Source organism: Pelodiscus sinensis, chromosome 5 (assembly GCF_052426305.1).
Source record: "Pelodiscus sinensis isolate ZL-2025 chromosome 5, ASM5242630v1, whole genome shotgun sequence".
NCBI classification, from domain to species: Eukaryota; Metazoa; Chordata; order Testudines; family Trionychidae; genus Pelodiscus; species Pelodiscus sinensis.
In genome coordinates this window covers 127,593,514-127,712,036 of record NC_143056.1, presented here as the reverse complement: position 1 = coordinate 127,712,036, position 118,523 = coordinate 127,593,514, and the positions used below count along the sequence as shown (strand labels likewise).

Sequence of the window (118,523 nt, the reverse complement as noted above, 5' to 3'; positions counted from 1 at the left end):
GCTGGATATGGGAGTTCTGGTGACCGCCGGCAATCCTGTCATACCTCCAAAGTTTTTGGCACCCATGAGATCACTGGCATCATAGCAGCACGCTGTGGTAAACACGCCTTGTAATGTGTTTGTCCTCCCTGGTAACATGTCCACACAAGGAAAGCTGCTGCTGGGTTTGATTATGAATCTCCTTCTTGCCCAGTTGTCCTGCCTCTTGACATGGAGCAGCTGATGGAGACAATGAAAACCCCCAACCCTCCTGCTGCTCTTCAGCCTTCCTCAGTGCCCACGTTTCACAGCCGTAGAGCAGAGCTGGCATAGCTGGGGTTCTACAGAGCCACAGCGTTATAGCAAGCGTGGTGTCCCACTGAAGAGTCTGCAACATGGAGGTGGCTGCTATTCTGTGGGCGGCCATGTCTTTCGAGCATCGTGCGGCACTGGCCGTGGCACTGCCCAAGTATTTGTCAGTTGTTACCTGCTCAATGTCCCATCCCAGCAGGTAAATTCTGAGCTGGAGAGAGCCCCTCATTTACCAATATCCAGAGTACAGCTGCTGGGAAGCCCATGCCCAACCCCCTGGGATTGATTGTTTGGGATGCCTGGGACAGACAATGGAACTTGGCAAGGGGTGACAAATCTGCCTCCGGAAAAGAGAAAGAGATGACAGAGAAATGGACTGCCCCCTGTCTAAGGTTGGGGTGTCTGCTGATGCTAAACCTCATAAAGCTGGTCTCCTCTAAAAAGCTGACTTGGATTAAGGTAAGGTGTGACGGTAAAGTGCAATATCCATGTCTGATCAACTCCCCACGTGGGGTAACCAAGCAGGACCAAATTCAGTTGTTCCAGCACATGAGCATTCACACATGGAGTCCATCAAAGGCAGACCTGTTCCTGATTCACGCCACAGACAAGCCCTTCATCTGGCTATGGGGAGGGTGTGCGTAGCTTTAACCCTTCTCTCTTGTCATGCAGGGTTCCTGCTGTTGAGATGAAGTGGTGCTGTGTTTCGAGAAGGCCGGGTTAGATCACACAGGCCTGAAGCCAGTTGGGCCTACTGGGAAATCAAAGCTGGTACAGGGGACTACCGCCTCATGGCTCTGTTCAGAGGACGGTGCAATTTGACCCCAGGGAATTGGAGGCGAGGGAATAGTGTAGGGTAATGTGTGCAGCCTCAGCAAAGCGGGATGAGCAACCCATTGTTCCTGTGGGTCTATCCTCGTGTCAGCATGGCCCTCCACGTGGCCAGTCTGTGTTCCCAGGCAGCGGAATGAACAAAGTTCTTCCAAAGGCTCCCCCCTCCCCGCAGCAAGGGGACTATGCTCAGGGGTCGAAGGAAAGCTGAGGCTAGTAGGGGGGATGGGGAGGGCTGGACGGACAGACCCATTCTCCCCAGCTCTGAGAGTCAGTCAAAGAGAGTGGGAGTCAAGTGGAGCTGGGAGATCCATGATGCTCATAGAGGAAGTCAGTCCCCAAGCCACATGCAGCCCCAAGCTGGGTGTCTTACTGTGGCAGTCTGCGCCCTTTTGTTCACCCCTGTTACAGGACTATGATCAATCTTGTATGACGCACACCTTGTGAGGTCTTGGGATGGGACCCTTGTGGTACAACCTGGGACTGCGGCACCACGGTGCCCCGTTAACTCCCCAGTCTGGGCTGTCTCTCACAATGCTTTGCCAGTGAGAAGCAGCAAACCCCTCCAGGCACTGTGGTTACTCAGTCACCCCCATGTGGAGACCCACACCCAGCTAAATTGCATGGAGGCTGTCCGAGCCAATCACGAATTGCTCTGAGAGAGATATCACTAGTCACCCCAGCCTTGCACCCCAGTAATAGAGCATTTTACACTGCTCAACACTCCCTTGGACTGTGTGAGCTCATTAATTAGTTCACCATTTTCACAAAGGTTGGTTGACATGCACCAGCTCTTGTTAACTTGAGCTGAGATTCTCGGAGCACTTCAACCAAAACCACACTGTTTTAGTTAAAATAGGGAACAGACACATCTCTTCATTGGGGACGGCAGAGGCCAAGCGATGATATAATTTATTTACTGGAAAGATCCTTACTGAGACATTGTGTACATACTCCTCTGAGGATCTTCTGGGAGAATGGATTCTTCTCGATAGGCATCAGCATGTCTGGTTGGTCCTGATGTAAATCTGTCTTACTAGCTGCTCATTTGTTGCAACTGAAAGGCTGGTATTAGGCATCTCCTGGCCTCACAACATATTCCAGTAGCACACACAGAGCAAAACTTCATACCACCACATACAGTCATGGTAGACATGATTGAAAAGGTTAGTAATGCTCAACAAATTCAAGGCTTAAATTATACTTCATAAGGCACACTTTGTACAAAACATATTACAATCATATCATAGGATATGTCCACACTGCAGAGTTTTTCTGGAAAAAATACACTTATATCCACATTGCTATTATGTTCTTTCGCCAGAAAGCTGACAGTCGAAAGAATGGAGGGGTTTTTCCAACAGCAATAAACCTCTTTCTATGAGGAAGAAGCCTTTCCCCGAAAAAGCTTTTTTGGAAAAAGGCGCGTGTGGAAGAGTGTTTTTTCAAAACAAGGAGCCTCTAGGAAAAAGCACAGGTGCCCTAGTGGCCACTCCATTCACAGTAATCACAACTATCAACGTGGACACTATCTTTCGAAAAAGCAGATTGCTTTCTCGTTGTGCTTTTGCTGTGTAGATGCTCTCTTTTGAAAGAAGTTTTTCCAGAAGATTTCTTCCAGAAAAGCTTCTTCCAAAAGAATCATAGAATCATAGAATAATAGGACTGGAAGGGACCTCGAGAGGTCATCGAGTCCAGCCCCCTGCCCTCAAGGCAGGATCAAGCTCCGTCTACACCATCCCTGACAGAAGCTTGCATTCTAGACATAACCAGTGGTAGATGTGGTGGTTCCAGGGTGCTCTTTTGAGATACAGAGCATTACAGGTGTAATTTGAAAACTCATAATTCACTGATCATTATTCTGGTAAAAGGTGCCAGAGTTGATACATTGTATATAAAGTTATAAGATTCTACAGTATGACACTGCTGAGGAATGCTCCAAGTTAGAGAAATAGGCACAGACCAGTTCTACAGAGACAAAAGGCAAACTGTCAGCTCAGCCAGGGGACTGCATAGTCAAATGGAGTATCACCTAGTTAAACCAGCCATTCTTTGGTAGGAAGGAGGGTGTGGGAGAGAAATTTACATCCTGACAAACTGGCTGTCATTTGAACCACAGCTGGGGATGATTCTCAAAGAGGAGGAAAAGATATAAAAATGAGGAACAGAAGCCCCAATCACCTATAAGACGAAAAGAAGTGTCACTGAACTGAGGGAGGGTCCCTGCTGAAGGCATCCAGCCAGACTGCTGTAATGCTATGGTGAGAAAAACCTTTTGCTTTACATTCATGTAGCTTGCTAGGTATTAGTTTGTATTTTGCCTTTTATTATTTTTTGACATGCTTTGACCTTTATGCCTCATTGCTTGTAAATGATAATCTATCTTCCCGTAGTGAATACACTTATTTTATTGTTTTATCTAAATCAGCATGTGTTTGAAGTGTCTGGGGAACTCTATTTGAGATAAGAGGATTTGCACATATCACTTTCTATGAATGAAATGTCAGACTTTCTATGAAAGCAATGAGCAGTCCTGTGGCCCCTTAGAGATGAACAAATACATGATATCATAATCTTTGGGGGGAAAACCCACTTCCCCATGAAAGCTCATGACATACTTGTTCACTTCTAAGTTTCCACAGGATTGCTCATTGCTTTTCAAGTTACAGACTAACACAGCTACCCCCTGAGAATTTAGACCTTTTACAAGCTTGACTGCACAGAAGAAAGAGCTGGACAGTACAAGATGTACATTTCCAGGGAGAAATCTGGGACTGGGAATTTACTAGTGTCAATCTGTACTATAATTCCAGGGTGGCTGGCTAGAAGCCCTCCTGTTATTCAGTGGGGAATGATTTTACATGGCTAGAGGCAGTGTGTGAGCAGGCCAGGAATGGTTGTTCTCATAGCCAAGCAGTATCAAAGGCATCCCATGTTGGAGAGTTGATGAGAGGACACAGCTGTTCACTATCCAGATGGTACTGCGAGGAAAGTCTCAGTTATGCCCTGGATCACACAGCCAAGGACCTTGGCCTTTGCCTGGCTAGACTCTGAGGCTGGCAAAGCCACATAGCAGGAGAGCTCAGGCCATCTGCTGTTGTTGCATGTGGGGAATTGGGTGCTGGGGGACCGTGCGCAGGGTAGGGATGTCAACGTGTAGACAACTAACTACACTATTAACCAATAAGCCTATCGCTTATCTGTTAATCCTGTTGACTACAGGCATTCCGCACCTCCTTGCTGCCTCTGTACAAGAGGCAGCAAGGGATGGGGAGAGGCGGGTGCTGGTGGCCGTGGGAAGCCAGCTTTAAACAGGCTCCCCACAAGCACCAAATCCGCCTGCCCCCCACCCAGTGTTCCTATGAAGATATTCTATCCATAAGCAGAATGAGTTTTGTCTTGTGCCCCAATATTGAGGTCACATGTGCTTATTCGGCTATGTGCCACTGTGGCACTCAAGTTATTAAGAAATATTTTATAAATCTCTTAAATCTCTGCCTTTTCCCCTCTGCTACCATTTTTCCCCTTCGCCCCATTTGCTCTCCTGGTGCCTCCTCCCATCCCTCACACCATCCTCCACTGTCTTGGCTCCTGCCCTTCTCACTCCCCTCAGCCCTCTTGGGACTTGTCCCACCTCCCTATTCTCTCTGACCCATGCACCTACTCTTCCCTTCCTCCCTATGCCCACCCCTCCTCATCTGTAGTTGCCCGTCCGCCTCTCCTAACACCTCCCTCTACCCACCTGCCCTGCCTCTCTCCTCTGCCCCCTTATGCACGTCCCTCCCCTCCACTTCCCTCTCTGTGACTGCCCTTCTACTTCACCCCCCCAATCCTCCTGGCACCTGCACCCTCCTGATGCCTCCCCCTTTGCTCACTGCTCCTGCCCTCTCTTGCCCTCTTCCTCCCTAGTGCTGACCCCCTCACCACTCTCTGCACCCTCATACATGACTTGCTCCATCCTCTGCCTTCCTCATGTCCACCCCTCTGAGTCCTTTCACACCCTCTTCGCCCAGCACCCACTCCTCCCCTCTTGCCCCCATTGCCCCTCCTCTCTACCCTTCCCCTTTCCTCTCCCAGCATCACCCTGTCCCCTCCCTTTTCCCACCCCCACAGACACCTTTCCATCCTCCCCCACCCCTCATAAGAACAGCTTTACTGGGTCAGACCAAAGGTCCATCTAGCCCAGTATCCTGTCTGCCAACAGTGGCCAGCACCAGATGCCCCAGAGGGGGTGGACCGACGACAATGATCAAGCGATTTGTCTCCTGCCATCCCTCTCCAGCCTCTGACAAACAGAGGCCAAGGACACCATTTTATTCCCTGGCTAATACCCTCCTCCTGCCCTTTCCCCTCATGATCTCATCTTGGCCCCCTGGCATTTGTGTCTCCTCCGCCCTGCCCCTTTCTTCTCTTGGCCTGGCCCCTTCCTCTCCTCACCCCCTTCCCCTTAGTTCTCTCCTCACCCCTTTCACCACCTTCTGCCACCCTCACTCCCCTTAGCTCCCTGGTGCTGGGGCGGGGCAGCATGGCCGGCGGCTGCTGCGACTGGAGCGGGGGCCGTGGTGCTATTTTTAGTACCCCGGCCCTGGCCCCGGCGACGCTCCACCGCAGCCCGGCTCCAGCCCCGGCACATGACATGGGGCGCGGCCACGTGGCGGCAGCTGCCCCGCGTGCCGGGAGTGGAGCTGAGCCGTGGAGCAAGCGACTCTCCGTCCGCGCCGGCTCCACCTGCCCCCTCCCCCACAGAGGTTTGGAGCAGGGGCCGAAATGGATGCTGTGAAATTAAGTGAGGGGCAGAGACGGCCCCTCCCTGGGCTGGGACAGAGCTGGGGGGCAGGGCAGGCCCAACAGAGACTGGGGAGAGGGACGGTGGGTCTCCACATGGGCTCAGGCAAAGAGGGCCCCTCCGAGGGTGGCGCGGAGATCTTTTAAAGTGTCCTGGAGTCTCTGGCAACAGCTGTGCAGGAGCTCCCTTCGCTGGTCCTTCTCCTCTGGCTGACTTCCCAGACTGAGTCCTTCCCCAGGCTTTTATAGTGGAGCTACAGCCTGGGCATGCTCGGTGAGGCTCTGTGTGTGTGTGGGGGGGGGGGGGGGGGAGGGGGCTCTGCAGCCAGGTAACCCTGGCTGGGCCCTTCGAGTTAAGTGCGGGGTTGCCTTGCCCCGTCACAGGCTCTGTCAATTTGTTTTTTCACGTCTCCAGGTGGGTATTTCAGTTTCAGGAATGCTCTGTAAAGATCCTGTAGGTGACTGTCTCTGTGTGTGGGGTCGGAGCAAATCCGGTTGTATCTTAGGGCTTGGCTGTATACAATAGACTGAAAAATGTGTCTGGGATGGAAGCTGGAGGCATGAAGGTAAGAGCAGTCGGTGGGTTTCCGGTATAGGGTGGTGGAAATTTGTCCATTATTTAACTGTACTGTAGTGTCCAGGAAGTGGATTTCTCATGTGGACTGGTCCAGGCTGAGGCTGAGGGTGGGGTGGAAGTTGTTGAAATCCTTGTGGAATTCTTCAAGAGTCTCTTTTCCGTGGGTTCATGATGAAGATGTCATCGATGTAGCGTAAGTACAGTAAGAGTGTTAGGGGGCGAGAGCTGAGGAAACGTTGTTCAAGGTCAGCCATAAAGATGTTGGCATATTGTGGTGCCATGCGTGTGCCCATGGCTGTGTTGCTGACTTGGAGATAGAAATTGTCTCCGAATCGGAAGTAGTTGTGGGTGAGGACAAAGTCGCAGAGCTCTGTAACTAGGTGTGCAGTGCTGTTATCGGGGATGGTGTTCTTGATGGTCTGTAATCCATCTTCATGTGGAATGTTGGTGTAAAGGGCTTCTACATTCATGGTGGCCAGGATGGTATTTTCAGGAAGATAACTGATGTTTTGAAGTTTCCTCAGGGACTCAATGGTGTCACAGAGGTAGCTAGGAATGCTGGTAGCATAAGGTCTGATGAAAGAGTCGATATAGCCAGATAATCCTGTTGTAAGTGTGCCAATGCTTGAGATGATGGGCCGTCCGGGATTACCAGGTTTGTGTCTCTTGGGGTATGTCTACACTACCCTCCTAGTTCGAACTAGGAGGGTAATGTAGGCATACCGCACTTGCAAATGAAGCCCGGGATTTGAATTTCTCGGGCTTCATTTGCATAAGCAGGGAGCCGCCATTTTTAAATCCTCGCTAGTTCGAACCCCGTGCAGCGCGGCTACACGGGGCTCGAACTAGGTAGTTTGGACTAGGGTGCCTATTCCGAACTACCAGTACACTCCCCAGGGTGTGTATCCTGCCTGGCTCTGAAAGCCACGCCTCTCCCCTCCAGTCCCGATGCCTTCCCACTGCTGGTGTCTTTCTCCTGAGGATCTGGGTCTCTGATTGCCCCCTGCCCCAGCCCCTTGCAGCAGTGAGCCCTGGGATTAAGGCTGGGATGGTTTGATGCTTTGCAAAGCACAGGAAGGGGAGAGTGGGGGATATGCTGGGAGAAAGCTCCATAGTCACAGAGAGCTACTCTCGCCTTGGCCTGGGCCGGTGGGGAAGGGGCTGGATTTGTGAGATTCAATTCCCTGTTCTGCTGCTGTCTCCCTGGGGAAAGTCACCTGTTTCCCTAGCACTCCATTGCCCAGCTGGCAGCTGCATGCAGTGCCCAGCGCCTGGAGGCTCCTGGTGCTAGTGTACCAAATAAAAGCAAGCAGGATCTTATGAGGGGGATAAGGCAAAAAGTCACATTGATTGTAAAGATAATAATAAAAAAAATAAAGAAAAGATAGAAGCAAACAACGTTGTTTAACTACTTAACCCTTATACATATAAACATTCATTCATCCATTCATTCAGGTTCTGTGTATTTGTTATAGTTACCAGCCTGGAAGTTGCTTGTGACAGGATACTGGCCAGGTATTCTGTACACAAGTGATGGTAGTGGGGAGCGAAGTCCTGATCAGATGCGCATCTGAAGATCCTGGTAGGCTGGCAGCAGAACCTTGGTTCCATAGTTTTTTAGTCCAGTTCTTATAGGAATTTCTTCCTATGCCAGTCTATGGAAATTGCTGCATCATGCTGATGTCTCCAGCGTGGCTGCCAGATGCTTGTCAGTGATCTCATCGGGTGGACCTCCAGTACTTGGTTTTCTCCACTTGACACCTTTTGGTTGCACTGGCACCTGACGCCTTCTGCAGCCCTTTGTTGCTGCATTCTCAGGCTGGCACCTCTCAGAACCATTCATTCATCGTCCAAGCACTCTCTCATACATTCATACAGTATTTTGTATAATAATAAAAGTTGTAGTTACAAAAGTTTCTGGGTGGTATTGCTTAAAACATTCTCTGAGTGCTGAGTAAAGTTACAATGTTTTAAAGAGAACAGGCGTCAATTATGTAACAATGCCCTTAGTCAATTACAGGGCTTGGCTCCCATAGCAGAGTTAGTGGCTTGACAATGCATTGTTACAATAGTGGTAGAGATGTAGCCGTGTTAGTCTGGGGTAGCTGAAGCAAAATGCAGGACAATGTAGCACTTTAAAGACTAACAAGATGGTTTATTAGATGATGAGCTTTCGTGGGCCAGACCCACTTCCTCAGATCAAATAATGGAAGAAAACAGTCACAACCATATATACCAAAGGATACAATTTAAAAAAATGAACACACATGAAAAGGACAAATCACATTACAGAACAGAAGGGGGATGTGGGGGGGGGGGGGGGAAGGAAGGTGAATGCCAGTCAGTTAATGATATTAGAGGTGGGGAAGGGGAAATGTCTGTGAGTTAATAGTATTAGAGGTGATAATTGGGGAAGCTATCTTTGTAATGTGTAAGATAGTTGGGGTCTTTGTTAAGTCCGTGGTGCGGAGGGTGTCGAATTTTAGCATGAATGCCAGTTCAGAGGATTCCCTTTCAAGTGCAGATTTGAATGTCTTCTGAAGTAGGATGTAGGTTAGCAGGTCATTGAGACTGTGTCCTTTCTGGTTAAAATGGCAAGAAACTGTTTTCTCTTTGTGATCTTGTCTGATATCTGTTTTGTGGGCATTAATCCTTTGGCGAAGTGTCTGAGATGTTTGTCCAATGTACATAGCAGACGGACACTTTCGGCACATGATAGCATAGATTATATTTCTGGATGCGCAGGAATATGTGTTCTTGATCTTATAACTCACTTGGTTAGGTCCAATAATGGTATCAGCAGAATGAATATGTGGACAAAGCTGGCAACGGGGTTTGTTGCAAGGGAAGGTACCAGGGTTGGTATTAGTGTGGTATGTCCTGTGGTGGTTGGTAAGAATCATCTTGAGGTTAGGTGGTTGTCTATAGGAGACTATGGGTCTGTCTCCCAGAGCCTCTTTGAGTATGGTATCCTGTTCCAATATAGGCTGTAGTTTATTGATAAGGTGTTGGACCGGTTTAAGTTGGGGGTTGTAGGTGATGACAAGTGGTGTTCTATTGTTGGTTTCTTGGGTCTGTCTTGAAGTAGATGGTTTCTAGGTATTCGTCTGGCTCTTTCAATTTGCTTTTTTATTTCTCTGGGTGGGTAGTTGAGGTTTATAAATGCTTGGTAGAGATCCTGAAGCTTCTGGTCTCTGTCAGTGGGATTAGAGCAGATGCGGTTGTATCGAAGGGCTTGGCTATAGACGATGGATCGTGTGGTGTGTTCTGGATGGGAGCTGGAAGCATGTAGGTAACTGTATGAGTCGGTGGGTTTTCTGTAGAGAGTGGTGTCTAATTTTCCATTGTTGATTTGTACGGTGGTGTCCAGGAAGTGGATCTCTCGTGTAGAATGGTCCAGGCTGAGGTTGATGGTGGGGTGTAGGTTGTTGAAATCTCTGTGGAATATCTCCAGTGTTTCTTGGCCATGCGTCCAGATCATAAAGATGTCATCGATGTACCGTAGGTAGAGGAGGGGTGAAAGGGGACGGGAGTTGAGGAAACGTTGTTCTAGGTCAGCCATAAAGATGTTAGCATACTGTGGGGCCATGCGTGTACCCATGGCTGTGCCGCTGATCTGGAGGTATAAGTTGTTCTCAAACTGGAAATAATTGTGGGTGAGAACAAAGTTATATAGGTCTGCTATCAGGTTGGCAGTAGTGTCCTCTGGGATAGTGTTTCTAATTGCTTGTAATCAGTCTTCATGTGGGATGTTGGTATATAGAGCTTCTACATCCATGGTGGCAAGGATGGTATTATTGGGGAGGTTATCGATGTTTTGTAGTTTTCTTAGGAAGTCAGTAGTATCTCGGAGATAGCTGGGGGTATTGGTTATGAAGGGTTTGAGAAGAGTGTCTACATAGCTGGATAGACCAGTAGTGAGCGTGCCAATACCAGAGATGATGGGACATCCAGGGTGCCCAGGTTTATGGATCTTGGGAAGTAGATAGAACAATCCTGGTCGGGGGTCAGAAGGTGATTCTGTGAGGATTTGTTCCCGAGTAGCTGTGGGGAGGCTTTTAAGGAGACAGTGTAGTTTCTTTTGGTATTCCAAGGTGGGATCAGAGGAGAGAGGTTTGTAAAATGTGGTGTTTGAGAGTTGTCTGGTTGCCTCCTGGTTATTTCAAGCAGCCCCTTGCACAAGCTTGAGCATGCCCTGGGACACAGAGAGGGGAGCTGTTTCTGGCTACATAGGATTATATTCTTAACAGTTCTAAGTTACATGACCTAATACATTATATTCTAAAGGGACAATAATAATAATAAATCTAAACATTTAACAATCTTAACAAATAATAATAATAATAAGAATAAGAATTAATAATAAATCTAAACACTTTAAGTTATGGGGAACAAATTATGGGGAGTCACTTCCATTTGGAGGAACCATTTTCAATACATTAATATGTTATCCCTACATACTCCCCCTTTTGACACTACGATATCTGGTATACTCGTAGTGTCACTTTCTATTTAATTTGTTTAAGAGAAGGTATTGTGAGGCAACATGTGTTTGTGATTGTAATGTAACAAATATTCTCTTTATCCAGGTCAGGTGACTTTGCCCAGAGCGAGAGAAAATAGTGATTTTATCCAGGGCAGCTTGGGCAACAGTCTGAAACCCAATTAACAGTGCATGAATGTATGTGCACTCATCCCACATAGTGTAGGCATCTTTGCATCTAGCCCTGAAAACAAAATTGGTGGTGTGCCTCAGTTTCCCTTTTCACACCACACACCAATTTTGGATTCCCCTTTCTCAGGTGAGAAGCTCCAACACTAATTACAAGTATGAACAGTAAAATACCAGTCACAAGGCTTTTGAACATACAATGTGTCCTTGGGTACATTTCTTAACCATTTCCAGGGTTTTGGTACAAAATCCTGCACATTGAACATTGTTATATTCTTAGTAACTGCAGTACAGCGGTTATGAAAGTTAGCATAAGTAGCAGGAACAAATCCATCCCAAATGTACGCTGACAATTTTGGGTTTTTAGGTTGAAAAATCTGCAGCCTTCCTTGGCCACATAGGTCTTGCCCCATTGCCCTGTGGATTCAAATGCAAAACTCCCTCTTCCAAAGACAAAAGGCCTGACTGGGTGTGCCTCCCCTGGGAACACTCCTGTCCCAAACACACTGACTTCCCAGCAAGCTGGTCATACCCAGTCACTTGGTTGCCAGACTGCTCCAATTCCCTGGCTGATTCTGCCTCTTCTGAAACAACCCTCAGTCCCTCTGAGATCTCTCCACAGCCGTCCGCACTGGGTTTCTTTAAATACAGTTAAAATGTTTAATGCTTATTGAACCTTTCCTGCCTAGTGCAGTATCATCTTTAACACAGTATACTAGTTAGACAGACAGACAGACAGACATGAGACAAACACAAAACATTCTTTGTTGCAACAATACATCCTTGGTGTTGTAGGGTATTTAGCTGGTACCAGCTTGTCCTGATTTTCTGAAAGACAAAAAAAAAAAAAAAAAAAAAACCCATACTTCTACCCCTTTTGGGGTGGCATTATTGACATACTTTCTCTTTTACAAATATGTTTTTATTCCTTTCTGCTTACACTTACTCCTATAGTTAAATATTTTTGTTTTGTAGGCAAAACAGGTTTCAATGGTTTTTACCCCTTCTTGTGGGTGAATTACCCCACTGTGCAATTATTAAATTTAGGAGGTGTACTTTAGTTTTCCTCTTATACAGCAGACTAAGTTAGTAAGTTTCTGCTGTGTTAGGTTTATGAATAGAGAGTAGCCAAGAAGCATTATTACTATAATGCTGGGAGGGTTTTAAGTGTGAGATGTGTTTCCAATGATTATTTTAACATTTTAAAGGTTTTTCTTTTTTTTTAAAGAAAATCATGTACATATTACAGGGTTACTTATGAACATTAGCATCAAATAACAAGTAGCCCTGTGGATCTTACCAATAGGTGTTTAAGTATCCTGTGATAGCATGCCTTTTATTTAGACAACTTAGCTTTGAGGCCAGTGTGTTCAAAACCATTTTGAAATCTTTCCATATGCAGACCCCTTTTTGTTCTGGTCTCAGGTAGTTTGCTAATCAAACTATCTATTTACCTGCAAACCTTTTTTGTGCTGCCAGCTAGGGCATTTGCACCACAGACACTTTCTGGCTTGCTTTTAGATTAAAAGCTGTTTGTAGCTTTGTCTTAAAAAGGGACACAATAACTTTTGCCAGAGATTTACAGTTTTGAGTTTTTACTTTAAGTCCTGCTCTCTCTCACAGCAACCTGAAAAGGAAATTACATCCTGTTGTGGCTCCTGGAGCCCTCCCAGGATTTTAATTTGTTTGCAGTTTTTACCTCCTTCTACAATATACATTGTGTCAAGTATCAGAGGGGTCGCTGTGTTAGTCTGAATCTGCAAAAGCGACGAGGAGTCCTGTGGCACCTTATAGACTAACTGAAGTGTAGGAGCATAAGCTTTCGTGGGCAAAGACCCACTTCGTCAGATGCATCTGACGAAGTGGGTCTTTGCCCACGAAAGCTTATGCTCCTACACTTCAGTTAGTCTATAAGGTGCCACAGGACTCTTCGTCGCTTTTACAATATACATTGCATGTCACAGGAAAATGTGCATTCTTTGTTTATAATGTTATTTAGCCATATTAATTTTTGCATCGGGTGTAACTATTTCTTTTATGCTCACTGAGTTTTCCTATACTTTTATTAAACAACTTGGTATGAAATGGCTTTACTGAAAACAAAACAAACCAATTTGTTTTAAGCATACAAAACAGTTTACTAACCTACAAAACAGGAGTTCTGGATCTTAAAAACCTTACCTACTATTTACATTGTATTTACACACAGATACATGCATATATTCTCTGAATATTTCTAACACTATTTTTACATACCTGTACAAAGATTACATTCACTTTTATTCATTTGGGGGTAGTTAAGTTCCCAATAGAACCCCCTTGAAGTTCTTTAGTTAAATTTGCCTGGATTATTTACAGACACTCTTTTGGAAAAGGGCCCATTTTTCCTTCAGAATGGCTGCAAAGAAACCAAGAAATCTTTTCCTATAACATTTTAGCATTTTCACAACTGCTCAATTCCTTCCATACTCTGTAGAGTTAACTTCTGCTTGTCTGGGCCTGATCCTGTTTTTCTTGCTGAATGGCCCTTTTCCATGGACACAGACTTTGTCCCATTACCAGTTTAGCAAGGAGGGTGGCCTTGTTCACTAAACCCCACACTGTTACCCACCAGCTCTGTGATTCTTGGGGAACCAGAACATGGTCACCTATCAGCCTTGTGCTCTTGGGGAGTCAGGGAGTGACACTCATGGAAAACCATTCCGCTCCCTCAGGCCTCTGCTAGAATCAAAGACAAAGCAAAGAAAAGGCCAGGGAAGACACACCTAAACTGCTTCAGACAAGGGTGATACAATTAAGGAAACACCCCAACCTCATTTACATTAAAGATGGAACAGAGGGACATCTCATTAGCATACAGAATGGAGAGCAGCTCTTCCAAGGCAGGAACCGCACTGAACTATGGGACACCGAAAGCAGAGAAGCACTGCCTGATGGGAAATCCCTGCTCCAGATGCTAATGAACCTAAGCCTGCTCACCCCCAAACTAGTCATTATCAGACCAATTCTAGTAACGATCCTATTGACATCTAAAATACTGAAACTGCCTAGTTGCATTGTGAGCTCGTTCAAGGAACATCACCCATAACCAGGTGTGATCAGTCTCTATTGTCTCTCCTCTTTCTCTTTGAACTATCTCTATAAAACTCCTATCCTTGCCCCAAGAAAACTGTTCTGATACCTGGACTTAAACTGCATCAGTTCCATTGAGACTTCTTCATCTCCTGTCTGATCATGCTGGGGGCTCTGTCCTGCTTTTCTCCTGCCCTCTGGACCCCCGGCTACCATCATCAGCTGGGAACCCCGATCAGTGCAAGCTCCGTGGTGTGGTGAGGTCTCTCTCTCTCTCTCTCTTTCTCTCTCTCTCTCAACTATCTCTCTAGGCATAGCCTCCTGACCTTGCCCTGTGTAAACTGTTATATGGTTACCTAACATTTGTAATCAGCTTCAATTTAGATTTAATATTGTAATTGTTAGATTTAATATTGTAACTGTTTGATATCTATTCACTACTCAGAAATAAATCACTTTCATTGTTAAACTGGTTGCTTCTCTCTCTTTCTTTCTCTTTTGCTCACTCTTCCTTAAGGGGTGTTGTTTTGGCTTCCCCATTCGCTCTGCAACAACACTTCTTGTACCCAAGCAAAAGATCCCTGTAGTGCCCAAAATCCTGTGGGGTTTGCTCATCGTGTGGTTTACCTGTGAATGAGTGGGGTGTGAAAGTGGGGATAGGGGGTGCTGAACCTGGGGGCTTATGAGGATGGTAGCTTAAAGTGCTGTTTAATCCAGCCCACGGAGTCTAAAGGCACATGAGGGTGCAGTGTGGCATTGCTGTGAAACCCAGCCAGCTGAGTCCAGGGACATATGAGGGGGTCAGCTTTTGAGTGCTGAGTACCCAGTCCTCTCAGACGTGCTCTGATTAGTGGGTGTGAGTGTCTGTGTGTGTTGCTAAGGTGGGACGAACCCCATCCTGAGGAACCTAGTTCCTGCAGGAGAGCTCCAGTGGGAGGGGGAATTGGCAGCAGGGAGAATTCAGCTCCATATGAGAGCCCAAGTAAGCACCAACAGCACACTGATAGAACTGTTAACCTTCCCCCAGTCCCATAAGGGTAACCCTGATAAATTAGCATACCCCAGAGTATTGGGCAAATCTGGTAACAACACCTCCTGGTCCTTTTTCTTAAGCATATCCCTGAAAACTTTGAGAGTGCTACTTTAACTCTCAGTACCCATCCTTAAGGGAATCTAGCTGTGTCTGGGTACTGAGGGACAGACATTTCCACCTTTTTGCTTCTGCAGCAGAGGCTTTTACATTTTGCAGTTTCATATCTGAATTCTTATACAGGCAGTCCCCGAGTTACGCGGATCCGACTTACGTCAGATCCGCACATACGAACGGGGATTTTCTCGCCCCAGAGGACTGGAGCCACCCGCCTCCTCCGGGGCAAGAAAAGCTGCTCCCTGTCTCCCTGGTCTGCTGCGGGAGCCAGCAGACCAGGTAGACACTGAACAAAGCCGCGCAGGACCCGGGGCCGGACCCCCCGGCGCTTCCAGCTGACCTGGAAGCACAGCGGGTCCGGCCAAGGTCCTCCGCCGCTTTGCTCCGCGTCTCTCTGGTCTGCTGGGGGGGACGCAGCTAGTGCCCCCCTCAGCAGACCAGGGAGATGTGGAGCAAAGCCCCGGGGCCTGTGGTAGAGCAGGTGGGGCGCTGCCGGTTGGTCCCACAGCACCGCTCCTTGGTGCTACTGGACCAACCCGGCAGCACCCGAGCTGCTCTGCCCCAGGAATCCTGATTCAGCCCCTGCTGATCAGTTTCAGCAGTGGCTGAATCAGGACGCCTGGAGCAGAGCAGCTGGGGTGCTGCTGGGTTGGTCCAGTAGCGCCAAGGAGCGGCCGCGCTACTGGACCAACCCAGCAGCACGAGCTGCTCTGCCCCAGGCGTCCCCAAGTCAGCCGTTGCTGAAACTGACCAGCGGCTGACTACAGGAAGCCCCAGGCAGAGTTGCTCTGCCCCGGGCTTCCTGGAATCAGCTGCTGATCAGTTTCAGCAGCAGCTGACTTGGGGACGCCTGGGGTTCTTAAGTTGAATCTGTATGTAAGTCAGAACTGGTGTCCAGATTCAGCGGCTGAATCTGGATGCCAGTTCCGACTTATATACAGATTCAACTTAAGAACAAACCTACAGTCCCTATCTTGTACGTAACCCGGGGACTGCCTGTATTCAGTTAATTTGAGGAACACCTCATTACAGGTTTCATAGGAGCCAAACTGAATCTGTGTTTTCTTTTCCCTTTTTCTTTTGGGTTTAGCTTTTCCTGCAGAGAGAGATTTTTTTTTTCTTCTTTGCAGGTAGCTAAGTGGAGGTAACTGTCATTACATACCTCCCATAATAGCCAAATTGCTGCTGCATATCCTTTGGCAGCATTAGAAGGTTTGTACATGAGGATATACTGTGCCAATCTATCCTCTAGGTCCAAAATATTACAAACATCTTCAATGGCTTGTACAGTCCAAAGACTGTGCCCATATCTCTGAAGGATTTGTTGAAAGGGTGTTATTTCTTTATGAAAGGTGAGGTTAGAGCTCCTTCAAACTCTATTCCTCCCTCTGAGACTGCTTTCCCTGAACTTTTCTTAAACATCTTTAATACTTGTGTAGTTTCCTTTATCACCCCTGAACCCTTGCAGCGAGTGACACAGCCTAGACTATCAATTAATAATCGTAGCTTCTTTTTACAGCCTAAATTATTTTAATAATTGTAGCTTCTAGTTACACTGCCTAGATTATTCCAATGAATAATCGTAGCTTCTTACACAGCCTAGATTATTTCAATAATTGTAGCTTCTAGTTACACAGCCTAGATTATTTTAATAGTCGTAGCTTCTATTTACAGCCTAAATTATTTCAATAATTGTAGCTTCTCTTTATTATGAGCTCTTTTGTGAAGCCTCTACCCTCTGGAGGTCAGCAGGCTTTGATTAACCCCCCCCCCCCAAAAAAAGAGAAAAAAAATAGAACTGCTCTCTGTAGAGTCAGCTGTGTGCACACTAATGTCCACAATACCTGAGGCTCTTTACCAATATTCCCCCTTTCGCATTCTCCACCAAAATGTTCTTACACTACCCTCCTAGTTTGAACTAGCGGGGTAATGTAGGCAAACTGCACTTGCAAATGAAGCCCGGGATTTGAATTTCCCGGGCTTCATTTGTATAAGCGGGGAGCCGGCATTTTTAAAACCCCGCTGGTTCGAACCCCGTGCAGCGCGGCTACACGGGGCACGAACTAGGTAGTTCGAACTAGGCTTCGTAGTTCGAAATACCGTTACTTCTCATGGAATGAGGAGTAACGGTAGTTCGGAATAGGAAGCCTAGTTCGAACTACCTAGTTCGTGCCCCGTGTAGCCGCGCTGCACGGGGTTCGAACCAGCGGGGTTTTAAAAATGGCGGCTCCCCGCTTGTACAAATGAAGCCCGGGAAATTCAAATCCCGGGCTTCATTTGCAAGTGCGGTATGCCTACATTACCCTCCTAGTTCGAACTAGGAGGGTAGTGTAGACATACCCTTAGTGGCTTGACAATGCATTGTTACAATGTATCTCTGCAATGTCAATTTCAAGCAGCCCCTTGCACAAGCTTGAGCATGCCCTGGAGCACAGAGGGGGGGCTGTTTCTGGCTACATAGGATTATATTCTTAACAGTTCTAAGTTACATGACCTAATACATTATATTCCAAAGGGACAATAATAATAAAATCTAAACATTTAACAATCTTAACAAATAATAATAATAATAATAATAATAATAATAAATCTAAACACTTTAAGTTGTGGGGAACAAATTATGGGGAGTCACTTCCATTTGGAGGAATCATTTTCAATACATTAATATGCTATCCCTACACTAGCAGGGGACAGAGGAGCTTAGGACAAGTCTGGTCGTTTCCAGGTTGGGGGGAGGGGAATTTTGCACAGAAGAAGGGGAAAGACACAGCAAGCCCCTCAACAATTCTTCCCTGGGGATCACACTCCCAGCAGTCCCCAGACGTGCAGAATCCATGTCCCTCACCCACGTGCTGCCCAGGACTCCTGCCTCCCTTTTGCACTCGTTCCCAGGGACTCACATGCTGCCCCCTTGCACACTCATTTCGAGGAACACACACTGCCCCCTTGCACACGTGTTCCCAGGAACACACACTGCCCCCTTGCACACTCATTCCCAGGAACACACACAGCCCCCTTGCACACTCATTCCCAGGAACACACACTGCCCCCTTGCACACTCATTCCCAGGAACACACACAGCCCCCTTGCACACTCATTCCGAGGGACTCACACTGCCCCCTTGCACACTCATTCCGAGGAACACACACTGCCCCCTTGCACACTCATTCCCAGGAACACACACAGCCCCCTTGCACACTCATTCCCAGGAACTCACACTTTGTCCCTTGCACGCGCGGTTCCCTGCCGGCCCCGCTCCCTGGCACTAGCAGCCGCGGCCCTGGACACTGGTTCCCCAGCCCGGCCGGGCGCGGCGCACTGGGCATGCCCCGGCTGGGTTTCTATATAAAGCCGCCTGCCTTAATCCCGGGACATTCCCGGCCGCCTCTTTCTTACCCGGCGCCTGCCAGAAGCTACCGAGCGGGACCCGCTGCTGCACCGGGGTAGGTCTGAGCCTCCGGCCGGGCCCGCTTTGTCCGCGGATGGCGAGGCGGGGGCGCTGGGCGGGGGGTTGCGGAGGGGATGGGGGGCGCTGGGATGCGGGGGCGGGGGCGTTGGCTGGAGGTTCAGGGGAGCCGCTGGGGGCGTAGGTGGCTCGTGGTAGCTCTCGGGGGCCGCCCCGCCCCGCTGACCCCCTCCCACAGGCACCAGTCGCCTGGCTGGAGGGGTTGGGGGCGGGGGGCTGCCGGGAGGGGAGTGTCGAGGGTCCCTACACGGGGTGGGAGCTGCGGGGGCCGCTGGGAGGGGTCTGGGTGAGGGCCGGGGGGACGCGGGGTGGGGAGCTACTGGGGGGTCGGGGCTGTGCGGAGCCGGGAGATGCTGCGTTGGGTTTCCACACTTTCCACAACCCGCCGCGCTGCGCCCCTGGCCAGGCTGTGGGGAGGGGGGGAGGCCTGCTGGGGGCCGCAGTCTCAGGCAGAATCCATGCTATGTCTCCCCCCCCCCCTCCAGCGCAGCCTGACGCGCAGGGGGGAGACGATGCGGGGGGGGAGAGGGGTGATGGGGAGGGGGGGAGGCTGTTCCCGGGAGGCGGAGGGGAACACTTCCCCCCCCCCAACATGGCCAGGACGCAGCTGGGGGGGCTGTGGGAAGTGCCCCTGGACACCGATCACTCTGGAGGAGAAGGCCCATAACTGCACTGGGGTCCCTGGTGTGATCCCCAGCTGGAACTGGAATGGGGGGGGGGCGGTGGCTGGCAGAGAGAGCATGTGAGCTCTGCCCAGGAAGAGGCCATTGCAGTGGCAGGATAGGTGAGTAAACCCGCTCTGCACACCTGCGTGTCGGCTCTGGGGTCACCGAGTCCCCCCGCATTGCCCTTGGGCCGCTAAGTGTAAATGCCCCTCTGGTCCCCAGGGCCTCGCTGGACTGAAGAGTGACCAGGGATTGGCTTTATGAGGGAGTCACTCGGGGTACGTCTACACTACAAAGTTAGTTCGAACTAACTTAGTTTGAATTAGTTAATTGGAACTAAGCTAATTCGAACTAACGCGTCTAGAACTAAAAACTAGTTCGAATTAGCGTTTTGCTAATTCGAACTAGCAAGTCCACATTGAGTGGACCCTGAACAGGGCTTAAGGATGTCCGGAAGCAGTGCCGGCAGGGCATCAGAGGAGGACTTAGAGCGTGGAGATGCTGTCTCAGGCTAGCCGAGGGCTGCACTTAAAGGGTCCCGACCCCCACCCCAGACAGACAGTTCTCAGGGGTGCCCCACTTGCAAAGCAGTCCTGACTTGGATTGCCCGGAGTACCCACACTGGGCACATCACACCACTCGGCCATCAGCCCAGCTGCACTTACCGCAGGCTGCCATCTGGGGAGAGGGGGCAATTGGAGGGCTGCAGGAGAGCTTCCACCCCCAGAAACCCAAAGAGCCAGCCCAGTCCTCCCATTCGGGGGCTCATACCCCATTCCTCCCTCACCTCCTTCCACTTACCCTTCCCTAGCCCCTCTTATTGATGTACAAAATAAAGATAACGTTTCTTCCAACATTGACTCTGTCTTTATTGAACAAAACTGGGGGAGACTGGGAAAAGGAGGTGGGAGAGGGGAAGAGAAAGGCTGGGAGAGGGGAGGGCAACTAACATGATCAGGGGTTGGGAACAGGTCCCAGATGAAGAGAGGCTACAGAGACTGGGACTGTTCAGCTTAGAAAAGAGGAGACGGAGGGGGGACAGGATAGAGGTCTCTAAAAGCAGGAGTTGGGTGGAGAGTGTGCATACAGAAAAGTTCTTCATTAGTTCCCATAAAGAAGGACTAGAGGACACCAAAGGAAAGGAATGGGTAGCAGGCTTCAAACTAGTAAGAGAAAGTTGTTGTTCACAAAGCAAATAGTTAACGTGTGGAACTCCTTGCTGCAGGAGGCTGTGAAGGCTACAACTAGAACAGAGTTGAAAGGGAAGTGAGATCAAGTCATGGAGGTTGGGTCCATGGAGTAGTCTTAGCCAGGGGGTAGGAGTGGTGTCCCTGCCCAAAGTTTGTGGAAGACTGGAGAGGGATGGCACGAGACAAATGGCTTGGTCACTGTCTTCGGTCCATCCCCTCCAGGGTCCCTAGGGTTGGCCGCTGTCGGCAGACAGGCTACTGGGCTAGATGGACCTTTGGTCTGACCCAGGACGGCCATTGTAAGCTCAGGGCTCAGGGTCGGGGGTCTCAGTGGACCCCCTTGATTTTCATGCACACCTGCTCCTGGGTGGCCAGGCTGGCAGCTCTCCTGCCCTAGACGGACACTTTCCTGTGCCTAGTGCGGAGATCGTGGACGAGGTCCACGATGTCCGCACTAGCCCAGGAAGGTGCCCGCCTCTTGCGGTCCTGGGCAAGCTCCCGGGAGCCGCCAACCTGGTCCCGGGAAGAGGGGGTGGGCTGGGGGACATCGGGTGGGTGGCTCTGTGCCGTGCCAGGTGCAGGGTCTGCTGGCTGGGTGCTGGCAGGCTTGCACCTGGCACGGGCACTGTAGCCAGCCCGTGCCCCTTTAAGGGGTCCGGGGCCGGGAGGGGGGCATAGAGTTTCCCTGGTGTTGGCCAGAGTGGCCACCAGGGAAAGCTGGGGAGGGCTAGCCTCCCACTAGTTTGAATTAAGGGTCTACACACCCCTTAATTCGAACTAGTAAGTTCGAACTAAGCGCTCCGCTAGTTCGATTCAAATTCGAACTAGCGGAGCGCTAGTGTAGCGCCTATGAATGTTAGTTCGAACTAACGTCCGTTAGTTCGAACTAACATTGTAGTGTAGACATACCCTCGGAGAGGCTGGAAGGCAGATGGGCCGTGGGTGGGAAACAAATCAACAGAGCTACCAGCACAGCCCCTTGTCTTGAGCCAGCGTTCCCCAGATGCTGCCAGCTGTGTCCCAGAGTCCCACAGAAGTGCCAGCACTGAGCTGTGTCTTCTCAGATAGCACCCCATGAAATGAGTGGGACGGGTCATGTCTGCCAGGCTGGTTACGCTGGGGGCGGTTCACACTGCTTAGGGCGGTGGTCTCAGGCTCTCTGCAGACTCAGGGAGGCACAGCTGTACTGGTCACGCTGTGTTCCCTGTAAGCCGAGCACTTGGATGGCCACCCAGGAGAGATTCAGGTGCCACCCAGCTGATTAGCAGAGTGCCCACAGCTGGCAGCATGTGTTTCCATTGGTGGTACACATCTACATGTGTCTCAGTGCACAGAACAACATTTATTCTTCACACAAATGGAAAAAATTAAAGGGAACATTGCTCACACTGGGGAGGTGGGTTGCAGCTCCCAGTTCTTCCATCTGAGTCTCTGTGTAGACTCAGGTAGCTGATGATGTGACTCTTTGGGTCACATTTTAGAGCCTTTCTCCTCACCCTACCAGCAGGAGACTTATCTTCTCAATGAATTTTTTGACACTGGGGAACAATCCCACGTTCCTGGTTGATTCTCTGTGCCACCATAGAGTGAGTTCCTGTCTGAGAAATACTGCTTTATTTTATGATCCCTAAGCAATCTCCCGTCTGGTGGAGTTGGGGAAATTATTATCGCCCGTTAGGATTATGGAATCAGCCATTTCTTCCTAGCCCTTGGCATCAAGGTTTATGCTAATAACTGAGTCTGTTTTGAAGTCAAGGTTGTAATTTCCAAAGCTGACTAATACCTCTTAAATATCCATCTCCTAAGGAAAATATCCATGGAGTCCTGCAAATCCATGGATATCTGCTTTATATCTGTGGGTATCCGCATCTGTGGATGTCAGTGCGAATATTGGTGGCTCACGTTTGCAGATGCAGATGCAATTTTTGTATCTGTGCAGGGCTCTAACTATCAGAAGTTATGGAACCAAGCCTGGCCTTTGGGCAAGGCGAGCAAGGAGGTTGCCTTGGGCCCCCCACATTCAGGGCCCCACGCTGCCCAGATCCCAGCCTCGCTCACCCAGCCGCTTCTAGGTCAACGTATGCGTTGTGTGATGGGAGCATGTATGTGCTCTAGGGATGTAAGATCCCTTTTAATTGGGTAACTGGTTACTATGTATGGTTAACTGATTAAAGAGGGACAGGTGGGGGGGGGTGTTCCAGCCAAGCTGGGGCATGCGTAGGCCAGGCCCACCATGGACAGGGGATGCTCCATCCAGGCTGGTATGCCTTCCACCAGCGTTGGGCCCTGGGGGGCTGAAGCAGCCCCCTGCCAGTGGCAATCAGGGTGGTGCTCCAGCCCCCACTGGTTAACTGGAACCGGACAACATCACCTGGTAAGGTGATGCTTATGGTTAACTGGTTAGACGTTCACATCCCCAGTGTGCTCCAGCTGAGATCAGGGCCCTGTCACACCAAGTGCTGCAGACACAGACTCACACCAAGGCTAGGGCCTGTTGCCACACCAGGCACTGCACAGACACACAGTGAGACAGTCCCTGCCCTGATGTGTTTACTATCAAAATGGCCAAAGGCTCATTATTGCTCTGTTGTGGGAAACTGAGGCAGGGCTATGTAAGGGGCTTGCCCAGGGTCATACAGGGAGGCTGCGTGGCAGAACTCAGCATTGGAGCCAGGTGTCCTGCATCCGAACCCCTTCAGCGCAAGCCCCTCCTGCCCCGCTGGAATAAGGGGAACTCCAGTTCCGCCAGTGCTGTGAGCTGGACCCCAGCCCATCTGCTCCCTCGTGTGGAGACGCTGGGGGGGATTGTAAACAGGGGAAAGGGAGCTCGCTGTATGTCATTGTCCCAGCACTGGGGGATGGGTGAGGGGGGCTTGCTCACTTGCGCCCCGGCAGTGACCCCAGGTGGCCAGGGGTTGGTTTGTTTGTAACATGTGGGGCTGGAGTCACAGTTGCTACAAGCAGGCACAGACTCAAGTGGAGTGATGCTGGTTTTGATTACAGCCGGGGACATGGTGGCTGGCTCCATTGACTCCCATGGACTGATGTGGGCTGGCACCAGACCATCACTGGCTCACGGGGTAGGGCAGAAATCAAAGCTGCCCGGGACTCTGATACTAGCGCCAGAGGCACCTTCCTGCAGAGCCCCATGCGGGACCCAAGTGTCACCCAGTCAGGCCCCCCTCCCGCAGGGGGTGGCATCGGCAGAGGGGCAGACAACAACCAGCTGATGGGAATTCTCCAGCTTAGCAGCCCCTGTCCAGTGCCCATCCTGCCTGCACAGACACTGTGTGGAGGTGCCACGGCCCTGCCTTTTACTCTGATGGAAGCCAGGCGGGGTGGAGCCAGTGCGTGCTGCTTCCCGTGGCCTGAGGGCAATCCTGGCTCATGGGGCACTTTGCCTGAAGCTCGCCACACAGCCCTGGCCTCTCACAGGCCCCGGGGGTGGGGAGGGGAACGCAGGGCTTGGCTAGGGACGCACAGCCTTTGCTGCGCTGGCTGACTGGCTGCATGGGCCCTATAGTGACGATCTCTCTCCCCAGACCTCTCCTGTCCAGTCCCACCAGGGAGGGGCTGCCCCCAGCCTGTCCCTGGGGACGAACTGTCTCTGCCCCTCATTTAATTTCACTTAATCCAGTTTTTCATCCCTGTGCCCAATGATTGTTTTTGGGGGCTGGGAGCCAGGGAATGAGACAGATGGAGGGCGGGAGGGAAGGGCGCCCAGTAAGGAGATTCCCACCCTCCCCTGCCAGAGCTGCACATCCCTGTTAATCCCACAGGGGAGGGGGGCAGAGAAGAGAGGGGGTCACCTCGGGTATGCCTATCCCTGTGCCCCTCTGGGAAGCTCAGGCCTAACCCCCTCTGAGTTCTGCTATGAGCATGGCAAGGGTCTCTCACTAGGTGCAGTGATGCAGCCATCTCTGGGGTGGAGCCTGGCTTTGTGTATATAGGGAATTCCTCACCCCGTGCCGAGATACTGCTGCTTCTGGGGTGGGGTCTGGAGTGGATTAACCCCTCGCCATGCGGCTGCACGCCTGTGCGGGAGAGGCAGTGGGAAGACGTCTGAGGAGGCAGAATGGAATTGCCTAGGACACCTCAACTCCTGTCCAAATGGGACCCTTGACGCCGAAGGACAGGGCTGCCGTGTCTGTCCAACAGGCGGCATCTTGTGGCACGGCGCCTCCTAGTGCTGCCCTGGGGTGTGGCGGGTAGCACTGACTGCGAGGGGAGAGCGCCCCCTACTGGGCTCCCCACCTCACTCTCTGGAGCACAGCACTCCACAGTGTCCCAGCTCCAGCCCAAAGGCCCTGGGCATGGTGCCTGGCAGGTGAAGGACAGGGACTGGCTGAGAAGAGCCCCCCACAACTGGCCCAGGAGCAGCCCACCTGACCCTCACCAGTGGGGGCGGAGGAGAGTGGGGAGACGTTTGCCTGGCATCGCTCTGCTGGGCACGGCAGCTGCCGGGGAACAGACCAGACAGGAGGGAGCTGCTGGTGGCCATGGCTCAGGACTCCTGGGTTCTGTGCCCAGCTCAGGGAATGAGGAATGTGCCAGAGATGCTGCCTCTTGCTCTCAAGGCTCCTTCACCCTGTTCCAAGGATAGAGGTCAAAGCCCTGCCCCCTGGGGATGATCCTGCTTCACCAGCTGGGTGTGACACCAGCCTCAGACTCCTGGGTTCTTGGGATGCTGGGGTTGGGGGAGCTCTGGTTCCTCAGCTGCATCCCGGGGAGAGTTCAGAGCCAGTGGGGCGGGGAGGGGCCCTGCAGCCCCTGCTGAGCCAGCAGGAGGGGGTTGGGGATTAGCTTAATCCGCCTCTGCCTGAGGCGCTGGGGATGTCGCAGCTCAGTGGCTGTGAGGAGCAGCTGGGACATGGGCCCAGACAGGAAAGCAGCCCCCTGGCCAAAATGCCCCATCACTGACCCTCAGAACAGGGGCAACGTACCCAAAATGCCATGGGGCAGTGTTCCCTGTAAGCTGTATGCTTGTGCGGTTTCTTGGGAAAGATTCAAATGCTGCCTGGCTGATTAGCAGAGCACCCACAGCTAGGGGTTTGTTTCTACTGGTGGTGCACATCCGCACGTGCCTCAGTGCACACAATAAAATTGATTCCGCACATGGATGAAAATGAGAGGGAGCATTGCTGGCGGGGAGGGTCACAGCTCTGCCAATGCCTCTCTTCCCTGATCCATGGCACAGCTGTCCCAGTCCTGGAATTCAGTAGTGGGTGCGGGGGGCTGATGCTGGATCTGCCCCAGCTGAGTGGGTGAGGTGCAGTGTATGCTGGGGAGCGGTGAACAGCACATGCAGTTGGCGCCTGCTGGCAATGGGTGACAGGCTGTACCTCATTGTCCATGGAAACATGAGACTGGTCCCAATCTCTCTCTCTCTCTTTCTTTTGCAGCCTCTTTGCTGGCAAGATGGTGAGTTTGTCCCACTCGTTTCATTATCAGTGGGAAATAGGTCAATGGAGGGATGATAGGAGTTACTATAGAGAACTTTCTGGGTGTCTGGCTGATGAGTCTTGCCCACATGCTCAGGGTTTAGCTGATCGCCATATTTGGGGTCGGGAAGGAATTTTCCTCCAGGGTAGATTGGCAGAGGCCCTGGAGGTTTTTCGCCTTCCTCTGTAGCATGGGGTACAGATCACAGCTAGAGGATCTCTGCATCTCGGGGTCTTCAAAGTATTTGAAGGCTTCAATATCTGAGATATAGGTGAGAGGATTATTCTAGGAGGGGTGGGTGAGATTTTGTGGCCTGCACTGTGCAGGGGGTCGGACCAGATGATCATAATGGTCCCTTCTGACCCTGGAGTCTGAGTCTGAGTCTCCCCCAGCCAGCCCCCCTGCCCTTCCCCACGTCACCAGCCACCCCCTCTGGGCCCTCTAGTCCTGACTGGGATCCAGTAACCTTAGCACCATGAGCAACATCAGTCTTCTGGCCCTAGGGCTGCCAGGGCACTGCTGTGGGGAAGCTCACAGCACCGGAGCCCCAGCTGTGCAGGGCCAGGGGGCTGTTGCACAACAGCTCTGGCAAGGCCTTGCGTTGGGTGTGTGGTGGAGAAGAAGACGCGTGGGGGGTGCCAGCGTGAGGCAAAAATCTCTCCCCCCCCACCATCCCTTCGTTTCTGTTCCTACCCTCCCAGCTCACTGACCCTGGCGGATTGCTCTATTTACAGCCTTGCTCCTCAAGCTGCTTAGCTCGGGCTCCACGTGACCCGCCCCCTTTGGGGAGGAGAAGAGATGCTTTGTTTGAAAACCAGCTCCTGCCCTGGCCTCTGCTGCCCCCAGGCAGCTGGCACATGCCTCACCCTGTGGGGATTCACCCCCAGCCAGATCCATAGTGCCCCCAAGTTGGATCCACTTCTTGGGCACGGGCGCTCACCCTCCCAGCACTGCCCCCCAGGGAGAGCCGTGCCCTGAAGCACCAGGGCTCGCCCTCCCAGCCCCCATCTCCGTTGCAGGTGTCGCTGGATCAGATCAATGTGGATCAACCCCTGACCCTGAAGGAGCTGGACTGGGCTGAGCAGGGTTCCCTGCTGTCACTCAACCTTCCACGCCCCTCCTGGCGCCAGGATGTGTCTCTGAACTGCAAGTGCTCGCCGGAGGACACCCAGGTGCACACCTGGACCACCTACTACTACGACCTGCTGCAATGCACCCTGCAGCAGGAGGGGCTGCCAGAGACAGTCGACCGCACCAAGGAGCCCCGAACAGGTGCATGCCAGCTCTCCCAGGGGTGCCACCATTCCTGGGTGGGGGTCACAGGGCTGGGGGCAGAGCCCTCTCCTGTGGCCCCAACCCAGGGGGATCTGGGAGCACAGCGCCCCCTAGTGCTGGGCTGGGAGGTGGGGCATAGCTAGGTGAGGCGAGCAGCAGCATAGTGCCCCCTAGTGCTGGGCTGGGAGGTGGGGCATGGCTAGGTGAGGCAAGCAGCAGCATAGCGCCCTCTAGTGCTGGACTGGGAGGTGGGGCGCATCTTGGTGAGGCAAGCAGCAGCATAGCGCCCCCTAGTGCTGGGCTGGGAAGTGGGGCGTGTCTAGGTGAGGCTAGCAGCAGCATAGCGCCCCCTAGTGCTGGGCTGGGAGGTGGGGCATGGCTAGGTGAGGTGAGCAGCAGCATAGCGCCCCCTAGTGCTGGACTGGGAGACGGGGCATAGCTAGGTGAGGAGAGCAGCAGCATAGCGCCCCCTAGTGCTGGGCTGAGAGGTGGGGCATGGCTAGGTGAGGTGAGCAGCAGCATAGCGCCCCCTAGTGCTGGGCTGGGAGGTGGGGCATAGCTAGGTGAGGAGAGCAGCAGCATAGCGCCCCCTAGTGCTGGGCTGGTAGACTGGGCACAGCTGAGCTATGGAGGACAGGTGCATGACATCCCTTAGCACCAGGCTGGGAGACGGGGCTGGGTTATGGAGGACAATCACATGGCACCCCTTAGCGCCAGGGTGCAGCGGCAGGACGCTAATTCCTCCCCTGTCTCTCTTAGGGTTCAGCTCAGTGGACGTGACCATCTGCATCTTGGGATCCCCAACCTCGTACCTATCTGTGCTGCTGGAGGGCAGCTCTCAGTGCCCAGGTGAGGGCCACAGCCTGTATCCCTGCAGTGCCCATGGGCTGCAAGTTTCTCCTGCCCAGGAATGGCTGGGAATTCGGTGCCACTTGCCCTGAATGCCTGGGCTGACGGGCTCAGTTGGGGTCACCCCGGGACAGCTGAGGGGACTGTAATAAAATGTAGAATGTTAGTGTTACCTCAGACACCCCACCCCCAAAGAGACGGGACGGGACCTCACTAGGCCATCTAGCCCAGGCCCCGTCACTCAAGGCAGGACTAAGACATAACTAGACTATCCCTGACAGCTGTTTGTCTAAACTGTGCCTGACAATTAGACAGTTTTTCTAATGTCCAACCTAAACTGCCGTTAGTGTGATTTAAGGCTATCGTGTCTTGCTCTATCCAAGAACAATTTTTCACCCTCTTCCTTGCAGCAGCCTTTTATGTACTTGAATTCAGCATATGTTTTAGCATTCCACCCTGGCCACCATCCTCTGATCGTTAAGCCAGCCTGCCAAGCCCCAGTCTTCACTGGGAGCAGAGTTAAGGTTGGGCAGCAGCAGAGCAGTGACTAAATGCAAGCGTTTATTAATTGACTTTCTGACGTGTTTCTTAAGTCTTCCAATTCCTCACTCCAGCTGGAAGAAAAAAAATTGACTTATGGTGTTCTAACAACACCCATTCAAGTGGCTCTATACCATCCACATTCTGGGTTAACAACATTTTTAATCTAGGAATTTCCTTCCTTTTTTGGTTTACAAAAAGGAAACATAAGTCTCTTCATTAGAGCTGTGTGACTAACAAATGTTTCTGTTCGCTGTTGGCTCTGGAAAAACACATTCAAGGAACCAAAATGTAAAAAAAAATGAGTTTGGGGCCCAATGAAACACTTACATATATTACACTTTTCGATTCTGCACGTAAACCAATATGGACAAGTACGCACACACACAGAGTAAGGTACAAAAATCAGTTTAGAAAAACGTCACGTACAGAGTGTTTGAGAGGGGAGGAGTTTTAGGGAAATCCATGCAGGAGAGGTATGCAAAAACATCAGGCAGGAAATTTGCTGCTGAGGAGCATCTTGGCTTTGTTAGATGCTTGGCCCCTTAACTGCAATTCGTCAGGGATTTGCCTTTTGCTGGCCCTATGGAAATGCAGCCAAATTTGGTCAGGTTGTCAGCCTTTGAAAAATCGGACTGTGCACAGACTCAGGAAGGATTTGGGCAGCTACGTGCTCTGAGGGCTCTGCCCTCGCTGAGCGCCCCGTCCCCTCTGCCAAGTGCCAGCTCCACAGAGTGATGGACATACTCCAGCCTGGGACTGCAGGGGCTGAGCAGGACTTCCCCACTCATGGCTGATCCTGGCTGCGGTGGTGCCAGGCACCGGTGCTGAGAGCAGGGGCACTCGGTCTCCTGTGCTCTCAATGACCTGCCTCCCTACCCCCGGGCCCAAGCAGAGAGGGGAGGAGGCCTGAGGAACCAGAGGGTGTCTAGGATCAGAGGGGCTGGAGGGTATGTAGGCCAGAGGAGGGTGGATAAGACAAAGAGCAGTGGGGGAGGGATATGGAGAGGGTTGGGTAAAGGTAGACGGGGAGTGTGTGGGACGAACTGCCAGGAAGTGGGTGTGGGGTGTGGGCGGAAGTGACGGTGCAGGAGCGTGTTGGGGGATTGGTGGGTCCAGGAGGGTTGTAGGGTGCAGGAGCAGGCTGGGGTGGAGGAAGTGTTGCCTCTAAGATTTTCCAACCATGAACGGTGTGAGTTTTGGCTTGTGCACCAATATTGAGGTCATGTGCACTGGTTTGGATGAGTGCCACCGTGGCACCCAATTTATCAACACACACACCTTCCTAGCCACCGGAGCAGAACTCCTTCCCCCCACCCTGTCATGCAGCAAGTCCCATTCCCACCCTCAGCTGCCAAACCAGGCCCCGGCTCCCTCTGTCATGTAGCAGCCAGACCAGGCCTCCCCACCAGCCACGTGGCTGCGGCAGGTCCCAGTGGCTCCCCCTCACATGCTGTCTCAGCCGGCCCCACCCGCCAGAGCAGCCGTGCGAGTGCTGCTGTGCAGCTCTCCAGAGGAGGTGGGCGGGGGAAGAATTTTTTGTGCGTGGCTGCACAGGTGAACACCTTAGCGGGAACTCGGGGGGGTCGGGGCAGGAAGTAGGGGGCTGGTGCGCCAGCCCTGCGGAAGAGGTCCACCGGGGTGGGGGAACAAAGGGCTTAAGCACCAGCCCGTGCTCCCCAATGCTGGGGGGGGGGGCATCCCCTAGCCTCAGGGGCTGGATCCAGGTGAGTTGGGGGATGGATCTGGTCCCTGGGACATAAGTTCCCCACCCCTGCGTAAAGGAAGGTCAATTCATAGCTGTATAAATCGCAGCTCCCTGCCTTTCCGCTGGCGATGTAATTGAACAGGCTGTCTTCCTCTCTGCTCCCCCATCCTTCACCATCACCCCCTTTTCCTTCTCCCCCCAGGGAACATGCTGCTCTGCCTGTCGCCCAGCTGGCTGGCCAAGGTGCCCTCAGAGCAGCACCCCGGCGAGTCCTCCCTGCTGGTGTCCAAGGCCGTCTCCTTCGAGCTGGGCAGGTGCACCTACCTGGACGAGTTCTCGCCCCCGCGCCGCGTCACCTACTTCCTGGGCTCCTTCGGGCTGTGCAAGGAGCACAGGCAGTTGGTGGGGGAGCTGGCTCGCGACCTGGACTGCCCCACGGGGGGCTCGGGGGAGCTGGCCCGCCTGCTGGAGGACAAGCTGCTGACGCGCCAGTTGCTGGACCAGCGGGCCCGGGTGGGGGTGCCGCCCACACTGGCCTTCACCTTCAAGCGGCCGCGCCCGCTCCGGGACGTGACCGACGAGCGCTCTGTCCGCATGGTGGAGCTCAGCGGCAAGGAGGGCCAAGAGAACCTCATCCAGGAGGAGATCGAGGGCTTCCTACAGGGCCGTGCCATGGAGCCCTACAGCCGGGTGAGCCTGCAGGAGAGAAGGGGGGGCCAGGGCCCTGCAGCCAGGTGAACCAGCTGGAGTGGAGCATAGATCCAGCAATGGGAGTGGACCCCCAAGAAGTAGGTGAGCCTGTGGAGGGGGGGGCCCACATCCAGCAGCGGGAATTAAAAGGGGTCCTACATCTGAGGAAGGGGCCCCTCTCGAAGGGAAGATCCAAGGGGAAAGGAGAGATCCTGTGGGTAGGGATCGGGATGGGAGGGGTCCGCTGGGGCAGGGAGGCTCTATTGTGGGGCTGGGTATGGTTGGCCCCACTGAACGGTGCACTGTCACCCCCTGCAGGTAGTGGTGAAGCCTTCGGGCTGGCGCTGGAGCGGGGCCCACGCCGTGACCTTCCACCCCAAGACGGAGGAGGCTGCTGTGCTGCAGGCCATGCTGGTGCTGCTGGAGACCCTGGAAGAGGAGGAGAGTGCCCTGCTGGAGGCCTTCATCCCCACCGCCCGGCTCACCCAACTCGAGTCCCCTGGCAGCTCCTCGCCAAGTAAGGGTATTTCCCGGGCTTCATTTGCATAAGCGGGGAACCGCCATTTTTAAAACCCCGCTGGTTCGAACCCCGTGCAGCGTGGCTACACGGGGTGTACCGGTAGTTCGGAATAGGAATCCTAGTCCGAACTACCTAGTTCGTGCCCCGTGTAGCCGCGCTGCACGGGGTTCGAAACAGCGGGGTATGCCTACATTACCCTCCTAGTTCGAACTAGCGGGGTAGTGTAGACATACCCTTACTTGGGGTCCCCTGGCTGGAGAGGCTCTCGCCTCGTCACCTGCCCCAGCAGCTGCCACGAGGCACGGCGCTCCCCCCCGCCCTGGCCTGGCCTTTGGAGATGGCGCCATGTCGAGATCTGGAGGGAAAAATCAGGATGCAGCTGGTGTTAGCCTGGGACATGGGGAAGGAAGGGGGGCTGCCATATTGGAATTCCCACAATCCCCTGGGCTGGCTGCCACTGCCCTATTGCGCCGGGGGGCACAAGCTGTCGTACTGAAATCCCAGAGTCCCCTGGGGCCGTGGGGGACAGCTGCCGTGTGTTCAGGGAGTGGTGGCCCTACCAGAATCCCTCAGGACAGAGGGCACCACTCTGTGCAGCTGATTTGCATGAATCCCGATGCCATTTCTTTCTCTGCCCCCCCTTGCTGCTGCTTTCCATCTCTTTCTGCTTCCCGCCTCTGCCCTGCTGCGTTCCTCCACCCCTCATTTGTGACTCATCTCTCCCTTCCATGCCTTCCCTTTGTTTTCTCCACCTTGTCTCTTTTTATCCTCCCCTTTTTATCCTCCACGTCGCGCTCTCTCTGTCCCGTTTCCCCCTCTTTCCTTTCCGGTCCTTCTGACCCTTCCTCCCCACCTCGCCCCTCCCAGGCAGCACATCTCCGAGGCCTGACCTGGCGATCCGGATCTGCACTGTCGTCTGCAAATCCTGGGGTGACCAGCCTCTGCTGAGCAAGGTAACGGGGCACCCGTGAATACGTGCCCCTCAGCCCGCCCTGCCAATGCAGCTGGCTGGGCCCCAAGCCCCATTGTAATCAAGGTGGTCTCCTGGGGATAGGGTAGTATTGCTAATGGTGCTTGCATACCTAGAATTTTGTAGGATGCGCCAACTGCGGGCCTGCTGACGGGGGTGGGGGAGCAGGGGGAACAAATGGGGCAGTTGCCCCAGGACCTGGCAATTCAAAGGGTCCTGGGGCTCCCAACTGCTACTGTGGTGACTGGAGCCCGGGACCTTAAAATCACCACCTGAAGGCTCTAAGGGCCGGGGGTGGGGGCTCGCCCTGGCTCCACCCCTTACACTTGAGGCCACGCCCCTTGCAAACATGTGGCACTGCCCCCCTCTTTGCCCAGGGGCCTGTGGAGGCTGTTGGTGGCCCGGCCAACTGAACCATGGCAGCACCTGGAATGTAGAATGTACGAAGTGCACAGCTCTCAGATGGTGTCTAGACTACAGGGTTTTGTCAACAAAAGTCCACTTTTGTCGACAAAATTATACCTACGTCTACACTACCGCAGAATTTTGTCGACAGCAGTAAACCTCATTCTACGATGAATAACGCCTTTTGGGTACGTCTACACTACAGCGCTAATTCGAACTAACTTAGTTCGAATTAGTTAATTCGAACTAAGCTAATTCAAACTAACACGTCTAGAACTAAAAACTAGTTCGAATTAGCGTTTTGCTAATTCGAACTAGCATGTCCACATTAAGTGGACCCTGAACAGGGCTTAAGGATGGCCGGAAGCAGTGCCGGCAGGGCATCAGAGGAGGACTTAGAGCATGGAGATGCTGTCTCAGGCTAGCTGAGGGCTGCGCTTAAAGGGTCCCGACCCCCACCGCGGACAGACAGTTCTAAGGGGTGCCCCGCTTGCAAAAAGCAGTCCTGGCTTGGAGTGCCCGGAGTACCCACACTGGGCACATCACACCACTTGGCCATCAGCCCGGCTACACTTGCCGCAGGCTGCCATCTGGGGAGAGGGGGCAATTGGGGGGCTGCAGGAGAGCTTCCACCCCCAGAAGCCCGCAGAGCCAGCCCAGTCCTCCCCATTGGGGGCTCGTTCCCCATTCCTCCCTCACCTCCTTCCACTTAACCTTCTCTAGCCCCTTTTTTTGATGTACAAAATAAAGGACAATTGTGTTCAAAAATGGAATCTGTCTTTATTGAACAAAACTGGGGGAGACTGGGAAAAGGAGGTGGGAGAGGGTAAGAGAGAGGCAGGAAGAAGGGAGGGCAACTAAAATGGTCAGGGGTTGGGAACAGGTCCCATATGAAGAGAGGCTAAAGAGACTGGGACTTTTCAGCTTAGAAAAGAGGAGACGGAGGGGGGACAGGATAGAGGTCTCTAAAAGTAGGAGTTGGGTGGAGAGGGTGCATTCAGAAAAGTACTTCATTAATTCCCATAAAGAAGGACTAGAGGACACCAAAGGAAAGGAATGGGTAGCAGGCTTCAAACTAGTAACAGAAAGTTGTTCTTCACAAAGCAAAGAGTCAACCTGTGGAACTCCTTGCTGCAGGAGGCTGTGAAGGCTACAACTAGAACAGAGTTTAAAGGGAAGTGAGATCAAGTCATGGAGGCTGGGTCCATGGAGTGGTATTAGCCAGGGGTTAGGAGTGGTGTCCCTGCTCAAGGTTTTTGGAAGGCTGGAGAGGGATGGCACGAGACAAATGGCTTCGTGATTGTCTTCGGTCCATCCCCTCCAGCGTCCCTAGGGTTGGCCGCTGTCGGCAGACAGGCTACTGGGCTAGATGAACCTTTGGTCTGACCCAGTACGGCCATTGTAAGCTTAGGGCTCAGGGTCGGGGGTCTCAGTGGACCCCCTTGATTTTCATGCACACCTGCTCCTGGGTGGCCAGGCTGGCAGCTCTCCTGCCCTAACTGGCCACTTTCCTGTGCCCAGTGCAGAGATCGTGGACAAGGTCCACGATGTCTGCACTAGCCCAGGCCGGTGCCCGCCTCTTGCGGTCCCGGGCAAGCTCCCGGGAGCCACCAGCCTGGTCCCGGGAAGAGGGGAAGGGCTGGGGGGCATCGGGTGGGTGGCTCTGTGCCGTGCCAGGTGCAGGGTCTGCTGTCTGGGTGCTGGCAGGCTTGCACCTGGCACGGGCACCGTAGCCAGCCCGTGCCCCTTTAAGGGGGCCGGGGCCGGGAGCGGGGCAGAAGACTTTCCCTGGTGGTGCCCAGAGTGGCCACCAGGGAAACCTGGGGAGGGCTAGCCTCCCACTAGTTCGATTTAAGGGTCTACACAGCCCTTATTTCGAACTAGTTAATTCGAACTAGGCTTAATCCTCGTGGAATGAGGATTACCTAATTCGAACTAAGCGCTCCGTTAGTTCGAATTAAATTCGGACTAACGGAGCGCTAGTGTAGCGCCTATGAAAGTTAGTTTGAACTAACTTTGTAGTGTAGACATACCCTCAGTCAGCAGAGTTCTGTCGACAGACGGCGTTATTGCAGCTACACTGTCCTTTATGTCTACACTCTCATGTCGACAAAGTGGCTTGCTTTGTTGACAGAACTGGATGTAGTCTAGACGCTCTTTGTCAACAGTATCTGTCAACAAAGCCTCTGTCAACAAAAGCCTGTAGTCTAGATGTACCCTCACAGTCGTCGTGTGCAGTCAGCACGCACCTCACTTCACGTGCCCTTGCTTTACGTGTGTGTCACCTTAGTAATGCTCGTTAAGAAAAAAACTAGGCAGACGGAAACCAGCAGAATCGTAGGCAAGAGTAAATAAAATGTCTTCTGGGCTGCATGTAGAACCCCATGGGCCGCATGCTTTGCCCACCGCTGCTCTACCGGGTGCCAGCTCTGGCCAAGCAGGGTGCAACTGGCTGGCTGAGGAGGGCCAGGAATGCGATGTGAGACTTTTCTTCTCAAGGGGGCACCATCTCCAGTCGGGTTCAAGGGTGCGGGGAGTGTCTGGCTCAGGGAGGCAGTGAGTGGGGTATGGGGGTCTTTCCTCTCTAGGGGGTGCTGGCTCCGATCTGACCCAGATGGGCGACTGGCTGGCTCAGGGCAATGGGTAGTTAGAGCGAACTTTACATTGGTTTTTGTACCACATTAGTCATGGATGTCAAATGAATGATGAGCAAAAATGTCATCATGGAAAAACCTCATCACCATTGTTACCTGTGACCTTTGAACCCAGGCCAGGTGGAGGTCAAAGGTCATAAAATCACCTTTGCCCTTCTGTCTGCAATGTGTGCCGCTGACCTTAGGCTGGGGTTATTTTTTGTCTCACGTTTTCCCTCTGTCCACCTTTGCATATGGTACGTTCCATTTCTTGAGCGGGAGGTAAGAACCTCAGCCAATCAGGGCTCGTGGAACAGTGTGGCAAGGGAAGGACTGATTGGCTAGCATGAAGCTTGCTCACTAGATGACCTCATAGGCAGTTCCAAGTGCATGTGGTGGCAGGGGTGTGTGTGGAGGTGGGGGGTTTTCATGGTGCCTGCTTTTCTCCCTCCCCCAGGTGGTTTGCAGTGTGGGGCGGGCTGATAAGCCCCTGAAGCACCAGGCCACGGTGCCCCAGAGTCTGGAGAGCAGCCTGCGGCAGCAGGGAATGACAGATAAGGCCCAACTTGCGGCCATCCACGCCCAGGTCAAGCATAAGGCTGAGGCCGCTATGACGGCCTTCCTGGAGATGGAGGCGGGGCTGTCAGTGGAACAGCGGGGAGGCCGCCAGGCCCAGACTGACATGATTGGTGAGCTGCCCTGTCAATCATTGCCATTAACTATTTAGGGGAAGTCACAGATTCACAGGGAGAATTCGGAGCAGGGGCTCCTCCTGTTCATCCTCTGGGAGGGATGGGGCAGAGCTGGCTGTGTTGCCTCAGCCCCATAGAGACCCCTTGCTACAGGCGAAAGGAGCCCTCTGCTTGCCCAGCATAAAGGACCTGGCCCTAGTTTTTTGGCCACGTGGTCTGGTAAAGGATCAGGGTGCTGCTGCCCTTGGTAGAGACAGGGAAGGACGGCACCTTCACAGGGAGGGCTTCCCTGGCCAGCTGGGCTCCTTAGATGATAGATGGAAAGCTGGCTGGATCGTCGGCTCGATGGGTAGTGATCAACAGCCTGATGTCTAGTTGGCAATTGGTATCAAGTGGAATGTCCCTGGGTTGGTCCTGGGGCTAGTTTTGTTCAACATCTCCATTAATGACCTGGATGATGGGTTGGTTTGCACCCTCAGCAAGTTCGTGGATGACACTAAACTGTGGCACGAGGTAGATACGTTGGAGGGTAGGGATAAGGTCCAGGGTGATATAGACAAGGTGGAGGATTGGGTCAAAAGATTTATGATGAGGTTCAACAAGGACAAGTGCAGAGTCCTACCCTTAGGCTGGAAGAATCCCAAGCATTGTTACAGGCTGGGGAGTGACTGGCTTAGCAGCAGTTGTGCAGAAAAAGACCTGGGGACAATAGTGGACGAGCAGCTGGATATGACCATGTGCCCTTGTTGCCAAGAAGGGTAATGAAGACCATTAGTAAGAACGTTGCCAGCAGGTTGAGGGAAGTGACTATTCCCCTTTATTCGGCACTGGTGAGGCCACAACTGAAGTGTTTCATCCAGTTTAAGACCCCCCACGTCAGAAAGGATGTGGACAAATTGGAATGGCTTGTCAAGGGAGGTGGTGGAATCTCCGTTATTAGAGGTTTTTAAGTCCTGGCTTGACAAAGCCCTGGCTGGGATGATTGAGTTGGGGTTGGTCCTGCTTTGAGCGGGGGTTGGACTAGATGACCTCCTGCGGTCTCTTCTATCCCTACGTTTTTAATATTCTATGAAGTTTTGTGGCCTCTCCTCTACTGGTGGTCAGACTAGATGATCACAGGGATCCCTTTTGATCTTGGAATCCATAAATGTGCTTGATCTAGCTCCTCCTGCAATTCCCATGGTCAGGGTCTCTGAATTTGTGTCTTGCTGTCTAGTTGGACCTGGCTGCTATTGTGTGCCCATCCTGGCCATTCCCTGGATTTGGCTATTCCTATTGCAGGCGTGGATTTCCTCCTGACTTCATCAGAGCAGATGCTGCAGCTGGTGGCCCTGGAGATGAATTCTCAGCTGTGCCTGGAGACCTGCGCTCTCTTAGAGTCCATGGGCCAGGCAGTGGGGATGCCGGCAGGCGAGTCCTCGCGCCCCCTGGTGGAGACGATGTTGCGACGTGCGCAGTGCCACATCATGGAGGGGAAGCATGTGTTGGTGATCGGGGCCGGAGGAGTCAGCAAAAAGTTCGTCTGGGAGGCTGCCAGGGCCTACGGGCTAAAAGTAAGATGCAGAAACTGGGCCCTGTGCTGCCCAGCGCAGCCCCCGCCCTCTGCCACGGAGCGAGGCTAAAGGAAATGGCTCTCCATAGCAATGTGTCTGAGCCACCAAGGCATGGCCTGCACTGGGAAAGACAAAGCCAACTGAGGAGAGTGGGAATTCATCCGCACACACTTTCCAGCCGCTGTGGGTGTCCTCTCAGCCTCCTCCCCCGACATCCTAGCTAGCTCCCAGCATCCCAACCACAGAATTGCTTCCCCCTGCATCTCAGCCAGCCCCTTCTGACATACCAGCCATGGGGATGTCTCCTGACTACCCGCCCCCACATTCCAAGCACAAAGGGGCTGGCCCTGCATCCCAGTTGAAAAGAAACTGCACCCAACAAACATTAGAGGGGAGTTAACCTTTCCCTATGCTATCCAAAACTAAAAAAAATGTTTGGCTAGAGTTTCCCCTACAATATGTACCAGTTCTGACTTACATACAAATTCAACTTAAGAACAAACCTACAGTCCCTATCTTGTACGTAACCTGGGGACTGCCTGTAATAATAATAGAGATTGCCTATCTCCTAGAGCTGGAAGGGACCTTGGAAGGTCATTGAGTCCAGTCCCCTGCCTTCACAGCAGGACCAAGTACCATCCCTGACAAATTTTTGCCCCAAATCACTAAATGGCCTCTGGAAGGATTGAACTTACAACCCTGGGTTTAGTAGGCCAATGCTCAAACCACTGAGCTATCACACCCCCCAGGGTAAGGAAGTTCTTCGCCTATGGTGAACCAGGGATTATCTGTGCTGACCCCTTGGCAGGGTAGGTGCTGGGACTCTGACAGTGGAGCAATATGGAGAGTAATTGGGGGCAGGCTCTGTGGGGTGCTGAACTGGAAAGGACATCAGCCAGAGTATTAACCATGGTTACTTTTATGCTGGTGGCTGCTCCAGCTCTATTTCTTAGGGCTACAGTTCAGACCCTCATTGCTGAGGGGGTGGAAATGCATCATGGGGCACAATGGGGAGCCCTATAACATCTCTGGATGAGAAAATCACCTTTACTCTGACCTCTGGCTGTCCATCCACCATCGGATCCATTATCAGCCTCGCCTGCAGCCCCAGGGTCACTGGGCCATGTGTGCCTGTCAGAGGCACAAACCCCTCTCAGTTTCAAATCAATGGAACCGTTCATGCAGCCTGCAGCTCTCGCTGTCACTTCCTTTGAGACCATACCCCCCTTTGCTCTGCTTGGAGGCAGTCTGGGCACAGGGAAGGGTGGAACTGAGTGTTAGCCAGGGAAGAAGTACTAGGGCAGGGGCTGGGGGAGAGGAGATAAGTGCTTGATCCCAGACAGAAAAAAATTAGGTTCCAGCCCAAATACTGAACTGATGCAAGTACAGTCGGATGGTTGCTGCAGTCGGTGTAATGGAACAGTCTGTATCCCACAGCCCAGCACCATGCCACTGTGGGAGCCAGGGGCAAGTAGCTTGGCCCATCCTCAGTCCTAGTGGCAGGAGAAGGAGGGGGGAGGTGGGAAATTCTGCCCACAGCCTGGAATGGTAGGACATTCCTACAAAAGTGATCAGCAGTGAAATAGTTAATAGCGTTGCTGTCTTTGGGCTCCAGAGTGGACCCTTCGTGCAAGGGTAATTAAATGTCCACACCGATATCATTAGGGTCCAGAGTCAACACGCTCAAGCCCTTCTCTGTGTCCCCCTCCCTCTGCTCCAGATCCACCTGGTGGAGTCGGACCCCAACCACTTTGCCTCGCAGCTGGTGCAGACTTTCATCCACTACGACATCACAGACCACAAGCGGGACGAGGAGCATGCCCAGAGGCTGGTGGCGCTGGTGCGGGAGCGGGGCCTGCACCTGGACGGCTGCCTCTCCTATTGGGACGACTGCATGGTGCTGACTGCCCTGGTATGTGAGCAGCTGGGCCTGCGCTGTAGCCCGGTGGCCGCCATGCGGGTGGCCAAGCAGAAGAGCCGCACCCACCAACACCTGCTGCGCCGACGCAAGGAAGTCCCACCTGGCTGGGCCTCAGCGGTGCTCTATGCCGTGCCCTGCTGCCACCTGGAGAGCCACGCGGACGTGGAGCGGGCCGCCCGCCACCTCTCCTTCCCCGGGGTCATGAAGCTGGAGTACGGGGCGGGCGCCGTGGGGGCGAAGCTGGTGGAGGACGTGCAGCAGTGTCACCTGCACTTCGAGAAGATCTCCCAGGACTTGCGGGAGGACACCGATCACCCGGGCATTGGGCTGGGCTGGGGCAACGCCATGCTGCTGATGGAGTACGTCTCCGGCACAGAGCACAACGTGGACATTGTGATCTATGACGGGCGCATGCTGGCCGCCTTCGTCTCCGACAACGGGCCCACCTGCGTGCCCCGCTTCACCAAGACGGCAGCCAGCATGCCCACCTGCCTGGCACCCGACCGCGAGGCCCAGCTCGTGCGCGCTGCCTACCAGTGCTGCCTGGGCTGTGGCCTCACCGACGGCGTCTTCAACCTGGATCTCAAGCTGACGGCGGCCGGGCCCAAGCTCATCGAGATCAACCCCCGCATGGGCGGCTTCTACCTGCGCGACTGGATCCAGGCGATCTACGGGGTGGACATCATGCTCGCCTCGGTCATGGTGGCCTGCGGGGTGGCCCCGCGGCTGCCTGCCCGGACCCAGCCCCACACCCACCTGGTGGGCGTCATGTGTGTGGTGTCGCAGCATCTGCAGGCCCTCAAGTCCACCGCCAGCGTGGAGACGCTGCAGGCGCTGCACGAGTGCGGCGTCATCCGCCTCAACCTGCTGGAGGACAAGCTCGTCGCCCGGGAGTACGAAGAGCCCTTCTGCAATGTGGCCTGCGCTAGTGCCAGCCGCCAGGAGGCCTGCCTGAAGGTGCTGGGTGTCTGCCAAGTGCTGGGCATCGACTCGCCCCACTACCCCGTCTCCCACTTCCTCTCCCACTTCAAATAGCACCCAGGGAGCCCCCCGGGGAGGGGGCCACCCCCGCTGCCTCTGTCCTGTTCTCCCAACTTCCCCTCGGGCCTGCTGGGCTCAGATCCGGTCCTGGAGGAGCCCCCTGCCTCCCCTTTCCAGGTGTGACCCCATCAGCTGGGGCACTGGCCTTTGCATTATGTGGCTCCTCTGTATCCCAGTGGCTTTGGGGGCTTTTCCAGCGCTTGCCCCTTCCCCCCAAAAGGGAGCTCGGTGCCCCCGGTGTCATTCTCTAGTAGGATCCATGCCTGTGTATGTGTGACGTGGGATTTCATCAGCACCCAGCCAGCAGACCCTGCACCTGGCAGGGCTCGAGCCAGCCACCCGATGCCCCCCAGCTCTCCCCCTCTTCCCGGGACCAGGCTGGCGGCTCCTGGGAGCTTGCCCGGGACCGCAAGAGGCGGGCACCCGCTAGGGCTAGTGCATACATCGTGGACCTTGTCCACAATCTCCGCACTAGGCACAGGAAAGTGGCTGGCTTGGGCAGGAGACCTGCCAGCCTGGCCACCCAGGAGCAGGTGTGCATGAAAATCAAGGGGGTCCACTGAGACCCCCGACCCTGAGCCCTGAGCTTACAATGGCCGTACTGGGTCAGACCAAAGGTCCATCTAGCCCAGTAGCCTGTCTGCCGACAGCGGCCAACCCTAGGGACCTTGGAGGGGATGGACCGGAGACAGTGACCAAGCCATTTGTCTCGTGCCATCCCTCTCCAGCCTTCCACAAACTTTGGGCAGGGACACCACTCCTACCCCCTGGCTAATAGCACTCCATGGACCCAACCTCCATGACTTGATCTCACTTCCCTTTAAACTCTGTTCTAGTTGTAGCCTTCACCGCCTCCTGCAGCAAGGAGTTCCACAGGTTGACTCTTTGCTTTGTGAAGAACAACTTTCTGTTACTAGTTTGAAGCCTGCTACCCATTCCTTTCCTTTGGTGTCCTCTAGTCCTTCTTTACGGGAACTAATGAAGAACTTTTCTGTATACACCCTCTTCACCCAACCCCTGCTTTTAGAGACCTCTATCCTGTCCCCGCTCCATCTCCTCTTTTCTAAGCTGAGAAGTCCCAGTCTCTTTAGCCTCTCTTCATATGGTACCTGTTCCCAACCCCTGATCATTTTAGTTGCCCTCCCCTCTCCCAGCCTCTCTCTTCCCCTCTCCCACCTCTTTTTCCCAGTCTCCCCCAGTTTTGTTCAATAAAGACAGATTCCATTTTTGAACACAATTGTCCTTTATTTTGTACATCAAGAAAAGGGGCTAGGGAAGGGTAAGTGGAAGGAGGTGAGGGAGGAATGGGGTATGAGCCCCCGATGGGGAGGACTGGGCTGGCTCTGTGGGCTTCTGGGGGTGGAAGCTCTCCTGCAGCCCCCCCAATTGCCCCCTCTCTCCAGATGGCAGCCTGTGGCAAGTGCAGCCGGTCTGATGGCCGAGTGGTGTGATGTGCCCAGTGTGGGTACTCCGGGCAATCCAAGCCAGGAATGGTTTTCAAGTGGGGCACCCCTGAGAACTGTCTGTCCGGGGTGGGGGTCGGGACCCTTTAAGCACAGCCCTCGGCTAGCCTGAGACAGCATCTCCACGCTCTAAGTCCTCCTCTGATGCCCTGCCGGCACTGCTTCCGGACATCCTTAAGCCCTTTTCAGGGTCCACTTAATGTGGACATGCTAGTTCGAATTAGCAAAACGCTAATTCGAACTAGTTTTTAGTTCTAGACGCGTTAGTTCGAATTAGCTTAGTTCGAATTAACTAATTCAACTAAGTTAGTTCGAATTAGCGCTGTAGTGCAGACATACCCTGAGAGGTGATGACATCATCAGTGAGAGGAGGAGCATCTGGAAAGTTGGTGTTTTAAAGGGGCAGAGGCCCTGAACCAGGGAGGAAGGTAGGAGACACGAAGTGACATCACCATGGCGCCTGTATCCATGGCACCCCATGTCAGGGTGCGGCCCAGGCAGGAGGCCCCCAGGCCAGCAAGCAGCTCTGCCCACGTACTTTTGGCCTTCACCAATCACAGGCAGAGAGGCCAGACCATGCCAGTTCCATCTCCATACCCAGGCATTGCCAGGTTCCCCTGGGCATGGGGTCTGCAATGCCGTCAGTTCAACTCCGGGGAGCGCCCGCAAGCAGGATGGAAGTGGAGGTGCGAGTATGCAGGGTGGGGGGTGGGGAATCCCAATCTGACCTAATCCCGTCCTGCATGATTGCTGCTCTGGGGGTCCCCCCAGCCTGGACCCCTCCTGCATTAGTGTCCTGCCCCGGTGAGTGTTAAGGGCAGGCTGCCTCGACCACATTTGAAGGGGAAGCTCTTAGGCAGCTGTCTCCCCAGCCCTGACCAGCAGGTGGGGAAGGATGTATGGGAGCCTGCTGCTTTGAGAACGCCCTTCACAAGCCAGCAGGGCCATGATAGGAGCAGGGGACCACCCAGCCACCCTGTCCCCTGCTTCCCTGAGGACACCCCTCAAAGGGGCAAGCAGGGTAGATCTGGCCCCTTGGGAGAGGAGGCTGTGCAGCCAGAGCCTAGTACAGTCTCGCCTTTCTGCAGTGATCAGCCCAGGTCAAAGCAAGTTTTTGTGGGCCTTTGACAGAGCGTGCTGGTGACACTGCTGATAACAGGACCCAGGCTTGGGAGCTGTGGAACAGAGGCTCCCTAGTCCTGGTGGGGGAGAGGCAGGTGTGACTGAGATTTGGCTGTGACTTGTAGATTGCTCCTTCCCATCTCAGCTCAGATCCCCCCCCCCCCCCCCACCTTCTGCTGCTGAAGCATGGTGCTAGTGGGCACTGCACTGCAGGGAGGGCTCAGCGGGGGGGCGCTGTCCACCAAAGTCTGTGCTGACCCCGATGCTCCCGTGTGGCACTGCAATGCAGGGAGCAGGGTGGGGGCGCCGTAGGGGGTGTTCTCCCCAGCAGCATGTGCTGACCCCGATGCTCCCGTGTGGCACTGCAGGCAGGGAGGGGCGGCACGGTGCTCCGGAGAGAGGGAGGGGGCTCAACACCGGATGTTCTTCCCTACTAGTCAGTGCTCAGGCTAGTTCCCACCCTAACATGCCCTGCTCTTTCCCAGCCACAAATCCTCTAAAGGTCAACAGTGCTACTGTGGCATTTCTGCCCTTTCTGACATCAGTGACCTTGTAGCCCTGGCACCAGCATAGCCCTCTTGCCAGGGGCAGCAAACCTCTGGGACCTTGCAGCTCATCTTCCCAGCTGAAGAAAATGGGTGCTGGATTGTGGACAGAGTCTAAGGTAACGTTCTTTATTCGCATATGAGAGTTCTGCATCGGCTCACAGCAACCTGCTTCCATGTGGCTCAGCCCAACAACCCCTGGTTCCCAAGGACCAACTCCGCCTCCAGAAGGCACGCTAGTCCAGGCCCAAGGCAGACGGGAAACTTTCCCACTGCCAAGCCAGCTCCCTCATCCCTAGGCTCACTGCCTACCAGAGCATCACAGAACCTGGAACGACCTACCAACCAGAATGTCTTCCCAAGAGTCAAAACTTGCTCGCATGCTGAATGGTGCCACCTGGTGGCATCGGCTGAAGAAGTCTTTAAGTCTAGTCCTGGAGAACAAGGCCAGGTCGGAGTCAGTGTCATAACGCAGAGCTGTGAGTGATATGAGCATGCTGGTAATTCTAATCTCCCCATGGCCCACAAGAGAAGGGGATGAGTAGGGGTAACCACAGACTGAGGCCAGAATGGGCCATCTTGCTTAACACCCCCGCCCCAAAACAGTCTCTAGATCATGCATAAGCTGGTTTACAACATACCTTTTAGATAGATTGCGAGTCTTTTAAAAGGGGGCAAATCCACCAGCTTCTCTAGAAAACATCCCTCCTGTGCCAGGGGAAGGGTTAAAGAGAGGAGTACATTCCCACTGCCTCCACAGGCAGCTGGACCCTCTGCTCTGAACTGTCCTGTTCAGTGGATTCCTGCAGACACCAGTTCTTTTTGCCAGCAGCCCCACAGTATCATGTGGCTGGCTCTCCCGTGCCCTTTCCAGGCTGAGATCCAGTTACAGGCTCTCAGCAGGGGAGGCAGGAGGAGATAGGTCAGATTAAAGATCAGGGGTAGGAAGGAGCCAGCGAGGAAGGGTGCCAGAGAAGGGACAGAGAACAGCACAGAACAAACTGAGCTCTGATCATTCTCCGTGAAATTCTTGGCCAACAAATGGTTAACAGTGCCCTGGGATTAGCAATGCATTCTGGAGTCAGTCCCCAAGCCACATGCAGCCCCAAGCTGGGTGTCTTACTGTGGCAGTCTGCGCCCTTTTGTTCACCCCTGTTACAGGACTATGATCAATCTTACTTCAAAGTAGGAATAAGAGCCTCCGGAAAAGGACGCTTTTTCCGGAGGATCGGGGCCAGTGTAGACGCTCTTTTCCGGCTTTTCTAAAAGCCGGAAAAAAGCGGCGGACATTTTTATTTAAATGCCGAGGGGGATATTTAAATCCCCCGCGCATTTCCCTACTACGATGGCTGAAATTAACATGCCCCTTCCGGAAAAGGGGCCAGTGTAGACGTAGCCGTAGTGAATAACCTTATTTTATTGTTTTATCTAAATCAGCATGTGTTTGAAGTGTCTGGGGAACTCTATTTGAGATAAGAGGATTTGAACATATCACTTTCTATGAATGAAATGTCAGACTTTCTATGAAAGCAATGAGCAGTCCTGTGGCCCCTTAGAGATGAACAAATACATGATATCATGATCTTTTGTGGGTAAAACCCACTTACCCATGAAAGCTCATGATATACTTGTTAACGTCTAAGGTGCCACAGGATTGCTCATTGCTTTTCAAGTTACAGACTAACACAGCTACCCCGAGAATTTAGACCTTCTACAAGCTTGACCGCACAGAAGAAAGAGCTGGACAGTACAAGATGTACATTTTCAGGGAGAAATCTAGGACTGGGAATTTACTGGTGTCAATCTGTACTATAATTCCAGGGTGGCTGGCTAAAAGCCCTCCTGTTATTCAGTGGGGAAAGATTTTACATGCTAGAGGCAGTGTGTGAGCAAGCCAGGAATGGTTGTTCTCATAGCCAAGCAGTATCAAAGGCATCCCATGTTGGAGAGTTGATGAGAGGACACAGCTGTTCACTATCCAGATGGTACTGCGTGGAAAGTCTCAGTTATGCCCTGGATCACACAGCCAAGGACCTTGGCCTTTGCCTGGCTAGACTGTGAGGCCGGCAAACCCACATAGCAGGAGTGCTCAGGCCGCCTGCTGTTGTTGCATGTGGGGAATTGGGTGCTGGGGGACCGTGCACGGGGTAGGGATATCAATGTGTAGACAACTAACTGCACCATTCACCAATAAGCCTATCGCTTATCTGTTAATCCTGTTGACTACAGGCATTCCACACCTCCTTGCTGCCTCTGTACAAGAGGCAGCAAGCGATGGGGAGAGGCGGGTGCTGGTGGCCGTGGGAAGCCAGCTTTAAACAGGCTCCCCACAAGCACCAAATCCGCCTGCCCCCCACCCAGTGTTCCTATGAAGATATTCTATCCATAAGCAGAATGAGTTTTGTCTTGTGCACCAATATTGAGGTCACGTGCTTATACGGATGTGTGCCACTGTGGCACTCAAGTTATTAAGAAATATTTTATAAATATCTCATAAACCTCTGCCTTTTCCCCTCTGCTACCATTTCTCCCACCTCCTCCTTGCCCCATTTGCTCTCCTGGTGCCTCCTCCCATCCCTCACACCGTCCTCCACTGTCTTAGCTCCTGCCCTTCTCACTCCCCTAAGCCCTCTTGGGACTTGTCCCACCTCCCCATTCTCTCTGACCCATACACCTACTCTTCCCTTCCTCCCTATGCCCACCCCTCCTCATCTGTAGTTGCCCATCCTCCTCTCCTAACACCTCCCTCTACCCACCTGCCCTGCCTCTCTCCTCTGCCCGCTCATGCCCATCCCTCCCCTCCACTTTCCTCCCTGTGACTGCCCTTCTGCTTCACCCCCACAATCCTCCCGGCACCTGCACACTCCTGATGCCTCCCCCTTTGCTCACTGCTCCTGCCCTCCCAACACCTGCCCTCCCTTGCCCTCTTCCTCCCTGGTGCCAACCCCCTCACCATCCTCTGCACCCTTGCACATGACTTGCTCCATCCCCTGCCTTCCTCATGTCCACCCCTCTAGTCCTTTCACCCCCTCTTCACCTGGCACCCACTCCTCCCCTCTTGCCCCCACTGCTCCACCTCTCTACCCATCCCCTTTCCTCTCCCAGCATCACCCTGTCCCCTCCCATTTCCCACCCCCACTGACACCTTTCCATCCTCCCTCACCCCTCCTCTTGCCCTTTCCCCTCATGATCTCATCTTGGCCCCCTGGCATTTGTGTCTCCTCCGCCCTGCCCCTTTCTGCTCTTGGCCTGGCCCCTTCCTCTCCTCACCCCTTTCACCCCCTTCTGCCACCCTCACCCCCCTTAGCTCCCTGGTTCTGGGGCGGGGCAGCATGGCCGGCGGCTGCTGCGACTGGAGCGGGGGCCGCGGTGCTATTTTTAGTACCCCGGGCCCGGCCCCGGCGACGCTCCACCGCGGCCCGGCTCCAGCCCCGGCACGTGACATGGGGCGCGGCCACGTGGCGGCAGCTGCCCCGCGTGCCGGGAGTGGAGCCGAGCCGCGGGCCAAGCGGCTCTCCGTCCGCGCCGGCTCCGCCTGCCCCCTCCCCCACAGAGGTGGGGAGCAGGGGCCGAGGCTCGCGGGAAGTGGGGGGAGGGGGATCTTGGGGTCATGTTTCCCAAAAGCCCCCGCGGCCGGGCCTCTTCCCCTCCCTCCCCCCGGGCACCAGGACTCCATTTCCCAGAAGCGCCTCGTTTCGTGACGTCATCACGCCGCGCCCGGGACGTGGCGGGCGCAGGGCTGTGACGTGCAGCTGGCGGGGCCCGGCCGGGGGGGGGGATTCCCGGGGCCGCCGCCGCCGCCATGGCCGGGGTGTTCGACATCGACCTGGAGACCGAGGAGGGGAGCGACGGGGACGAGCCCGATCTGGGGGCGGTGAGACCCGGGGGGAGGGGGGCAGAGCCTCGGGGCCCCCCAGCCAGTCCCCCTAGGGCCCCCCTAAGCAGCCCCCCTCAACGCCGCCCCCCAGCCAGCCCCCCAGGGCCCCCCTAAGCAGCCCCCCCAAGCAGCCCCCCCAGCCAGTCCCCCCAGGGCCTCCCAAGCAGCCCCCCTAAGCAGCCCCCCCAGGGCCCTCCTAAGCAGCCCCCCTAGGGCCCCCCAGCCAGTCCCCCCAGGGCCCTCCTAAGCAGCCCTCCTAAGCAGCCCCCCCAGGGCCCCCCAGCCAGTCCCCCCAGGGCCCCCCAGCCAGTCCCCCCAGGGCCCCCCTAAGCAGCCCCCCTAGGGCCCCCCAGCCAGTCCCCCCAGGGCCCCCCTAAGCAGCCCCCCTCAACGCTGCCCCTCAATAACCCTAATCTGCCTCAACCCTGCCCCCGACGGGCCCCCGCCCCCCAGTGTCGAGGCAGCATGTGACTTTCCTGGCCCCCCCCCCCCCCCGTGGTTTCCCTGCCCCCCCCCCCAGCCGGTCTCTGGGCAGTGCGATGAGCAATGTCCTTGGAAGGCAGCTGCACCCCGCTCCCGGAGCCGCCGCCTCACCTGTGACTAACCCCCTAGCCAAGCCAGCACCTCGCCCTGTCCCCGGGGTGCTGTCACCTGTCATCTCCCCCAGCTGTGCGGCAGCCTGACCCTGGCACCTCCCGGCAGCCAGGCCCCAAACCTGGTGCACCAACACCTTGGCCCTCTCGGGCAGCCTGGTACGCCCCTCTGCCCCATGCCTAACCCCTGGCTGCCTGTTCCTAGCCCTGGGGTCCCCTTCCACTCCGAGTGCCTGATTCTAGTTCAGGTGTGTCCCTTGGCAGTCTGCCCCAAGCCCTTGTGCCCCCTTGTCCTTGTAGGGGTTGCCCAGTGTGCGCTGGTCTGATTTCCCTTCCTCTGCCCTAGGAGATGGATTTGGAGCTGCGGGGGAGTGGCCTGGAGTAAGTAGTGCAGGGAAGAGGCTGGGTGGGTGCAGGGGCTTTGGACAAATGTCGTTCTTTCTTTGGGGAACTGATGTGTCAAAACAGCCTCCCTGGAGTGGAGGAAGCAGGCACCCAGGGGCCAGAGCCTAGCTTATTCCCTGGGGCTTTGCCCCAGGTGTTTACTGGCCCAGTATGCCAAGTCCCTGGGTGGCTCTTCCTCCCCCTTCCTTGCGGTGTCTCCAGCGTGTGCTCCCTATTCTTTTAGGCCAGTGGGGCACTACGAAGAGATCGAGATCTCAGAGAGCAGCGTCAATAACGGTCCTGAGCGTATCGGGCCCCACTGTTTCGAGCTGCTGCGTGTCCTGGGCAAGGGTGGCTACGGCAAGGTAGGGAAGGGCCGGGGCATGGGACTGATGGGGCCAGCTAGGGGGCAAGGGTGTGCGCCTCCCTATGCACATGTCAATATTACCCACCTCTACTAGGGGATGCCACTGTGGGACTGACTCACCCCTGTTTCTCTCCTGGACCCTCGCTGGCCAGAAACCTCTATGGAGGAGAATGTAGAGGGTGGCAGGAGGAGAGGGGTGCTGGGATCTTTGCCAGAGCATGTTCTAGGGCTGTGTTGGGGGCATCTTGTCTGATGGAGAGAAATTTCAGTTCTTGAATGTCATCATGGTTCCACTTGGGAGGAGTGGTTCCGACACCTCTTGGCCCTTTTCTTCATGGACCTTGCTCCTTAGCTGGTCTACCTCTCCCAGGATGCACCATTAACTCAGGTCTTGCAGAGGAGAGGTGATGTAATGTGACTCTTGCATGGCCATAGTACATCCTGGGAAATGGAGTCTGGTTGGGGTGCTTGGTTTATAGAGGGACTACCTCATGTGAGACCTCCTGGCTGCATTTCTGCATCCTGTTGTTTCTATTGGGGCATCTCCTCCCAGATGGTCCCCTGAGTTGCTGGACAAAGCTGCCTTCCTGCTATTGGCACTGCTCTGGGGGTGCAGCTGTACAACCACCTGCCCTAATGGACCCTCTCTTGCCTCGCAGGTGTTCCAGGTGCGGAAGGTGCAGGGAACCAACGCCGGGAATATCTTTGCCATGAAAGTCCTGAAGAAGGTAACAAGTTGGCCAGGCCGTCCTGTTGGTGAGCTCAGAGGCACCCCCTGCTGGCAACCTACTCCCCCCTCTCTCTCCCTCCCCACCCTCCAGGCCAAGATCGCCTGCAACGCCAAGGACACAGCTCACACCAAGGCTGAGAGGAACATCCTGGAGGCCATCAAACACCCCTTCATCGTGGACCTGATCTATGCCTTCCAGACGGGTGGCAAGCTTTACCTCATCCTGGAGTGCTTGAGTGGTACGGACCAGGGCTGGCTTGGTGGGGTGGGGATCGACCCTGTTAAGGGTCTGGGGGGGGGACCAGGCTGCATGTGAGGGACCCTGTGAGCACGATATTCTCTCAGACTGTTGTCGTGTCATCGGCCTGCAATCTGCCCCTACTCTCCTGACCCCTCTGGGTGGGGGGTATGTGGGGCAGGATGCAGGACCTGTGTGGGGGTGGCACTCAGGGACCTCTGTTTTGGCTCCGCAGGTGGAGAGCTCTTCATGCAGCTGGAGCGTGAGGGCATTTTCCTGGAGGACACGGCCTGGTCAGTGTCTGGTGTAGCCGGGAGCCACCTTCCTGCTGCGTTGTGATTGTTTTTGTAGCCTTCCGCTCTCCAGCCCGGTGCCTCTCCCACCCTCGCAGTGTTGGTCAAAGTCTGTGGGGAAAGGAGCCGCTCTCCTTATGCAAACACACCCGGGGCTGGGGCCCTTGAGAGGGAATGCTGAGCGGGTGCCCAGTGCCGAGCCGTGTTGAAAGCCAGCGGGGGCCTCCTTCGCTGGAGAACCAGGGCAGAGCCAACCTGCTGGCATCCGAGGGAGGCAGGGCTGGTGTGCAGCAGGGAGCAGAGGCTGGTCGGAATACGTGGGAACTGGCATGGCTCAGTGTCCCGTGTTGTGTGCACTGCCACAGGCAGCCCGGGGCTCACCATGATCCGCTGGCCCCATGGTCAGTAGCGCAGTCCTTAGCTACACGTTGCCATGGGTTCACAGGGCAGCCTGTCTCCTCTGGGGGGGACAGTTAGGGGCTGGGAGGAGCATGGGGGTCCCATCAAGGGAGGCAGGTGGATGGGAGCTGGAGGGAGCGCAGAGCAAAGGGAGGGTAGTGATGGGCCTGGGGGAGCAGAGGTGCCAGCTGCGGGCCAGTACAGAGTGGGAGGAACTGGGACGAGCAGGAGGGATGGTGCAGGAAGGCAGAGGGGCCGAGCCAGCTTGGGGGCAGGGCTATACGGGTGTGTGAAGGGGTTCTTATGCCAGGGGAAGGTGCACAGCAGTTCCCAGGGCCTAACAGGCTTCCGGGGGCAGTGCCCAGTCCTTCCACCAGCTTGTCCTGGCCTGTGGGCGGGTGCTCCTGCGGGCACATTGGGGACCAGCACTTGCGCCTGGGAACTCTCAGCAGCGCCCCCATGAGCTGGGGACTGGGGCTGCGGGTGTCGGGGTGCTACTGACGGCCTCTTTCCTGCTTGTGCCATAGCTTCTACCTGAGTGAGATCACGCTGGCCCTGGGCCATCTGCACTGCAATGGTATCATATACCGGGACCTCAAGCCGGAGAACATTATGTTGAACAGCCAAGGTACAGAGCCCACGGCCGACGGGGAGGGGGCTGGGCGCTTCGGGCCCCTGACGCCTGGCTGGGGGAGTCTGACCCATGGAGTCTCCTTTCTCTCAGGGCACATCAAGCTGACCGACTTTGGACTGTGCAAGGAATCGATCCACGAGGGAGCTGTCACCCACACCTTCTGTGGGACCATTGAATACATGTAGGTGCCCTGGAGATACCTTTCCCCACACACACATACTGCTTCTCCTGGGGGGCCCTGCCCCCCCTTCCCTCACTGCTCCCCTGGGGAGCCCGGTCATAGTAAGTGGCTGGCCCAGCAGCTATGGGTGTCTGTGCTGTCCCTAGGGCTCCAGAGATCCTGATGCGGAGTGGACACAACCGGGCCGTGGACTGGTGGAGCCTCGGGGCCTTGATGTACGACATGCTCACTGGATCGGCAAGTCCTGCTCGTGCTGTTAACACGGGGGTGGGAAGACCGGAGTTGCAGGCCAAGTTTCCCTTTTCCCTAGGGCTGTTGCTTTGTCCCATGAGTCTTTGCACCAAGTGGCACCTTCCCCCTCCCCCCCCTCGCCCCGACTCCAATGCAGTGCCTCACTCTGCCTCAGCATAGACCCTTGCTCTGCTCAGCCCCCCTCTCCCACGCTGAGCTCCCACTTATCTCTGGAGCCCCCTTTGCTGATGCTCACCCCTCCCCCCGGCCCGGCGCTCAGCCCCCTCTGCGCTTCCTTTGCAGCCGCCCTTCACGGCTGAGAACCGGAAGAAAACCATCGACAAGATCCTCAAGGGGAAGCTGGTGCTGCCTCCTTACCTGACCCCCGACGCCCGTGACCTGCTCAAGAAGGTACCGCTTACACCCCCTCCCAGCTCAGATACCACCCCACGCTCCTGACCTGTGCGAGGAGGTGCCACTCCCCACGGTAGGTTACCCGCATCTGCCCCTGTCTGACACTGTTCCCATCTCCTTCACTTCCGCTCCTCAAAGCTGCTGACCTGTCAGCCTTGGAGCCAGCAGGGCGTGATCCTGGATTGGGGCTTTTGTGTGGGTCTCACCAAAATGGCTGCCTCTTGCTGTGGAATCGGGGGGGGGAGGGTATGCGAGCAGCCCCCCTACCCCATGTCCACCAGGCTGTGCTTTCCAAGGGCCCCCTAACTCCATTCTCTCTTCAGTTCCTCAAAAGAAACCCCAACCAGAGGATTGGGGGCGGGGCAGGCGACGCGGCCGACGTGCAGGTAGGTATGTGGGGTGGGGTGCGCACAAGGGAGGGTGGAGGAGGGGCAGGATGTAGCACCCTGAAAGGGGGGGTTCTCTCCCCTAGCTGTACCCATGGGCACCATGGAGTCAGTGGCAGGAGGCAGCTCCCTTCCATGTGCCATGACCCTGGGCATGGGGCGGAGCCTCTTCTTCATGTGGGCAGAGGCTGGTGCCCAGCCTTGTCATGGCCTTCCTAGGCTCAGGGCTCCCTGCCCCCCCAGGGCGCCTGCATGGGGAGCCTGGGCAGGGCACAAGCCTGCGTTGGTTGGGTGCCCCTGCGGGGCACAGGGAGCAGCTGCTGGCTGCTGACCTCCTGCCTGTGTGTCTGTCCCTGCAGAAGCAGCCGTTTTTCCGCCATGTCAACTGGGACGAGCTGCTGGCGCGCAAGCTGGACCCGCCCTTCAGGCCCTGCCTGGTACTGCCCTGCTCCCGCATCCAGTCGTCCCTCCCCTCTCCCTCCCCCCATGGCAGGAGAGAGCCAGCCCATCGCTCCCTGCTTGCCCGGCCCAGCTATCCCGCAACAGGCCTGCCCTGCTATCCATTGCTGTGGGGGGGAGCACTCGCCCACAGGTGCCCTCGCAGCTCCCAGTGCGCCCCCACCCCCGTAGGGCACTGCACAGGGGAGGGGAGACTGAGATGGCGATGGACCCGGGCGTCCGGGACGGGTGCAATATGCTCAGCCTCCATGGGCCCCATAGCTCCCGCCCCCTTGTGGGAGGTCAGCCTGGATGGAAGCTAGATCCTTTAGGCAAGATTCTGTGCCGACCCCCTCAGTCCCCTCCCTCCTGCCCCGCAGCAATCCGATGACGACGTCAGCCAGTTCGACACCCGCTTCACGCGGCAGACGCCCGTGGACAGCCCTGACGATGCCACCATTAGCGAGAGTGCCAACCAGGCCTTCCTGGTAAGGACCCCCAGCAGGGGGCGCTGTGACACCTGGGCGAGGGGGAAGCTTGCATTGCCCAGTCCCGCCCTCCCCAGACAGGGGCCCTGTGACAGCTCAGAGGGGGCGGAGCTTGCATTGCCCAGTCCCGCCCTCCCCAGACAGGGGCCCTGTGACAACTCAGAGGGGGCGGAGCTTGCATTGCCCAGTCCCGCCCTCCCCAGACAGGGGCCCTGTGACAGCTCAGAGGGGGCGGAGCTTGCACGGCCCAGTCCCGCCCTCCCCAGACAGGGGCCCTGTGACAGCTCAGAGGGGGCGGAGCTTGCATTGCCCAGTCCCGCCCTCCCCAGACAGGGGCCCTGTGACAACTCAAAGGGGATGGAGTGTGCACTGGTCAGCCCTGCCCTCTCCAACCAGGGGCCCTATGACAGCTCAGAGGGGGTGGAGCTTGCACGGGGGGGGGGTGCCGTGGCCCTGGGGAGGGATTTACGTGGCATCCCTGCTGCTCTGACCTCCGTGCTCTCTTCAGGGCTTCACGTATGTGGCCCCGTCGGTGCTGGAAAGCATTAAGGAGGGCTTCTCCTTCCAGCCAAAAGTGCGCTCCCCTCGCCGCCTCAACAGCAGCCCCAGGACGCCCGTCAGGTACGGCGAGGGGCACCTCCCAGCTTTTCCCTCTGTGGGCGCTGCCTCCGGTCCAGTGCCAGGCTGGGGGAACTGTCCACTCTGGGGGAAGGGATTGGGGAGTGGGCCTTTCCCACCGAGGGAGCAGTGGCTGTAGCATCCCGTTCTTTGGGGTTTCCCAGTTCTGCCTCTCTGTGTGGTGCTGCCACGTGGGCCCGGGGAGGCAGAGCCAAGGCAGGGGGCTGCTGCTCACAGGGTGTGGTGGCGGGGGTAGGATGGGGGCTGTGGACTGAGCCTTGGGGGTGGGGAGTGCCGAGGTGTGGGCTGTGGCTCACGGGGTTCCCAGGCCGGCTCACTCCCTGTCTGGGGGCGTCTGATTTTCCATTTCCTCCTTGCTTTCAGCCCAGTGAAGTTCTGTCCCTTCGAGGCCTTCAAGCCCAGCCTGGTGGTGGAGCCCATGGAGCTGGGGCCACCCCTGGTGCTGCCCCCACCAGAAGGCACGGCCCCCCTGCCCATCAAGACGCCGACGGGCACCAAGAAGCAGAAGGGGAGCCGGGGGCGGGCAGCAAGGTAGCCTGAGGTGGGCGTGGTGCCCCTGCCTGGGCAGGAGGCTCAGCTTGGGCCAGCCAGAGGCTCCCGTGGAGGTGCCCAGCCTGTCGGTGACCCATGGGGTGGACATAGCCCCATGGCAGTTGAGTGGGGCTAGGGGGCATCGGGGCCCCCAGCCCGGATGGACTCAGGAGGAGATGCTCTGTCAGGGCCGCACTTCCAGCGGGCAGAGCAGTCCCAGCTAGGGAGGGCAGGGGGTGCTGGGTACGTCCTGAAAGGCCTCATGGCCCTGGGCTACAGCTCCCACCCAGGGAGCGTTTAACCCTTTCCTTGGTGCTCAGTATTATTGCTACAAATCATGTTCGCGATTCAGGGGGCAGAGCCCTGTGGGAGTGATGGTGGGGGGAGGGGTCGGTGCCAGAGGGGAGCAGGGCGTGCGGGGTAGAGTACGGCGTGGGGCTCCGCGTGTGCTGGGGAGGAAGCAGAGTGTGGCTGGGGGAGCTGGGAGGGAAGGGTGGGGGGAGCGGGTGTATGTGGAAGGGTTGAAGCTGGAGGGGGTGCAGTGTGTGAGGGGGAAGCCGGGGAACTCAGCAACAGAGAAGTGACCCCTGTTTGTCTCACTTGGGAGGGAGGGTTACTGGCTTGTCTGCTGTATCCTTTGGGGAGTGGGCAGCCCCTCTCAGTGCCAATTAAAGCCTGTATATGGCTGTGCTGTGGCCGTCCCTTCTTGCTGCTGGGGGAATGAGGGGGGTGTTTGCTGCCGCCCCCTTGCCAGCTGCACCACAGTGTTGGGAGGGTTGTCACTCCAGTTGGTGGGCAGTCTGGAGGAGGAGTCTCCAATGGGGGATCCTCAGACTCCAGGTGGGGCCTGGAACTTTCCTTAAGCCCCTCGCTTCTTCCAGGGGTGTGGGTCCCAGCCGGCCCGGCCCCTTGCGTTCCCCCTCTGGAGGAAATGAAGCTGCAGACTGTGTCCAGCTGTGAGCAATGCCGCCCCTTTATTGGTGCCTGTAGCGCTGCCTGTAGACCAATCAGCAGCTCCCCAGTGGGAGCAGAGCCCCGCCCCCCGATGCGGGGTTCTGCCCCGTCGCCTGGTGCAGGCAGCAGGGGGCGCTGGAGTCAATGCAGAGTCTGGGGTGCAGGAGTGCTACTTGCCCTGCTTGGGCTGGCGCTCTTGGCATAGGGGTAGGGGGCCACCATTGCAGCTTCATGGTGTGGGAGGGGAGAGCTTTGCAGGGAGGGGGGAGGTTGAGGAAGAGGGCTGGGAGCAGGAGTTCCGCCCCATGAGCAAGTGGGGGGATGCTGTCCCCCTGTAGTCTGTGTGTCCTTCCCTTCACTGCCCTAGAGAGCAGTGATATGCTGGCGGCTGCCTCCCTCCGCGGCGCTGTCCTCCCAGGTGGCTGTCCCGGAGAAGGCATGCAGGTCACTAAGCAGGCCTCCGGCACCAGTGCCCTCTGCCTCCCGGGCCTCCTCCTGGGCTCCATCGGGGGCATCACGGGGTGGGGTCCCCTCTGGCGTATCAGTGGCCTCCTCTTGGTGCTGCTGCTCCTGCCCTCCTCCACCTTCCTCCTCGTCTCGCTGAAGGTTCTCCTCTTCCTCCTCCTCCTCCTCCTCGTTTTCCTCGTCCTCATCCTCGTCCTCTTCCTTGCCTGGCCGGTATCTCTCAGGGGCCACTTGTCCCCACCACTCACGCCAGCGCGTGGCCAGGGATGCCAGCAGGCGATGTGGCTGGCACAGGCGGCGTGGGTGGTATTTGCCGTCCGAATCACGGCTCAGCTTGTGCCAGGCCAGGGCCAGCACCAGGAGCAACAGCAGAAGCAGAAAGACCAAGATGACTTCTGTCACGACGGAGTGGCTGGTGCCTGATCCCAGGGCAGCTCCTGGAAGAAGCAGCAAGACCAGCCCTGCGGAGACCAGCCCCCACGGGGCATGGATGGTGGAGTGCTGGGGAGGAGAGAAAAAGGCTGAGGTTAATGGCCGCCGGCAGAGGTGCTAGCTTGTGGGCATGCCTTGGCACTGCCTGATACCCCCCTCCCAAGGCTCCTCACAACCGCCTTGCCTGGCTGTAGCACTGCACCTCAAAGGAGCACCCTGGCGATCCGATTGTGGTGGTGTGCAAAGTACACCTCGTGAGGAGATAGCTCTGAGCCACACGACACGGCCCTCTTGGCTTGTCTCTGCCGTCACTGTGAAGTCTGGCTGTATCATTGGCTCCGAGACACTCGGTAAGTGGGACGGGCCCACAGCCAGCCCTTCTGTGGTAACGGAGCAATTGATAAGACTGATTTGTATCTGGCCATCAAAGCGCGTCTAGCTGGTCCTCTCAAAAGAATTCACTCTCACAGAGATGTGAGGCAGGTAGGCCGGGGAGCTGCCTACCCTCCTGTGTCACAGCAAGGATCTTTCTAGCACCTGGAGAGGGTGCAGGTGTGGGCCGATGACACTAGCACTAGGCCCTTTGGGAGATGGGTTGGAAGACAGTCTTTGAACTGGGGAGGTTGGTCCCAGACTGGGAAGGAAATTCTGCCTGCCAAACAGGTAATCTCCAATAATTTGTTCACAGTTCTTATCTCCCAGAGCTGGAAGGGACCTTGAAAAGTCATCAGAGTCCAGTCCCCTGCTTTCACAGCAGGACCAAGTACCATCCCTGACAAATTTTTGCCCCAAGTGGCCTCTGCAGGGATTGAACTCAGCACCCTGGGTTTAGCAGGCCAATGCTCAAACCGCTGAGCGATCCCTCCCCCCCGAAGCAACCTATGGGGTGAGAGACCACTTGATTCAAATCTTGCTTGGCCTGTAGAATGTAGACGGTGGCGTTTTGTTTATTTTGTACGTAACCCACTTGGATTTCTGTGCCTGCCGCTTCTAATGGCTGAAACCCACCTGTAGTCAATAAATCTCTGATCTTTTCCCTCACGGTGTGGGGTTGGTTGAAGAGTCAGAGGATCCCAGGCAAACAAGGTCTGGGGTGTGGCCACGGCTCTTGGTTGGCATGGCAGACTACTTCATGGGGCAGTCCAAGGGAGCCTTGATCAGTGTAAAATGGTGCTTTTCGTGGGAGGGGAGCAGGCTGGGCATTGGGGTGATTGTACAACTCATGAGTGGCTTAAAGAGCCTTCCTGTAGTTTAGCTGGGTGTAGGTCTCCACATGCACTAGCCTGGAGGCATTTGCTGCTTGTCTGCATAGCAGTGAGAGCAACAGCCCAGCTGGCAGAGTTAAGGGGGCACAGTGGTCCCCACAGTTCCAGGGTGGTACCCCGGGAGTCCTGTCACGGGTACAATGAGCCGGGTGAAGTGAACAGCTTGTTCTGACCGGGATCAGCCCTGCTCACACGGACGTGGAGCTTGTTGGTGAGATGTTTACAGGCGTGGCCTGAATGCAGTCAAGAACGAGCGGTTTATTCTCTGCTTGCTTATTTTGGGGAAGGGAAATAGAGCAGAAAGGCATGAAAATGAGTGATGCAGCTGCAAGCGCAGAGCTGCACAGGCTGCAGGCAACACAGACAGAAACAGGGTCAGCTGAAAACGGAAGAACTGGAGATCTAAGTTTACCCCCTAAGCTGTGTGGCTGCCCCATTAAGCCAGGCTCAGGGCTGCAGGGGGGAGGGAATCTGTCCCCAAGCCCTGAAGGTGCCAAGGCTGGTGGGAAGGAGCCCCTCCGTGCTGGCCCTAGCATGGAGCTGCTGTGGCCAGGGGAAAGCGACCCCTCCCCACATGCCCCAACAGAGAGCAGCCCGGATAAGCCCCAACCCACTGCCCCATCTTGAGCCTTCCCAGCCCTGAGCACCCTCCTGCACCCTATAGCCCCATTCCAGAGTCCACATCCCCAGTTCAGAGCTTGAACGCTTCTTGCTCCCCAGCCCGGAGCCCTTCCCCAAACCTGGGGTCCCTGCATCCCCAGCCCCACCCCAAAGCCTATATCCCTACCAAGAGTCTTCTCACCCCAGCCCTGAGCCCCCTCCCACACTCAGAACTCCTGGGCCCTATCCCTACCCCATGAATTCTGTTGTGAACATGAAGACGATGTGTCGCGCATCCTCTCCACGTAGATGCACATAAAATCCATTCTGCTCGGGGGTGAGAGAATGAGAAAGAACAGGGCAGGCGATGAGAGAGAGAAAAAAGGCTGCCGGAGAGGAGGCATCACCTCAAGGGGCCCTAGATCTGAAAACCAGAGAAGCGGAGGAAAAAGATCAAAGCCACCAACTGAACTTGCTCAAACAGCAGAACCAGAACTCCCCCCTCCCCTCACCGCTGGCCGCCTCTCCTGACCCCACAGACAGGAGCCATGATGCTCTGCACACGAGGAGATGGGTGAAATGGCAGAATATGTACCACGGGGGGCTGGGGGGAGCTGCAGTTAGTTCATGTGCTTCCTGATGACAAGCAAGTCCGCACCTGGATTGCAAAGTTAGCTGGCAAAGCTGTGCATGGCTCACAGAGCGGCCGATGCAGGATGCTTTAGAGCAGGGGTCTCCAAACTTTCTCACCACAAGATCGTGTTTTCAATTTAAGCTCAATGTAAGAGCTGCCTCAAACCCAAATTCCCTTGCCCCGCTTACTTCCATCAGGCCATGCCCCTGCTCCGCCCCTTCTCCGTGGCCTCCCCCTGTTCACTCCATCCCCCTTCCTCACGCACTTTCACCAGGCTGGGGTAGGGAGTTGGGGTGCAGGCTCTGGCCTTGGGCCAAGGAGTTTGGAGTGGGGAAGGGGCTCCGGGCTTAGCCCAGGGTGAGGGATGGGGGTCCAGGAGGGGTTCAGGGTGCAAGCTCTGGGAAGGAGTTCAGGTGCAGGGGGATTCATGTCTGGGGCAGGAGGTGGGTGCAGGAGGAGGTTCAGGGCTGGGACAGGGATTCAGGGAGCAGGCTCTGGCTGGACACGGTTTAACTGAGATGGTTTCCAGGTGGTGGAGCAGTGGGGGTAAGACAGGCTTACTCCACCCCTGGCCTGCCCCACTCCTGACAGCAGCTGGCATGTACAGCAATGGCACCATGTGCTGCCCCTCATCTACAGGCACTCAGCCCACAGCTTCTACAGGCTGCGGTTCCCTGTGACTGATCAATGGGAGCTGCAGGAGCGGTGTCTGCAGGCAAGGACAGCCTGTGGAGACCCTCTGCTCTGCCTCTCTCAGGGGCTGCAGGGACATGCCAGCCACTTCCAGGAATAGCAGTTACCATGGGGATAATTACTCAGCCACGGCAGGTTCTGCATTTTAGAACTCGCTGCTCAAAGAATTACACTTAAGCGTAAGAGAAGTGAAAATGATGAAATGCACAGACCAGCCAAACACCCAAACGTACCTACCTTGCAAGCAGTACAAGAAGTAACAACAACCCCCCACGTGTGTGTTGGGTCGGGAGATGAGAGAAGGACAGTGTGTGTTTGTGAGAGTGACAGAGACACACGTACCATGTGGGAGTGACACAGATTTGCATTGTCAAGCTCCCTCCATCTCCTTCTCTGTGTGGAGACAGGGTACAAGAGCGGGGGGAGGAGGGACACCCTGACATCAGTCCCCGTCCCCCCTCACACACACACCCTGCACAGCAAGCAGGAGGCTCCCGGGGGCAGCATGACAGTGGGTGGAAGGGAACCTGAAGCGCCAACAGTTGAGAGCTTCCTGCCCAAACCAGTCAGGATCCTCTGTCAGAGGCTCTGAGATCTACTAGTAGATCCTGATCGACTGGTTGGTGACCACTGCTTAAGAGTATGGTACATGGTTTCAGGGGTGATCTACACAGGGGATGGCAGGGGATTGGCAGGGGTGTTCTACACAGGGGGTGGCAGAGGTGACCTACATATGGGGGCAGAGGACTGGACTCGATGACCTCTCGCGGTCCCTTCCAGTCCTAGTATTCTATGAATACTGCTGTGAATAATGGGGAATATGCAAACAGGGTCTCATGGGGAAAATGGATGAACGGAGAAGGTGTCTGGAACAAGTGTTTGACCTTGTTGCTCAGGAGCATTCCCTAAGCCTATGCAAAGTCGATGTCAAACAGCACCTGAGGGGTAAAATGTGAAAACTGGAGGAGAAGGTGTCCCTGATGCCTTTAAAAGTTTCAGAGGGGCAGCCGTGTTAGTCTGTAAGGGCATGTCTAAACGACAGCCCTCTTTCGAAAGAGGGATGTAAATTAGACAGATTGAAATTGCGAATGAAGCCAGGATTTGAATTTCCTGTGCTTCATTTGCATAACGGCGGCCGTGTGTTCTTTTGAAAACGGGTATTTTGAAAGTGAAACCCACCTTTTTTGAAAGAACCGTGATGCCTGAAAAAAATGAGGTTTACTGGTTCTTTCAAAAAAGGGGTTTTTTTCCCGAAAACTGTGTCTAGATGGCGGATTTACTTTTGAAAAGCCCTTTTTCGAAAGAACACGTGGCCGCCATTATGCAAATGAAGTGCGGGAAATTCAAATCCCGGCTTCATTTGCAATTTCGATCTGTCTAATTGACATCCCTCTTTTTAAGACATAGCCTAATAGAAAAAACTTAAAAAACAACACCTAGTCCTGCAGCACCGTAGAGACTAACAAAATATGTAGAGCTTTCGTGGGCACAACCCACTTTTTCAGATGCAACCTTTAAGCCTCTAGGGGTTTAAATTCTCTGGCAAGGGCAGAGCCTGTTTTATTCCTGGGAAGAAAGAGAGTGGCTGGGAGGCTGGACACACATCACCCCAAAACGCTCATCCCCATCCCAGACTTGGTAAAACAAGAGCTCCAAAGGTGCGATCTCTATAAATCCACCGATCCCCTGAGAAATAAACGCCCTATTGTGGGAGGAAGCAGGCCAGGAACAGCCTATGTTACTCAGAGTAGCCTCTGAGCCCCAGAGTGGTTTTTTGGGATTAGCCTCTGCAGAGCCAGAGATGACCATGTTAATTTTGACAGACTTCCTGGCGGGGAGCTACGGGGCAGAATTTCTGGGGTTAAGCAGTAAGCGGAAGAAGAAAGCGACAGTGTCAGGACTGGGGGGCAGAGCTTTTATTCAGAGGAGGCTTCAGGATTCTGGGACCAGTGGCCAGACTGTGCATAGAAACTGATGGGTTAGCAAGTGAATCAAACATGGGGGCATTCGACAACCTCTTCATTGACCTGCTTGTTGGGGATGATTTTCCCCAGGTCGCTCAGACTGTAATGGGCTACACTGGCAGCTTCTTGTGCAAGAACTGTTTTGCAGAAGCGTTTTTGTACAAAAAGTCTTCCACAAGAGCGCGTCTACACTGCCTTGTGCTTTTGCGCAAGAGCGTCGATGGCCGTGTGGATGCTCTCTTGTGCAAGAAAGCTCTGATGGCCATTTTAGCCATAGGGGTTTCTTGCGCACGAAATTCATGTTGCCTGTCTACACTGCCCTCTTGTGGAAGAGCTCTTGCGCAAGACGGCTTATGCCTCGTGGGGAGAGGAATAACGCTTCCGGAAGAAGCCCTGTTTTCCGACACTGTCCTGTAAATTGACTTGCGCAAGAACGCGTGGGCAGTGTAGACACCTCGCAAGTTTTTGCGCAAGAACAGTTGTTCTTGCGCAAGAAGCTGCCAGTGTAGACGTAGCCATAGTGTTTGCAGGCTGCAGGGAGTATTATACTAGGGACCCAGAGGGAAAGGATAAAGTCCCAGCAATTGCTGAAGGAAAGGGGGAGAAAGGCTCTGAATCGTCTGCTGCAAAGGGGAGTGCAGGTGTGGGAGGGACAGACTCCTGCACCACTGCTAAAGGCAGCACCTATTCAGACGGGGAGGGAGATGATGCCAGTCACCGAGAAAAATGTTCCAGCCATTAGCTGTCACCCTTTGATAGGGGAACAAGGGATGGATCCTGCTCCAGGAAGCATAGAGAGTGTGCCCTAGAGGGGAGACCAGAGAAAGCAAATGGGGAAAGAATAGTAGGAGCACTCGGCTTTCTCCTCTCCGGTCACTTGGGAGAGGATGCCCAGGACCGAGTGGCTGATTCAGCGCTGTGCTCCCAAGCGTTCCGCCTGTAACTCCAGGTCAGAGAGGGGACCAACTGTAGCTGACCTTCCGGGGGGAGCAGTCACACAGCTAACGTCTCAGGGAAAGGGGTGATGGAGGGTACTCGGAGCTGTTTTTTAGGACTCTCAAAACACTTGTGAAAAGTCAAGATGCAGGCCCCATGCTTGTAAAAGCTTCCAGGAGACAGTTGCCGGTGAGCGTGTAACTCCCCCAGCTAGCAGAGGGGAAAGGCTGTTCCTCTGGGCGGAGCAGGCACAGAAGGAGGAGAGCTGCTGGAAGAAGGCATGGCCGTCCAAAGAGCAAGCACTCGTAACCCAGCAAGGACAAATCATAACCCTCTAAGGAAAGTAGGCAGGGCAGGTCCCAGTGCTGGGTGTGGGGAAAACAGAATAACCCCAAGAAGGGAGATGGATTTCCTGTCTAGGGACAGTCCTGGTGCTGGGAGACAGCCCCACAACCGACCAGTCAATATATGGAATCTCGTTACATCCTTTCCTCACCAGACCTTGGAGTACCAACGCCCCAGAGATACGAGTGGATTGAGACCCCATAGTGAAGGGAAAACAAAAGCAGTAGCTGAGCACATGCTAAGGCTCAGGAAGGAGTTGAAAGACACAACGGGTATTGAACATGTCTGACTGTCGAAACCAGTGGTCTCCAGCTTTTTTACACCGCAGATCACTTTTTTAATGTATGGGTAACCCAGGATGCACCCTGCCTCATTTGATCCCCCCTATCTCCGTGGCTAGCTCCTCCCCACCTTTGCTTAGGGCAGGTGTTCAAGAGGGGAGTGCAGGCTCTGGACTGGGGCTGCGGTTCCGGGTATAGGAGGGGAGTGAGGGGCAGTGTTCGCTGTGAGCTGTGCGCTTGTGAGGCCGCTCAGGAGAGATTCAAATGCTGCCTACCTGATTAGCAGAGCGCCTACAGCTAGGGGTTTGTTTCCACTGCTGGTGCACATTCGCACGTGTGTCAGTGCACACAGAAAATGTATTCCACACATGGATGGAAAAGATTAGAGGGAAACTCTGAAAGGAATCTGAGTGCAGGATGGGACTCCAGTCTGGGGCGGGATGTTGGGGTGTAGGAGGGGTTACGAGCGGGGTGCTGGTCCAGAGGGGGGTCTGGGTTTCAGGAAGGGGTTTGGGAAGGACTTCAGGGAGGGGGTAGGGGGTGTCAGCTCCGAGAGGGGGTTAGAGAGGCCTCTCACCGATGGCACATACCATGGGCAGCTCCTGGCTATGCGGTGAGGCTAAGGCAGGTTTACAGCCTGCCTCGGCCCCATGCTGCTCCTGGAAGTGGCCAGTGTGCCCCTGTATCCCTCGGGAGGCACATAGCCCTGTGCACTGCCCCTCTCTGCTGGTACTATCCTCTCAGCTCCCATTGGCCACAGTTCTCTATTTCCAGCCAATGGCAGCTGCCAAGGCGGTGCTTGTAGGCTGGAGCAGTGAGCCCAGACCCCTGCCACACTAGCTGCTTCTGGGACCAGCGTTGGGCTGAGAAAGCTACTTGTGAACACCCAGCTGTGATACAGGGCTTGGTGCTACCGTGAAATCTCATGGTAAAAAATGTGATGCTATTGGTTACACCCCATGACACAGCTGGCTGGAAAGCCCTTGAAAAGGTGCAGTAGGCCCAATATTAGGGAAAAGCTTTTGCGCATGCTCAAAAGAGAAACAAGAACACACCGTGTGCTAGGACGCTCTCTGGTAACACTGCTTCTTGGCTAATCCCTATAGAGCGCCTTGCAGCTTGTCTTAGCAGGGAAACCCTAATAAACTTGGCCTGCTGTCTGGCTCACCACCTTATTGCTTTCATGGCTGCCTAGCTACGCTCTAGCAAATGTTACTAGCTGAGCTAGCCCCAGTGGCAGAAGCAGAAGGGTTAACAATGCAGCAAACACTCACAGCGATACTCTCCAGCAACTCAGAGAAGGCACACTTGCTAACGTTTGACATAGCCCAGTGTGTTAAAAGGTTCACAGAACTGTGCAAGAGCATATGTGGGTAACACCTCCAAGTTAGCAAACACGGGCGTGGAGGGTTGCATTGTCAAAACAGAATGAAGCTTTTGGCCACATGGTCTCTGAGTTCGGGTCTGACGCTCTTGCAGACAACTACGGGGCGAGGTGTGACACTGCACTGCCAAAAGCCATCCCGTGTGCGCCTTATTCATTGCTGCGCTGGGATTTGGCGATGTGTGCACAAAGCACACCTTGTGAGGTAGCTAAAACACCTTGAGCCATGGAACAGGATTAGCCTGTGGACTTGTCTGTGCTATTGTCGTATAGCACTTTTAGGAAGTGCCCTAAAATATGGGTGGGACTTGCCCTGAGCAATGTTCCCGCTAATTTTCTCCATCCGTGTGTGGAATAAATTTTGTGATGTGCATCAATGCAAGTGCAGATGTGCACCACCAGTAAAAACACACGCTGCTGGCTGTGCATGCTCTGCTAATCAACGGGGCAGCTCCTGAATCTCTCCCGGGTAGCCATCCAAGTGCTCAGCTTACAGGGAACATGGGCCAGAGCCAGCCTTTCAGTGGCTACAAAGGAGCAGCAGAGGAGAGATTTACATCAGGGCCAGCCAGACCTGTGGCTGGCCCAGCAAGAAGCTGCTCCCCAAAGAAGGCATGCTCGCAATGGGGGCTACGTAACCCCCCAGAAGTATCTGTCTAGCACTTGGAGAGAAAGTCCAAGTGAGGGTCAGGGATATCCACACCTGGCCTCTCTCGCTCCCCCATCTCAACAGCTGGAAGATCCTTCGGAAGAGACAGACTTTCCTTCCCAGCCTGGGAGGTTGGTACCATGCTGGGAAGGAAATTCCGCGTGTGTAATAACTGTGCACTGCCTGAACCATCCGGTGGGGGTGAGACACTGGCTGTACTTTTAGATTTATTTCTAGTGCAACCAGCTGTGGTCTCGCTGCCTGCTACTCGATCTGGTGAGCTGGAGTCTGTAAATCTGCTTTCTGTTTTACCTCGCACCCTGTGGTTTTGGTTGACGCGCTTGGGGACACTCGTCTCAGATTAACAAGGGCAGGGGGAGTTGCGTGAGGTGCGACCAGAGTAGAGTGCAGGGGGCTGCACGTTCTCATGGGGGGGGGGGGGGCATTAGGCAGGGCTGCCCAAGGTGGGTGTAGGAGAGGTGGTAGGTTGGCATTGGAGGTGGGTGGGGTTAGGCTGGGCCTGTGTGGGGAGCCCGGAGTTGGACGCAGGGGGCTGCAGGTTGGCAGTGATGGGGGTATTGGATCAGGCTGAGAGAGGAGCCCAAGGAGGATGCCAGGGGCTCTGTGGGTTGGCATGGGGTGGGAGCGTTAGGCTGGGCATGTGTGGGGAGCCGAGGGTCAGGTGCAGGGGCTGCGGGTCGGTGCTGGGGGAAGGCATTAGGCAGGCTGTGTGTGGTGCCCTTATCCCCCCCCCCCAGGAGATGGGTGCGGGCTGGGCAGGTGCATTGTTGGGCCCTGTGACCCTCACACGCCATTGCCGGGCCGTGCGTACGGGGGAGGGGAGAAGTTTCCGCTCAGCTGGATCTCAGCCCCCCCAGGGGCTGTGTGTCGGGCAGGGGGGAGGCTGCTGGTGCGTGTGGCAGGTCTGCACGGCCGTGTGGGTGGCTCCCTGGGGCGCAGGCCTCGCCTGGCTGGCGAGGGCGACAGGAAGCTGCGGTCGAGCAGGTGACAGCAGCAGAGCGAGAGGTGGCTTTGCAGCCTAGGAGGAGCTGCAGGGCCCAGTCCCTGCTTGCTCCGACCACTGGCCCATTTGACTGGTGCTGGGCCCAGCTCTGCAATCCCCGCCCTCCACTGCCTGGCTCCCTGGGGCGGCAGGTCAGAGCCGTGAGCTGTGTGGGGTCCCTGCCCCAGACAGCCGCCCTACCCTGGGCTGTGGCCAGCCAGGCAAGGCCCTGCCAGGGGGCCCAGGTCACCCATGTTGCCAAGAATCCGTGAAGAGCAAGGAATAGGAACATAGCTGCCATAGTGGGTCAGGCCATGGCCCATCTAGCCCAGTGTCTTGTCAGTCAGCAGTGGCTGAGGGCCGGGCTTCAGAACAGATCAAGGAGACTAAGAGCCCACGCAATTCCTCCGCTCTCCAATCCCAGCGTCTGTTGGTTGATGGCTCGGGAACACCAGAGCACAGGGCCGGGTCCCTGGCTGGTTTGGCTAACAGTCACGGATGGAGCTAGTCGCCGTGACATGCTTTTTTGGGCCTGGTTGCTCTTTTGGCCTTTGCCGACAGCCCCCCTAGCAACGAGTTTGACAAGTCCATGGCGCGTTGCGTAAAAGCAGACTTCCTCTTCGTTTTAAATCATCTGCCTATTAAGTTCCTTCGGTGAACCCTGGTTCTTGGCTTGTGGGAAAAGGGAAATCACAAGTTTCTATTCACGTGTCAGAGGGGTAGCTGTGTCGCTTTGTTTCAGCCAAAACAAGGAATCTTGTGGCACCTTAAAGTAGGGCTACTCAACAGGCAGCCCATGTGCCGCCCGCGGGCCGTGGCCCTTTTGTTTGCAGTCCTCAGTGCGGCTTGGGGTTATGTGGGGCTCAACATACTGCCCACAGGTGGAAGCCAAAACAAAAAAGTAGTCAATATAATGGTCTTCTGTTGCGATGCGTTTTAGTAGTTAAAGTCCTGGACTGTCATTGCTCATTAAAAGTGCTGTCACATGAGTGGAAATCAGGGAAATGTTGCATTTTATTATCAGCAGAATCGACTTAAATAGGGCCTGCATGTTGTGTAATCGTGCCTTAATCTTTGTATTCATGCCCATCAGTGTGAACGAAGCTATTTGCATGTATCTTTGTATGTCTATGCAACCACACTTAAGTTGCAGCCCTCGGCATGTGCTCTGAGTATCATTGTGGGCCCCGGGGGCTTCCAAAGTTGAGTAGCCCTGCCTTAAAGACTAACAATCTTATTTGGGCTTGAGCTTTCCTGGGCTGGAGCCCATTTGGTCAGATGCATGACATGGAAACGTCACTTTGGCAGGTGTATAGACAGGAGCAGCCTGAGGCTGGCTGCGGCAGCTGGCGACCCAGGCGGAAGGTGCGATCGGCGCCCCTGCCTGCATGGCCGTCAATGGCCGTGATGTAATCATCAGGCGCCCGGGCGCCCCGTGACGTCATCATCGGGCACCCCGGGCCGGCGGTGTCCTAGGGGACCGCAGAGTCTGCCTAGGCTCACGGGCCACCCCTGTGTATATACATATGGAAAGATGAGGGGTTTCCATTACTATGTAGAGTACCTGTGCTAACGAGTCAATTTAATCAGCATGGGTGTGGCTCATTCCTAACAACAGATTCTCTTCCAGAATATGGTCCGAGGAACTGGATTTGGCCCACAAAATCTCATCACCTATTAAAACGTCTTGTTAGTCTTTAAAGTGCTACATAGTTTTTCCTTTTGTTTTAGCAAGATCAGACTAACATGGCTACCTCTCTATTACTATTCAACAGACGAGAAGGTGAGAATACCATGCGGAAGAAGGTGAGAATACCAAGAGCGTGACAATTACTTCTTGTTGTGAGCTAGCGGCTCCTAGCAACATTCAAAAACCAGTAGCAGAGCACTTCACTTAGCTTTACTTTCACAAAAAAAAAGCTTCAAAAACAGACTTGAGTTTGCATATGAATTCCAGCCCTGCAGTGTCATACTAAAACACTTTTAGCCTGGGTCCAAATAGCGAAACTGGGCATGACTAGCTCTCTATAAAAAACAGTTTCCCTGCCTTGCTATTTTTCTATTCCCCTTTCTCCACATCTTTCATTTTCTAGACTTCCATCATAGCCCTCTTAGCCTTCTCTTTTCTAAGCAAAAACATACTTGAGTTTGCATATGAATTCCAGCCCTGCAGTGTCACACTAAAACACTTTTAGCCTGGGTCCAAATAGCGAAACTGGGCATGACTAGCTCTCTACAAAAAACAGTTTCCCTGCCTTGCTATTTTTCTATTCCCTTTTCTCCACATCTTTCATTTTCTAGACTTCCATCATAGCCCTCTTAGCCTTCTCTTTTCTAAGCAAAACAGCCCCCATCTTTTTAGTCTGTTCCCCTTCTCTGAACGGTTCCAATTCCACCATATCATTTTTGAGACGCGGTGACCAGAACTGGACACAGTATTCATGGCGTGAGTGTATCATGGATTTATATTTTATATATCATATTTTCTGTCTTAATAGCTATTATCCTTTTCCTAATGGTTCCTAACCCCATTAGCCTTTTTGACCACTGCTGTGCATTGAGCAGATGTTTTCAGAGAACTGGCCACAATGGCTCCAAGATCATTTCTGAGAGCTAATTCATACCCTCTCATTTTGTACATCCAGGCAGGATTATGTTTTTCCAGTGTGCATTACTCTGCACTTGTCAATGTGAAAGTTCATCTGCCATTTTGTTGCACAGTCACTTTTGTGAGATCCCTTCGTAACGCTGCACAGTCAGCTTTGGACTCAACCATCTTGAATAATTTTGTAGTCTTTGCCACCTCCACTGTTTCTTTTTCAGATCACTTATGATTGAACACGTCTGGTTCCAATGTAAATCCCTCATTTTACCTCTCCTCATTCTGAAAACTACTTATTCTTACTCTTTGTTTCCTAGAAGTATCCTAAAATAGCTATTCCACATCTTTAAAGCCGCCTGCTATTTTGAAATAGAGTTTGAAATACCGGGCATGCTTGTTCCACAAGGGTTACAGGACGTTTCGGAATAGCGTTTTATTTCAAAATTTGGCGCTGTGTAGACAGCGCCAAATTTCAAAATTACCTCAAAATTACCTATGCAATTTGCGTAGTGTAAATTGTGTAGCTTATTTTGAGGTACGGGTGCTGTGTAGATGCACCTTCCTAATCGGCGAGAGGTCCTTCCCTTTTATCCCATGACTGCTTAGTTTGCTTAAGAGCCTATGGTGAGGGACCTTGTCAAAAACAGTCTGGCTATGTCTAGACTACATCCCTTTTTCGTAAAAGGGATGTAAATTGGACGTATCGCAATTGCTAATGAAGCGGGGATTTACATCTCCCCCGCTTCATTAGCATAAATATGCATAAAAATGCTTTCCCTTATTTCATAGAGGGATAAGGGATCTTTCGGAAAAGGCTTTATGTTCTGCAAGATCAGCGTCTAGACTGGCACTTTTTTCAGGCAAAGCTCCGTGCCAAAAAAAAAGTGGCAGCCATTTTTATGCTAATGAAGCGGGGGAGATTTAAATCCCCGCTTCATTAGCAATTGCGATACGTCTAATTTTTATGAAAAAGGGATGTAGTCTAGATGTAGCCTCTAAGTGCACTCTATTCTTTGGAAACCTTCCTTCATGTTTATTGACAGCCTCAAAGATTCTAATAGATTGGTGAGGTGTGATTTCTCCTTACAAAAGCCAAGTTGATTATCTCACCCCATAGTGTTCATCTATGTGGCGGATGAGTCTGTCCTTGGCTATGGTTTCAATTAATTTACTGAGGTTAGATTTGCTGGCCCATAATTGCCAGGATTGCCTCTGAAGCCCGTTTTAAAAAGCAACATGACATTAACTACTTTGCAGTCATCCGGCGCTGAGGCTGACCTAAGCGATCCCCGTTAGTCACTGTGCAATTTCACAGTTGAGCTCCTTCAGAAGTTGAGCTCTTGGGTGACTAGGACTTGGTCCCGGGGACATATTCCTGTTGAATTCATCCATTTGTTCCAAAGTCTTTTCTACCGACACATCGATTTGAGGCAGTACCTCAGATACCTCCCCCACCCGAAAAAAAAGGTTAGCTTCCAGGGCAAGATGGGGAGTTCTTCTCCCACATCCTCTGCAGTGGAGGCCAATGCATAGAATTCTTTTAGCGTCTCTGCAACGTCCTTGTCTTCCTTGAGTGTTCCTTTTGCATCTTTGCCATCTCCTGACTGTTTGGCAGGTTTCCTGCTTCTGGTGGACTTCAAAAATACGTGCGCTTTTTTCCTTCCTCTTTAAGCAAGCTGTGGCTCGGTTTTTGGCCCCCCTAGCCAGCTACACTTTCACACTTAATATTTTGCTCATTCCTCTTAGCCTCGCAAGCACTTGATGGAAAGGATACCTTTTTGCTGATAACCACCTCCTTGACTCTGTGGTTTTGCAATGGGGATGTTTAGCTGGGCCTGCCTGGCTTCATGGCACTGGGGCATACGTTTAGTCTAAGCTCTTCGTAGGGCAGTGGGGAGGCTGAAATAGTTTCCCTGCTGCTTGGGGAAAACTCCTTGTGATGTAACGTACTGGAGGAGGGTGGGTGTGAGCGCATAAGTGTGGATCCCATTCAGACCAGGTGTTGAGAGGCCTGGTGGGGCTGGGCAGTGCCCCATAACCAGCAATTGCTCTGCTCCCATGCCCATGGCACTGCCGGATGCCTAGGATCAACCAGCTGGCTGAGGGAGCAGGACCTAGAGCTGAGCTGGTCTGGGAAGGAGGTAGTTTCCCCCAGAGCAGGGCCAGGAGCCCCTAATCTTGGGGGCTGGGGCAAAAGCCAGGAGAAGAGGTGGGGCTGCCCCTGGAGAGCAGAATGGGCTTGCAGGGGGCCTACTGTAACAACTAGAGGCCTGTTGCTAAGGGGGCTTTACCTGAACTCTGACTGCCCCTACTCCCCAGCCTGGGCAGCATCCTGAGCATGGGGGGAGCCCAAGGGTGGGGGAGCAGGGACTTGATCAGAGCTAGGGCGAGAGGTCGGGGTGGGGGGCACAGAGGGGCATCAATCTTTGCCCAGCCCTGCTGCCACGTCTGCTTTCAGCGAACAGCAGTGGTGTCCTCAGTGGGGCAGGTGCTTGACGGGGGCTCGGTCTGGCTCCAGCTAGTTCAGGCTGTTGCTAGGCCCGGTGCAGCCGTGTGCAGCCAGCCCGAGAACCAGGGGCAACATTGGCAGCGACTCACTGCAGCGCTGGGGGCAAGGGGAGTAGGAGAGCCGGGCCGGGCTGCTGAGAAATGGGTCTTTATAGACTATGGACCAGAAATGGCGAACGGGTCAGCAAGCTGCCGGCGGGGTGCTCCGAGCTGGCTCCAGCGCCTGTGTGGGAGGGAGAAGCTAAACTTCACACCCTGCCCACCAGCACCAGAAGCGTGAAGATACCTGCCTCTCTGCACGGCCACTGCCCAGCCGCCGTGTGAGCAAAGCCCCAGCGTCACCGGCCCGGCGCTAGCCCCACCGAGCTGGGCGCACACAGAGCCCTATGCCAGCCGCTTCCCTTCGCTACCACAGGAGCGGGGAGACAACCACTAGGAACCACGGCTCTGCCGCTGAACCATGCCAGGGCTGCCACCCACCCCCCACTCCCAGCCCTATGGCACCACAGCACGACCACGCCCCCGGGCAAGTCGCCCTCCTGACCGGTCTCTGCCAAACTCCAGTCAGCTTGGAGCCTTCCGTGTGCTGCAGGCACCTGTCCTGTGATCACACGCAGGGGGGAGGGTGTGTGTCTCATATCACAGCCTGCCACACTGCTCCAACCAGTCCCCCCACCCAAGACAACCCCCACCCCAGCAGACACTGCCTGCCAGCCCCTGCTCTGCACGAGCGGCGGGGGAGCAGTGAATACGGCCAGGGAGAGGAGGACAAGAAGAAACCAGAGTGAGGAATGGAGCAGGCAGGGAAGATGGGGGCAGGAGTTGGATGGGTGAGAGCCCAGCATCCCATGCTTTCTAGATGTGGATTTCCCAGTAGCCTCTGCCCACGTGCCCCTGGATTCGCTTGTGGTGAGGCGGAAGGGGCCAAGACACAGCTGTGTCCACAGATTCCAGACCGGGTCCCCTTCCTCTTGTACAGAGGGGAAACCGAGGCACTGCACAGCTGCAGGCACTTCAGCCCGCCCGCTACATCGTCCCTTCGCCTAGGAGGGAAGACGGAAATTTTGGACTGTGTGCTGGCAGCAGGGCCAGGTCGGGGTACTGCCCTACTCCACCCCACTGCCCTAGAGTCCTGGCTCTAGCCCAGCCTCTTCAGGATCTGTGCCCCTTTGCCAATGCTCCGGCGTGGCGAGGGCCAGAGCCTGGGGCAATGTACATCCAGGCCGGTCCCCCAGTTCCTGCCCTGCTGTTTCCAGCTGGTTGAGGTGTACATGGGGAAGTGGGGGGGGGGGGGCAGTCTTGTCCTTCCCCCCTAGGCCATTTCCATCCAGGATTGGAACCAGCCCCCAGACCTGATTCCCCCTCCCCAAACATACCTGGTACATGGGGGGGGGGGAGCCCACTCACCTCATCTAACCCCCCCCCATCTCCTATGGCATTCCCTCCCTCCCACATTGGGGGGTAGCAGGGATCCAGCCCCCAAAGGATTCTTACCATTGTGAGGGGGCAGCAGCTGGCAGCTCCCGGCAGGGTGGGGGACGCCGATGTGACTGGTGGGGAGCAACACAGGCATGCGGGTGTGGGCGGGCGTTTCCTGCCCGCCCATCCAGCCCACAGCACCGGGGAGCAGCTGCAACAGCGGCCAAGGGCTGTGCAGGCCCCAGTGGGGCAGGGGGGGAGAACTGTATGCAAATGAGTCAGCTGAGCACGTGGCTGCTGGTAGATCAGGGCTTGGCCCCTCTGCCCATCCCACCCACTTGGGCCGTGCCCCAGGGTGCAGCCGAAGGAGAGGAAGCTCACGAAACTCACGGCAGCAGCGGGATAACTCCCCCCCTGCCCGAGCAGGGCCGGGTTCCAACGCGGGACGGGCAGGGCACCGGGGTACAGCTGGGGGAAGTTGGAGCCGCAGAAGGGCAGGTGGGGGAGGCAGCCCCCGTTTCTGCAGGGGCTGCCTCTGGGGACTGGGGCTCCCTTCCCTCAATCATCACATGAGCTCAGGCCCACCTGGCTGTCACAAGGGGAGCACACAGCTGGGAGATGACGCTCATGTTTTTTCCCCCCCTCCAAGGAGGGTCAACTCCCCACGACGCAGATCCTCCTCCGGGCACAGCACAAGGAGCGAGGAGCAGGCACAGGCGGAGAGGGGCCAACAGACTCAGGCCCTGGAGAGGGCCGGGCCAGGCGTGCCCAGCACAGGGGGGGCTGAGCTCTGCCCTGCTGCCGCCAGGGAGACAGGGGCAACTGCTCGGAGGCAGCGCTCAGGGCTGAGCAGACTGGCTCTGACTTCACCCTCCCAGCACCATGCTGTGCTCACTGCAGCCTCCTTTTCCTGCCCGCCTCGGCCCTGCAGCTCTATCGGCTCGTCAGCCCCAACCGCGGGTTTCCTGTCTTCCCCGCAGGGCCCCTGCCTGCGCCTGCGACAGGAAGGACCGTGAGCACAGCACATGGGTAGGAAACCATCTCCTCCCCTTTCCTCATGGCTCCCACGGCAGGGGGACGTCCCACTTGACCCAGCCCCTCTGGTGGGGGGCGCGCTGCCCCAGGGACTACCTCTGCCCCTGGGCTGGACTGGAGCTCTCTCTGCAACAGCCATGGGGGCAATGGGGCCAGAGCAGCCAGGCTCTGCAAATGGCCCAGCCAGAGCCACCAATGAAATCAGGAGGCACCCGCCGTGGTCTCCAGGCTCAGGGCGATGGGGCTACTGGGGGGGGCCAGCGAAGGGCACTACTGAGATAACCAGCCCCTGCAGGAGGGGGCTGCCTGGGGCCACACGCTGCCGGGTTGCACTCTCCTGGGGAGCAGCCCTTGCAGCAGGCTAAGCCCTGTTGTGCTGTGCAGAGGCAGGGAGATACACACTCCCCCAGGGCAAAGCCAACAGCTGTGTTTCAGCACCGCTATGTGGGTGCTGCCGGCCCAGGTCCCCCACCCCCCGAGCCAGCTCCGCTCCTAGCCCGGGTTCCATGCAGCTCTTGGGGCCCAGCCCCTAGCGCGGGGGCTGGAGCACGGGGCCCTCAGGGGCCCAGGAAGACAGCCTAGCCCACGCCTTTATTATAAAGACCTTTATTTGGAATGAAAATAGAGCTCTGGCCCTGCACAGGGCTGTGTGTTTCTCTCCTTACTTGCAGCGAGGCAGAAGCCACTTTGCCAGGTCTGAATGGTCCCTGTTGTGACTGGCCCCGGGGGCTATGAAAGAGGCCAGTCACATAAAAGCAAGGCTGGGCCCTGCTCCAGCCCGACTGCAGTGGCAGCGGTGGGGGAGGGAATGGGAGGGGGGGGGGAGGATGTGACGCTGCAGACCCACGTCTGATTTAACGGGGAGGGCAGCCGCCCCGCCCCGTGCTCCCACGGGCAGAGGAAGAGGGGGCGGGGCCAAGCTGCGCCCAGCCAGCGCCAGCAGTATGGGCATGGGGTGCGGCATAGTGTTTGGCGCCTCTAAAGCCAGGTGTGTGTTGGGGGAGGGGCAGTGCAGGCAGACAGGGGCCCCCAGGTGGGGCTGGGAAGAGGACAGAGCTACACCCAGCTGCAGCCCCCACCTTGGGGCAGAGGCAGGAACCATTCCCCCCCCCCCCCCCCAGCACATCGGCTTCTTGGGTGGCCCAGGAAAGGAGCCACCAGACAGCGATGTTACCTAAGGGTGGGGGGAGGGGGGAAGACCACCCACTCCATGCAGAGGCGGGTGTTTTGGTCAGGCATATGAAGGGGGGGGGATTCCCAGCAGTAGCGGGAAGGGCAGGGGGGGGTGAGTGGGACCAGGGCCCCCTCACCTCAGGGGGGGGTTACTGGCAGCTCCGAGGTGAAGTCAGGACCCTGGTTTCTGCGATCCCTTGGGGGGGGGGGGCACCGCGCTCGCCCTGCTCCCCACGCCGCCCTACACGTCCCCGTTCTCAATGCGGCTCAGCTGCTCCTCCAGCCGGCTGATGCGTTCGCCCTGCTCCTTCACCTGCAGCCGCAGCGCCTGCAGCTCCTGCAACACCTCCTCCAGGCGCCCGCCGCCCTGCGGAGACAGACCCACCCCAGCCATCAGCCACCGGCCGGAGCCCAGCCCCCGCTCCCAGCTGCTTCCCCACACTTCTGGCTGGGGCGACTGGTGAGGGGGACCCCCGCGGGCCACGGTCCCAGGGAAGGTGTGGGACAACCCCCCTCCATCCCAGGTTCCAACTCTCCCCCAACCGAGGTGGGCCTGGGGAACAGCAGCACTGGGGCTGGCCTCCACTCCCCTGACCCCCTCTCACCAGCAGGGGAGCTAAGCAAGGCAGCCCCAGCTTGCTCGCTCCACCTTCCCCATGGTCAGTACGTCTCCTGCTGTAAGGGCACAGCCCGGCTGCGCAGGTTCTCCCCCCCCCATCCCTGTGTCAGGGGGCGGGGCCAGGCAGCACAGGCTCCTCCCCCATCCCTGTGTCATGGGGCAGGGCAGCACAGGCTCCTCCCCCCATCCCTGTGTCATGGGGCGGGGCAGCACAGGCTCCTCCCCCCATCCCTGTGTCAGGGGGCGGGGCAGCACAGGCTCCTCCCCCCATCCCTGTGTCAGGGGGCGGGGCCAGGCAGCACAGGCTCCTCCCCCATCCCTGTCATGGGGCAGGGCAGCACAGGCTCCTCCCCCATCCCTGTGTCATGGGGCCGGGAAACACAATCTCCTCCCCCCATCCCTGTGTCATGGGGCCAGGCAGCACAGGCTCCTCCCCCCATCCCTGTGTCATGGGGCCAGGCAGCACAGGCTCCTCCCCCCCATCCCTGTGTCATGGGGCGGGGCCGGGCAGCACATGTGACGTCATTGGTCGGCACAGGCTGGAGCCCGGGTGCAGCCAGCAGGGGGATGCTGTACCTACCCCAGGGGTGGCGCTGATGCTGATGCTGGGCACGGCGGCGGGCATGGCCGTGGCACTGAGGCGCGTGGCACTGCCGGTGCTGGGGGTGGGGGCCGAGCGGCTCTCGTGCAACATGTTCTTCTTGCTGACTTTCAGGTCCCGCTGCTTGCTGGGCACGTAGGCTTCGCGCAGCGAGATCAGTACAGGGCCTGCTGTCTTCCCGGCCACCCATTCTTCCGCCTCCATGGCTGCTTCTGGCCCAGCTGTGTCCGGGTACAGGTCGTCCTGGAACAGGTCCGACTGCCAGGGAGAGACACATTCTGGGTCATCCAGGCAGCACCCGCCAGCCGAACTCCCAGCCATGGGACAGGAGGCAGCCCCATGGCCAGCAAGAGCTGAGGTGGCTGGATCCTTCAGCTCCTTTCCAAGCCAGTATCCTGAAGCTTTGCTGGAGGAAGCTGCTGCCTTCCTCTGAGAGGCACCAGTGGCTTAGCAGCTGGACATGCCACCCAGCCCTGCTCCCAAGCGAGGGAACAGCACAGGGACGCCCCACACTCCAGATCTGCCCCCCCAAATGGTCCCCGCTCCTGTGCTAGGCACTCACCTTCCTTGGCACAGTCATGATGATGGGCTCGCATTTGCGCTCATGAAGCTTGTAAAACCTGCACAGTTGGGGGGCAGGGGAGTTAGAAGAGCCAGTCACCCCCACCCCAAATCCTCTCTACATGACACCTTCTCTCCAGAATCCCTGCCCCCCCCCAGCCACCTCCCCCTAATCCCCCTGCTACATCCAGATCCCTGCCCCCCGACATCCCCTTACAGCCTGGATCTCTGCCCCCTCCCCAACCACCTTCATCCCAGATCCCTGCCCCCCAATTTCTCCTGCTGGCCCCGCCCCCCACGGCCCGGCTGGGAGCCCCGCACCTGGCGATCTCACACTTGTTGACATCCAGGCCCCGCTTGGGCATCCAGCCCATGCCTCGCTGGGGCTCCTTGCTGGTGAAGGTGTTCAGGAAATGGATGTAGGGTGGCTCCTCTGTGATCTCAAAGTACCGGATGCTTGAATCTCCCTGGGGGAAGAGGGAGTGGCCTATGGGCACCATCACATGGCCCATCCCCCTGGACACTGGTAGTGCCACCTGCCTCACCCCCACCCGAACGGACCAACACTAGCTGGTCCCAGGCTGCTATAAACAGCGTGGACCTGGGCTCCGTGGGGGGGGGGGAGGACAATCCTCCACTGCCCCCGATGGCAGGACCCCTACCTTGCCGCAGACGTAGATGACGTTGGTGTCAGGGTCATAGAAGGGCAGCAGGGCTCCATTGCTGGAGTCCAGCTCCTGCAGCGCCATGGGCTCTTCCAGGTTCTCCTGCAGTGGGGCAGAGGAGAAGATGGTGATGGGGAGGAGACGCCGTCCCCCAGGCTCCTCCCTGCCCGAGGGCTTCCCACTAACGCTCAGCCAACTACATTCATGCTGCAGGGTCTGGGGTCAGGAAGGCTCCACCCTGGGATTTCATGCTCATGAGGATGGCTGGGGGAAGCCAGAAGAGGCATCAGCCACCAGGGAGCCCTCCTCAGCATGATCACCAGTACAGCTGCCTATGATAGATCCCTGGCCACAAGGGTGGGAAGGCAGGGCTGGGTTCCTGGGCTTGCTGATACCAGGAGAGGGGCATGTGCGGGGTGGTACAGGGCACTGCAGGGAGGCCAGGGCATCACACCTTTGCACTGGGAGGGCATGCAGCCCTCTTGTGGGCAGACAGGCACACTTCCCACCCCAGGGGACCGTCCTGGGCAGCCCAGCCCTCTGCATCCCCAACCCCCTGCCCCAGCTCACCCGGTCCCAGAGCGCCAGCTGCCGCTCACTCATGCGACTGAAGCCTGTGGTGAAGATCTTGCCGTCGGCCAGGAAGATGGCACGCATGGGCCGCGCCCCTTCGTGCGCCCGCTCCTTCTCCTGGGGGGGTGGAAAGGGGAGTGGTTGGACTGAAACACTGCCCGCCCCCCCCCCCCAACCACGTGCTCTATGGAAAAGGGTCCTGGGACCACTTCTCCCTGCTGCCCCCTCCAGGAACTTCAGCTCCATATGGATAAAGGCATCAGATTCACTCACCACCACCAGGGGACCCCTCAGCACTTACACCCCCTGCCCCACCTCAGCACTGATTGGAGCAGATGGAGTCTTTAAATACCCCTCGCCCCCACCTTCGAGATAAAGCTTAATTACCCCTCGGCCCCACCCCCACGGACACCTCTGGGCCCCACACTCAGGCAGGGGGCAGAAGGAGTCTGCAGAGCACAGGGAAGGGGAGGGAAATCCCCCAGGCAGCGCCGCCAGAGTGGGGGAGAACGCAGGGGCCAGCACATGGGAGCGGGAGGTGCGGGGTGGGGCTGTCCTGCCATCTCTAGCGCATGCAGGGTCCATACCGCCACGACCACCCCTCGGCGGGGATCCACGACGCGCACGCTCTTGTCCTTGCAGGCCGTGCAGAAGAGGCTGCCGTCGTGGCTCCAGCTGACGTTATAGATGAGGTCGGGGTGCATGCCGTCCAGGTGGTACAGCTCCTCGGCTGTGCCCACGTTCCACACGATCACCACGTTGTCACAGCCTGGGGGGGAGGGGAGAAGGAACAGGGCCATCACACATCCAACCCCAGCTCCCTCGACTCCCCTCTCCCCCAGCTCCTCGGCTATGCCCACGTTCCACCAATCACCATGCTGTCCTAGCTTGGGGGAGGGAACGCATCTCCTCCCCATGCTGTCCCCACTCCAGAAAGCACACTAGGTTCCACCAATGCTCTACCTAGCCCCAGTGCCCGCTGCTTCAGAGGGAAGGAGCAGAACAGGACAGCAATTATCAAGTGATCCTGTCATTCAGTCCCACATTCAAGCAGAGGTTTATAGACACCCAGAGCACGGGGTTGTGTCCCCGACTCTCTTAGCTAAAAGACACTGATGAACTTCTCCGCTTGGCCTTCCCCACATCCCCCAGCAAGGAGTTCCACAGGCCAACGGTGAGCACTTTCTTATGTCTGTTTTACATTTGCTGCTAGTAACTTAACCGGGTGACCCCTGGTTCTTGTGTAAGGTAAAGGAGTTAGCAACACTTCCTTATTTGCCACACCACAGACCACTATCATCCCCACAGTTGTCTTGTTTCTAAGCTGAGAAGTCCCAGCCTTTTTTAACTCTATTTATACAGAAGCTCATCCAGACCCCTCATTTTCTCAACCTGCGCTGTATCTTTCCCATTTCTAATACTTTAGAGGTGACCAGAACTGCACACACTATTCTCGGCATTATAGAACATGGATTTACAGCGTGGCAGTGTGATATTTCCTGTCTTCTTATCTATTCCTTTCCTAATGATTCCTAGCTTTTTTCCCCCCACCCGACACTGTACATTGAATAAATGTTTTCGGAGAACTATCCACCATGACACCAAAAATCGCTATCTTGAGTGGTGGCTGCTAATTTAGCCCCCATAATTTTGCATGTATGGTTGGGATTATGTTTTCCATTGTGCATTGCTTTGCATTTACCGACATCTAATGCCATCAGCCATTTTGTGGCCAAGTCACCCTGTTCTGTGAGGTCCCTTTGAACTCTGCTTTGGACTAAATTATCTTGAGTCCGTTTGTATCATCTGCAAACTTTGCCGCCTCACGATTTACCCATTTCAAGATCACTTATGAACATGCTGACCACCACCAAATCCAGTAGAGATCCATGGCGACCTTGCTATTTACTGTTCTTCACTGTGAAAACTAAACATTTATTTCTGTCCTTTTGAACCTCATGAGAGGAACGTCCCTCTTATCCTATAGCTGCTTAAGAGCCTTTGCTGAAGGCTTTTGGAAAGTCCAAGTATACGATATGCACTGGACCATGCTTATCCACATTTTCCTGACCCACCCAAAGAATTCTAATCGATTAGTGACGTGTGAATTCCGTTTGCAAAATCCATGTTGATTCTCCCAAACGCAGTGTTCACCTACGTGTCGGATAATCCCACTTGGTACTAATTTGCTTAGGACTGAACTCTGGTTTTAAACAACTCTGAGGCAATAAACCTCAGAAAAAAGGCTTTACGTTAACTATCCATCGGTCTTCTGGTACAGAGACCACCACACATAACCCCTCCCGCTACCCTTGTCCCCTGCAGAGACCTGCCCCACGCTACCTCGCCCCACCCCACTGAATCACAGGGGAAGGAGAGGCTGCCGCACCTGCGCTGAGGAGAACGTTGCGGGCGGTCGGATGCCAAGTGACGATGCCCACACGCTTCGAGTGCCCCTCCAGGATTACCACGGGCTCCGTCAGGGGCTGTGTCAGCCCATTCTCCGGAATCTGCCAGACCTGTCAGGGCAGAGAGGTTGGAAAGGCCTGTAGAAAGCCTGCAACCTCCCCCCCAACTCCCCACGCTGGAGAGCCCAACCCACTGAGCCCCCTCATGCCACCAGAGAGCCCTCTTGCCCAACACAGGGCAGCTGCTTCACCTGCCACCATGGGCATGGGACACACACACCTACCCAGGGAGCACAATGCCCATCCCACCCCATCCAGGAGCAGCTGGCTGCCCCAATTCCCTCCCCACATCGGGCCACCCCTGCCCCCAGCCCCCTCACCATCACAGTGCAGTCCTCAGAGCCGCTGGCGATGACATGGTCATTGTGTGGGCACCAGTCGATGTCCAGGACAGGCCCCGTGTGCCCACACACCGTGGGGTACGATTTATCGATTCGCCCTGTCTGGGGGAGAAGGGGGAGAGTCACAGGAGATTCCCCTTCAATCTGAAGCGAGAGCCCCTTAACCCTGATCTGCAGCCTCCCTGCGATCCCAGCCCTGGGCTCCCCCCACAGCACTGCTGGTGCCCTTCTCTCTCCAGCTGCAGCCCTCTGCTATCCAGCCCTGGGCTCCACCTGCAACCCTGTTGATTTCCGGGCAGGGGAGAGCACACGTGACGCAGTTGAGACCAAAACTCATTACACTTGCGAGCTACAAAATTCCAGGACAGCGCCTCCCTCACCACACTGGCTCCTACCCTGCTTCCCCCAGCGTTAAGGGGAAAGTAGCCCCTCACAAACCTTGGTCCCACACAGACCCATTCTCCCTCCCCCACCACACCCCCATCTCTCCTGGGGCTCACAACACAGTCAATTCATTAGTGTCACCACTGCCAGGAGCTGGTAATACTCCACTGCTTTCCCCCACTGCCCCAGTCACCTTAAGCACGGGCAGCACCATGAAGGCCCCTCCCCCGCTGGCCTCCACAATCACGGCCACAAAGGTGGGGTTGACAGCGCAGAAGCCGCTGTCCCAGGTGACGCGGGAGACGCGGATGTCATCATAGCACTGGTCGTTCTTGACGGGCTGCCCGAAGACATGGCGGAACTTGCTCTGGCGCACGACCTTCCGGAACGACATGGCTGGGGCATAGGGGAGGGGGGAAGAGTCAGAGAGGCCAGGCCGGACAGAAATGCAGCCACTTCTGGGGTAGAACACGGCAGTCCATTTCTATGCACAGGAACGTTCGCCCCACGCTGCGTGACAGCTGTCTCTGAGGTGCAACGTGACTCATGTATATACAGGATCCCTTGCCCAACCCCCAAGGTGCAGCTGCTTCTGGGGTGGGGCATGGCAGCAGTAACAGCACAGCCATGTTATACAGGAGTTTAGGACAGGAAGGGAAGGAAGTCTCCATTGCCACAGAATGGGGGGATGGGGAAGCAGAAACAAGGTCCGCTAGAAACTGCTGCTAGAGCCTTGTGTGGGCAGTAGGGACAGACTGTGCCTCCCAGAGAGAGCTGTAAGATGGGAGGGGAGCATCAATCCTACTACTGGGGTGCAGGAAAATAACCCAGAATTGCTCCCTTATCAGCCCCATAGTTTTGCCGGGCAAAGGGCCTGTAGAGTCTGGGCTGAATCCCCATCTCCCAGTGGCTCCGGTTACTGGGGCGATGCCCTCAGCCAGCTCCCGCATCCAATGCGCCAAGCTCCTCGTCAGATTGGTGGACAAAAGGCTCAGGCCCTGCTCCCAGCACAAACTGACCCTGAGGTACCTTCATAGTCCCGTGATTAAATTCCACCCTGGTGAAGGAGGGTTTTTTCCTCCCTCTCCCCACCTGGCTAGATCCTTCCCTGCTGAAGGCGCCTCAACGAGATGCTGCTGCCAAGGAATATAGTGCAGGAAAAAACAGCATCTCCCCCATTTCAGATCGCACAAGCCAAGCATGCCTCTTGGACAGAGCCCCAACTAAACCAGGGTGCCCAATGGGCTATGGCAGGGGTGGGGAACCTTTTTTGGGCCAGGGGCCACTGACCCACAGAAGGGTCGGATGCTGCACACAAACGAGAAGCAAGAAAACCCAAACAAACCCTCACTGACGTGGCCCCTGCCTGAGAAGGGGAGCCACTCCCCATATTCCCCTTGCATACCAGAGCCTGGAAAGGGGGGGGGCTCCGCCTAGTAGATTTTGTGTGCTTCAGCTCTGTGGTGGGGCAGCAGGGGACTGGAGCACCAGCACGTGCTGCCCAAAACTGGGTGGTGCCCTGAGCCTTGGAGGCCGCATCCCACCCCTGGGCTATGGGGATGGGAGCCCCTGTGCAGAGTATTGGGCTCAGAGCACTTGCGGGGGCAGGCTCAGGCAATGGCCTGAAGGCCTCCAAGCAGGGGCAGCCCAAGCAGCAATGACACAGGAGATGGACAAGGGTGGTAGGGATGGAGGCCCACTGGGCAGAGGGCACTTGATTGCAGGGGTAGGGGGATCAGCCATAGGGCGCAGGCAGCCACCCGAGACGGGGGCAAATGCAGCTCAGGTCTTCTCTCCGCATTGAACAGCCCCCCAAAGGCAGCCCTTTTACAAGCTGAGCCACAGAACCACCTAGGGCCAAAGTCAGCTCCTGGGTGGGTCCAGGATGAGACCCCGGGCGGGATCACCCTGAAGCAGCCACGGGGCGGGGGGGGGGGGAGCTGGCACCTCCCAGACAGGGGGTGTCACTCCTGATGCCCACCCGCAGCACAAACCGAAGCCCAGGCAATCCCAGAGGTGCCTTGGGGGCAGCCAGACGAACAGCCCAGAGCCCGGGCGGAGACGCGCCCTAGTGATGGGAAGGGGAAGGGCCACAAACTCTGCCCGGGCAGAGGGATCGAAAGTGAAGGGGGAAGACCAGTGTGACCCGCCCCCGTTTCACCATTTTTCCGCAGGATTCTCCTTCCTTGTACCCCCGCCCGCCGCAGGGATCGCAGCCAGGCGCCCCACCCTCGAGCAGGGCCAGGAGCAACCCGCCCCCCCCCCCCCAACCCGCCCGGGCAGGGCTAGGAGCAACCACCCCTCCATGCAACCCCCCCCGAGCAGAGCCAGAAGCAACCCGCCCCCCTCCATGCAACGCCCCCGAGCAGGGCCAGGAGCAACCCGCCCCCCCCCCCACAACCCCTCCGAGCAGGACTAGGAGCAACCCCCCTCCATGCAACCCCCCCGAGCAGGGCCAGGAACAACCCGCTCCCACGCAACCCCCCTCCATGCAACCCCCCGAGCAGGGCCAGGAACAACCCGCTCCCACGCAACCCCCCTCCATGCAACCCCCCCCCCCCCGAGCAGGGCCAGGAACAACCCGCTCCCACGCAACCCCCCTCCATGCAACCCCCCCGAGCAGGGCCAGGAACAACCCGCTCCCACGCAACCCCCCTCCATGCAACCCCCCGAGCAGGGCCAGGAGTTCAACCCCCCCAACACACAACCCCCCGAGCAGGGCCAGGAGTTCAACCCCCCCAACACACAACCCCCCGAGCAGGGCCAGGAACAACCCTTCCCCCAAACACAACCCCCCCCGCCAAGCAAGGCCAGGAGCAACCCGCCCCCCCGATCCGGGCCAGGGCTCCCCCCCAACCTCACCCCGGAGCGGGGCCAGGAGCCCCCCCGCGCACTCACCGGCCGGGCTGCGGCTGGGGACTGCGGCGGGCGCTCGGGCCGCTCCCTGGCGGATGGAGGCGCCGGGCCGGGCCGGCAGGAAGTGGCGGGGGAGGCCGCTCCCTTCACCTGCGTGGGCCGGGCCGGGCCTGGGACTGGCTGCGCCGAGATCGGCCCGCCCCGGGCAGCGTGGGGGCGGGCCAGTTCGGTCGGGGGGAGGGCCAGGGCTGGGGGGGCAGCTGGGACGCACCCGGGTGGGTGGCTCAGCAGGGGCCCGGCCACTGCAACCCCCTGGGTCCAAGGAAAGGCGCCTCCCCTTGGGGCCCTGGGCAGGAGCCCGGCTGTCCCGGGGTGCAGGGCACGGTCAGGGGACCCCGCTCCCAGGCACATGCTTGGCTCCCGCCCCTGGCAGCCCCCCACGCAGCACAGGACGCGTGGGCCAGGAAGACGTTTAATGCGCCCCGCAGGGCAAGTGACTTCACATGGACACGCGTGGGCTGGGGGGCGCCGCAGGGCATCAGGCCCCGGACCTGTCTCAGCTCAGCATCCCCCTCTGGTTCCCTCATTATAGACCTTTGACCGCACCCCTGACTCTTGTTTTCCATCTTTGCCCCTGTAATCATTTGAATCCTGGGTCCAGTTGTCCCTCCCGCAAGGCTGGCGGAGGGGCTTTTAGAAGTACCGGCCACGCCCTTGGGTTTCCAAAAATGCACAGGACGTCGGGCCTCGGGCCTGTCTCAGCTCACTGCGACCAGGGGCTGACACGGCAGGGGGAGGACAGGCCCATTGTGGGCGGCCAGAAATGGCCCGGGGCCAGGATGTATCTCCCTTGGCCGGCGCCGCGGCCTTAGAGCAGGGCTCGCTGGTGCAGCAGGTGGCAAAGCAGCATGTGTGCAGGTCACCCCGAGCCACAGGGCCACCAAATCCCCTGGCACTGGGCGACCCCCCGCCCTGCATATGATGGTCGCTCACACTCTCTTTGTAGCCCACACAGACGGGATCCGCACCCCAGCCTGGCATCGCTGGCGAAAAGGAGCCCTGAAGTGGGCACACGAAGCACCCGCCGCTGTGACTGCAGGAGATGCGGAAGGGGGGGAGGGCTGTAGGATGCGGGGGGGGGGGGGAGAATGAGGCCCAAGCAGGAGGGGGGAATGTGATGACCCAGGCGGGTTCTGCATGGCACTCTGCCCCTGCTGGGTGGCCTGGACCATAGCTACAAGCTTGCTTGGGCCTGTTGCTAACAGAGGGGAAGAGGCATTAGCTCAAGCTGCAGAGGCCTGTGCTTGTAGCTGGAGGCTCCTGTTGGGTTTAATTTCTCCTCCCAGGTGCCTGTGTGGGACAAGGGGGCCCTGGCCCTGCACCCCCAGAATGAATAAATCCACAGCTCTTGTCTTATCCTGATGGAGGCACCAAGCAGATCCAGGCTGACTGGGTTCTGGATCCGAAGGGTAGGAGTTGGGCTGACAGGAGCACAGTGCATCTCTAGGGCACCGCTCTTACTCCGCTCCTGCTCGGGGGAGTAGGGAGGGTCACAGGTGGCTCTGAGTCCCTCGCAGGAGGTGCTGGTGGGCAGCCACTGGACGTCTTGCTGGGAGCAACTGACGGGGAGGGGCGGAAGAGGTCAGAATTAAAGGAGCACATGCCCAAGGGATCAGAATTAAAGCCAAGGGGCCTGGTTCTCTTTGGGGTGTCCTGCACCCATGGAATGATAGAGTGAGCTGTACCTGTCCCCTGGTGTGTGTGGGGAGAAGGGGATCCACAGGACAGCCCCAGGGCCTCAATTCTGACCTGCCTGGTGTGTCCCCGGGCTGCAGCTTCTGTGTCCCAACCTCGTGCGCTAAGAGGAGTCCGGGCCTGCTTTCTGCAGGTCAGGATGGTTAGACTGCAGGCGCCCAAGGAGGCAGACCTAGGGGGGCAGAGGTACCCCCAATGCTGGGTCTCTGGCAGTTGTGAGCAGAAGGCCACTGCATTAAAGCACCATGACCTTGGAGCCACCACTAACGTCAGGATTGCCGAACCCAGAAAGGCCTAAAGGGGCAGCAGGCCTTTGCCGCAGTGTCTGCTGGCCCTGTGGGTTGGCAGCTGCAGCCATGGCAGTGTTTGTATTGCCCTGCCTAGGGCCAGATGTTCTGGGAGCTTCACAGGCCCCGATCTGCAGGGAACTGGGCCGGTTTGCACCTACTGAGAACCTGTCCCCACAGGAGCATGACTAGGCTGGGCAAACAGGGCCCTGGCACTGGTCTGACTTCCCTGGTAGCTCACATCTTGCACCCATTTACACAAGGCCTTGCACTAGTGAACTCGTATTGTGCACATTCCCCCTCCATGCAGCCAGAGCCCGTCAGGGGAGCCAGCAACCCCTTGGTTGGTGACTGGAGCTGTGCCAGAGCACGGCCTGGGCCATGCAGGGGGAGGAGAGTGGGGACGGCTAGAGAGGGGAAGACGCCTCAGGCGTGTGTCCGGGGCTCTTCCTCACGTCCTCTGTGAGGGCTAAGGCAAGGTCGCAGGTCGTGGGGTGGCTGCAGCTTGTGCAGAGGTTGGAGCCGAAGATGAGGTAGATGTAGGGGTTGATGCTAGTGTTGAGGTTGATCAGGTAGCCGGTGTAGATAAGGAAGGGGATGAGGCGACTGTAGAGCTCCTGGTTCTCCAAGGCGACCAGGAAGAGCAGCTGGGTGATCTGGAACGGGAGGTTGAGCAGCACGTAGACGGTCAGGGTGGCAGCCACAATGCGGTAGAACTGGCTGGGGGCCCGGGTGTGGCGCCGCAAGGTGCGGGCCAAGGTGACAGCGTGGGTGGTCGCCATGACAACAAAGGGGAAGAATCCCTCCACCAGCACCTCCAGCAAGCGCAGGGGCCACTCGTACTTCCCCCGGTTGTTCTGACAGGCGAGCAGCCAGTCGTTCACCGGGACGAGGTCGGGGAAGACGAAGCCTTTGATGCTGAGCAGGGAAGCCGCCACCCAAGTGCCCAGGCAGATGTAGGTGGAGAGCCGCAGGGGGCGATGGCAGCGGTACCACAGGGGCAGCAGCACCAGCAGGCAGCGGTCCACGCTGAGGGCAGCCAGCAGGAAGAGGCTGCAGTGGTAGCTTAAATCCAAGAGGAAGTGGCGCAGGCGGCACATGAAGGCACCCAGCACCCAGTTGTTACCCTGCAGGGTCTCCATGATCTGCATGACCATGACGCAGAGGAAGAGGAAGTCGGAGCTGGCCAGGCTCAGGATGAAGACAGACAGGCCCCGGCGCTGCAGCCGCCACCCTATCAGCCAGATAATGAAGCCGTTGGCCGGCAGCCCGATGAGCAGTATGATGATCAGGAAGGCTCCCTGCCATATTGCGGACTGGTCGGGTGCTGTCCCATTAAAGGAGGAAAGTGAGGTGTTAAGTGACTCCATTTGCCTCTCCCAGCAGTGTCAGGTGAGCCGGCCTGCCAATGGAAACGATATGGAAGAAATCAAGGGAGGACTTCTCACCCACCTCTTACCCCAGGATACGGGCCCTGCCAGCTTCTTCTCCTCCAGGGGAAGTATAGCCTAGTGGTTAGAGCCTGAGGTGGTGACCAAGCTTTGCCACTGTTTAGGCAATCTTCAACTAGAGTAAGCGAGTTTCCCTCCCTTTGCTGCCTGTGTATCAGAGGCAGCAAGTGGGGCAAGCAGGAGCTGGTGTTGGGAGGAGCCAGCTTAAAAGCCAGTTCCCCCCAGTACTGTCTCCATGGTGCAGCCTGCCCCCCCATGTTGCTGCCTTTATCAGAGAGGATATAAGGGGGGCAAAGGAGGCTGCCATGAAGCAGCTCTTGTCCCCTGGAATCCCTGCTGCAGCAGCCTCCCCCACTCTCTGACCTCCTAGTGGTCTCTGTCCACGGGTAGCTTGGACCCCCTGTGGACAGGGGCTGCTGCCACCCTGCTGTGCTGTCTCTGTATCAGAGGTAGCAGAGAGAGGTGGCAGGGGACTCCCTGGGACGGGGGCTGGAGCGCACTTGCTGCTGGCTCGCCCCCAGGGACTATAGAATTCACGTGGTTAGTCGACTATTCTATTACCCGCTAGCTAACATCCCTACCCTGAACAAATACATTTCTCCTCTTGCCTCTGTTTCCCTTTCTCACACTGAGTCTATATTGTTACCTAACGTTTTACACAACATCCATCCACCTCGCAGCTCTTTGCAGGTGGGCCAGTCTATCCCAGGCTCTCCGAGTGCTACCAATAGTAATCGCATCCTGGCCTCCAGGTGGGATTTGCCCCAACTATTGTCAGGGAGAGGCTGGCACATGCCCTGAGAAGGGAGGTGTTGGGGGTCCTATTCCTGGCTGTCATGGATCCTGTGTTGCTTTGCAACAGCCCCACCTTTGGGCTCTGACCCCTGTGGGGTTAGCTGGTTTTCCAGCCACTTTGGGTTCCTACAGGATGGCGGTCAGTATTGGGAATGAGCGTTTCCCTTGCCGGTGGCATTGTGCTAGCACCCCAGCGAAGAGCTGCACCCCGCGGAACAAGACACTGTGCAACTGGACACCCCCTGCCCTTAGACACACTCAATTGAAACAACTGAGAGAGACAGTTTGAGAGGGGAAACCGAGTCACAGAGCAGTGGGAAACGACTTACCTGAGATCGCCACCGATCTGGCGGCTGAGATTTGAATGGAGCCCTGCTAGGCCGAGTCCCACTCTACTGGGCTACGCTGCCACCCCCAGAACCCTCTGGGTATGGTACTCACAGTTAGTCAAGCAGGGGCCAGCTGCTCACAGTGCTCATGTCTGTACCAAACACTCCCTGGCCATCAGAGTTCTACACAGGAAGCTCCAGGTTGGCTACTGGGGGGCAATGTTCCCTCTAATTATTTCCCTCCTTGTGTGGAATAAATTGTATTATGCACACTTAGGCATCTGTCGATGTGCACCACCAATAGAAACACAACACTCTGAGTGGCTCATCTCTGCTAATCAGCTGGGTATCACCTGTATCTCTCCTAGGCAGTCACTGTAATGCTCAGTTACAGGGAACACTGCCAGGGGTGTCTGTGTCAGACGGTACCATCTAAACAGCCCTTCTGTTCCTTTCTGTCCATGGATGCACAGGACCATGGGGGCCGAGAGCCTGTAGTCCTGCTAGGTGTCTGCCCCCTCCTTAGTTAACCTAGAGAAGGCTACATGTCAGGTAGCTGGTCATGTGGGCTTAGAAGCCGAATGGAGAAAGTAAAACAAAGCCATAGGAATTTTTTCCATCTTTTTGAACTCTGAAGAGCCAAAGAGTTTACACTGAAGCCAGAGAGCCCCTGGATCCATCCTGAAAGACACTTTGAAATGGCAACTCAAGGCAACTCAGTCACTCTTGAGATTTAGATGGTAACGGATTGGTACGTACGTGTTTGCTTTAAACGGTAAATAACTCTCTTCTTTCTCTTTCCTTATTAACAAAACTTTGGATAGTTCATTACAGGGCATTGACACTGGTGTAAAATCTAGAGTAGCAATTGATCTGGGGTAAGTGTCTGGTCTCTTAGGCTGTGTCTACACTGGCCCCTTCTTCGGAATAGCCATGCTAATTTAGAACTTTGGAATAGGGAAATCTGCGGGGGATTTAAATATCCCCCGCGGGATTTAAATAAACATGGCCACCGCTTTTTTTCCGGCTTGGGGAAAAGCCGGAAAAAAGCATCCAGACTGGTGTGATCCTCCGGAATAAAGCCCTATTCCGGAGGATCTCTTATTCCCAAATAGTCCCACAGAGTGCTTCTGGCCAGCCAGAAGCTTCATGAGCAAAACCTCTCCGACACCCCAGCGCTCTCCATGCCCCATATGGCCCCGGGCCTGCCCACAGGTGAGGGGTTTTAGAACCCAAACTCACCTACCCCAAACAAGTTCTGTCCAGTTCCAAGAAACCAGCCACAGATCCCAGGTCAATATACACTCTAGATCTTACCCACAAATCACGCTGAGCCAATCCTTTAGAATCTAACATCTAAAGGGTTATTACTATAAGAAAGAAAAGCATGAGAGTAAGGATGTTAACGTATCATACATTACATGCATCGAATCTCCCAGTTCTCCATGCAAGCTTGCAGCAGAGATGTTATAACTGCTGGCTTAAAAGTCCTTGGTGTACATCCTATGTCAGGATGGATCCACAGTTCTTTCCAGCTCATTGATCGCTGCAATCCTGTATCTGGGATGAAGAGCTGAGCTGAGCTCCAAGATGGAGTCGGCCACATGGCATATTTATATCCCCCCTGGCTTCTTCCACGCTGGGGACAGTCACATGGTCAGTGGCCAGGTATGTCTTTGGCCTTCAGAGGTCCATTGTTCCTGGGAGCTTTGCTCATTAGCATGTCTGTGGACTGAGCATTTCTTGTCTATTGCTCAGCCACAAACAGAGAAGTTTCCAGTATTGACGAAGAATATATATTCATAACTCCACACTCAGATACTATACAGATATATGAAGAGCATATACAGAATGAGTAGAAAGTAAGGTTTTGTTTGACACCTCACATGGCCCATTTGTACCCACTTTCGGGGCAAACACTTCCCCATGGGCGCAGCAGTGATCTGGCTGCTCCCCACAAAATCCAGTAACGTGACACTTGGTGAGTGAAATCTAGTTATAGGCCACACTCCTGCCCCATGTTTGACAGCCTGTCCCAGCAGTCACGGTCATGGGCCAGTCCAGTGTGACAGGGGCAGGCTGGGCTTACAGCTGTTGCACTGGGCTGCGACCCAGGAGATTTGGTTTCAATACCTGCCTCTTCCCCAGGCTCCCAATGGCTGCTCAAGGGAGATTAGACGTCCTTTGTCTAGTTAGATCGTGAGCACTTTGGAGCCAGGAGTTTCTCTCACTCTGTGCGGCCCCGAGCACAAGGGGGTCCTGATCTGAGCCGTGACCCAGGTGAGTGGGGCTGTGCAGCCTTGTGGTCTCTCTAATTAGCTCCCAGCTTGACAGCACAGGGTGTCTTTGAGCTGTGCTCTCCGTCCCACTAGGGGGCAGCAGAGACCTGCCGGCCAGGGAGGGGTGCCCAGGGCTGGGGAACAGAGGGAGCTAGTGAGCAAGCAGTGGTGTTAGGGGAGGGAGGACAGGGGGGTGGTGGTTCCTGGGTCCTACCCCCACTCTGCTGTTAAGTGGTTGGTACTCACCGTGCCTCAGTTTCCCCCACTGGGACTGCCCTGCTCCCTGTGCTGAGTGAGGTCTCCTGTGCGTGCAGGGGGAGGACTGCAGCACTGAGAGGACAAGCCCCAGTGGGGAGGGTGCCAAAGGGCGGCTCCCAGGGACGTCCCTTCTCAGAGGAAGGCTCCCTTCCTAAGCCAGAGCTTCCCCTCCTCCCCCACTTCCCTCCCTCCCTCCAGCCACCGTCCCTTCCCTGAGGACTGTTGCTGGGTCCCCTCTCCCCGCACCGGCTCTCAGCCCGTCCTGTTTCCCCCGCAGAGGGGGTGGGGAGGCTCTGAGGGGGAGGGCAGCTGCTGCGTCTGTTCTGCTGCTCGCAGGGCACTGCCCTGGCACTGAGGCAGGGTTCAAGGCTACCCAGAGCCTGCGAGCCCTTCAGGCAGCACCGGAGCAGATGGGGGCACCTAGTCCCTGCTGCCTGGCACGTCAGCCTCTGTCTGGGAGCAGGGCCCTGACACGGGCTCCCAGGCACAGGGACCCCTTCCTGCCATCCCATTAGCTGTGGGGCTGTCAGGATGCAGCTGCCCATCCACCTGCTCACCACCCCCAGCTCAGAGAACTTTCCCCATCAGAGCCGAGCCATGGAAAGGTCGTGGGGTTCATGTTCCCCAGCACCTCCCCGATACCGTTGCAGGAACTGAGACCTTAGTTCCCCCTCCCTTGGAAAGGGGGCTAAGCTCAGAAGGGAGTCTACCCGGGAGGGCGGCTCCTATCCAACCCTGCACCCATGCCAGCCGGCCATTTTTCCACCCAGGCCCCCTTCCAGGCCCTTTAACTGCCCCCAGAGAGCGGTGATCTCCCCCTGGCGGGAACTCTCAGAACCAGAGGGGGTAGGGATGAGGGGCAGGGAGAGAGTCTCCCCCTAACTGTCTCAGCAGACGGGTAGGGATGAGGGGCAGGGAGAGAGTCTCCCCCTAACTGTCCCAGCAGACGGCCACAGCCTGACGGGCACAGACGTTGGCAGGACATGCAGATCATGGCACTGAGGCTTGGGCGCTGCCCCCAACTCCCCTCTGCCCAGGCTGGCACCAAGAGCAGGGACAAGGTGGCAGCAACAGGCAGAGACCCAGCAGAACTTGTCTCCTGGCTCAGGGCTGTCCCAAGACCCAGTTCTCAGGCTGGGAAAAGACATTTGCCCCTCAGGCCTGAGATGGAGCCCAGGGGCACTCCGGTCACCTGCTCCCTGCTGATTGCCAGCCCATCAGCAGAGAGAGCCAGCCAGGGTCTGGTGCCAGCTAATTAGTGCCCATCGTGAAGAGCCAATTTCAGTCACCCCCTCTCCCCCTCCACCCCCCGCAACTCGCCACCAAAGGCCGGGAGCTCACCCACAGAAGGGGGGATAAAGTAGGACCTACCAAAAGTGACCACAGCGAAAGTCAGGCAAGGGGTGGGATGAAGCGAGCCCCCAGCTGGTGTCCACTCCCTGGCCGGGCTCTGGGGTAGGACGAGAGGCAGCAGGAGCAGGAAGCTGATTTATATCGGTGGTGAGGGAGGAAGCAGATAGGGGGTGAGGTGGGGGTGGAGGCAAGTGGTGTAAGCGGGTGGGGCGGGGAGTCAGGAACCATTTAATCGGGAGCAGGCCAGCTAGTGCTTCCTGCAGACTCCACCCGCAAGTTTCAGATCCCTTGGGAAGAGCTCACATCAAGGCCAGGATCCTGCCCTCACCTGACCAGCCAGCTTCCCCTGTGGCTGCAGCCAGTCAAGGGACAGTCCAAGGCTGGCCCCTGTGGGCAGGGCAGGGCAGGGCAGGGCAGGGCACCAGCCCCTCGGGGCGAGGAACTCGTGGGGCTAGGAATGGGCATCAGCAGACACAGGTGTCTGGGACTGTGCCTTGGCTGGGAGGGTCAGGGAAGTACAAGAGTTAAGTGGCAGTGTGGCCTAGTGGATTGAGCACTGGCCTGGGCACCAGGAGACCTGCTGTGCCCTTGGCGTACTGAGTAACAGTGATCATGTCACATCACAGCCCTGTGCATCTGTTTCCTCTCCCGCTCTTTCTGGCTGGTCAGTGTAGACCAAGGATGGGGAACCTCAGGACCGGGGGACTGGATCTGGCCCCTGGTTTGCCTGGATCTGGTCCCTGAGGCTCAGCGCTTCCCTCCCCTAACACTGGGGAGCCTGGGCTGGCACTCCAGCCCCCTGCCCTCTCCCCGAGGGTTTGGGGCACTGAAACTCTACTAGCTGAGGCCCCCAGGCTCTGGTGTGCGAGGGGAACGTGGGGAGTGCCTTTCTCCTTCTCAGTCGGGGGCCACCTCCGTGAGGCTTTGTGGGGTTTTCCTTGTGTCTCACTTGTGTGCGGCCCCCGACTGAATTTTCTGTGGGTCAGTGCCCCTCCCCCCAAAAAAGAGTTTCCCCACCCCCGGTGTAGACACTAGGCCCGTGGTCGCCAACATTTTTAAGCATGAGATCACTTATTGAGTTAAGTACCATCCAAGATTTACCTCAAACCCAAATACCCTAGTCCCGTCTCCTTTGTGCCCCTTCTCCGAGACCCCGCCCCTGCTCACTCCATCTTTCCTCCCTCCCCTTCCTCCCTCGCTTTCACCGGCGCGGGGGAGGGGTCAAGAGGGTCGGGCAGAGGCTCTGGTCTTGGGCTAAGGGATTTGGAGTGTGAGAGGGGCTCCGCTTACCTCAGTGGCTCCTGGGGGGTGGTGCAGTGGGGCTAAGGCAGCCTCACCCTGTCCTGGCCCTGCACCACTCCCAAAAGCAGCCAGCAAACTCCCCCCATCCCCAGTGCTGCTGTGCCCCCTGTCTGCTCTGTGGAGATAGGATACAGGGTGGGAGAGGGGGCAGCTTGACATCGGGGCCCCTCTTCTCCCTCCTCTGCCCCACACAGCAAGGGGGAGGCTCTGGGCATAGAGGGGGGTGGGTCAGCTCTAAGGCAAAGAGCAGGAGGGGCACAGCAGTAGGAGGAGGGGTAGTTGAAGTGCCCACACTTGATAGATTCTTGGCCAAACCAGTCAGGATCCCCTGTCAGAGGCGCCAAGATCTACCAGTAGAGCCCGATCGGCTGGTTGGTGACCACTCACCCTAAGCTCTTAGGGGCAGTGGGCGTCTCTCAGGATGGCTGAACCGTATCCAGCGCAGTGGGCGGGGGGGGGGGGGGCTTTTCTCAGCTGGGTGCTGGAGGGGCTGCCAATCTGCTGCCCACTCTGTTCCCTTGGGGGCCGGAGGGAGGTGCCCGGATCTGCCCGGGTTACACAACAGGCTTGTGGTTAGACAAAACTGTTGAACCAGGGAGACGGAAACGGGGCTGCAAATGCTGCCTGGCTACAAAGCCTGAGGCCAAGTCGTGGCAGGGAGGTTTGAGGTGCTGTCGGGGATGGCTTCAGGTGACTGGCATGGGGATAAACCAAGGAGTGGCCTGGCCCAGGGAATACACTGGTCTGCGCTGAGCTCGGTGGCAGAAAAGGGGGAGGAAAAACGTGCTGCTTAGCAACCAGTGATGGAGAGAGGCAGGCTGCGGTGGGCTTATGGCATGTGTGTGTGGAATGTGGGTTTGGGTCAAAGAAGTGTGTTTCTCAGAATCAGATCCCAGGATATGAGGAGTGGAGGGGGAGGGGGGCTGTTAACCGAGCAATGAAAAGGCAGTTCAGCCCATGGGATGGTCTATTAGTGCCTGTTGGTAACTGCAGCTGCAGGCAGGAGATCAGAAGTCCCAGGAGACCAGGTTTATCCCAGAGTTTGCTCCACTCCCAATATTTGGGGCTGTGTTGGGCCCTTTGCAATTGCATTTCCTTGCTGCAGTCTGGTCTATTTACTGACTAAATACACAGTCCGGTGCCCCTGCACCAGCAGGAACAAACAGCAGCAGCCCCTTTCCTTGCCCAGAAATCCCAAACCTGCCTCTCCAGCTGGTCCTGTGCCCCAGAGAACTCTGCTCCTCTAGGCCATGCTCACAACAACTTCTTTTGGGCTACATCTAGACTGCAAGCCTCTTTCGAAAGAGGCTTTTTGGAAAGTATCTTTCGAGAAAGCCTCTTTCAAAAAAGAGCATCTAGACAACAAGATTTTTCAAAAAAGCGGCTTGCGTTTTTGAAAGAGAGTCTAGATGCTATTTTGAAAAAGCCCTGTTTTCCTGCAATAGGGCCTTTATTCGAAAGAGGACTTTCAAAAAAAGGCATTATTCCTCCTAGAATGAGGTTTTCTGCCGTCGACAAAACCGCCACGTTCTGTCGGTTTACTGCTGGCAGAACGCGGCGGTAGTCTAGGTGCAGGAACAGTTTTTTCTAAAAAAGGCCACTGGTTTTGAAAAAACCCTGTAGTCTAGACACACCCTTGCTGTCTGCCACCTTACTGCCTTTCACAGAGTTTGCCAAGCAATCCCCTAACCCCTGCATGTGCTGCTAGAGGAGCCTGTCAAACTATATAGCTTAACTTATCATAGAATCATAGAATAGTAGGACAGAAAGGGACCTCGAGAAGTCATCAAGTCCAGTCCCCTGCTCCCATGGCAGGACCAAATACTGTCTAGACCATCCCTGATAGACATTTATCAAACCTACTCTTAAATATCTCCAGAGATGGGGATTCCACAACCTCCCTGGGCAATTTATTCCAGTGTTCAACCACCATGACAGTTAGGAACTTTTCCCTAATGTCCAACCTAAACCTCCCTTGCTGCAGTTTAAGCCCATTGCTTTTTGTTCTATTCTCAGAGGCCAGGATGAACAAGTTTTCTCCCTCCTCCTTATGACACCCTTTTAGATACCTGAAACAGGCTATCATGTCCCCCCTCAGTCTTCTCTTTTCTAAACTAAACAAACCCAATTCTTTCAGCCTTTCTTCATAGGTCATGTTCTCTAAACCTCTAATCATTCTTGTTGCTCTTCTCTGGACCCTCTCCAATTTGTCCATATCTTTCTTGAAATGCGGTGCCCAGAACTGGACAAAATACTCCAACTGAGGCCTAACTAGTGCAGAGTAGAGCGGAAGAATGACTTCTCGTGTCTTGCTCACAACACACCTGTTAATGCATTCCAGAATCATGTTTTCTTTTTTTGCAACAGCATCACACTGCTGACTCATATTCAGCTTGTGGTCCACTATAACCCCTAAATCCCTTTCTGCTGTACTCCTTCCTAGACAGTCGCTTCCCATTCTGTATATGTGAAACTGATTGTTCATTCCTAAGTAGAACACTTTGCATTTGTCTTTATTAAACTTCATCCTGTTTACCTCAGACCATTTCTCCAATTTTTCCAGATCATTTTGAATTTTGACCCTATCCTCCAGAGCAGTTGCAACTCTTCCCAGCTTGGTATCATCTGCAAACTTAATAAATGTCCTTTCTATGCCAATATCTAAATCGTTGATGAAGATATTGAACAGAGCCGGTCCCAGAACAGACTCCTGCGGAACCCCATTAGTTATACCTTTCCAGCAGGATTGTGAACCATTAATAACTACTCTCTGAGTATGGTTATCCAGCCAGTTATGAACCCACCTTATAGTAGCCCCATCTAAGTTGTATTTCCCTAGTTTATTGATAAGAATGTCATGTGAGACCGTATGAAATGCCTTACTAAAGTCTAGGTATACCACATCCACCGCTTCTCCTTTATCTACAAGACTCGTTATCCTATCAAAGAAAGCCATCAGATTGGTTTGACATGATTTGTTCTTTATTTAGTTCAGGCTTTCCTGGTGACGGAGTGCTTTGGGTGGTAGCTTCTGTTGTCTCCACCTATCTTGATCTAAAGGGATATGTGACAATCGGGGTGGGGACAATCAAGGGGGCTGTGTGTTTTCTTTTTTTCAGTTTCTTGATAACCAGCCCAGAGGAATCAGGAGCAGTTTGTGACTGGCTGGTGAATCTAACATCTGTGTTAACCATAAGTTTTGGGAGAATCTGTTCTCTTGGGAAGAATCTCTCCTTTTTGCCATCTGCCCTGTTCTTGGCATTTTCAATGTGGGCTACCTAGACACCACGGGTCACAGTGTGTCATAACCCCATGGAGACACTCAGACACGAAGCTTTAAAGAATGTGACCAAACAAAGAGAAACACAGATTTTCCCCAGACACACAGGGGAGGCAGCTGAATCTTGAATAGACACAGAGAATGTGGATCCTAAATACTGGAAGCCCCAACGACATACAAGTCAGCAGAGGCATGGGAAATCCACAGGAATACACACTGCAGGGGAGAAAGCTCTCCAAAGAATACTTGTAAAAGTTTTAGTGGGCTAGAAAAAGAAGGAAGGCAGGGTAAAGCGCTATCGGAGCCTGTGGAAGTTGAGGCGCCTACCTTGTGAGGCTAGAGATCATGGCAACCTGGTGTGAGTAAGAAAACTGTTTAGGCAAAGGTTTGGATCCTAGCAAGTGGGTTTATTTTGGTTTTCTTTGTACCCATTCCCCGCCTTTTTCTCTTGTGTGGTATCACTAAAACCAGGGCTTCCCAAACTTGTCCCTCAACCATAGGTTCTGACGTCCACTATAGCCAGGTGTCCGCAACCTGCTCCTTCACCCCAACTCCTGTCCCCGCTCCACCCCTTCCTGCAACCTCCTGCTCCACCCCACCGCTTGCTTCCCAGGTATCTCAAAGGTGCCAACGAAGCATTCTGAGGGGATCTCTGTTTTAGTCAGACTGCACTTAAAAAAACCCCTATTGAGAGCACAATGTGTTGTTTTAACAGGGGAAACACGAGTTTGCACCAAAGTGAGTAGTGAGCTACCAAACGCTATTAACGTGGCTAACAAACACTTTGTGTTAATATTTGTTGCTTTTAAAACCAAAGTGTTGTCCAGCTCTGCCCATGGGATGGTGCGTTCACATATTGTTTATTAGTATATAAGTAAAGATCAGCTGCTCATGAGAAAAGAATCAAATATTGTCAATACAAGTGTAACAGAACTCACGGTGCAGGTGTCTTCTTAGCAGGATGGACGCACCTGCTTCTCCTGCTTCAGTTTTCCCAGCACGGGCTGTGTAAGTGAGGCGCAAACTGATCTCATCTTCAGGTCAGAGGAAGGAGGACAGGCCGAGGATGCTGCTGCTAGCAGCTTCGTGCCCCACCCTGGCCAGGGCTGGCTGGCTGTGGAGGGCATCAGGCAACATATGTGGAGAGTGGCTACTGTCTTAGGGTACGTCTACACTACAACGTTAATTCGAACTAACTTAGTTCGAATTAGTTAATTCGAACTAAGCTAATTCGAACTAACGCGTCTAGAACTAAAAACTAGTTTGAATTAGCGTTTTGCTAATTCGAACTAGCAAGTCCACATTGAGTGGACCCTGAACAGGGCTTAAGGATGGCCGGAAGCAGTGCCGGCAGGGCATCAGAGGAGGATTTAGAGCGTGGAGATGCTGTCTCAGGTTAGCCGAGGGCTGCGCTTAAAGGGTCCCGACCCCCACCCCGGACAGACAGTTCTAAGGGGTGCCCCGCTTGCAAAGCAGTCCTGGCTTGGATTACCCGGAGTACTCACACTGGGCACATCACAGCACTCGGCCATCAGCCTGGCTGCACTTGCCGCAGGCTGCCATCTGGGGAGAGGGGGCAATCGGGGGGCTGCAGGAGAGCTTCCACCCCCAGAAGCCCGCAGAGCCAGCCCAGTCCTCCCCATCGGGGGCTCGTACCCCATTCCTCCCTCACCTCCTTCCACTTACCCTTCCCTAGCCCCCCTTCTTATTGATGTACAAAATAAAGATAACGTTTCTTCCAACATTGACTCTGTCTTTATTGAACAAAACTGGGGGAGACTGGGAAAAGGAGGTGGGAGAGGGGAAGAGAAAGGCTGGGAGAGGGGAGGGCAAGTAACATGATCAGGGGTTGGGAACAGGTCCCAGATGAAGAGAGGCTACAGAGACTGGGACTGTTCAGCTTAGAAAAGAGAAGACAGAGGGGGGACAGGATAGAGGTCTCTAAAAGCAGGGGTTGGGTGGGGAGGGTGCATTCAGAAAAGTTCTTCCTGAGTTCCCCTAAAGAAGGACTAGAGGACACCAAAGGAAAGGAATGGGTAGCAGGCTTGAAACTAGTAAGAGAAAGTTGTTGTTCTTCCCAAAGCAAATAGTTAACCTGTGGAACTCCTTGCTGCAGGAAGCTGTGAAGGCTACAACTAGAACAGAGTTGAAAGGGAAGTGAGATCAAGTCATGGAGGTTGGGTCCATGGAGTAGTCTTAGCCAGGGGGTAGGAGTGGTGTCCCTGCCCAAAGTTTGTGGAAGGCTGGAGAGGGATGGCACGAGACAAATGGCTTGGTCACTGTCTTCGGTCCATCCCCTCCAGGGTCCCTAGGGTTGGCCGCTGTCAGCAGACAGGCTACTGGGCTAGATGGACCTTTGGTCTGACCCAGGACGGCCATTGTAAGCTCAGGGCTCAGGGTCGGGGGTCTCAGTGGACCCCCTTGATTTTCATGCACACCTGCTCCTGGGTGGCCAGGCTGGCAGCTCTCCTGCCCTAGACGGCCACTTTCCTGTGCCTAGTGCGGAGATCGTGGACGAGGTCCACGATGTCTGCACTAGCCCGGGAAGGTGCCCGCCTCTTGCGGTCCAGGGCAAGGTCCCGGGAGCCGCCAGCCTGGTCCCGGGAAGAGGGGGTGGGCTGGGGGACATCGGGTGGGTGGCTCTGTGCCGTGCCAGGTGCAGGGTCTGCTGGCTGGGTGCTGGCAGGCTTGCACCTGGCACGGGCACCGTAGCCAGCCCGTGCCCCTTTAAGGGGTCCGGGGCCGGGAGGGGGGCATAGAGTTTCCCTGGTGTTGGCCAGAGTGGCCACCAGGGAAAGCTGGGGAGGGCTAGCCTCCCACTAGTTCGAATTAAGGGGCTACACAGCCTTTAATTCGAACTAGTAAGTTCGAACTAGGCTTAATCCTCGTAAAATGAGGTTTTCCTAGTTCGAACTAAGCGCTCCGCTAGTTCGATTCAAATTCGAACTAGCGGAGCGCTAGTGTAGTGGCTATGAATGTTAGTTCGAACTAACGTCCGCTAGTTCGAACTAACATTGTAGTGTAGACATACCCTTAGACAGCAGAGACCTGGGGGTGGGGGGGGGGGGAGAAAAAAGCTCAGTGCCCTCAGGAGTGGGATCCCTGACCCCCCCTCCACTGCAAAACATCATGTTACCCGCATAAATTTCTCTAACCTTTCCACACTGTAGGGACACACACCTCTACCCAGTTCCTAGGGCTCAAGGTGCAACCCTGTTAATTTACACACCCACCCTTACCGCATTCCTAGGGCTCAGGGTGCATCTTCCTGCAGGTTTTGCAGGATCTTTAGCCACTGAAAGAGCCTCACACAGTAATATCCTTATCCTCTATTTATTGACAATTCCCAAACAAGCAGAATACACAAGCTAAGCACACGGTGTCATGCTCACCAATCCTGATACAGGCAGGCAGACTTCCCCTGTTGGCCAGGCAAGGTCAGTCTCTCTGGATCTTAGCTGCTGCACGTCATGGTTGTGCAGGAGAGTCTTGGCAGCTCTTATCTGTTTTGGGACGGGTTCTGTTCAATATCTTCACCAACGATTTAGATATTGGCATGGAGAGTACGTTTATTAAGTTTGCAGATAATACGAAACTGGGAGGGGTTGCAACTGCTTTGGAGGATAGGGTCCTAATTCAAAATGATCTGGACAAACAGGAGAAATGGTCTGAGGTAAACAGGAGGAAGTTTAATAAGGACAAATGCAAAGTGCTGCACTTAGGAAGAAACAATCCTAACAGGAACAAGAATGATTAAAGGCAAGAGCGGCCCGAGGCCGGCTGCAGCAGCTGGCACCCTAGGCAGGGTGGTGCAATCGACGCCCCTGCCTGAATGGCCATCAATGGCCATGACATCATCACAGGGTGCTGTCATCATTGGGTGCCCGGGCCAGCGGCGCCCAAGGCAGCTGCCTAGCTTGCCTAGGCACATGGGCTGCCCCTGATTAAAGGTCTAGAGAATATGACCTGTGAAGGAAGACTGAAGGAACTGGGCTTGTTTAGTTTGGAAAGGAGGAGCTGAGAGGGAACATGATAGTGGTCTTCAGGTATCTAAAAGGGTGTCAGAAGGAGGAGGGAGACAAATTGTTCTCCTTGGCCTCTGAGGATAAGACAAGAAGCAATGGGCTTAAACTGCAGCAAGGGAGGTTTAGCTTGGACATTAGGAAAACTTCCTGCCAGGGTGATGAAACACTGGAATAAATTGCCTAGGGAGGTTGTGGAATCTCCACCACTGGAGCTATTTAAGAGCAGGTTAGACAGACATCTATCAGGGATGGTCTAGGTGGTACTGGGTCCTGCCATGAGGGCAGGGGACTGGACTCGATGACCTCTCGAGGTCCCTTCCAGGGCTAGTGTTCTGTGAACCCCAAGCACTTAATACTGAAGAAGATGCAGCAGAAGCTAGGGAGGAGAAATCCCATTTGGTATCTCCTACCCCTGCCCAAAAAATTGCTCAGCTCAACAGAAAGAGCCAAGATCTGTGAAGGCCACATCGCCAGGGGCTGTCACTAACTTATCAAGGGCTCACGGGGTTTATCAGATGTGCTGGAGGAAGTCTCATGACACCCCCGGCTACTGGTTTTCTCTTATCACCCTCGCGGTTCAGAGATGAATTTGGTGAGCTCAGGAGAGAGGGTAGCTGCCCCTTTCTCCCCCCTCCTGCAAAGATAAAGAGCTGCTGTGTTGCTTCTCTGCAGAACTAGGGGCTCAGGCTCAGATGTCTCCGTGGCTACCAGCCCAGAAACCATGAGCACGACGAGAGTGGAGCAGGTGGCAAGGCCCTACTGCTGGGCATAGCCCTATCCTAGCGGAAGGGTCAGGCTGAAAGTATCTAGTGCAGCGGTTCTCAACCCACGAGCCACTTGTGGTCCAATCAGCATGCAGCCACGGCCCATGTGACACCCGCCAGGCAGAATATATACTGTGTGGCTGCTGCCCACATAGGAGTACAGAGCTGCACTGCAGCCCACTCTGGTCAGTAGGCTGAGAACGGATCTCGTGAGATGAGGACCCCAGTGCACTATTGCCTTACCCACTGCAGCCCCAGCTCCCACCCTGTGGCTGGAGAAGCAAGGCTCAGAGAGATGCAGGGACCTGCCACCGTCTCACAGGGAGTTTGTGGCTGAACTGAGTTTGAACCCTGGACTCCAGAGGCCCAGTCTAGTCCCATAACTCACAGGGCACTGCTGGATCCCAGCTGAGAGGATCTTGTAGGGCTGGTCCTATCACAGGCGTGGGCCCTGGAAGTGGGAGCTGCCCACCAATGAGCCAGAGAGCTGAAAGAGAAGGAAAGGGTTGGACCTGTCTTCAGGCACTGTCCTCCCCTCCCCCGCCATGGGACACCTGGCTGGAGCAAGCTGTATACAGAGGAGCAGACCATATTGAAGAATTCCTCAGCACTTTCGAAACACTCAGTGAGATCCACAAGGTGCCGGAGCAGAAGAACGATACAGAGTTGATGACTAAGCTGTGGGATAAAGGATTGAGCACATTTAATGAGATGACAGGCTTTGAAATATGATGAACTAGCAGATTTACTCAGGTCCAGAACTACTTTTTTTTTTTTTGGTGTGGAAAATAAAAGGAAAGGGTACATGCCCTACTGAGACGGTTGCATTTTTCAAAAATATGGTGTTATTTTTATTAAGTTACTTTTAGCGCATTTTTTTCGATGGAAATTCCGTCAAGTGGGTTTTTTTCTTCTTCATCTCTGTTAACTCTTCTCATTCGCTATACGTTAACCAATATGGGCTATAGTCGATTTGGTTTCTAATAACATTGTATTCTAGTTTTCAAACCTTAAATATTGATTTAGCTGTGCCAAAAGAGAGCACTGCTCCATATTTCTCCGTTTGATCTCCTTGAGATTAGGTTTATTGAGAAGCAATCCTATTCCAGGTGCATCCTATATTTTTCTACCTCATCTTGGTTCAGTCTCTCAACATTTGCTCTGTCATGTCAATAGAGGGAAGTAACAACTTTCAGACTTTCTGCACAGGTACTATGGTGGAAAACACTTTGGCAGAGACTTCTGAGGGAAGGGATCTGATGGAGACCCCATCAACCAGAAGGCATGGGATGCTTAGTCCTAGGAATGGGGTTCCCATGATCAACATTCCCAAAAGAAAGAGATGGGGGGGGTCCAGGACTCCCCCCTAAGTGTGACAGGGTCATCCATCTGCCATTCTGACTGGGAAACTCGAGAAGTGTGCTGCTTACCTGGAGCTAGAATTCAGGATGTGGTCAAGAGTCTTCCAAGACTGATCAAGCCTTTGGATCGCTATCCTATCCTATTTCTCCATGTAGGAACTAATGATACTGTCAAGAAAGACCTTGAGCGGGACATTACAGATTATGTACCACTGGGAAGAATGATGAAGGAGTTTGAGGAGCAAGTTGTGTTCTCATCCATCCCCCCTGCTGAAAGAGAAGGTCTAGGTAGGGACTGCCGAATTTTGGAAGTAAATGCATGATTGCGCAGGTAGTGTCAGAGAGAGGGCTTTGGATTCTTCAACCATGAAATGTTGTTCCAGAAACAATCACAAGGAGGAAGATCAGGGGTAGCCCTAGACTAGCTGCCAGCAACCGGCGCCCTAGGCGAACCGTGCAATTGGCGCCCCCACCTCCAAACCCCTCAATGACATTGTGCAATCATTTGGCGCCCCATTTAACTTGACACCCTAGGCGACCACCTAGTTTGTTTATATGGATGGGCCGCCCCGAGGAAGGTACAAGAGAGGAGGATCTGGCTTGTACTGAGAAGATATGGCAATCAGTTGGTTATCTAAGGCATCTGTACACAAATGTCAGAAGCCTGGGAAACAATCAGGAAGAATTAGAAGTCCTGGCACAATTAAAGAACTATGATTTGACGGGAATATTGGAGACTTGGTGGGATGACTCACATGAATGGAACCTTACCAAGGAAGGGTATAAACTGTTCAAGAAGGACAGGCAGGGGAGAAAAGGCGGAGGACTTGCACTGCATATAAGAGAGTAGTATGATTGCTCAGAGCTCCAGTATAAAGTGGAAGAAAAGCCTGTTGAGAGTCTTTGGGTTAAGTTTAGAGGCGGGAGCAACAGGGGATGATGTCATGGTTCATATGTGCCATAGACCACCAGATCAGGTGCATGAGGTAGACCAGGCTTTCTTTGGACAAGTAACAGAAGCTTCCAGATCACAGTCCCTGGTTCTCATGGGGGACTTTAATTGCCCTGACATCTGTTGGGAGACCAATGTAGCGGTACTCATACAATCCAGGAAGTTTATGGAGAATGTTGGGGCTAACTTCCTGGTACAAGTGTGGAAGGAACCAACCAGGGGCTTTGCGCAGTTTGACCTGCTGCTCACGAATCAGGGAGGAATTAGTTGAGGAAATAGATGTGGGTGACAACCTAGGCAGCAATGATCATGGGATGGTCAATTTCAGGATCCTGACTGAAGGAAGAAAGGAAAGTACAGCCCCTGGACTTCAGAAAAGTAGACTTTGACTTCCACAGAGAACTGAAGGGCAGGATCTCCTGGGATGCTAACATGAAGGGGAATGGAATCCAGGAGAGCTGGTTGTATTTTAAAGAAGCCTTAAAGGCAGAAGAAAAACATCCCGGTGAGCAGTAAGAGAAGCAAATAGGGTAGGCAACCAGCTTGGCTTAACAGAAATCCTTGGTGAGCTTTCACACAAAAAGGAAGCTTGCATGAAGTGGAAACTGGGACAGATGACTAGGGAGGAGTATAAATATATTGCTGGAGAATGCAGGGGTGCAATCAGGAAGGCAAAAGTGTGATTGGACTTGCAGCTAGCAAGGCATGTGAAGGGCAACAAGACAGGTTTCTACAGGCATGTGAGCACTAAGAGGGTGGTCAGGGGAGGTGTGGGTCCCTTACTGGATGAGGATGTTACCTTAGTGACAGACAATGTGGGAAAAGCTGAAGTTCTCAATAGGAATACAGGAAAATAAGAACATAAGCCCAGTATCCTATCGTCTGATAGTGGCCGATGCTAGATGCCCCAGAGAGAATGAACAGAACAGGTAATCAAATGGTTTCCCTGCTGTCATCCATTTCCAGCCCCTGACAAAGAGAGGCTAGGAACACCATTCCTACCCTTTCTGGCTAAAAAGTATTAATGGACTTAACCTCACTTAATGTATCTAGTTCTTTTTTTAACCCTGTGATGGGCCTGATATTCACAACATCCTCTGGCAAGGAGTTCCACAGGTTGACTGAGTGCTGCATGAAGAAAAAAGGCCTTTTGTTTGTTTTAAATCTGCTAATTATTAATGCCTTAATGCTTTTTTTGCCTCTGTCTTCACAGACAAGGATTACCATGGGCTCTGTCAGGGGCTGTGTCAGCCCATTCTCCAGGATCTGCCAGACCTGTCAGGGTACAGATGTTAGAGGGGCCTGTGGGAAGGCTGCAACCCCCCCCTGCTGGAGAGCCCGACCCACTGAGCCCCCTCGTGCCATCAGAGAGCCCTCTTGCTCAACGCATGGCAGCTGCTTCTCCTGCCACCATGGGCATGGGACACACACACCTACCCAGGAAGCACAATGCCCATCTCACCCCATCCAGGAGGAGCTGGCTGCCCCAATTCCCTCCCCACATTGGGCCACCCCTGCCCCCAGCCCTCTCACCATCACAGTGCAGTCCTCAGAGCCGCTGGCGATGTCATGGTCATTGTGTGGGCACCAGTCGATGTCCAGGACAGGCCCCGTGTGCCCACACACCGTGGGGTACGATTTATCAATTCGCCCTGTCTGGGGGAGAAGCGGGAGAGTCACAGGAGATTCCCCCTCAATCTGAAGCGAGAGCCCCTTAACCCTGATCTGCATCCTCCCTGCGATCCCAGCCCTAGGCTCCCCCCACAGCACTGCTGGTGCCCTTCTCTCTCCAGCTGCAGCCCCAGCTATCCAGCCCTGGGCTCCACCTGCAACCCTGTTGATTTCTGGGTAGGGGAGAGTATTTCAAGGATGCACACGTGACACAGCTGAGACCAAAACTCATTACACCTGCGAGCTACAAAATTATGGGACATCGTTTCCCTCACCACACTGTCCTCTTAACACTGGGGGAAGCAGGGTAGGAGCAAATAGCCCCTCACAAACCTTGGTCCCACACAGACCCATTCTCCCTCCCCCACCACACCCCCATCTCTCCTGGGGCTCACAACACAGTCAATTCATTAGTGTCACCACTGCCAGGAGCTGGTAATACTCCACTGCTTTCCCCCACCACCCCAGTCACCTTAAGCACCAGCAGCACCATGAAGGCCCCTCACCCACTGGCCTCCACAGTCACGGCCACAAAGGTGGGGTTGACAGCACAGAAGCCACTATCCCAGGTGACGCGGGAGACGCGGATGTCATCATAGCACTGGTCGTTCTTGACGGGCTGCCCGAAGACATGGCGGAACTTGCTCTGGTGCACGACCTTCCAGAATAACATGGCTGGGGAATAGGGGAGGGAGAGAATCAGAGAGGCCAGACCAGAAATGCAGCCACTTCTGGGGTAGAACACAGCAGTCCATTTCTATGCACAGGAAGCAGAAACAAGGTCCCCTAGAAACTGTTGCTAGAGCCTTGTGTGGGCAGTAGGGACAGATTGTGCCTCCCAGAGAGCTGTAAGATGGGAGGGGAGCATCAATCCTACCACTGAGGCGCAGCTGGAGCAACGAACCTGTGGAAAAAGGGCAAGAGGCGAAGACCTTCAGCAAAATAACCCAGAATTGCTCTGTTATCAGCTCCAGGGCTTTGACGCGCCCTAGTGATGGGAAGGGGAATGGCCACGAACTCTGCCCGAGCAGAGGGATCGAAAGTGAAGGGGGAAGACCAGTGTGACCCGCCCCCGTTTCACCATTTTTACACAGGATTCCCCTTCCTTGTACCCCCGCCCGCCGCAGGGATCTCAGCCAGGCGCCCCACCCCCAAGCAGGGCCAGGAGCAACCTGCCCCACACACAACCCCCTGAGCATGGCCGGGAGCACCCCCATAATACCTCCCCCCCAAGCAGGGCCAAGAGCACCCCCCCCCCGATCCGGGCCAGGGCTCCCCCCCAACCTCACCCCGGAGCGGGGCCAGGAGCCCCCCCGCGCACTCACCGGCCGGGCTGCGGCTGCGGCTGGGGACTGCGGCGGGCGCTCGGGCCGCTCCCTGGCGGATGGAGGCGCCGGGCCGGGCCGGCAGGAAGTGGCGGGGGAGGCCGCTCCCTTCACCTGCGTGGGTGGGGCCGGGCCTGGGACTGGCTGCACCGAGATCGGCCCGCCCCGGGCAGCGTAGGACCGGGGCCGGGCCAATTCGGTTGGGGTGGCGGGGGGGGAGGAAAGGAAGGGGCTGGCAAGAGGGAAGGACCAGGGCAAGGGGGCTGGGCTGGCGAGGGGTGGGGGGGAGGACCAGGACGTAGGTTTTCCAGGTGTCTGGTATTCAACCAGACAGTCCAGTTTTTGGGCCTCTGTCTGGTAAAAAATATCAGAAAATACCGGACCTGTGCAATGTATTTTCTGGTTTTCCGGCGGGGCGCCCGAGGGAAGCCTGGCGGGGGCGGGGGGACTGGCGATCGGTGCTGGGAGCCCTCAGCTGGTTGCGTGTGACTTAGGAGTCACGCCGTGCTCCTGAGCGCTGTTCAAGCGCGTGGTGGAGTCACAGCCGGACTCACTCGAGCTTTGCTGGGACCGTGCACGGGATGGGCAGCGCCCTGGGATCTGCATGTGCCTGGGTTAGTCCTGCTGCCTGCTGGCCAGTTCTCTTCCCCCGCCAGCCCTGATTCCTACCGACCCGTTCTCCTCCTCCTGATCAGCCCTGGCCAGCACCACTGCCCCCGACCCACCCCACCAGCCCTGCTTCCCGCCGGCTGCCCCCGCCCTGATCTCCCCAGCCAGCCCCTCTGCCCTCGACCCCCTCCCACACTAGCCCTGCTTGCACCCCGCCCAACCCCACTCCCATCCTGGCCAGTCCCTTCCCCACCCCCATCAAGTGTGTCCGGTATTTTTTTGAAGCTACCTGGTAACCCTACCATACCAAGGCAGGGGGGATGGATTCGGTGGGGGGCACCAGGATGAGGGTCAGGGAGGGGCCAGACTAGGGGAGGGGAAGCTGGCAGGGCCAGGATTGATGGCTGAATATTGGGCCAGGATGGGGGAGCTGGGGATCCTGCCCGGGAATGGGGCCTGGCCACAGCAAACCCCCTGGATCCAAGGAAAGGCGCCTCCCCTTGGGGCCCTGGGCAGGAGCCCGGCTGTCCTGGGGTGCAGGGCACGGTTACTGGGTTTTTCCCTCCAGGGGACCCCGCTCCCAGGCACACACGTGGCTCCCGCCCCTGGCAGCCCCCCAAGCAGCACAGGACGCGTTGGCTAGAAAGACGTTTAATGCACCCCACAGGGTGAGCGACTTCACATGGACATGTGTGGGCTGGAGGGAGGCAGCGCAAGATGTCAGACCTTGGGCGTGTCTCAGCTCGCTGCATGGGGTCCGCACCCCAGCCTGGCATCGCTGGCGAAAAGGAGTCCTGAAGCGGGCACGCGAAGCACCTGAAGCTGTGACTGCAGGAGATGCGAGAGGAGGGGGGGGGGGACCTGTAGGATACGGGGGGAGGGCAATGGGGGAATGTGGGGGGAGGGGGGAATGTGATGACCCAGCCTGGGCCATAGCTACAAGCTTGCTTGGGTCTGTTGCTAACAGAGGGGAAGAGGCATTAGCTCAAGCTGCAGGGGCCTGTGCTTTTAGCTGGAGGCTCATGTTGGGTTTAATTTCTCCTCCCAGGTGCCTGTGTGGGACAAGGGGGCCCTGGCCCTGTACCCCCAGAATGAATAAATTCACAGCTCTTGTCTTATCCTGATGGAGGCACCAAGCAGATCCAGGCTCACTGGGTTCTGGATCTGAAGGGTCCCCTTTTGCCAGGTAGCCCCGAGACGTGCCCCTGTCTGAAGGTAGGAGTTGGGCTGACAGGAGCTCTGTGCATCTCTAGGGCACCGCTCTTACTCCACTCCTGCTTGGGGGAGTGGGGAGGGGCACAGGTGGCTCTGAGTCCCTCGCAGGAGGTGCTGGTGGGCAGCCACTGGACATCTTGCTGGGAGCAACTGACGGGGAGGGGCGGAAGAGGTCAGAATTAAAGGAGCACATGCCCAAGGGATCAGAATTAAAGCCAGGGGGCTTGGTTCTCTTTGGGGTGTCCTACACCCATGGAATGATAGAGTGAGCTGTACCTGTCCCCTGGTGTGTGTGGGGAGAAGGGGATCCCCAGGACAGCCCCATGGCCTCAATTCTTACCCCCCCTTGGGTGTTCCTGCAGCTTCTGTGTCCCAACCTCGTGTGCTAAGAGGAGTCCGGGCCTGCTTTCTGCAGGTCAGGATGGTCAGACTGCAGGCGCCCAAGGAGGCAAAGCTAGGGGGGCAGAGGTACCCTCAATGCTGGGTCTCTGGCAGTTGTGAGCAGAAGGCCACTGCATTAAAGCACCATGACCTTGGAGCCACCACTAACGTCAGGATTGCCGAACCCAGAAAGGCCCAAAGGGGCAGCAGGCCTTTGCCGCAGTGTCTGCTGGACCTGGGGGTTGGCAGCTGCAGCCATGGCAGTGTTTGCATTGCCCTGCCTAGGGCCAGATGTTCTGGGAGCTTCACAGGCCCCGATCTGCAGGGAACTGGGCCGGTTTGCACCTACTGAGAACCTGTCCCCACAGGAGCCTGACTAGGCTGGGCAAACAGGGCCCTGGCACTGGTCTGACTTCCCTAGTAGCTCACATCTTGCACCTATTTACACAAGGCCTTGCACTAGTGAACTTGTATTGTGCACATTCCCCCTCCATGAAGCCAGAGCCCGTCAGGGGAGCCAGCAACCCCTCGGTTGGTGGCTGGAGCTGTGCAAGAGCAAGGGTTGGGCCATGCAGGGAGAGTAAAGTGGGCAGGTCTAGGCAGGGAAAGACACTTCAGGCGTGTGTCCCGGGCTCTTCCCCAGCTCCTCTGTGAGGGCTGAGGCAAGGGAGGAGGTCTTGGGGTGGCTGCAGCTTGTGCAGAGGTTGGAGCCGAAGATGAGGTAGATGTAGGGGTTGATGCTAGTGTTGAGGTTGATCAGGTAGCCGGTGTAGATAAGGAAGGGGATGAGGTGACTGTAGAGCTCCTGGTTCCCCAAGGCGACCAGGAAGAGCAGCTGGGTGATCTGGAACGGGAGGTTGAGCAGCACATAGACGGTCAGGGTGGCAGCCACAATGCGGTAGAACTGGCTGGGGGCCCGGGTGTGGCGCCGCAAGGTGTGGGCCAAGGTGACAGTGTGAGTGGTCACCATGACAACAAAGGGGAAGAATCCCTCCACCAGCACCTCCAGCAAGCGCAGGGGCCACTCGTACTTCCCCCGGTTGATCTGACAGGCGAGCACCCCGTCCTCAGTCAGGACGAGTTTGAGGAAGACGAAGCCTTTGATGCTGAGCAGGGAAGCCGCGACCCAGGTGCCCAGGCAGATGTAGGTGGAGAGCCGCAGGGGGCGATGGCAGCGGTACCACAGGGGCAGCAGCACCAGCAGGCAGCGGTCCACGCTGAGGGCAGCCAGCAGGAAGAGGCTGCAGTGGTAGCTTAAATCCAAGAGGAAGTGGCGCAGGCGGCACATGAAGGCACCCAGCACCCAGTTGTCACCCTGCAGGGTCTCCATGATCTGCATGACCATGACGCAGAGGAAGAGGAAGTCGGAGCTGGCCAGGCTCAGGATGAAGACGGACAGGCCCCGGCGCTGCAGCCGCCACCCTATCAGCCAGATAATGAAGCCGTTGGCCGGCAGCCCGATGAGCAGTATGATGATCAGGAAGGCTCCCCGCCATGTTGCTGACGGGTCAGGTGCCGTCCCGTTGAAGGAGGAAAGTGAGGTGTTAAGTGACTCCATTTGCCCCTCCCAGCAGCGTCAGGCGAACCGGCCTGCCAATGGAAAGGACATGGAAGAAATCAGGGGAGGGTTTCTCACCAACACCATACTCCAGGCCAGCTTCTTCTCCTCCAGGGGAAGTATGGCCTAGTGGTTAGAGCCTGAGGTGGTGACCAAGCTTTGCCACTGTTCTAGGCAACCTTCAACTGTAGTAAGTGAGTCTCCCTCCCTTTGCTGTCTGTGTATCAGAGGCAGCAAGGGGGGGGACGCAAGAGCTGGTGTTGGGAGGAGCCAGCTTAAAAGCCAGTTCCCCCCAGTACTGTCTCCGTGGTGCAGCCTGCCCCCCCCCATGTTGCTGCCTCGATCAGAGAGGATATAAGGGGGGCAGAAGAGGCTGTTATGAAGTAGCCCTTGTCCCCTGGAATCCCTACAGCAGGCCCCCAGCCGCAGCAGCCTCCTCCACTCTCTGACCCCCCCAGTAGTCTCTGTCCACAGGTAGCTTGGACCCGCTGTGGACAGGGGCTGCTGCCACCCTGCTGTTCTGTCTGTGTATCAGAGGTAGCAGAGAGAGGTGGCAGGGGACTCCCCGGGATGGGGGCTGGAGCGCACTTGCTCCTGGCTCGCCCCCAGGGACTATAGAATAGTCCCCTAACCCCTAAGAATTCACGTGGTTAGTCGACTATTCTATTACCCGCTAGCTAACATCCCTACCTTGAACAAATACATTTCTCCTCTTGCCTCTGTTTCCCTTTCTCACACTGGGTCTATATTGTTACCTAACGTTTTACACAACATCCATCCACCTCGCAGCTCTTTGCAGGTGGGCCAGTCTATCCCAGGCTCTCCGAGTGCTACCAATAGAAATCACACCCTGGCCTCCAGGTGGGATTTGCCCCAATGGTTCTCAGGGAGAGGCTGGCACATGCCCTGAGAAGGGAGGTGTTGGGGGTGGAGGAGGTCAGGACTCCTGGGTCCTATTCCTGGCTGTCATGGATCCTGTGTTGCTTTGCAACAGCCCCACCTTTGGGCTCTGACCCCTGTGGGATTAGCTGGTTTTCCAGCCACTTTGGGTCCGTACAGGATGGCGGTCAGTATTGGGAATGAGCATTGCCCTTGCCGGTGGCATTGTGCTAGCACCCCAGCGAAGAGCTGCACCCGCGGAACAAGTCGCTGCGCAGCTGGACACCCCCTGCCCTTAAACATGCTCAATCGAAACAACCCAGATAGACACGGTTTGAGAGGGGAAACTGAGTCACAGAGCAGTGGGAAACGACTTACCTGAGACCACCCACCGATCTGGCGGCTGAGATTTGAATGGAGCCCTGCTAGGCCGAGTCCCAATCCACTGGGCTGCACTGCCACCCCCACAACCCTCTGGGTAAGGTACTCGCAGTTAGTCAAGCAGGGGCCAGCTGCTCACAGTGCTCATGTCTGCACCAAACACTCCTTGGCCAGCAGAGGTCGCCCTGTCCTAGGGAGGCGGATCTTAGTGCAGGCAGCGGGGACGCAGCCATCTGAGCCTGGCTTATCTTGGCTGGGAGCCTGTTTGAAAAGGTTCCAGCAGGAGCGCAGCTGCCTGGCTCTCCAGCCACACCAGGGCCGGCTCTAGGTTTTTTCCGCCCCCCTGCACCTTGGCCCGCTGCTGCAGGACAGGCACCGAGGAGGAAAGCGCCCCTTTCACCTTGCGGCTCTGTGACTCCCACCATGCCCCCCGGCCAAACTGAGCCTTGTGTCTCCCCTCGGAAACGTCGGAGCGTCCTGGGGGAGGGTGAAAGTGGCCCGGGCCCCCCCTGGGGATGCGCGCGGACACAGCCGGGCAAGGCCAGGGGTTCGCGGCGCAGCTTCCGGAGTGAGGCAGCGACCCCTCCCCTCCCCAAATCTCTGAGCCGGGGCAGGCGAGGCCCCTTCTCCCCCCTGCCCGCACGCAGGCCGCGCCAGCCAGTCCGCGCACAAGGGGTGGAGGCAGTGTTTGCAACTCGCCCCTCCACCCCGGCACTGGGGGAGAGAGGGGGGCGGGCAGAGCCCATGGTGGCGAGTCCCTGCGGGAAAGCTCTGCCTGGGCCAGGGAAGCCCCTCCAGGCCGAGCCGGGCGGGGCCGGGCCAGAGCTGCACATCTACGCGTGGCGCAGCACTGGGAAGATGCGTGGGGCCAACGCGCCACTGAGAGCGCCGCCCGAGCGCCCAGCCTGCTCCTGGCTCGCCTGGGGCTCGGGCTGTCCCGCGCCGGCCCCCGGCCTCGCCTTGGCGTGGGAAAAGCCGGCCCGGGCTATGGGTGCCGGGCCGTGCGCCCAGGCAGACAGTGCAGGGGCCCCAGAGGGGCGCAGGATGGGGCCGCCCTCCCCCGAAGCTGGCCATGCAACGCCCAGGAACCCCGCTAATCCGAATTGCCGTGCGCCCTGCCGCTCGCTCTGGGCGGTGCAATGGGACCGGCTGCGCGCTCCCCGCCATGTGCATGCACCTGCCCGCTGCCGAGCCCCGCGGGCGATGGTAGCCTCCCTCCGCGCCCAGCACTGAGACGCTGACCCTTCTTCCCAGGCGGCCGCGTGGGGCAGCGAGAGCGCCCGCTCCCCTTGCAGGCCGCCAGCTCCGCTGCCCCACCCATTGCCTTGGGCAGCCACAGACAGGCCCGCGTCGGGCCCTAAGGCTGGCTGGAATGCAGCCCCTGGTTTGCTGGTGCCTACAGCCGGCCCTGGGTCACACGCTTTGCTGTGAATGCATCAAAGTAGTTTCCCCAGGATACAGAGCCCCTGGGACCTCAGAGAGAGATGCCCACCCAGACAGGCTCCTCTGGGACAAGGGCACTGGGAGTGGGTCCTGTGGAACCCCCTGATCATCTTGGTCCTTACTGTGTGCACAGCCTCCTTTGATACTCTTCTGCGTGCCCCTCCAAGCTCAGACCGACCCGTTCCTGCCCGTCCCGGGGGGGATCGAGCTGTTTCTCCCCAAGATTGCGGCGGATCGGTTCTGGTCTGAGTTTTTAGCCCTCCTCTCCAGCGGTCGTGGGGTCCTTGCCCAGCCTGTGATGGGGAGAGGAGGCTAATCTGGGCTGATCCTGGCCTCCTGCCATGGCTGCTTGCCATCTGCTACGATTCCCTGTTTCTCATTTGGATCAGAATGTGCTTCGTGAGCTGAGTCTGGGCAGGCTGCCCCCGAACAAGTGGCTTGGAAGCACTGGGGCTGGGGACCATGGGGAGCGGAAGAAGAGGCCAGTTGGGGGAAGAACCCCCAGAGTGCAGAGACAGCCTGGGGCATTTGCCATGGAGTTCTACGCAGGAAGCTCCAGGTTGGCTACTGGTAGGCAATGTTCCCTCTAATTATTTCCCTCCATGTGTGGAATACATTTTATTATCCTCACTTAGGCATGTGCTGATGTGCACCACCAATAGAAACACAACACTGTGAGTGGCTTGGGTCTGCTAATCAGCTGGGTGTCACGTGTATCTCTCTTGGGTGGTCACCCTAATGCTCAGTTACAGGGAACACTGCCAAGGGTGTCTGTGTCAGACTGGACTATCTAAAAACCCCTTCTGTTTCTTTCTGTCCATGGATGCATGAGACCATGGGGACCCAGTGCCTGAAGCCTTGCTAGGTGTTTGCTTTCTCCTTAGCTAACTGCCACAGACACTGATTGTCACACAGAAATGCCAGTGCTAAGGTAACGGGTGCGACCGTGGCAGGCTAAATGCCAGCTCTTGTGTAGGCTGCAGGAGTTAGCTAAGTGCTGCAACTTAGTAGCTGGAGCCCTCCTCTGAGACGGGACGTCCCTGGGATCCGCCCTTTGGCACCCTCCCTACTGGGTCTTGTCCCCTCAATGCTGCAGTCCTCCCACTGCACGCACAGGAGACCTCACTCAGCACAGGGAGCAGGGCAGTCCCAGTGGGGGAAACTGAGGCACGGTGAGCACTGCCCTGCTCCCTGTGCTGAGTGAGGTCTCCTGTGCGTGCAGGGGGAGGACTGCAGCACTGAGAGGACAAGCTCCAGCAGGGAGGGTGCCAAAGGGTGGATCCCAGGGACGTCCCTTCTCAGAGGAGGACTCCCTTCCTAAGCCAGAGCTTCCCCTCTTCCCCCACTTCACTCCCTCCCTCCAGCCACCGTCCCTTCCCTGAGGACGGTTGCTGGGTCCACTCTCCCCGCACCTGTTCTCAGCCCGTCCTGTTTCCCCCGCAGAGGGGGTGGGGAGGGTTAGAGGGGGACAGCAGCTGCTGTGTCTGTTCTGCTGGTTGGAGGACACCCGCCCTGGCACTGAGGCAGGGTTCAAGGCTACCCAGAGCCTGTGAGCCCTTCAGGCATCACCAGAGCAGATGGGGGCACCTAGTCCCTGCTGCCTGGCACATCAGCCTCTGTCTGGGAGCAGGGCCCTGACATGGGCTCCCAGGCACAGGGACCCCTTCCTGCCATCCCGCTAGCCGTGGGGCTGTCAGGATGCAGCGGCCCATCCACCTGCCCACCCACCCCAGCTCAGAGAACATTCCCCATGAGAGCCGAGCCATGGAAAGGTCGTGGGGTTCATGTTCCCCAGCACCTCCCCGATACCCTTGCAGGAACTGAGACCTTAGTTCCCCCTCCCTTGGAACGGGGGTCAGCTCAGAAGAGAGTCTACCCGGGAGGGCGGCTCCTATCCAACCCTGCACCCATGCCAGCCGGCCATTTTTCCACCTGGGCCCCCTTCCAGGCCCTGTAACTGCCCCCAGAGAGCGGTGATCTCCCCCGGTGGGTACTCTCAGGACCAGAAGGGGTAGGGATGGGGAGCAGGGAGAGAGTCTTTGTCCAGAGTCAGAGTGGGGAGCGGTGATTTATATCCGTGGTGAGGGAGGAAGCAGATGTGTCGGGGGGGTGGTGAGGTGGGGGTGGAGGCATGTGGTGTAAGTAGGTGGGGTGGGGGAGGTAGGAACTATTTAATGTGGAGCCCCCCCGCCAAGTCTCAGATCCCTTGGGAAGAGCTCACATCCAACTCAGGATCCTGCCCATACCTGACCAGCCAGCTTCCCCTGTGGCTGTAGCCAGTCAAGTGACGGCCCAAGGACGGCCCCTGTGGGCAGGGCAGGGCGCCAGCCCCTCGGGGCGAGGAACTCGTGGGGCTTGGAATGGGCATCAGCAGACAGAGGCTCTGGGACTGTGCCTTGGCTGAGAGGGTTGGGGAAGTACAAGAGTTAAGTGGCAGTGTGGTCTAGTGGATTGAGCACCGGCCTGGGCACCAGGGGAGACCTGCTGTGCCCTTGGCGTACTGAGTAACTGTGATCATGTCACATCACAGCCCTGTGCCTCTGTTTCCTCTCCCGCTCTTTCTGGCTGGTCAGTGTAGACCAAGAGTGGAGAACCTTGGGCCTGGGGGGGCCGGATGTGGCCCCAACATGCCTGGATCCAGCCCCTGAGGCTCAAGGCTTCCCTCACCTAGAACTGGGGAGCCTGGGCTGGCGCTCCAGCCCCCTGCCCTCTCCCCGAGGGTTTGGGGCACTGAAACTCTGCTAGCTGAGGCCCCCCAGGCTCTGGTGTGCGAGGGGAACGTGGGGAGTGCCTTTCTCCTTCTCAGTCGGGGGCCACCTCCGTGAGGCTTTGTGGGGTTTTCCTTGTGTCTCACTTGTGTGCGGCCCCCGACTGAATTTTCTATGGGTCAGTGCCCCTCCCTCCAAAATAGGGCTTCCCCACCCCCGGTGTAGACACTAGGCCCGTGGTCGCCAACATTTTTACACATGAGATCACTTATTGAATTAAGTACCATCCAAGATCTACCTCAAACCCAAATACCCTAGTCCCGCCTCCTTTGTGCCCCTTCTCCGAGACCCCGCCCCTGCTCACTCCATCCTTCCTTCCTCCCCTTCCTCCCTCGCTTTCACCGCGGGGGGGGCAAGAGGGTTGGGGCAGAGGCTCTGGTCTTGGGCTAAGGGATTTGGACTGTGAGAGGGGCTCCGCTTACCTCAGTGGCTCCTGGGGGGTGGTGCAGTGGGGCTAAGGCAGCCTCACCCTGTCCTGGCTCTGCACCACTCCCAAAAGCAGCCAGCAAACTCCCCCCATCCCCAGTGCTGCTGTGCCCCCTGTCTGCTCTATGGAGATAGGATACAGGGTGGGAGAGGGGGCAGCTTGACATCGGGGCCCCTCTTCTCCCTCCTCTGCCCCACACAGCAAGGGGGAGGTTCCCAGCAAAGTGGGTGGGGGGAGAGGAGAGTCAGTGCCAAGGCAAAGGGGAGGTGGGACGCAGTAGTAGGAGGAGGGGTAGTTGAAGTGCCCGCACTTGATAGAGTCTTGACCACACCAGTCAGGATCCCCTGTGAGAGGCGCCAAGATCTACCAGTAGAGCCCGATCGGCTGGTTGGTGACCACTCACCCTAAGCTCTTAGGGGCAGTGGGCGTCTCTCAGGATGGCTGAACCGTATCCAGCGCAGTGGGCGGGGGGGGGGGGGCTTTTCTCAGCTGGGTGCTGGAGGGGCTGCCGATCTGCTGCCCACTCTGTTCCCTTAGGGGCCGGAGGGAGGCGCCCGGCTCTGCGCGGGTTGCACAACAGGCTTGTGGTTAGACAAAACTGCTGAGCCAGGGAGATGGAAACGGTGGCTGCAAATGCTGCCTGGCTACAAAGCCTGAGGCCAAGTCGTGGCAGGGAGGTTTGAGGCGCTGGCGGGAATGGCTCCAGGTGACTGGCATGGGGTTAAACCAAGGAGTGGCCTGGCCCAGGGAATACACTGGTCTGGGCAGAGCTCAGTGGTAGGAAAGGAGAAGACAAAACGTGCTGCTTAGCTACCAGTGATGGAGAGAGGCAGGCTGGGATGGGCTTATTGGAGGAGAGCTGGAGGGGGACAGGGTAGAATGTGGGTTTGGGTCAAAGGAAGTGTAAGTGTTTCTGAGAATCAGATACCAGAGGTGAGGGGGGGGGGGCAGAGGAGGGAGAGGGAGGTTGTCAATTGAGCAATGAAAAGGCAGTTCAGCCCACAGGATTGTCTATTAGTACCTGTTAGTAACCACAGCTGCCAGAGTTGTTGACTCGAGTCCCACGACTTGAACTCGCGTCCGATTTAAATTGCCTGCGTGACTCTACTTGAGACTCGACTCGGGTTCATTGTTTGTGATTTGAGACTCGCTAATTTTGTTAAATCGACTTGGTGAAAAAATTGTCCGAAAATGCCAGTGTTGATGGCTTGTACAAAAGTGACTTGACATTTTTTAAATTAAAACTTGAGACTCGACCTGGGACTTGACTCAAAAGTGACTTTAGGGACTCGAGACTCGAACTGTAGTGACTTGAGACTCGACTTGGACTTGACAATGATGACCTGAAGACAACACTGGCAGCATCAGGCAGGCGGT

At 55.9% G+C, this 118,523-nt stretch overlaps 6 protein-coding genes and 2 pseudogenes across 10 annotated transcripts; 2 read left to right on the top strand and 6 right to left on the bottom strand.

Moving 5' to 3' along the window:
• Positions 1 to 6,211: 6,211 nt before the first annotated feature.
• LOC149524384 (uncharacterized) lies at positions 6,212 to 18,298 on the bottom strand (annotated as a pseudogene).
• A 326-nt stretch (positions 18,299 to 18,624) lies between these two features.
• Positions 18,625 to 42,144, top strand: LOC102451775 (carnosine synthase 1). 2 transcript variants are annotated; one of them, XM_089778761.1, is made up of 10 exons: positions 18,625 to 18,818; positions 26,099 to 26,117; positions 27,158 to 27,410; positions 28,173 to 28,262; positions 30,713 to 31,200; positions 31,519 to 31,717; positions 32,588 to 32,673; positions 36,186 to 36,417; positions 37,702 to 37,973; positions 39,694 to 42,144. In XM_089778761.1, exons 1-10 carry the CDS (start codon positions 18,700 to 18,702, stop codon positions 40,927 to 40,929), a joined length of 2,994 nt encoding a protein of 997 aa, XP_089634887.1. In that variant the 5' UTR covers positions 18,625 to 18,699; the 3' UTR covers positions 40,930 to 42,144. The 2 variants fall into 2 exon arrangements, with proteins under 2 accessions (XP_089634887.1, XP_089634888.1); XM_089778762.1 differs by having other exon boundaries at positions 18,625 to 18,822.
• Positions 42,145 to 47,796: 5,652 nt separating this feature from the next.
• On the top strand, positions 47,797 to 55,579 carry RPS6KB2 (ribosomal protein S6 kinase B2). 3 transcript variants are annotated; one of them, XM_075928518.2, is made up of 15 exons: positions 47,801 to 47,939; positions 48,882 to 48,916; positions 49,164 to 49,284; positions 49,946 to 50,014; positions 50,108 to 50,255; positions 50,490 to 50,547; positions 51,474 to 51,574; positions 51,671 to 51,761; positions 51,908 to 51,998; positions 52,296 to 52,403; positions 52,730 to 52,792; positions 53,152 to 53,229; positions 53,611 to 53,718; positions 54,227 to 54,339; positions 54,721 to 55,579. In XM_075928518.2, exons 1-15 carry the CDS (start codon positions 47,868 to 47,870, stop codon positions 54,890 to 54,892), a joined length of 1,428 nt encoding a protein of 475 aa, XP_075784633.1. In that variant the 5' UTR covers positions 47,801 to 47,867; the 3' UTR covers positions 54,893 to 55,579. The 3 variants fall into 3 exon arrangements, with proteins under 3 accessions (XP_075784634.1, XP_075784633.1, XP_075784635.1); XM_075928519.2 differs by lacking the exon at positions 53,152 to 53,229 and having other exon boundaries at positions 47,797 to 47,939; XM_075928520.2 differs by lacking the exons at positions 47,801 to 47,939; positions 48,882 to 48,916; positions 49,164 to 49,284; ... (1 more) ...; positions 50,108 to 50,255; positions 50,490 to 50,547 and adding an exon at positions 50,681 to 50,948.
• A 258-nt stretch (positions 55,580 to 55,837) lies between these two features.
• Positions 55,838 to 73,285, bottom strand: PTPRCAP (protein tyrosine phosphatase receptor type C associated protein). The gene is made up of 2 exons (XM_075928522.2): positions 73,098 to 73,285; positions 55,838 to 56,808 (listed from the first exon to the last, which is right to left on the bottom strand). The coding sequence occupies exons 1-2, from the start codon at positions 73,098 to 73,100 to the stop codon at positions 56,206 to 56,208; spliced, it is 606 nt and encodes a 201-aa protein (XP_075784637.2). The 5' UTR covers positions 73,101 to 73,285; the 3' UTR covers positions 55,838 to 56,205.
• A 1,362-nt stretch (positions 73,286 to 74,647) lies between these two features.
• Positions 74,648 to 84,475, bottom strand: CORO1B (coronin 1B). The gene is made up of 11 exons (XM_089778763.1): positions 84,341 to 84,475; positions 81,636 to 81,838; positions 81,038 to 81,160; positions 80,639 to 80,768; positions 78,837 to 79,018; positions 78,247 to 78,366; positions 77,674 to 77,778; positions 77,333 to 77,478; positions 77,013 to 77,070; positions 76,430 to 76,708; positions 74,648 to 75,597 (listed from the first exon to the last, which is right to left on the bottom strand). Exons 2-11 carry the CDS (start codon positions 81,834 to 81,836, stop codon positions 75,472 to 75,474), a joined length of 1,470 nt encoding a protein of 489 aa, XP_089634889.1. The 5' UTR covers positions 81,837 to 81,838; positions 84,341 to 84,475; the 3' UTR covers positions 74,648 to 75,471.
• A 164-nt stretch (positions 84,476 to 84,639) lies between these two features.
• Positions 84,640 to 92,924, bottom strand: LOC102461810 (putative G protein-coupled receptor 152). Its single transcript, XM_014576622.4, has 2 exons — positions 92,824 to 92,924; positions 84,640 to 87,742 (listed from the first exon to the last, which is right to left on the bottom strand). Exon 2 carries the CDS (start codon positions 87,708 to 87,710, stop codon positions 86,748 to 86,750), a length of 963 nt encoding a protein of 320 aa, XP_014432108.3. The 5' UTR covers positions 87,711 to 87,742; positions 92,824 to 92,924; the 3' UTR covers positions 84,640 to 86,747.
• A 12,314-nt stretch (positions 92,925 to 105,238) lies between these two features.
• Positions 105,239 to 107,664, bottom strand: LOC142829015 (coronin-1B-like; annotated as a pseudogene). Its single transcript, XR_016349716.1, has 4 exons — positions 107,486 to 107,664; positions 106,633 to 106,835; positions 106,023 to 106,145; positions 105,239 to 105,764 (listed from the first exon to the last, which is right to left on the bottom strand). The product of XR_016349716.1 is annotated as a coronin-1B-like (transcript).
• Positions 107,665 to 108,739: 1,075 nt separating this feature from the next.
• LOC112546840 (putative G protein-coupled receptor 152) lies at positions 108,740 to 113,169 on the bottom strand. Its single transcript, XM_089778760.1, has 2 exons — positions 112,506 to 113,169; positions 108,740 to 111,280 (listed from the first exon to the last, which is right to left on the bottom strand). Exon 2 carries the CDS (start codon positions 111,246 to 111,248, stop codon positions 110,286 to 110,288), a length of 963 nt encoding a protein of 320 aa, XP_089634886.1. The 5' UTR covers positions 111,249 to 111,280; positions 112,506 to 113,169; the 3' UTR covers positions 108,740 to 110,285.
• Between the last annotated feature and the right edge of the window lie 5,354 nt (positions 113,170 to 118,523).

Bases quoted from the DNA above. Each gene is read 5' to 3' on its own strand.
- LOC102451775 (XM_089778761.1), top strand. From the start codon at position 18,700: ATGCCCCGGCTGGGTTTCTATATAAAGCCGCCTGCCTTAATCCCGGGA. The intron at 28,263-30,712 runs GTGAGGGCCACA...TTCTCCCCCCAG, and splicing joins GGGCAGCTCTCAGTGCCCAG to GGAACATGCTGCTCTGCCTG. The intron at 31,718-32,587 runs GTAAGGGTATTT...CGCCCCTCCCAG, and splicing joins CCCTGGCAGCTCCTCGCCAA to GCAGCACATCTCCGAGGCCT.
- RPS6KB2 (XM_075928518.2), top strand. From the start codon at position 47,868: ATGGCCGGGGTGTTCGACATCGACCTGGAGACCGAGGAGGGGAGCGAC. The intron at 51,762-51,907 runs GTAGGTGCCCTG...TGCTGTCCCTAG, and splicing joins TGTGGGACCATTGAATACAT to GGCTCCAGAGATCCTGATGC. The intron at 52,793-53,151 runs GTAGGTATGTGG...CTGTCCCTGCAG, and splicing joins GCGACGCGGCCGACGTGCAG to AAGCAGCCGTTTTTCCGCCA.
- CORO1B (XM_089778763.1), bottom strand. From the start codon at position 81,836: ATGTCGTTCCGGAAGGTCGTGCGCCAGAGCAAGTTCCGCCATGTCTTC. The intron at 80,769-81,037 runs GTGAGGGGGCTG...CTGCCCTGACAG, and splicing joins CTGAGGACTGCACTGTGATG to GTCTGGCAGATTCCGGAGAA. The intron at 76,709-77,012 runs GTGAGTGCCTAG...TCTCCCTGGCAG, and splicing joins TCATGACTGTGCCAAGGAAG to TCGGACCTGTTCCAGGACGA.
- LOC102461810 (XM_014576622.4), bottom strand. From the start codon at position 87,710: ATGGAGTCACTTAACACCTCACTTTCCTCCTTTAATGGGACAGCACCC.
- LOC112546840 (XM_089778760.1), bottom strand. From the start codon at position 111,248: ATGGAGTCACTTAACACCTCACTTTCCTCCTTCAACGGGACGGCACCT.